The following is a 141322-nucleotide window of genomic DNA, read 5'->3' on the forward strand; positions in this document are numbered from 1 at the left end:
CAGGGGAGCGCCTCGCCTCTCATCGCCCCATCTCCGCCGACGTGCAGCGGCCACGCTCACACCCTCCCCCAACCCCGTCCTTTCGCGGACCCGGCCCCGCTCTCCGCGGCCAGCCCCCTCCCCCCCGACACGTCGGGCTGCAGCGGGCGGACGGACGCGCCTTCTCCGCGGCGGCGCAGCGGAGTTGGGAGCGGGACGGCGGCGCTGCCAATGCAGCGGCCGGGAGGAGGGGGAGGAGAGGGGGAGGGCGCAGCCGGCAGCGCACACCGGGCGCCGCCGGCAGGGCTGGCCGGGGCGGCGGGGGCTATTGTGTGCGCCAGACGGGGACACACGCACACGCTCAGACACAGACACAGACACACACGCACAGACACACACACACACACAAGACACAGACACACACACACACACAGACACCCGCGGCTCGGAGGGAAAGTATCGCGAGAGCGGCCGGCTAACAACCTGCTCCACAGCACCGCTGGCCCCGCGCCGCACCCGCGGAGCGCTGCGCACATGCGGACGCTGAGCCCCACCGTCGCACGCCGGTGAGTAGCGGTGAGCTGGCCGGTCCCCCGTGCCCCCCCTCCGCAAGGGAAAGTCCTCCCTGCAAAGTTAGCGCGGCTGCAGGCCGGGAGGGTTCCCAAAAGCGGCTCCGCGGTGTGTTTCCACACCCCCTCCCCCCCCCCCCCCGCTCCGCGCTGCGCGGAGCCGGGTACCGGCGAAGGTCACCGCGGAGGGCTGCGGGGAGAAACTTTGCGGCTGGAAGTGGGGGGGGGGGGGGCCGAATGTATATGGGGGGGGCGGGCTCGGGGCAAGTTTGTGGGATTTAATCGCGGGCTATAAATGGGGCGGCTGGAACTTTAAAAGGCAGCAAGCTGTGGTTGGCTGGTAGCGAGATTTGGAGTAACATATGGCATTAAAAGGCGCACAGCTGGAGGTAGCATTTCCATCGCAGTGAAGTCAGAGCAGCTGACTCTCCAGCTTGCGGTGTAATTAGCAAACCGAGCACTCCTCCTTCCCTCCCTCCCTCCTCCCTCCCGCTTGCCTCCCTCCTCCCGCCGCGCCTCGCTCGCACTCACACCCGCGCTCCCTCCTGCCCGCCCGGCTCCGCGCCCGCGGCCGCTCCGCCGCGCCCCGCGAGAAGGTAAGAGCCCGACCGCGGCGGGTGGCCGGCTGCTGCCTCAGCCCTAACCTCCCTCTGTCCTCACGCTGCTGAGTTTACTCCCTGGCTTTTAATAACTTCAAGGGAAACTTTTTCCCCCTTTATCCCCCTCTCCCCTTTCCGCATGCGGGGCCACGGCCGCTGCACCCCGCACACCCCCCCGCCGCCAGCACGCCGCTTCTCCGGCGCCGGCCGCGACCGTTTTGTTGTGATTTGGTGCATAACGATAGAGGCTAAAGTTTAAATATGCGTGTGTGCATGTGCGTGACGTGAGTAATAAGCTTTATTAAAAGATGCCCCGAGTTAGCATTGCTGGGAGGACAGCCTGGGAGTGTGGTGGTGTCGCCCCCCCCGTGTTTGCGCTTTCCTGCTCTTAATTTTATTAAAGTGCTTAGTGGGAGAAACAAAGGTTGGAGGGGCTGCTGCTTTACTAGCTTTTGTTTACTTACAATCAAGTTTTTCCTGTTTGGAGCAGGTGCGAAAGGATGAGAAACATGTTGTGTCGGTCCCGTCCCCGTGTCGTCGTCCCCCCCCCCCCCCCCCCGCTTTAATAGAACTATTACAGACAATTAACAGTAAACGTTATCTCCAAGGCTGTTTCTTTGGCTTGTGTTACCAAAAAGCCGATCTGTTTGTTACAGCTGCTAGGAGGCTTTAGTTTACAGTAGCATTCAAGTTTTTCCTGTTTTGAACAGGTTATGAAGGAAGAATGGAGTTTCCAGACCATAGCCGCCAGTTGCTGCAGTGTCTGAGTCAGCAGCGTCACCAGGGCTTCCTGTGTGACTGTACTGTTTTAGTTGGAGAAGCTCAATTCAGAGCTCACAGAGCCGTTCTTGCCTCTTGCAGTATGTACTTCCATCTTTTCTACAGGGACCAGTTAGACAAAAGGGATATTGTGCATCTGAACAGTGACATTGTCACAGCCCCAGCCTTCAGCCTGCTGCTTGAATTCATGTACGAGGGAAAGCTGGAATTCAACAGTCTCCCGGTGGAAGATGTGCTGGCTGCGGCTAGCTACCTTCACATGTATGACATTGTGAAAGTCTGCAAGGGCAAGTTGAAAGATAAAGAATTATGTTCGGAAGAGAAGATCAATGATGAGGCGGCTGGTTTGGAGAAAGCGGAGCATTTTCTAGATGCTGGAGTGCCCCAGGTCCACGAGTTTGACCCAGGAAACAAACAAAAATTCAGCGTTGCAGAATACGAGAGAGCAGCAGGCAAAGAAAAGGTCAGCAGTCACCCCGCCTGGTCCTCTGATCATATAAGTGTCAGCTCTGTGCCGACAGAGGCAGAACCGTGCGCCACAGCAGCTGGAAAAACAAAGGCTAATGTCAATAGTTCCACAGGACCTTTGTCCCAAAGGTCTGTTAACTATCCCCTGGCTTCGAGTGATGTGGACTGCGCGCTGGATTTGTCTTTCAAGCCTGTGCTGGGGAGAGATTCCTTACACCCCTCTTATGTCTTTGGACAGCTGGCTTCCGACAGCCAGCAGCAGGGTACCGAGCCACTTGTTAAAGATGAACAAGACTTGCTGTCAGATCAGGAGGATGGTGAAGCCAGGAGTCCGGAGAGTCAGCATTTTGGGAATTCAGCCAAAAGCCTAGTGACAGGGTTAGGACACATGTTCGCGGGGAATGGCAGCTCTCATGCCCGAGAGGAGGATATAGATCAAGAGCGAGATGAGAGTGAGGATGACATGGATTCGGCGGACATCTCTGCGGGTGTCCTTGTGCCTGCAGGGCATATCTGCATTTGCCCCCTCTGTAGCAAGGTGTTCCCGAGCCCGCACATCCTTCAGCTGCACCTGAGCTCGCACTTCCGTGACAAGGACGGCTCCCGGACCCGCCTGTCCCCCGACGGGTCGGTCCCCACTTGTACCCTCTGCGGAAAGACATTTTCTTGCATGTACACGTTAAAGAGGCACGAGAGGACTCACTCAGGGGAGAAGCCCTACACCTGCGGCCAGTGTGGAAAGAGCTTCCAGTATTCCCACAACCTCAGCCGCCACGCAGTCGTGCACACCAGGGAGAAACCCCATGGGTGCAAGTGGTGCGAGAGACGGTTCACGCAGTCTGGGGATTTGTACAGACATATCCGCAAATTTCATTGTGGCCTTGTAAAGTCCTTGGTGGTTTGAGATGTGGGATCTTTCTTTTTTTTTTTTTTTCATTTCTTTTTTTAACTTTTAGTTTTGTTGTTATCCCCCCAACCCTTTTAAAACAAAACAGGAAGAAAAGGCAGCATCTGAATTATCCCTCCCCCCCCCCCCTTATTTTATTTTGGTGATATTCACTTCAGGTATATGATCTTTAAAAGATGGAGAGTTATACACTTATACACTCCAGAGGCCTTTTAATGCAATCCTTCCACCTCTCCATCTCTTCCCCTGCCACCCTCCCTTCCCAGCACTGTCCTTTAGGTCTTCTCTTGTGTGCACCCATGTTATATTATTAATGTGAAATGATCTAAGTAATTCTGCAGTGGTTTAGCATCTGTTTTCACACTGGGAGTATTCACTTCGTGGTCAGGGTTTTTGTTTGCTTGTTTGTTTTCTTGTTTTATTTTTTAATTTAGTTTAAAGAAAGATGATCAGCAAATTCCAGAGAAAAATTTGGATTCCATTAAGCTCTCCTAATGCTCTCTGCGTGTTGCATAGAAACGTCCAAAGAGATGAGCTGCGATTTAAATGCATTTCAGTGTAGAGAAACTTGTCTGCATATCGCAGAGTAAGCGGATGTACTCTTATTTTATAGAGCTAGACGAGATGTTAAATTGGCCCAAATTATAAAAGGGCATTGAGGATTCCTGGCTGTGTCTTTGGTACTGGTCATTTGTATTCTCTTTATTATAGTAGAATAGTTCTGCATCGCTCCTGAAGTCTGAATGCGAAGGTTTTGCCTTGGGACTTGACTTAAATTTCCTCTCCCCACCCATTCTCCTCCTCCCTGGGCTGACTTACTGAAAAGCTGCTTTTGAGTATAGAATGTGAATGGAAAAATTCTTTCTGTCTGCAGCGTATTCACTCCTGAAATGTAGAAGTATGCACACTAGGACATAAGAAAAATACAGTATGTGAATATTATCATTCCCATATCAGTACCCAGGGGCTCATCCTGTTCCTCCTAAGGGAGATAGCAGCCCTACAGCAGTTAAATAACTCCTCTCAATATGGGACTCCTGGGATTTTGTAGTAAAAGGTAACTCATACCATGTGTGTTAGGAGGTGCCCTGATGTCTTGTCTGGGGAGTTGGCTGCTATACTAACATCAGCAGCTTGAAATTCTGTTTTGTTTTATTTTTTATGAAGTTGGTGATTTCCTCTTCACCAAATTCTGTGCAATTGCCGGTGTTTCGAAGGGGCACTATGAAGATAAACTGCTGGAGCAAAGACATGGCCCAGCATTTTCCCCCATGTCCCATCTTTTCAGGGGAGGTTTTGGGGGTATTTTCAGGTGTTGGGTTTTGGTTTGTTTGTTGTTTTTTTTTCCAGTTTTAGTTGTAAACTAAGGCTGCTTCTAACTATAACAAGTTTTAGTCCAAATAACTGAATTACTTGCCTAATAGAGCATCCTTTGGTCTGTGCATGTTGGTAAATACCAGATTATTCCCTTCCAGTCAAATTACCCGTTCAAGGTACATGTACATGGGACTGAAAAATAGTAGTAATAATAATATCTGAGGTTTTGAATGCCGTTCTGCTGCGTTAGCGTTGCCTCACCAGCTTTCCTGACACTCCTGAAGTTCTTTTGTGAAACTTAGGCATTTGTTTTAAAATTAATTTGAAGCACTGAGATAGATTAATTAAAAAAGTTGTGCTTAAAATACTGTATTTCTTCTTGGGAAGAAGAGACTTCCCAATGCCTTCCCCCTCTGGTCCATAAACTGAGCACTACCTACATAAATAATATGGGATGGATTTTTTTATTTTAAGTAAGTACTTCCTCTCTTAAAGAAAATCAGGATATACTTGTTACAGCCTCCTCTTGTTATTCATCTCTTAAAATATGAATGTACATGTAATGTGAAATTTTGCTTCTATTTATAGATTTTGGGGTTTCATTCTAATTTCTTAACTGTAAAATATTTTTGCTGAACCTGTTACATATGAAAGTTGTGGGAGAGTACTGTATCTTGAGCATAAGTGGGTTTGGTACTGTGGTCTTATTCTGCTTAATCAGTTTTTTCTTTTTTTATTCCTTTTTGCTGTGATTGGAAATAGCACTGAACAAAATCTACTAAAATTAAGTTATTTTTCTTTCTACTAAAATTAAGTTATTTTTTTTCCTGAAAATACTTGATATAGTATTTATTAGATTTTTGTTGTTGTTTTTTCTTTTTTTTTTTTTTAAATGGAATTATTACTGTTAATCTATTTCAAAACTAGTTAATTTACACTTCACTTTAAATTTTATAACAATGGGTTTTCCATGTTGAGCAACATGTAACTGGTTTAATGTAGAGTCAGCATTACTGAAGCTGGTAATCTTAATTTTGCATTCTTGTTTTGCATTTCAGTCTTCAATTACTGTTTTTTTTTATTTTTTATTTTTTTTAGAAGATCATAAAATAGGATGTGCCATAAGAAAATAATTAGCATATGGAGCAGGGAAAAGTTGAAATGAGTTTGTGTCTGATCTTAGTATAGAAATGATTCATTAAAACTGATGCTATGAGCATGCTCTGTGCTGCAGTGAATATGAGGCAAAAGTTGTGTTTTGTTTTGGTTTTTTTTTTTAAGGAAAAAAAGACTTTCTCGTTCTTGACTACATCATGGACACGCTGTTCTCATAGTCTGGTATTTGTGTTCCCACTCCTCATAGCTTGAATTTCTAAAGTAAAAGAATGTTTGCACTTATTTTTGTTCTTAAGGTGACTTTTTTTGGCTATCTCTCTGTGTGTCTCTCTTATTTTTAAGTTGCAATAGCTCGGAGCATGTTTTCAAAATGGTTCATGAGTCTACAGAGAAGTACTAAAAACATGGCACACTTAACGCTTGTCTCTTCATGAACTGTTTCACTGTGGGGCAGTTACTGTCTCTGTAGAGAACAGTCCTGCTTTGCATTTTAAACACTGGATTTGACTTCTACTACAAATAAATACTGTGAAGTTAATGTAAAAAAAGAATATCATTGATATTTTTAATTGTTTTTAATCTTGGTGCAGTTCAGATTAAATATGTATATTTAAAGACACTAATTTTTGTGGGAGAGTTTTATAGTATACAGTATGTAGAAAAGCTATTGGAATGGAATATATTTTATAAAAACGTTCTATCACTGTTTTATAGTGAACTATTTTTTCCTCAGTGTTAGTGTAATACTGTTAGTCTAGATACGACAATCGCAGGAAGAGTGATTCAGGCTACTGTTAGCGCTTAGTTTTGTGTGGAGTTCTGTTTGCAACTGTATTGGTATGTGCTGTACAATGTGACAATCGTGACTAGGATTGTTGTCTTTATAAATTTACACAAAATAAAACATGCTAGAGTTGTAAGCTTGAGCCTCCTCCTGCCCCCTTTAGCAGAAGGGGTGTGGTGTTCGGGTGTTTATTATTATTAATTATTATTACTAATATTTTAAAGGTGGTTTGTGCTGTGGTTTGTAAAACTATTATGTACTCTTAATAATTTCTTTCTTTTTCAGGGCCACATGGGATTTTAGCCATGTGAGGAGCTGCTGTATCTCAGTCAGAGCCTGACCGAGCATTTCCTTAGGCAGGACTAAAACCAGCAGCACTCCTGCATTTTAACCAGAGTTTCAGGGAGGTTTGAAGGGCCTCGGCTCTCCCTCTGATGGCCCAAGTGAGCTTTGGGTCACCCCTGCCCTGACGATGTTGCTTTGCAGCCAGAGACAGGTGCTGGGGACCAGGTGACATGCCTGTGAATGCAGAAGCGATGCGGTGTGTGAGGGCTGGCTGACCAAAGCCACGTGAGCTAACTTGGGTGAGGGGGTTCTCTTAAGTGCCAAACCTCTCCCAGGCTTGGAAGAGCTGGTATCTGACCCAGTTCCTGCTAACATCCATGTTGAAACTTGGGTTGACTTTAGCAGAAGATGGGATTATGGGGAAGAATACTGGAGGTGTCTGCCAGCTGCTCCTTAGGGGAGGAAAATAAGCTGGTGGGTAGGTTTGCACCTGTACTACGTGCATTGTGTCTTATGTTTCTTAATTACTTGGAGGTGAAGGATCCTGACAGAATCAGGCTGCCTGGAAATGGTGCTGGTTGAAGAATGGTTAAGTCATAGTTAATGCTGATGTGGAGGCACAGCTCTTTCCCGTCTTGCTATCGTGTGGCTGCTGCTTTGCTACTCTCTCAAAAAGGTAGGTATGTTCGAGCAGATGTCCTGCCTTGCAGAGGTAATGCCTCAATCCCTGTCTGCAGGGAGGGTGGAAAGCTGCTGGAGATGCACAGCAGTACTACTGTGATGTGATAAAGTGTTAGAAACTAGAAATATATGTATATTTAAAATCTCTACCATTGAGGGAGTGGGTGTCCCCACAGCTATTTATTTGTGGCACTCCGTTTTCACTTTTTCCTCCTGTTGTCAATGTATGAAAGATCATTCAAATGTGTTCTATACCCTTCCCTTCCCCCCCCCCCCCCCCCCCCCAATAATGTGTCCAAATCTGGGTTCTGTGCAAAAGCAAAAAGCTTTTCTTTGAGGGAGAGGGTGCTCAGAAAAAAGCAAGCTTGAAGCTAAACCTGGGAGGTGGCTGTCTTGCAAATAGGCTATAAATAACTGTGAGTGGATTGAGGAGAGCAGCCCACATCTACTCTGGCATGGGCATGCTGTGCCCATTTTCTTTGTTGATAGCAATTGCTAATGTGAATTCTGGCACTCCAAATCCTGATGCCTGTTGTTCTGATAACATAATTAAATCTTAGGAATGTGAAATATAAAAAGCTTTGAGAAGAAACCAGACCGTTAAGTGGATACTGGGAAGCGGGGTGTGGGGTGTGTATGTGCCGACTAAGCAATGGGATCCCTCTGGGTAGGGTTTCCTGCCTGCCAGCTGGAGGGTATACTGGGAATGATTCTGCCCTTCCCTATGGGAAAAGGGGTGACCCCCTGGAGCATCTGCTGTCCAAACCCCAGGCTACAAGGGCTGTCACCTTCCAGGGTTACAGCTGGGAACAGGCTCCTTAGGTTGGCAAGGGTCAGTCCTACCAATGCCAGCAGCTTGGGTTCCTGCCACCCTTGCAGAGCCTGGTTCTCCTTGGGGTGGGTGTTGTGAAACACTTTTATTTATTTTTAGCTTTTGTTTTGAAGTGCTAAGTGCCTTCTGAAGGTGGTCTGTCCTTGGTATGCACAGGGGTGGCTGTGGATATCTGGGTGCATCTGTCCATGTGTCACTGAATGCCACCGTGCAGCTGGAGACCACAAAGGAATGGCTTTTTCTTAGCTTGGATGGTGGGGCACAGGTTTGGACTGAGTGCCTCCTGACTACTGAAAAGACTTCATGCTAACTCATGGGGATGTCACCAGGTAAGGTCCCTGGTGCAGCTGGATCCTATGCTGTGGGAAGCACTGTGCAGATGGACCATAATTACTGCTTAAATTGGATTCTTGCACGTGAAATAAGCCTCCAGACATGTTAATGAGGGAGGTCCCTCATGAGAAGTAGATGCAGTGGAGGGGTAGAGGATCTTTACATTGCCTAGCTTGTTGGTAGTACCATTGCCATCCAGCTTCTGCTGGTGCCCAGGGCTGGATCGTGCTGCTCTGAGCTTCGCTTGCCCATATCTTTCTGCGATGTTCTGCTGAGCAAGGCATGCAGAGAACATGAAGCAGCAGCTGTTATCTTAGGAAATTAATGGCAGGTGTGACCCAGCAAAAACAGCCTACGTAGGACAAAGCTGGGCTCAAGTGAAATGGAGTCAAGCCTACAGTGCAGTTGGTGTGTGAAAATGCCTTATCCTGGGAGGAAGAGGAATTGTGAGCAGGGCTGCGACTGACCTGCCTAGAGAACGTTTTGTCTCAGATTACTCCATGATTTGTGCTGGGGAGCACCTGGCTGAAAGTGCCGCAGACTGAGCAGCTTTGTGCAGCGGTGTCTTTCACAGCAACTGCACTGAGGGATCCTGGTTTCTTACTTTTCATGGGGATGTAAGTGGGGATGAACTGCTGCGGAAGGATGCTGAGCACTTTCCAAGCGGTCAGCTTCTGTGTATGCACCGTAGCCCTCTGTTCTCTTCCTGAGCAGTTCCTTTCATCCCAAATAAAGAAAGAAAAAAGAAAACATTGCTAATGCTGTTTAACAGGAGGAGAGTGAACAAACACATCAGTTATTGTTACCTGTTTCCTGTTTGTTGTTTCCTCTCCTACAGCTGCATGCTTCTGTACACAGCTGGCTCCTCTGCCCTTTCAAAATGATCTGTTGCAGAAAAGTAAAGTACTTGCCGACCTGGCTTGAAAAAAAAACAGACACCCCTAATACACCCCCCCAAGTGAAACCAAAAACCCCAACACACACATCTCCCCCAGTCCTCTGTTGAGATTTTGGGGCCTCATTATGTGCATCACCCTTGCATGTGCCCTACCCCAGCAAGAGGACTTTGGTACAGGCAGGGATGAGGGCTGGTGCTGCTGCCAGCCAAAGCAGCCTGTGCTGAGCAGTACTGCCAGCATTTTCCAGTGGCAGAAGGTGGGCTCTGGCATCCCAAGGGGTTTTGAAGGCTTTTCCCAATGCGTTTTGAAGGAATAGGTTTTGTAGACCTTGAGACAGAATTGTTAGGAAAAGGATTGTGTAAGTCTTAATAACAGGAATTTGGGGAAACAAAAGTTCATATTTCGACCTTATCCATAGGTTGTTTATCCCTGGGGATAACTTAGCCCCTGCACATGGTACTCTCTGTTCCCCAACCTTCCTTATCTCTCTCTTTTTTTCTGTGGTATCCAGGTGGTGTTACGAACCATCTGCTGCAGTGATTCAGCAGAATCCATTTAGCACTTTCCCAGAGAGGCCAGCATCTGCCAGGCAAGGGGGAGACCGTGGGGAAGCCCGGCACATCTGCCGCTGTGTCTGCGAGCAAGGTCTGGGGTCAGCCCCTAACCTCCTCCCGGCTGCCTTGCGGGGCCACAGGTTGTGTGGGGGGAGCACAGAGGTCTTCACCTTCATAGTCATGGCTTGTCTGGCTTGATCTGGGTGGTTAATTATCAAATGGCTGTTTTGGCTTTGGCTATGGAACTGAAGAACCTCTCTTACACTTTGTGATGTTCAGCGGTGTCTGCTGGCGCTTGGCAGGCTCTGGGCTTCCTGGCTGGCACAAGATGGGAATGAGACACTGCCATCTTCATTCCCAAAGTCACAGTGAGAGAGCTTGAACTCAGAAGTGCAAGAAATAAGGGTCTGAATTCCCCCGTGGGCAATAAGGCAGCTCCAGTCCATGAGGGTTTTGCAGACAAATGCTGCGTGGGGCTGGGCTGGGTTGCACGAGAGGGGCAGAAAGGGTGATGCCAATTCTGCCTTTGGTATCACAAATTCCATTCGTTTGCTTTGGGGTAGGTCCTCGAGTGTGCCAATTGCTTGAGTTTTGCTTCAGGATGGAGGGTGGGAAGTGTGTGTGATCTCCCAGGTAATACAAAGAATTTTGTTAGCAGTACTGACTTCCCAACCAATCAGTAAGACTAGAGCTAATGCTTGGCAGTGACTGGCAGCAAATACTGAGTCAATATAAAAAGTAACTACCTGGTAAGGTGTTGAAAGCCTGTACACATTTGAGCCTCTGGCAGGAAACCTAATAGATCTTGTGTTCAGGAAATGCATCACATCTGTGCAATAGGTTATGGCAATGAGCACTGAGCAAGGACCAGGAATGAGTTGTGATATTTCTCATGTACCAGAAGCTATCTTTATTTTATGGAGGGCTAATGACATTTGTAGGAGCAGAAGTGTCTATCTCCCTTCCTTTGTAAATTAAATTAAAGTATCTTAGTTTTGGTAGGCTAGGAGTAGTTGCCGTGACTAGCATTTCAACCGTTCTGACATCTAATCAGCTGTCAGAAGACAGATGATGAGATTGCTCTAGCTGGCTTCCTTTTCATAATTTTCTTAGATAAGTTCTTACACATCTAACAGTTCTGTTTCTGAAAATATTTTGTAAGCAACCCCTTTCACCCTGTTGCTGGCAAAGAATGTACACAAAATCATTGGAAGAGGAAAGGAAGAGACCTTGTCTGAGCATCTAGTCTGTCATCTTGCTCTTGGGCAGGGCCAACTCACCGTTAGTTTTACCTGACAAGTATGTGTCTAACCTGCTCATGGGAACCTCCTCAGGCAATGTGGCGTGGCACCCACCTGTCCCTTACTTAGCCTGCAAAGACTTTTTTCTCTCCCTGATGTCTAGCCCACACGATAATCTCTGATGCTTTTGTCTTTTTAGGTGGATAGGGAGGGTGGCTCTCTTGGCAGCGTGATGACTGAACTGTAGAGCTGTGCTTTTGTGGGGAACTGACCCAATTTATAAACTAGACCTGGATGAAGTCTTGGTTAAAGGAGCCAAACTGCAGAATGAGCTTATCCTAATATCCCCTGGGTGTTTTTTTTTTCATGACCAGTAAGGTACAGGAGGCCCCAGGCTGTAAACTCTGCTGTCTGTAAGTGGGCAGCATGAGAAGTGAGCCACTGAGTCAATGCACACAGAAGTGCCTTCTGCAAAATGTGCAAGGTTAGGACCTCAGTGCTGTGTTTGTTCTTTAGGAAACTGTTAGGGGGCAACTTCTGCTTGGCCAAAAGTGGGCTGTGTTCTCCTAGGGCTTGTCTTAGCCTTTTGCTTAAGGTAAAATTTTGATCTCTTTTTAATGAACGACATTGAAATTTTCAGGGAAAAAACCCAAGCATCATTGTCTTCCATTTCTTGGAGCCTTCAAACTGAACCTCTGATTCTGACTTCAGAAATAACCCCATTAGCCTCTTACTAATGAAAGTAATTTCTCTCACATTAATTCGAAAGGAGGGTGTTCAGATACATTGTGCTAGGAAAAGAGGGGCAGGGACCAGGCTACACCAGTGGTTATTAACCTTGTGAGACCCATTAGACTGGAGCTGGACTGGTGTAGGACAGTGTAGCCTGTGGTGAAGTTGGTAAGTGAATGAAATAGTGAACATGATGGTCCTTCCTGTGTTCTGCCCTGTAAGGTCCAAGTGCTTCAGCTGATGTATGTTGAGAGTATGGTGGAGAAAATCACTGCTGGAGGGGTAAGGGTGTGATGGTGCTCAGGGACTGCTGGGTCTGTGCAACTTGATGCTGCAAGTATCCATATCTCTGCTCTGCTCTGGGCTGATGGAAGTGTGAAGCGGGATTAATACCTGCTCACCATCATCTAGTGCTTCTCCTATGCCTGGCAGACACACTTTCAGCTGCATGCCTCTTGGGGAGTGTGGAAAGACTGCTTAAGCTCAAGCTTGCCCAGAGGGTTGAGTTTTGCTCTAGCTGGGGAGCAGTTCTGAGGGAGCTCTGCTGAGCTGTTTGACTGCCACCCAGTCCTAGTTTCAATGCCATGAAACTGAAGCACTGAATTCTCTTCAGTTCCACATATTCATAGATGGTACAGCCTCAAGCACCTGATGTTGTCTTGTTTGAGCCTTCTAAAAGCTGGGGAAGGAAAGGAGCTGGAGCCAGTGATCCTGCTCAGTGCGGTAAGTCAGGTGTGGCAGTGCTTGCCCAGGAGGGATGTAGGCAGAGCTTCAGGCGTTTTGGGACTTGAACTTGCTGTGCTCAACCTTACTGAGTGCCTCATTGCCTAGGATGCAGCCAGCAGTACCTGCAGGTGATTCTTCATCCCTTCCTGCAAGGGCAAGACTTGCCCAAAGGGACAGTGAAGATGAGAGGCAGGCTCTGCACTGGTGAATGAAGACAGTTTTAGGGAGGGAGGAATCCGGGGCTGCAGAACTTGAACACAAAAGTGGTGATTGGTTTTGGATCAAAGCACAGGGCTCTGGGCTGTGGTCTTACCTGAAAATGATTGTAATAGCGCTGATGCTTCTTGTTGCTGGTGCTAACGGGGCTGAGATGCTCTGGTTCTTGGTAGAACCCCAAGTTCTGATGGGGCAGAGAAACTGCAATACTTCCTGAGCGCTGTGTTTAACTCCTCAGAATCAGCAGAATCAGAAACTTTTGCTACTTCTAAAATTAGCCTGAAATGTCACCTGAGACTTTCCACAAGAAAAGCCACCTGGTTTACTGGGGTTTTTTTTTTGAGGTTTTTTAAGCCTTGGTGCTTGTAAAACTACAGTGTAAAAGATCAGGCAACACTTTGTTCTTCAGTATTCGCAAACATCACAAGATGCCAAAACTCCCTGAACACTGTTCTGAAGTAGGGTATGAGCCCAGTGACTTTCTTGCAGTGTTTTACTGTGCCTCTGGTAGCACACTGGCAAGTTCCTGCAATATTTTATTATTCACCTTCAAAACAGAAGTTCTGACTTTTTGTTTCACTTATTTCAAACCCAGCAAAAAATGTCAACTGCTTTCAGAATAGGGAAATGTAGGAGATTTATCTTGGAAAATGGGTTTTCAAAATACACCTTTTTATGTGTGTTTTTCTCTGTTTACTGGGTCTTCATGGTATGTCATGCAACTGTGTGCAGTTGATGGAGCACAGGGGAGTGCAGGGAGGTTATTGGGAATGTAACTACAAACCCCGGATTTGTCCCTCAGGATGTTCTCATGCACAGTCATGATATCTGGATCTCTTAATTCTCCTCTAAAGTTGACATATCTGAAAGCCTCATTGCTAAAATGTCAGTGCAGGGAGTTTCCCTGGGAGAGCCTGTCTCCACATCATGACCTGGCACAAACTCCCTGAGCTTTTACAACTCTCTGGTGTTAAAGGGTTCTGTGGAAGAAAAATAGATGTAGTGAGAGCTCTCATTGTGTCTCTGGCTTTTGGCACTGCAGCCAAAGCTGGCTGATTCAGTCGGTTTTAGAATGTGTGTTTAAATTATGACTTTTTTTAAGATTTTTTTTTTTTCCTTCATAAATCTGTTCAGGAGAGTAATAGGTCTGCAGCCTTTCACTGGTATTCTTCAGGTTTGCCATCCCCACTGATATTCACATGTGGAGGTACCAAATTGCAGAAAATACAGTGCACTTTCTACAGAAAGTGTCTGTGGTTTTGGCCTTATCCCGCAAAGCCCTGCCCTGTGGGGCAAACTCCAGTGCAGTGGTGCAGCCTTTTGCCCATGTAAAGGCTGTTGAACGGGCTCTGATGTTGCACAACTTCCAAGCAGGCACAGCGGCTTCGGCTACCTGCAAGCCTCTCCCTCTTCCTTGTGTACTTTGAAACCCCAAAGGGAGGGAGAGTGGAGAATGAGTAAGTCATTGGAAACAGATGTTGCACAGTAGCAGCGAAACAAATATTTTGTGTTTATGCTACTCTCATTCAGGGGTAATATTAACACCAATGTGTCTGTGTTAACTTGCCCTTTTCTCAACATAACCCCGCTACAGGGCCATCTGAGCTGGTTACTTGTAAAACTCTGCTTGGAGCAGGGTGAACACTGAGATCCTGAACATGTACAGTTTGGTTTCTAATTCTGCAAAGCATGTTGGTTATTCCCTTGCTTATGTGTCATTTCTTCCCCTGCCTGACCTGTTTGCTATCGCCTAGCTGCGAGTGGCTGTTTGCTTTGCATGAGGAGGGAGGACCCTACTCATGAGGTCTCAATGTATTTTGCAGCTTCCTCTCCCCCCCCCCCCCCACGCAGTTTCTGTGTGAGAAGCAGATACCCTGGGATCCTGGGGTCTATTTTTCTTCTCTCTCCCCTCCAAGACCTACCTGTGCCTCTCTCCAGGCTTTTTCTTGCAGACATGATGGGATTGAGGTGTACAGCTTCCCTTCCATCCCCTTGTCCTCAGCTTGGTAGGCTGAGAAGCGCCCGGTTCCCCAACCCTGAAGGATATTATCCCCATGGCAGCATCTGGCTCTTGGCAGGCTCTGCGGGCAGCCGTGCTGGCAGGGTTTGGAGTTCCCTTTTAGCTTTGTCGTGTGGTAATCTGTCAGTTGGCTCTTCGGGCTCCCTTGTTCTCCTGCATGCCTTTTCTTCTTAACAAACCTCTTAATTCAGAGTTGGTCAATGAGAGCTTTGAGAATGCTCCTTGGAATTGCTCTCCATGAGGTGTTTCTTTTGCTTTGCTCCAAAGAGAGACTTTTGGCAAATCTTTATTTTATTATAACAGTAGAAAGAGGGGGGGGGGAAAAGCTGATCAAGTTCCTAGTAGCTCAGTGGAGTCTGTTAGTGTCAGCGGACAGGATAATTTACTCAGCCGATTGTTCTGGCTGTGATTATTTACAGAAACCCTAAAAGCATTGCCTCCCTCCCCAGGAAGGAAGCACTGGTGGTTTCAAACAGCAAGAAAAGACTTTAAACAAACCAAGAGTAAAATATGAAATGCCAGCTCTGCTTCTCCTCTTGAAAATGAGTGTGTCTGGGGACAGATCCGCAGCTGAAGCGGATAGATCCGCAGCTGAAGCGAATCCTGCCTGTCCCCAGGATTGTGTCACCGTGCGCTGTTTCAAAACCGTCCCCCAAGGATATTACTATTCTTTTCTCCATGTATGAATAAGCCACTTACAGTGCATAGCTGCTATATTACAATTTCCTAAGAGGTGCTGGCATCTGGAGAGATTACATTCCACTGGCCCCTGGGATGGAAAGAATGAGTTCAAGAACAAAGAATGAATCCTCACTTCTGCACTCAGAAATCTGATATTCACCAAAGGCTAGGGGTGAGCTGGTAATCAGACCTCGACATTAGCGGTGGTTGGTGCAACCTTCCCCTTTCCTGCCAAAAACTGGGCTGCACTGACACATCTGTAAAATTAAACTTGGTACCACTCAGGCTGGACTCGGTGGGTGGGGGGAAAAAAATCAATCTCAGTGGTGAACTTTGCGATGCCAAAATGTGTAGGATTAACAGCTCCTATCTGGCATCTATTTGCAGGACTGGCACGGTTCATGCCGTGGTCTTGGCAGCCATGGTGGAGCCCCGGCACCTTGCTCTGCAGAGACACCTTTCTGGGTGGGAGGAGGATGTTGAGCGCCCGGCTGCCTGCCAGCTAGCATTGAGCCGCCACGCAAATTGCAGTGTAGCTGCAGAAAATTGAGATCGCCCACTCCTAGCAGGCTGTGCCATCGGCTGTCTGGCAGGATTGATGGTTGTCACTACCGAACACTGCTGAGCTGGAGCCAAAATCAAATGAGTGGATGGCCTCGTGAGCCTGCTTGAGGGAGGAAGAAATTAAAAACCTAAGAACTTCTTTTCAGTTTAGAAGCTAGACTAAAGAGGCTTGTTTCACTTTATAATTGCTTAGCTGGGAAGAAGGGCTGGGAAACGTTCTTCTGCATGTGAAATTGAACAATCACAGGTTTTCAGCTGTCTCAGTATCATTTTAGGGTGCAGGAGACTCTGACAGGAAGGAGAAAGCAACTCTTGTGCTAAACTGTCCCTGGGAACCTAGGAATGTTTAACCGTAGCCAGCCCTAATTTTAACAGCTGTGGTGTAATGTTGGTTGTGGCAATGGGGGACAGGCTGATGCCCTTTAATGTTTTTCCCTTTTCACACACGGACAACCAGGCCTGGGTGTGCTCTAGGTCATGATTGTAGCAGTGGCTGATGCATGATGGCAATGAAGCAACTGCTTATAACCTCCTTGGTAAATCATAGAATCACAGAATGGTTTGGATTGGAAGGGGCCTTTAAAGGTCATCTAGTTTCAATCCTCCTGCAATGACATCTTCAACTAGATCAGGCTGTTTAGAGCCCTATTCTACCTGACCTTGAATGTTTCCGGGACAAAAAATGAGGACTAGGTTTCCTGAGTCTGAGTGAGGGGTGTAGCCAAAGGGTTTTTACAAAATCCTGACAGGAATGTAGTGTTAAAGCCTGGTTTGGCTGCAATGGCTGAATTGAGCTAGATCCACAGCAGTAAAGCAGAGAGCAGGCCCTGGCCTCCTGTAGCTCTGGTATGGTGTTTGCTTCCGTTTCAGTCTCCAAATCATTCACAAAACAGACAAGAAGTATCTAGACCAACATCCTGAAGGCTGAGAACAACGTGAAGAATGGTGTGCATTAATCTCTAATCCTTCACTTTTTGAAAGAGGGACAAAAGGATGGAAAGCAAGCCAGAAAGGAAGGAGACATGCTTCCTTCTCTCCTCTATGTTGAAAAAATGTGCTTATTCCTTTGCCTGCTTCCTCTTTCCTTCCCTTATGTCCTCAGTGTGGTGAGACACAGAGACTAAAAAGTGCTTTCTTTGACCACGTGTGTCAGGTTTCTGTCCTGGGATGGGAGTGCTGTGATGCTACTACTCCCCAGGCTGGGGAGGCCGAGTCTGGTGCTCCCTCTCTTGTTATTCCCACTGGTACAGGCAATCTGTGAGGAGCAGATCTGAACTATCCGAACTAAATCCATGGGCTCTGCAGGAAAAATGGTGTGACTTATTTTTGAGTTACATCAACAGATGTGAGTTTGCCTGAGCTGAGGAAAAGCTTCCTGCCTGGTGATGTGGCCTCTCCAGGATGCGTCCATATGTTTTCTTCTAGTGTGACTTCAGCGTACTGATCCTGGCAGTGAAGGTGGGTACCACTGTGGGGATGCTCTAGTGCCTGTAGTGGAAAGCAGTGAGGGGACAGGGGCATGCTTCTTTCCATGGCATTAGCAGCACCTACATTGCTTGTTCGTTGTGGGTACCAAGTTGTAGAGATAAAATGCATGGGTTTTACTGCCTTGGCAGATAGCAAGACTGTAGCTACGCATGCTGTAGAAATTAATGTGTTTGTGATCTCACCAAGATGCTGAGCACCAGCTGTGTAGTCCTGCCTGGTACAAAATGAGTGGAGAAATCTGCCAGAAGGATGCAACAGCAGCAGAAAGGCAGGGATTGCATCCTCTGCCCTGCAGCCCAGAACTTCTTCAGGGTCATATCCTCGAAGATGAATCCCTCCCTGTCTCCCCAGGGAGGGATGTGAAGCTCTCCTCTTCCTCGGGAGCTCCTTCCCCATTTGGCCAGCAAACTCTACTCTTCAGATGGGCTATAAATGTGCATAGGAGGAAGCCTAGGTGCACCATGGCAGGCCAACACCACTGCGACCTGCAAACTTAATTTATTCATGTAATTTGAGTTCACAGTTTGGAGGCTACCTAAACAGTGTGTTTGAAATGAGTACTTCCTAGCTCCTTGAGCAGGCAATTCCTCTCTGTGTTGGCTTTAGGGTGGTTGCTCACCCCATGATGCCTCCTTCCTGACTGTGGTCTTAGGTCCAGCCCATGGCCACCTTCAGCCTGAGGGATCTTTCCATCACTCCTCTGCTTTAAAGAAAACCAGTTATGAGTGATATGCCTACCCCTGGGGCAGGCACACAGAGGGTTCACTGGCCACTTGTTTGTATCCCATCAAAGATGGTACTTGGTTTGGTTCCTTCTCCCTCCTTTTTCCCTGTTAGGTTGGATAGTGTCTTTATATTAAAAGGCGCAAGAGAAGAATGAAGATTTAAACTCATTTAACCTTGAACATAGTCATTAGTTAAGCAATTAAAATTAAAGGGTGAGTTAATGGGCAGTGTCAAACATTCGGAGAAACATCTGTTGTAATAGAAGTCTGCCTTTTAGCTGATGAATAATTGATCCACTGTTTGTCAGCACCTAAACCCTGCCGAGGCAGCAGTGCTGGCACTGCCAGAGCATCTTCAGTGTCCCCTGCCTAGCCGTGAGCTCCAGGAGAGCAGGAAGACCTGACCACCACCACTTGAAGATACATTAGGCAAACCCACCGAATTGCACCCCTTTGGCTGTGTTTGTCCCTGCTGGGCCTTTTGCTTTCTTGGAATCAGATGTGTTATTTCAAGTCTAAAGGAATCAATGATCTATTTTTAAGTCTTTATCGATGCATGTGTGGATGGATGCGGTGTCTGTCCAGACACCAACAGCCAGGGATGTAGATGATTCAAGCCTCTTTGAATTGTATCACCAAGTTAAATTAACTTGCTTCTCAGCAAGCAGAGAATGTGAGTGACTGTGTTCACTAATGCATTAAGGGCAATACAGTAAATATTGCCCAGAGTTTGAGGGATAAATAGCAGAGAGCTTTTGTCTCTTGGCTCTGGCAGAACCAATAATGCTGAAGTCACTGCTGCAGTGCTGTCATCTCCCATGGAAAGCCCCTTTTACAAAGAATAACAAACAGCAAAAGGTATTTGGGTGAAGTCTTGGGTCCTGTGAAGTAAAGAACTCTGCTGTTCCCAGCAGTAAGATGGGATGTTACCCTGGGCACCTGACTTTGCAGACCCACCTGGGAAGAGCTGTGCAGAAAGTGCAGGTGGAGCAAGGTGAGACAGTGTGGATATGTTCCCTGCATGAACTGAGTTTCAGCTGAACTGGGCTCTGTGTGTGTTTGGGAGCACCTGAACAGGGTAGGGTGACAGAGCAGGCTCTGGTTCATGGGCTGAGCTCCTTCACATACCCCACTGCTGAAGCTGGGGCTGGAAGAAGTGACAGAGCGACCCAGAAACAATTGAGGGCATGAAATATTTGTAGCTTGGGATGGTGGGAGAAGGAAACCCAGGTCAGAGTTCTTGATGTGCTATTTTCTATATTAACTCTTAATCCCTTAAAAACCCCAAACTAGGCCTGTTGTGTGATTCCTCAAGTCTTGTGTGTGTGCAAAACTGTGCAACAAGCTGAACTAAATCAAACCCAGCTCCTAACTCCAGCACGAAGGGGTCAGCTGGTTATTAGGAAGCCCAGATGAGCCCTTCCACCCCGATATTGGGGTGCCATGACCACAGACCTCTTTATAGGAGGCAGCTGGGAAAAAGCTGTGTGAGGGCAGCATAAAAAGTATGATGACAGTTAATTTGAAAGTGTATCAGAGGTGAATGTTGACAGGAGGTGGGTTATCCCCCAGCCTCAAGCTGAGTCTAGTCAAGTTTTTACCCTTTGAGGTACAAGGCAGTTATATCCATTTGTCTGTTTGTTAGAGAGAAACATCACCTCCATGCTCCTAAAGAAACCAGTTGTATTAATATTTGGTTTTCATATACTCATCCCCATTGTTTTTTTTCTTTTTCCTTCAAGACTATCTGTAGAACTTGAAATAATGCAGCAGTTCTGGTGGTTTTGTTTAAAATCATGTTAATCTGTATTTGCATCATAAGCATAAAGAAAGAGAAATAAACTGGGATGGGAAAATTATGGTTTTAGCTGACAACAAGCAGAACCTGTAGCTTGGATTCTTCCCTCATCTTCCCCTCTGCACGCATAGTCTGCCTTAGCATCTGCCTGCACTTTTGCTGCTACTTCAACTTTTTTCTATTTTAGACCAGAGCATATCTTTTTTCAATATAAAATTGTCCTTGGATTACTGTCAAGTGTTTGATGCATTGGTCCACTTTTACCTTTCATTAACTCATCAATATTGTCTTTAATGACATGTGAATGCAAACAGACCTTGCTTTGAAGCCTATGTACAGTGGCCAACACATTTTGCTTGTTCTGGATCTCTCTGAGGTGAGTTGTGTTTAAACAAAATTTTAACTGCTGAGGTTATGAATGTGCATAACTGCCCATCCAAATGTGTGTAGGATGTGTACAGAAAAGATGTTTGTGTTGAACTTGACATGAAAACTTTTTTAAAGCAAAGATAACTGAGAATTTTTATATCCTATATTCCTGTTTGAGGAAATGAGACTGATTAAACAAGGAGGTCGTATTCAAAACTGTAATTCAGCCAGTCCAGGCCCTTCCCTCCTCCCACTCAAAAAAAAGGAGCCATTTTCAAACTTCAGTAGCAAAAACAAAACAAAACCAACCTTAGAAATCAAAAAAATAAAAAAAAAAGAAAAAAAAAAAAAAGAAAAGCAGAACTCTGACTTTTGAAATTTACTTATTTGTACGATGGGGTATATCGTAGAGCCAAAAGTGTGGTCTTTCTACTTTACCCCAAAAATGCATGTTCATAGCTTCATCTCAACCACAACTTCAGCATTGTCTCTGTGGTTATACGAGTGACAGTGTTTCCATTATAATAACCTGGTTACCTTTTCTTGGCCATAAACCTACCAAAATCATAATTGTACTTACTTTCACCCAACGGTTTTGAACGAAGGATCTGTGAAGAAATCTCTAGGTAGTTTAGCTGAGGTTTGTGTTTATTGACTTAAATGGAAGCAGATTTGAGCCTTGGGAAGGCTGCTGCCCTTCACATAACTTCTCCAAACAGCGCTTTTTCATGTGTAGTAGCCAGATATTTTCTGATCTGACTTCTTTTCAGCACTTCTGTTTACACCTACTGATAATATAAGGGGATTTACCCCAGAGCTTTCTGACAAGCATTTGACCCCCACATGCCGCGTCTTCTCAGGGAAGGGAGCAAAGCAGTCTCATCTTTATCTGAGGATGCAAGTTTCAGGAACAGCCATTTTAGAAAAGCGTATTTTATGCATGTGAATACAGGATAGATGAGAGCTGTGGACTAATCTGCTTACCCTGTACATTCTTACGGCAAAGGATTTGAGTGGTAATGCTTAATTTTAAATTGCATTTTCATTAGGGTTATCAGCTAGTTATTTCATCCCTGTAGAAGTGGCTGGGCAGGGAGGAAGGTGGGCAGAGCTACATGCACAAGGGCATCCCCTGCCTTCCCCACTAATGCCACAGTGCTCTTCTGGTGGGAACAAACTCAGGGTCTCTGCCTAAGCTCTGCAGAGCCCAGATACAGGAGTCCTCCTTCAAAAATGGATAAAACTGTATTTGGAGGCCTGATAACAGGGATACTTGGCATAGTTGGTGCTCTCCTTGCTCCTGGCAAGGCTGGATTTGGGTGTGTGACCTCTTCTTCAAAGCTGCTTTTGGATTTCTTAAGGAAAAGATGGGTGTGCTCCACCCTGTCCCATCCCTGGAGACCACCTCTGCTGTAGGCTGAGGGTCGAGCACTTATTAGGAGGTGGCAGCAGGAAAGGGTGACAGGGCCTGGACTCCCCTTGCTATGGTTGTAGCCACATCCATGGTCCTTCAGCTGCTGCCCACAGGTTTATGTGGTTGGAAGTTGACTGTTGTGTTGCTATCCCAGCTTCATACCCTGTGAGAGATGGACCTGAAGCCATTCAGACCAGAGCAGGCTGGTGGGCTTGAACCAAATTCTGTCCAGAGCTGCTGCTGCTCCTTAGCAAGAGCAAAGCAGGGGCACTGCCAGCTTTTCCCTTCATCCTTTGGTCTGGCTGTTCCCAAGCAGATGCTTGGAAGGACAAAATGAAGTTGAGGAGGGAGGAGGAAACCTCTTCACATTGCAAAGACATCATAGAGATGCTGCTGAGGAAAGTCAGAGTAACTACTGCTTCTTTTCAAAATAAGAGAGGATTGATTTGGCATTTTCTTCTGAAAAGCTTCTTGCAATGTTAGCAACTACCTAGGCAAAATAAAGGAGAAAGGTACAACTTCCCAAGCCTTGGGTGTTCTGCCAGCGATTGACAGCTCCGCTCCTCCTGTCATCTGCAAACAAGCTGAATTCCTCACCGTAACAACAGTTGGAAGAATCTGTTTTTATAGCCTAGAAATAGGGGTTTGGCCTTGGCCTGTTTTGGTAATCTGTTTGGAATTTGGTGGTGGTGATCAACAGTTGTTTAAAGCTGCTGGCAGCCTGCTGGTCTTCACACAACGGCTCGGTGGTCTTGGGCTCTTTCCAGCTCTGTGCATTAAACATTGCTTTCCCATGATGCAAGGAAAAGGGTGCAGTCAACTCTAAAAGGCAGAAAATCTAAACCTGATGAAAGGAAAAGCTTTTCCACACAATTAGCCTTTGGGATTTGTTACACATGGAGCTGCTTAGGCCAAAAATTTTGCACATCTTTGGGAGAGGAAAGGGTATCTGGAGATTTATATGAAAAACAGATTTTCTGAGGAAAAAGGTTCAAATTTGAGCAAGGGGTCTGAAGTTCAGAGCAGGAGTTTCAGCTTCAGTTTGAGGGATTAGGATGCTCTCTGGGCTGCAGCAAGGTCTTGAATTGCAACCTGTAGTCCTAGGTGAGTGTCACGACTACCAGTAGCACTGTTAATTTGCTTTTATAATTGGTTTCTCTACTACTAGTTCACCCAATAGCACGAACTTCCCCACCAGAGAAGTTTCAGCAGTGGTACAGTTTCTATTACCTTTCTCCTTGGGGCCATACTATGGGTTGGGCTTGATGGTTTTGTCTGTGGGCATCAGAGGCATTGGTAGCTTCTTCCATCACTCCAGCTGATGGGTGACTTTGTACTGTGGCAGAGGCTGAAATCTACCTTCCCTTCAGACAGTGGCCAAGCACAGAAAGTTTTTCTGCATGAAAAGGCTGAAGGCTGGAGCAAGCCTTGCTACTGGGAAAGGTTTCTCCTGGCTGTAGCCTCAGAGGCATTGGGCCCTGAAGAGCCACCTGAGCCAGAGTTTTAGTGTGGTTATGACGGACACAACATCCTTTAGTCACCTCATGTTGAAATGAATGTGGCTTTTTACAGTGGGTTTTCCTTTCTCTTTTGTTTTGAGAGTGCCAGAACCGTTTTTAAAAAAAACACCCAAAAAATCCCCCCTGGGTTTTCCAACTCCCCCTGAAACTTGCAAGCCCTTCATTTTAAATCCTTTTGTTTGTTATTAGTTTAAATCTAACTTGACAGTCTAAATTTGCATCCAGGTGTTTTGTTACATGGGATTTGTTCCAGTGTGCCACAACGGGTTTCATCCTGTTTGCTGAAATGGGTGCTTTTAGAGAAAGTCTTTCAAAGTAGCAAAATAAACCCACAGCAGAGAGAGACGCTATTGCTGATATAAACAAGCTCTGGGTGCAACACAAATCTCTGCAGAAGATCCCTGATTACCAGTGGGAGAGAAGGCACTGCTGTGTGCCTGGATTATACATGTAGCTATAATCTTGAATCAGTGGGAGCACTCAGGTGCCTTCAGGGTGTGCTTAAACTTTCTGCTGGCCTCTGTGCTCCAGGCTGTTGTATGAGGGTGTTTTGGACCCAGAAAAGGACCCAGAAATGCCCCCACTATACCTCAAAAGTGGTGGGGATGACGGAGCACCCGCTTGCACCCAGCAGTCTGAGTGCGGAGAGCCCCTGAAATGGATTTTCACTGAGCCCTTGGAGCTGCTGCCCAGTGGGAGATCAGTGCTGCAGTGGGGTGTGTGCTTCTCCACAGCACTGCAGAAATGCACAGCAGCCCCAAATTGCCTCCTTTCCTTCTTTGTTGTTTCTCATAATGGCTACAGCACTTGAGGATTTAGAAATGTCCTCTATCTGATATTTGCTCCATATTCTTTGTCAAAATTATGTCCTGTGTAAAGTATAATGAATAGGTGATTTAACCATCTGCCCTCAACCCCAAACTACTGGGTTTGTCTAAGTCCCTGCTTGCCTGCCTGCACATTTTAAATGTATATTGAGCAGTAATAGCATTGCAAAAGAAAGGGGGAGTAGTTTTTGTCACTACTTTGTCATTTACATTACACTTTTGTCCCTACGTGAACGTTTTCTTCTTACCTTTCTAAGCCTTGAAACGCCGTTTAAGCCTTGGATACACCTTGAAACAATTCCTGAGCCTTGAAGCGCTGCAAATTGAGTAGAAGGAAGCAATTTGTCTCTCACTGATGACCCATGAGCATCCTCTAGTGTGCATTTGAGGTAATACTTAAACATCCTCTGTCAGGATGCCTTAACGAAAAACTGTATTATCCGGGCAAAGGATCAAAAGGCTTGCGTGAAGTTCATGGTAAAAAGCAGCACAAGATGCTAGCTAAGGAAGTAAATGCAAACACAGGCAGTAAGTGCTTGCATCCTTTCAAGGCTGGTTTCAGGAGGTGTTAATAGCACTGAAAAGCCCACAGTGCTTTCTATGGGATGGTTGAGTAGCTCGCATCTCTAAAACTCTGAGCAAAACTGAAAGCCAACCATTTCATAATGTTAAATGCATTGATGTGGTTGGGTATATTGAATATGGAAGATCTGTTGCAAAAAAACACCTTAAAATTAATTAAAATGCATATTTTGTGCTTACAGATTACAGTAATGTCTGTAAGGGGTGTGCTTTGACTATAAAAGTATTTTGCTAATTAGAAAAGGTAAGTGAAACCATCTTTGGGGTTGTGGGATTTTTTTTCTCTTGCCAGGAAACCTACTTTATATTTTTGGTAACAGTAAGCAATTTTCACTGCACTGTGAAAAATGGTGCATAATGAAGATTGCAGCTAAAAATTTTAAAATAGCTATTCTGTGTATTTATGCTAGTATGATATTACATGACACAAATCTTGTCCCCATGCCTTCTTTTTTCTCCCTTAAAATAGGAAAAAAAGGCTAATTTCCATGCCTCAGAAGGGAACAAACCTGTTATCCTGAGACTCAGCTACAAGACAATGGGAATCTTTATAAATATTACAAGTAAGTGGACATGTGGCCAGTGACGATATATTACCTCCCAATGTCTGGACAGGAGAAATTATGCCATACTTTCTTCTGCATCTCACTGCACATTAGCATTTTGGCTTTCCTCAGCTAGCAAAATACCCCTTGCCAGTAAAGTCTCGGCACAGACTTAGTTTCCACTTGCCACCTCCTTTTGCAGAAAGTCTACTGCAAGTCTGGCTCTGTGTATGCATATGTTCATAGAATCACAGAATGGTTTGAGTTGGAAGGGACTTTAAAGCTCATCCAGTTCCAACACCCCTGCCATTGTCACAAACTCCTTTCACTAGACCAGGTTGCTCAAAGCCCCATCCAATGTGGCCTTGAACACTGCCAGAGATAGGGCAGCCACAGCTTCTCTGGGCAACCTTTGTCAGTGCCTCACCACCCTCACAGGGAAGAACTTCTGCCTAATATCTAATCTAAATCTACCCTCTTTCAGTTTAAAACTTTATCCAGTCTCTACATCCCCTGATAAAGAGTCCCTCCCCATTAAGTGCAGGCCCCCATTAAGTACTGAAACCATCCTGTTATCAGGGTGGTTGCAGGATTTTTTGGTTGTTGCTGGTGTCTGCTAAAAGCCTGAGGCAAAACACTGCTGAAAACCTCTGCAGGAAAGGAAGGCAGCCTCTGATTTGGAGAAGCACAAATATTAGGACAAGTGACACACTCCATTTTTATGCAAACCTAAAACAAGTAGAGAGTAAGGGTGAGACCAGGACAGCCACAGATTAGATTAATCTCACCTTGGTGGGATGAAAGTCTTTGAAAGAAACTTTGAAGGGATGGGCACTTACCCATGTGGAAGCAAATAGAAAATGAGATAACATGCAACAGAGTTTACCCAAAGTCAACCATGTCAGCCTGACCTGTTAGCTTTCTTTGATAAGAGAACTGATCTTCCAGACAAGAGCTACTGTATCCGTGCATTACTCCCTTTGAGTCTCTGAGCAGTTGATAAAGTGCCATTTGGGAAGCTATGTATTAAGATGGAAATTAGTAGGAGTGTTGGAAGGGTAAGGAATTGGCCAGGGCAATGTGAGTAGTAAAGAACACCTCAGGGTAGCTGCTGGAGCAGCTCTTCAAGGAGACTGGAAAACCATCGCCAGTACAGGGGAGCTGGTACATCCCAGTGGGGCACAGACAGAGACAGTAAGAGAAAGGGATAAAATTCAGTTGCTGTGAGCCTGAGCTCATGGAGTAGTAACAGAGTTTCGGCCGCCCTTGTGGGGATGAGTATTAGGAAGAGCAGCCTAGAGTGATGTTCAAGGTAGAGTCTGATCTGCATATATGCGGGGTGTTGTGATGTAGTTGCCTGAGGTTAACAGAGGACCAGGCTCAACCTGGGAGGTAGCTAAGCGTTATAATACACCTAAGGAACTCCATGCTAAAAAAGGAGAAATGGGGAAGGGAAAAGGACCTGACATTTGAGAGGATTTGTTTTTCAAGGGAGGAACATGAAATACTGAGCAGTAAGAAAGCCAAATAAGACAATTTTGAGTGAGTGCTCTGAAAGGAACTACCATCTGTGTATCCCACAGCAAGAATGGCCTTCAAAGGATCATTTTAAGGCATTCCCTGCTCCTGTTTTACCCCTGTATCACATCCCAGACACAGTCATTCAGGTGCAGAAGCAATTTCTGTTTCTATTTCTACCCCTTTAATTGTACTGGTATCAACATGAGAGGTAATTCCTCACCCACCTCCCTCCTTCATTCAGGCACAGTTTTCAATATAATTCTTTCATTTATTTTTGGAAGGGAAGATGGTTAGGCAGGGGTAAGCCAGCCTTATACTGGTGGGCTGCATTAGAGCAAGTTTATTTAGCTTTCAAAAAAAAAAAAAAAGAATTCACATTCTCAAAGGTTCTTTACAGTTGAGATTTCCTTTCAACTAAGCGCACACTAGTATATACGAATATTTATGTATTTGTATTTAAAGCCAATCATGGTGGTATTCATGTGCTGCACTGTACGAAATTAGTGTTGAAACAGCTGAAAGAATCACAGCATAAGCAGGAACTTGGAGAGTCCACTATATGAGGGAGTCCTAAAGTCCCTTATTTCATTTAGACACTCTCCAAACGATTTCCTATTTATCAATATCTCTTGATCTGATCAAATAACAAAAGAACAAGTTCGCAGCCTATTACATATCTCAGAGAGGACTGAAACCACAAGTTGACATAATACCTTTTACAGGTGAGGTTGGCAGTGCTATTGCTAACTTCCTCTCATAAACCCATTTTCACTTAGTAATATTTGTTTTAAGGCATAGTCATTTTGGTTAACCCCCTCTATCCTCTCTTTGCCTCAAGCCCAGAACTGAATCCAAGTTTCTTTTCAGTTACTTCTAAGACAGACTAGAAGGGAAAAGAAATGCTGGCAACCCACTCTCTTCAGAAACTCCAGCAATGTGCTGTGTTTCAACAATACAGTGAGATGTGGCAGGATCTTGGTCTTCATGGCTGCCTCTCTTCCACACTTGACCCACCTTCCTCAGTCAGACACTGACATATAATCAAATGGAGAAGGCCAAGTTGCCACCTATGCTCCCTTGCCTTCCATTTCTCATTGCCTGAGCCTTCAGAGCAGGCTCTGACCTTAAGGGTCTTTTCCAACCTAAATCACAGAATGGTTGAGGTTGAAAGGAACCACTGGGGGTGAACTAGTCCACCCTCTCTGCTCAAGCAGGCTCATTGCCTGCTAAAACCTAAAGCACACTGCTCAGGACTATGTGTAGATGGCTCTTGAATATCTCCAGGGAAGGAGACTCCACAGGCTCTCTGGACACTCTATTCCAATGGTCAATCACCCTCACAGTGAAGCTCTTCCTCAAAAGGCTTCCATGATCCTCTGATTGTGAAGGAGTGAAAGAGCATGTGGATGAACCCAGAGCAACTGAATATGGCCCAGTCCTTACACCTCAGGCTTCAGGTCCCTGTCGACTTTTACACCATTTCAAGCCACAATAAAGCAGGATTTCCCAGAAAGCCATCTTCACTGGCATCAAAGAACTTAAGTAAATTCAATCTAAGTCATGTGCTTGGCATGTCAAGTTTTAAAATAAACTCTTCTTGTAATGAAACTGCAAGTAAGAGAATATAAAACTACAACTAACTGAGTAAAGCCTAATCTACAAGGAGGTACTGGGAGTACCTACTGGGCAAGGCAGGTGACTCTGGAGAGAACATGCATAGCTTTTCATAGGCAAATATTGCAGTTGGACTAGATAATCATTGTAGATTCTTTCCAACTGGAAGTATTCTATTATAATACCTTAAAGAGAACTGCTGGGCATGCACCATCATTTTGAGCTTACCTCTTTTGCTGACTTGTGATTTAATCAGGTGTCGTGGTTTAAACCCAGTCAGGTAATTCGTTCGCTCACTTCCCCCCCCTTTCTTGCCCTCCCCCTGCTCCCGGAGGGACGGGAACACTCCCACGGGTTGAAGAACATAAACAGGTGTAACACAGCAGCTACCACCAATGATAATAATGATAAAGGAAATAACAAGGGAAGAGAATACATCATCTCACCACCAGCCGAAAATCAAACCAGAAATGCTAACTCCCAGTTACATCCTGGGCATGACGTGCTGTGGTATGGAATACCTCTTTGGTCAGTTTGGGTCAGGTGTCCTGTCTCTGCTTCCTCCCAGCTTCCCTCCTCCCTGGCAGAGCATGAGGCTCACAAAGTCCTTGGCCAAACCAAAACATCGCTTGTTATCAGCTCCGTTCCCGAGATGAAAGTCAAAACATTGCACTGCACCAGCTACCAAGAAGGGGAAAAATGACTGCTACTGCTGAACCCAGGACATCAGGTCAGAGAACTATACAGAAGATAAACAGGTTAAAGCAGCACAGATCTTGAAAATCAAACCAGAAATGTTCATATCACCAAGGCCACTCTGGATTTTGCCTGTTCAGGATGCTACCTGAATTGCAGGTTGCTAAGTTTTGTGGACTGATGACCTCCCATCTGCAGCTGGGGTGGTTCTGTGCATTGGGAGTGCGTGTGTGAGTATTTGCCCATGGACTTGCAATTGCTTACCTCCTGCACTGCTCTGATCCTGTATCCTCTGTGTAACCTATTGCAATCCTACCTTGATAGCACACAGTGGCTTCAGTATGACAGTATGGATAGTAGAAGCATTTAAAAAATGTGTATCATGAAGAGACACAGATAGGGCCAAATGATGTGTCATTTGGTGAGTAGAAAGCCTCTTCCTAATACTTGATCAAGATACTAGAGCTGCTGCGTAACAGTGGTGAGGGGAGGTTTTGCTGGAGTTGTTTATCCAATCTCCTGTATAGTCTTGTAATGCCCTGCTATGTTCTATCACTCCCTACTGAAAAGAGCAGCAGTTTAGCTGCCAGTCATTGGACCCCAGGTGCTGGTGAATGCTGTATTTCCTTCAACTCTTTGTTTTAAGTAGTAATGTCACCTGCAGCACTGACTGCCAGTTTTCTCCTTAGATATTGAGGTGGTGCTGCCTCTGCTGCCTTCTTGGTATCTCTGTCTTCCACCTTTCTAACCGGGGTTTACCCATCCCTCCAGCCTATGTTATTTGCCCTATGCCTGCTGCAGGAGGGTGGGCTCTGGAGTCACTCCTCTATTATTCTCTGGCTCCTTGGCTTCTGTCATTTTTGTGGAAATCCATCCTACCTTCCCAACACGCAGCACTGGCCCCCAGACCTAATCTTCTATCTATGCCACTCCCTTCAAGTCTTAGATATCCAGAAGCTGCTTTTCTCCAGCAAAGGAGCTAAACTTGATTTATAAACTCTATGGTTGTGATCAGTGCAGGTGACTGCTCAACTTCTTTTAAGCCTCTCCTTTTCCCTAGAAGGCTTTTCAGTTGCAAGATCCTTTGTACTCACCTCATGGACTTGCTGACCACAGCAATTGCAGTGGGAAGCCTTCCAGAGCCGCATTGCCTTGTGCATGACTCAATTCAGGTGAATCACTAGTGCTTAGAGCCAAAAAATCATAGTGACTGTATGAAGACCTGAAGGAAAACTCAGTGCAAGCTGATATATAACAGCCTTCAAATCCACTGAACCTTTAGAATATGAGTGTCCTAAATCCACTCTGCCTCCACTGATACTGGGGAGCCCACTGTAGCCTGGTAAAGGAAGGCGAAACATGGCCAGTGTTCCGTCTCTTTAGTGCAATATTATATTGCAAAGGATAAAAGTTATCCTGAGTTCAGGGAGAGGCTGGGCAGAAGGCTGTTTAGCAGAGGGAAACCACACATGCCTCAGGAAGCCCCTGGGCTGTGAATGGCTGGCAGCTGGGCCATGCCAAAGGTAGTGGGTATTTTTGCATTTACTCCACGAATTTACTTTAGCTGTGGCCAGAGGCACTGCTGCGTACATGGCCCCTTGCCTGATGGGTACAGCCACTCCCAGGGAAGCTCTAGCTTCCCAGAGCATGGTGAGCTCTTGGGTCTCTTGCTCATCACATGCCATCTCCCCCCTGCTCTCCCTGTGCGTGTCTGCCCGCAATGGGAGCAGGTCCCCAGGGCATCGGAGACCTTTGTAGTCTGGACATTCCTGCCCCACATCAAGAGCAAAGAAAAAGCTGGTGTGCTGCCCGAAACGCAGCTGGCAGGGCTAATTTTAGGTCAAGAGCTTTAAGTTTCCCTTCGAATAGCAAAGGCTGCAGTTTAAACCTTTCCCTGAGCAGGGGGGATGTGTGTCCCTGACAGACAAGGACACAGAGTGTAAAAACTTGCCTTGCTGTAGTCAGCAGGAGTTTACCCCTTTGCTTGAATGAGGGGCTTTTCTGGCCATCCCTTACATTTCCATTGCAAAGGAGCAGGAAGGTGCAGTCCCACACAGCAGTCAGCAAATTCTCTTGTCGGGAGCAGTGAATTTATGAATTTTCATGGTATCCATTAGTAGTAAGCAGAAGTTGCCTTGAGACAGACTTTTTATTAATTAATCTTCTTAACATGCACCTTTGTTTCTAACTGGTGAATGAATTTGTTGTTCAAAGTCTTTCTCACATGTCCCTGCTTTTTTCTTTTTCTCTTCCAGGTTAATGGCTTTTTAATCCTTCATGGATAGTAAAACAATTACCAGGAGGCAAAAGCAGTAATTACACAGAGCAGAATAAATGCACGTGGTCAGACCCTCTGCTAACATAAATAGATTTTGAGAGATCTATTACTACAAAACCTCTCCTGCCCTTCTTTTTCCCCAGAAGAGGAATTTAACATGTAAGTTCTCAGGGATGTTCCATCTTGCTGTTTATGTATGTTAAAATCTCCACATTTACTTCTTGGCTTTTTACTTTTACACTGTCTAGCAAAAGCCATCAGAGCACACACAAACTGCTCAGCTGTGCTAAATACTCCCAGCATGACTGCTTTGGTAACTGAAAACCAGAATCCCAAATGCTGAGTCTCTTGTGCTCCAGTGTGTTCATGAAGCTGGACCATGGCACACAGGACTGGGAGGCTTTCAGGAGCAGTGCATGAGAGGAAAGGGCCCATCTCCACCCAGCAGGTGATCTCCTGATCTGAGAGGGCCAGAGGGGGATGTGGGACTCTGGACAGGTGCCTAAGTGGAGTCATTCAGATCAACTTTCTTCTATGTCGGAACATCACTTGTCCCTTCTTCCACTCTCCCTTCTGGGAGAGAGGGCCCAGGGCTGAGCTGCTACCCTGCACATGCTCTGGACTTTGGGAACGTGGAAGGACCAGCTGCAGCTCAGTTACATGATCATGAATTTTCATAGCCAGTTGCAGAGGAGGCAGTGGTACAAAACCAGCTCCAGGTGGCATGCCTGCAAACCGTGACATCCCCATTTCTTAATTGGAGTCAGTTTTACACAAAGTGCACAAACCACTCACCTTAGAAAAAGCAGCAAGGCGATGTTGGCTGCAGTATCACAGTATCACACAGTATCACAGTATGCTGGAGATTGGAAGGGACCTCAAAAGATCATCTAGTCCAATCCCCCTGCCAGAGCAGGAACACCTAGATAATGTTACACAGGAATGCGTCCAGGCGGGCTTTGAATGTCTCCAGGGAAGGAGACTCCACAACCTCCCTGGGCAGCCTGTTCCAGTGTTCCGTCACCCTCACTGAGAAGAAGTTTCTTCTCAAGTTTAAGTGGAACCTCTTGTGTTCCAGTTTGTACCCATTACCCCTTGTCCTATCATTGTTTGCCACTGAGTAGAGCCTGGCTCCATCCTCGTGACACTCCCCCTTTATATATTTATAGACACTTATAAGGTCACCCCTCAGTCTCCTCTTCTCTAAACTATAGAGACCCAGCTCCCTCAGTCTTTCCTCATAAGGGAGATGCTCCACTCCCTTAATCATCTTGGTTGCCCTGCGCTGGACTCTCTCCAGCAGCTCCCTGTCCTTCTTGAACTGAGGGGCCCAGAACTGGACACAATATTCCAGATGGGGTCTCACCAGGGCAGAGTAGAGGGGAAGGAGGACCTCTCTCGACCTACTAACCACCGCCCTTCTAATACATCCCAGGATGCCATTGGCCTTCTTAGCCACAAGGGCACAGTGTTGGCTCATGGTCATCCTGTCGTCCACTAGGAACCCCAGGTCCCTCTCCCCTACACTGCTCTCTAGCAGGTCGTTCCCCAACCTATACTGGAACCTGGGGTTGTTCCTGCCCAGATGCAGGACTCTACACTTTCCCTTGTTATATTTCATCCCGTTATTCCCTGCCCAACTCTCCAGCCTGTCCAGGTCTCGCTGGATGGCAGCACAGCCTTCTGGCGTGTCAGCCACTCCTCCCAGCTTAGTGTCATCAGCAAACTTGCTGATAGTACACTCAATTCCCTCATCTAAATCATTGATGAATATATTAAATAATACCGGTCCCAGTACTGACCCTTGAGGCACTCCACTAGTTACAGGCCTCCAGCTAGACTCAGCCCCATAGACTACAACTCTCTGGCTTCTCTCCTTCAGCCAGTTCGCAGTCCACCTCACTACCTGGTCATCCAGTCCACACTTCCTCAATTTAGCCGTGAGGATGCTGTGGGAGACTGTATCAAATGCTTTGCTGAAGTCAAGGTAGACCACATCCACCGCTCTGCCATCATCCATCCACCGTGTTATTTCCTCATAAAAGGCTAAGAGATTGATCAAACATGATTTCCCCCTGGTGAAGCCATGTTGACTGCCCCTCATAACCCTCTTATCCTTGATATGCCTTAAGATGGCACCAAGGATAAGGTGTTCCATCACTTTCCCAGGGATGGAGGTGAGGCTGACCGGTCTATAGTTACCCGGGTCCTCCTTCTTGCCCTTTTTGAAGACCGGAGTGACATTTGCCTTCCTCCAGTCCTCAGGCACCTCTCCCGTTTCCCAGGACTTGGTAAAGATGATGGAGAGTGGTCTAGCAATGACTTCCGCCAGTTCCCTCAGCACCCGCGGGTGCATCCCATCTGGACCCATGGATTTATGGACGTCCAGATTGCTCAACTGATCTCTAACCCATTCCTCATCGACTAAGGCAAGTCGCTCCGTCGACCTGACTTCATCTAAGGTCTCAGGGGTATAGGGCTCTTCAGGACTGCCTGCAGCAGAGTAGACAGAGACAAAGAAGGCATTCAGTAACTCTGCCATCTCTGCATCTTCTGTCACCAGGGCACCCATCCCATTCATCAGTGGGCCTACATTGCCTCTGGTGTTAGTTTTGTCTGCCATGTACTTGAAAAAGCTCTTTTTGCTGTCCTTGACCCTTCTTGCCAGGTTTAATTCTAAGGAAGCCTTAGTCCTCCTAGCTGCCTTCCTACATCCCCTAGCAGCAGCCTTATATTCCTCCCAAGTGGCCAGCCCCTCCTTCCATGACCTGTAAACTCTCCTCTTCCACTTGAGCATACCCAGCAATTCCCTATTTAGCCACACAGGTCTCTTGGCCCTCTTCCTTGACTTCCTACGTGTCGGGATGCTCCGATCTTGAGCACGGAAAAAGCAGTCCTTGAATGTCAACCAACTATCTTGGGCCCCTTTTCCTTCAAGCAGCCTTGCCCATGGGATTTCCCCTAGCAATTGCTTGAAAAGGCCAAAGTTTGCCCTGCTAAAGTCCAGGGTTGCAATTCTACTTGGTATTCTACCAGTCCTACCACACAAGATCCTGAACTTCACCATCTCGTGGTCGCTGCAACCAAGGCAGCCCTCTACCCTTACTGCTTCAACCAGACCCTCCTTGTTAGTGAGGATGAGATCCAGCAGCGCTCCTCTCCTGGTCGGCTCATCCACCATTTGCAGGAGGAAGTTATCATCCATACACTGGAGGAACCTCCTGGACTGCGGCTGGGTTGCCGAGTGGTCCTTCCAGCAAACATCAGGACCCTCTGTTTCTTGCTGAGTCCTCACCAAAGTCTGTATTTTACTTAAGACTTGCCAGTTCGTCAGTTCTTAATTCACTTATCTGGTACTTGAGTGTTATTAGTTATTGTGGTAATTTATGATAGTACTGCAAACAATCAAGTGATGTACAAAAGGCAAATATCTTACATCTTTTTAGTATCTGTTATCAACCAAACCAATAATTTAAGGTAAAGAGAAAATCAGGTTTCTTTCACAAGACCTTTTCCCTGTAAATCTTATTGATTATTTCACTGACATTCTTTATTTGCTGACTTCTATACTAGCATTTCATTACTTTGCCCAGCATTGCTAAGCTGACTGGCTTAGAATTACTTACATTACCCTAGTGATTTTTTTTATATTTTTTTTATTATTTACCAAAAATGCAGCATTTCTTCAGTCCTCTAAAACATTTTCATAGAAGATTAAGTGGTAGTGCGTCAGAGATCTCCTGAGACAATTCATTTCAGTTGTGAGGATGAGTTTCAGTTGTGAGTTGTGAGTTGTCTGGACCTGTTAAGGTAATACTGTTTATCTCTAGCAATGCTGTTTAATAGCCTCCTTGGTTACTAATGGGATGGAAAGTGCATTGTCCTTATGACATCAGTGCATGATTCTTGTTTCCAAATTCAGAACAAAAATATTTATTGAACACCTCAGTCCATTTCACATCATCATCAACAAATTTACTGTTTCCATCTAGTCATGAAAATGCTTTTGAAGCGAGCATCATTTCAAACATAAACTAGAGCCAAATGCCAGCTTATTGCCCTGTTCTAGTTAATGTACTTGTGACTGATTTAGGACCTGATTGTTCAAGACTGCAGCAATATGAAAATCCCACTGAAATCCTAAGGGATATTCAGGGTTGAACTCAGCCTCCCAGATGTTGGGATCTTTTCCTACCGACTGCCAAAACAACTTCAAAGATTAAAATGGGCAATGGCTAACACAGCAGACGGTCTTATCGATTTTGTTAAAGGTAAAAATGGCTGCAATTCAAGTTTTAAATTAGTCTGAAAGGCAGCACGGTACTTTTCTTAAGTCAATTGTGTTCTTAAATTTATCTTACAACAGCAGGCATCTTTCATATAATGTTTTTAAAAGCTGGTTTCTATGCACCATCCGCTTTAAGTGCTTCTAATGTAAAAAATTAACCAGCTGTAGCTCAGAAACAGAAGAAAATGACTTAACTCTGATGGCACAGTGCAGAAACGGCACAGTTATGAAAATGCACCATGAGGACATGCTCAATGGCCAATGACATCATTGCTGCCACTGTGAATATCTATGATCTATGACCTGATCTTGTGGTTAAGGCTCTGAAGGTATCGACATTGCTTCACATGGGTTGTGTTGCATCAGGTAGACTTCTCTCTTACTGGGCTCTCTTGGGCCCAAGCTTCGTGTTGCTGTGAGTGGGGCAGCAGGGAGGCGGCTGTGCTCCTGCTGCTTGAGGGTTCTGGCAGTGGGAGTACCCCGGCTGCACCAGCACAGTGCCTCTCCTCCTATTCACTGTGTGTGGGGCTCTGTGGTGCACTAGGAATGATACAGTTGCTCTCATCCCCTTTTTTCTCTAAGGGAAAAGAAAAAGCGTATTTTAAAAGGTAGCTATTTTGGGTGGGTTTGTGTGTGGTTTTTGGTTGTTTTTTTTTTTTCAAAGCAGAAATGTCACCTTTCTGAAAGCTATTGTGCCCACTTCCATTTGGAAAGGCAGATCTGTAGGGGCAAGGAAGCCTAAGCCATACTTCTGCATGACTTTATCCTGCAGGATGGAAAAAAGAAACCTGGCAAATAATTGGCCAATGCACTAGGCAGTGTTCAAAATGCTTTCAGGTATTAACTGGAGATTTCAAAAGTCCTTTTGTGCCACCAGGACAGTATTGTATTACATTTTTTCCTACCTTCAAATACTTGCAAAAGATATTTGCATAAAGTTTGCTGAATTCACTGTGAAAAGGAACAGTGAGCTCTCCACAGAGTGCTTGAGGTTAACCTCAGCTCCTCTCCTTGTCCAGATGTGTCCTGAGAAATCAGCTTATGGCTGACAATGGATCATAAGATCAGTTAAACTACACACTGGAGAATTTCCTATTCATCTTCTCCTTATGTTAATAAGATGACTTGTTATAAATACGATCATTTGACTAAAAGATGTCACTCAGTTTCTTTTTTTCTGACCAGCTTCTGGTGAATGATTATTTGTATTAGAGGAGTGCTGAGAAGCTGAATGCATAGTACGAAAAAAACATTGAAGACAGTCCCTGATTCAAAACACTTGCAATCTACATGGGCACCAAATATGACAGGAGGGAAAATAGCTGCAAAGTGGGACAACTCTTATATCCCACTTGCTGTTGCTACCTCTCAGTCTTGTACAACACCTAGGTTTACAGTCCTCAGCTTTTTCTTGCTCTCCTTGCATTTTCTTTCAAACTTGCTTTTTCCTGACTGTCCAGTCTCAACCACACCATTTGGAGAACCTCTTCATGGCACCTCTCTGCTGTGCTGGCTCCTCTGTTCTCCACTAGGTGTTCGAGCTGATGTATATGCAGGCCCAATACTCAGAAATATCTAATGTAGTGTGGAGAAAACAACCATAGAGAATGAATATTAAGATAAAGTACAGTGCTAATTAACTTTTCTGTATTTAAAGTTAACTCGTGGTGAGTGGGTACAAAGCTCTAGGATGTTTTTTCAAGATCCCGAAAGATGTTTGACCTGTAGCAACTAGTGGCAAAGGCAAAATGAAGCTAGACATGAGTGAGGTGGTAATGTGCTGTGAAGAACACATCACCTGCCCTATGATGTGATGCAGAACCTATTCTGCAAGTCCCAGTGAGAAATAAAAAGAATGGCTACAGCTCCTTAGTGAGATTTAGTAGTGTAACCCCTTCTCATCCCTAAGTGCTCAGCTGCTGGGCATATATGACCAACAGTGACTGGTGCTGCAGTTTCCTAGAGATACTGCTTGCTGGTGTTATCAGCCTCCTTTTTTCTCTGGAACTAGTGCCTCGGAAAGCAAGTCTTTGAAAAAGAGAAAGCCTGCACAGATCTGTGCCCCAGGGAAAGGAGAGGTATCAGTCAAAGTTGATGACTTGGACCCTCCTCTGAAAGCTCCTACAAGCTCTGATATTAGATCTGGTCAGTGAACTACAACATGGTCCTTCTGTCTGCAGTGGCCAGATGCAGCCAGTTCAGAGTTGTTTTTGCTAAAGCTTTTCCTGCAGAAAATGCAGCTCATCCCCAGACACTGAAGCTGATTATTAACAAAGGCAGTTATCTCCCAGCAGGCATCCATCCTATAGGTATATGTATTGAAAGGGGACAGAATTTTATTCATCTCAAAAAATACTGCAAGGTAGTGAAACTTAGTGGAGGTGAGAGGTGTTCTGAGTCTCTTCTGGACAATTTAAACAAAGCAGCCTGTGTGTGTAGGAAGTATGCTTCATATTGGCAGGTTACTAACACTGTGGTACCTCTGGCTTTTCTTCAGATGTCACTTTGCCTTCCTCAGCCAATTATCTCACCTACCCACAACTCATTTTCAGGAGTTAATTTCATCAGCATGGAAATACCCTGCCACATGAGACTTGCCAGGAGTGTTGAAATGACTATGATCTGTGCCCAGCGTACCTAAGAGATTTTTTCAGTAGGGATTGCTCTACTTACCTGGAACAAATGGAGCTTTCTCTTCTAAAATCTGTAGTGAGAAGGACAGCCTCAAGCACATATGTGCAGTTAGCTAACACGCATATTTTGCAGAGTTTTAAGACAATGTAATGAATGTGGAACACATGGGAGTTCATGCACCTGCTGACTAAAGAAGATTATCCCAAAGTATCCTGAAGCTTTTAAGAATTGGCATGTAATGAATCCACTACAACTTGAAAATACTGGTCTTCTCCTATGGTGCTGCTAATCCAGCTGTTTTCCTCAAAGAAATAAATATTGCTCTAATGAGTTCTTATAAAATGACTGGCAAGCATATAAATCTCCAACTGATAGCTTGTATGCTCTAAATTACTAAAGTTGCCCCTGCAGTTGACCCTATAGAAGCAGACTGTCTTGTCCTGACACTGCTGACCTTTTCATCCATATTCATAACGTTCTTCACCGTTTTCAAGTGAAAAAAGAGAATCACTGAAGGTCAAGACTGTGAAATACAGTTTTAACTTCACAGGGCAGAAAACAGGTGAATCTCCAGGGGATTTAATAAATTATTCCCTGCAGGCCAGCAAATTATGAATTTTCTCTTCCTGTGAGGCCTTTGCCAATACATTGGATATTACTGTAGATATATCCTTCAGTTTAAATGAAACTATGCAATTTTTTTTAATGTATCTGTTAAATATTTCATCAAAGCTTTTAATCTTGCAGGCAAAAATTATAAAGCAATAGAATGCAAGAAAACAAAAAGATAGTTTCAAGCAGAACTGACATTTTCGTGAAACTGGAACAGTATGATCTAGTACCAGTCAGTATAGCAAACACTTGGCTACAGAGACAATAGAAATGAATCCTCTAATGATGCAACTGTCTGTGGTAACCTAAAATCTCCTTTATTTATTTTCCTTATTTATAAGGCCAGCTAAGAAATTTCAGCAGTCTTGCATTTCCAGTAAAACATATTAATGTGATCAAAATATAGAGAAGTGTCTTCTTTTTCATGAATTATCATTCACTGGTTGTGAAGTCTCTAAGTCTTGTCTAAATAAGTCTCTCAGGCAAGGAGCAGCTTTGTGCAGTTTATGTATCAGTGAGCAAGAAGACCCTTCACACAGGTTAACAGTGGATCAGCTGCATGGAACAGAGTCTACAATGAATATACTCTCAAAACAAACCTTGGGCTGGGTCTGAAAATGTGCAAGTGTATGAGCAGAGTACTAGGGGAAAGAAAGGAAAAGAGGTGGTTACTGGAGCAAAACTGCTTAAGGAAATCTTGCACCTCTGGTATTCAACCAATTATTCCTAACTTAGCAGTATAATAACAACAGAGGAACAGGAGAAACAATTTACTCATGGTTTGGAGGGCAAAGCACAGCCCTCTGGCCATACATGTTGCCATTGGATTCTCCAGGCCAGGTGAAGTAATTTTTCTGTTTAAACAGGCTTGCAACCTTTCTCATATGTAATACGCACATACACAAAAATCAATTGAATGAATAAGAGGGAAAAAAACCCTGAAATGGAGACAATCTGAAGCTGCCCATTGTTCCCATTCTCCAACACAGGAGTCCTCAAAACCCTGCTGCTTCTCTTATGAAACCAACCAACTTTCCCTAAGAAGCTATTTCTTTAAATGTGATACTGAAACAGTTTTAACTTGCCATAAGGTGATTCCTATTTAAGATGCCATACCATACAACCATGTATCATCTGACCTAATCTCATCAGACTCCATGACATCATCATTGCTGAGCTTTTACTAATTAAAAATGCCAAAAATTAGATCAGTTAAGCATATGCTTTCATTCTTTCAGCAAAATTTTATATCACACAAATCCTAGAAGAGACATTCTGGCAATGTTCACAGTACACCAGCTTCACTCTTTTATTGCACTGATATTTCCTCTTGCTCCCCCAGAGTTATGAGCATCATAAATTAAAAACAGCTCTATGATTTCAGCTACATAACAAAAAGAAAGTAATTTATGTGGCATAGCACAGGAATGAAAGAAGATGATTGGAGAAGGCCCATATTGCAAATTCTGAACAGAAATGTTAACACATACAGGGTTTTATTTCAGTGAATTCCACAGTAGTAAAATTAAATTTCATGTTGATGCATAGCACTATGTTGTGGGTAAAAAAAAGAAAAATACAGGAAAAATTCTCCAGCTGGTACAAACCAAGGATGCCAAACTGAAGCTGTTTGGAGCAATGCTACCTTGCTCCAGCTAATCTGTCCCTATAGCTAGCTAATAAATGGGTTAAAAATACTAGTATTGTAAAAAGCCATCTTCTAGAACCATCCAAATGACAGGGGCCTGTCCCAGTCAGACTGTACCTCTGCAAACATTTATGCCAGTGAATAACCATGCACATGAATGGTCTTATTGTTTTCCAGTTGACTAGGCAGGGTTGGGGCCTGTTCCCAGCTCTACAGGAGATGGGAATGTTGGCAAACAGCACGACTGAGATATCAGGCAAAGCAAAAGATTGATGCTTAGACAGAGAGGAGGGGCAGATTGCTTTTGCTGGTCCAAACTCAGTTCAGTGATGTTGTTACATCAGCATAGCTAAAATTAAGATAAATACCCATGTTCTTGACAATTACCTAGTCATTTAAAAATCAATCAACCAACAAGAAATAAACAAGCAGTTAAGGGAAAGATTTGCAAAACAGCATTTAAAAATAACAATATCCAAAAGGGGGATTATCGGCATTTTATGATGATCCAGCTTGTGCTGATACCCAGAACCAGTGATGAAAAGGTTTGGTCTCAGGCTCTATAGGAAAGGGCTTGATCCTGCACTTTCTGTTGGCAGCCAACAAGCCCATTAGCTGTAAAAAGGACACATGTTCAGACCTGCAGACCTTGCAAAAGTCCACAGATCTTTCCTGCTCCCATTAAAAATCAAGGCAGAAATCCTGATCCAAAGTGAGAGCACTGCAGGCACAAGCCAGGAGTGCACAGTTCCCTGCAGCAAGGCCCGAAGAACTGGCCTGGCTGCAATTTTGGCTTTCTGGGAAAGAAAGTCATCACCAGGGAGCAAAATCTGTCCAAGTGAAGAAGGGGGTTAAGAAATCCTGTGCGGCCTACTTGTAAACCTCTCCCGATGCATCTAAAAGTACATTAGCAAAGAACAAATGAAATAATCTTGGGGAACAGTGCCTGATGACTACTTCTACAGCCTCTTTGATGCAAAGCCAGGAATTCATGAGCTGCACACGTGCCTGTTAATATATGTACATGCAGCTGTGCATATTGGATTTCAGCCAGCCTGTGATGGGTTAACTGGGGAGAGCTCACCTAGCAGTCCTGCACATCTTTACTTATAAGTTACTTATCATGTCAATATGTAAGCAATAACCAAAGAGATTTCTTTCCCTTAGTCCATGCACAGGGAAAACTGCCTTTCAGGGGGAAGCCGCAGGGGATATCTGGATCAGGCTATGATCAGTCTGGAACAGAAGTCTGCTCTGCAGCAAGATGCTGCAAGATTGTTCATGTTTGGGAACTCTGTCAAAAACCTCTCTTACATCAGAGCCTGGCACAAAGAGCTTGATTTAGTTCAGCTCCTCTGGGGATGGTGGGATTTTTGTTTTAAAGCAGGGATCCAAAGCGATTCTACTCCAAGTTGTGATGGCTATGGATTCAGGCTGTCAGAAAAAAGGTATTTCAGTAGAGCAGATGACTTGATTTATAGTATCATAGAATAGTTAGGGTTGGAAAGGACCTTAGGATCATCTAGTTCCAACCCCCTTGCCATGGGCAGGGACAACAGTTCTGGATACAGGAAATCTGGATTTCCTATACCCCTGTGACCTGCTGTTATTCTTCTGCATCACACCTTCAATCTCCTTGCTTGCTGGGAATATGGTATTTCATGACAGGGACTGATCCTTACTCTGCATTTGTACAATGTACAGTACAGTGAAACTCCTGCCACCTGGGTCATGCAGGTTAATACAGCTGTGGCCATGTCCTTTGTACTTGAAGGTGACAGCACTGCAGATGAATGTAGAGCGATTTGCATGATAAGCACCTTCTGTCACAGACTTAACATGAGCAGCATTGTGCTGCTGCTGCTGCGCTCAGCTTCTTGAGGCCTTTCCCAGGTCTTCCCCTCTCCCAGTGAGAAGAGATGATTTTAAGACACTTCTATAATATTGTATTTTCAAAAGCAACTGTGTGCTTGGTCAGCCTGTGTTTTTGAGCAGCCCAAAGATTGCAGTTGCTGCCAAAAGGGTTTGTTCCAATAGGAAAAGAAAAGTAAAAACTGAAGTACAGCTGCTGTTTCCCACAGGCATATTCTCTGTCTGGGACTTAAAGATGACAATGTAGCATCAGGCTATACTGTAGCCCCTGATGCTCTCACAGTATACTGGGAGGGGTGAGGAGAGAGAAGAAGGAAACACTCATTTTTATTCCTTTTAGATCACTGGAATAAAATAAATAGGCTGTAATGCAACATTCAGCGTGGCCCAGAGTATTGGCCTAACCTGCATCTTCAATCGGATCAGAAGATGTGGTAGGAACAGGAACGATTTTTCTTCTTTATACATAGCAAGTGACTGCTCAGTTAAATACACATGTATAATTGAATGGTAAAAACGGGCTTAAGGAGAGACTAAAGCAAACAGTAACCTTTTTATAGTAACTCATAATAAAGATTTGCCTAGATGGCAGGCTTGTATAAAGAAGTAAATTATCCTACTTCTTCTCACCGGTATTGAGATGCTCTACAGATTGGCTTATAGGGCAGCCTCTCCAGTGACTAGGTGTTGCTCAGAAAAAAGTAAGTAAATGAATACTATTTATTAAAACTTAAGCTATAGGTCAGTTCAATCAATAATAAACCATCACTCAATGACAGGACTATCTGGCAAATAAGGGTGAAGTCCTTTTTTACTTAAAAAGTATTTCTACTACTTCATGGCAGTGCACAATGCAAAAGCCCTCAAAGTGCCCCGGAAGTGGTGGCTGCTCATTCCTTCCTCCTGCCTGGCATCCAAGGGACATGGCATGCTGCAAGGGTGTGGTGCTCGGCTCCAGGGAGATACCAATAAAACACGGATGCTGCAGCCTCAGCCAGCTTTGAAGCCTTTGAAGATAATGACACCTTGAAATCACCCTGGAGCATGATGTATTTGCCAGGAACAAGTCAAATGTTTATTAAAGAAGGAATTAACACTATTATTTAAATAATAACAAAGTCCTACTGCTCTTCAGAAAGAGGAGGCAAAAGAAGAAATGCTGTTTTCCTTCCCTCCTTCCCTCAGTCTGCTGCAGCTTGCTGAATACACCATCCTTGGTTCCTCAGCTTTCCAGTAAGACTGTAGTCCAGAAGTGAGCCCGCGGAGTGATGGACTGTCCCCAGTGAGTGGCATACTGGACCTCTGGTTTCAAATGACATCAGACTTCATTAAGGCTATATCCTGAGCCAAAATTCTAAATAAGAGTACTGAAGACACAAAAGCAAGCTCCTGCAGGTGACTGAGAAATTCTATTCAACACTGAATGTACAGCATACAAATGCAAAGGCACCTTTCCAGCTGCAGTATGGGCCTGGGGAAATATCTATATGAACTTGCTGTCTTCCTATAGTATTTTGTTAGCAGTCCATGACAGCTGGAACAAGAGAGCCAACGCAAAGCTCCTGCTTCTTTCCATTTCCACTGACTTCTGCATGCGCTGAAAGCTCTCTTGAAAAAGTTCTTGCATCAGCAAATAGTTGTATCCATTACCATAACACTCAGTCTTTCTCCCGATGGGAAAAAGCGGTCATTGCTCTCTGCACTTCAGAGGTTTTCTGGTTACCTACATGTAAATAGAACCCATAAAATGGCACATCTTTTCACAGCACCTATTTCAGGCTCCTAGTCCAAAGCCAGGTCCTCGAGATAATTCAGTCCTGTTGACTGCCTTTAGGTACTGCCCTGCAAGAGGACCTGAGGGGTATAAGTGGAGATGGATGTCAAGCTACTTCCTGAAGCCCAGTGGCGAGTAGGAGAAGAGGCTAGCGCCGGGGCTAGGTCCAGTGCCTAACAGCAGCAGCATCTCCTGCCCCACGACGGGGAGCTTGCCTGTAAGGCCTCCCGAGGTCAGGGACAGTTGTGTTCGGAGAGCCTCCCGAAAAGCCTGCGATGAGGGGTGTCGAACCACGAACCCGGTCGGGCGCTGCCACACCTGCCGCTCAGGGAGGGCCAGCATGGGGCACCGCCGGAGCCGCGTTGGGCGGCGCAGGGCCGCGGTGAAGGGGGCGTTGGGGCAGCGGCCGGGCCCAGCGGCTGGAGCCGCCTCCTGACGTCGGGAACCTGCCGCGCGGGGGCGGGGCGGGCGCCGGGAGCGGCCCGCGGGGCAGGCAGAGCCGGCTGGCGGGGCGCGGCGCCCGGCCTGCCACCGCGCCGAGGCCGCAGCAGGTAGGGGGACGGGAGGGGGTCTGAAAGGGGAGCCGGGCCCCGGCAGATGAAGGGCCGCGGTCGCCCGACGGTGGCGGGGGGGGATGGGGATTCCGCGCCACACCTGGCTCGCCGCGGCCCCTAGGCGCTTCCGGCTCCTCGCCCTTCCTCTCTTCCCTTACCTCCCGTCAGCAGCGAGCGGGGCCCGGCAGGGGACGGAACCGGCCCCTGCAGCTCGGCTCGGGGCGGTGCGAAGCGGCCACGGGGCTCAGCCGGTGGCTCCCGATTCCCGTCCCCCGGGCGCTTTGTCGGGGTAGGCGGTGTTTCCCCGGCACGGCCGGGCGGCGGGAGCGGTGTGTCGGGGCCGCTCGCAAGTCGTGACACGGGCACGGAAGCCCGTACCGCCGGCTCCCAGAGCGGGCTCTTCTCATTCCTCCAGGCCTGCGCCTTGCCGGGGGAGGTCAGTCGGCCTCCCGGCTGGTGTCACCTGCGCCTGCCCGGGGCTGCTGCGGAGGGGAAGGCGGGCAGTCAGGCCGTGGAGCGCCGCGCAGCCCAGATAAAATGGAGATTTTCCCTCGGTGCATTTAGGAATGCAGCTTGGATCTAGGGAGGTGGGTGAGGGGAAGGCGAGAGCCTGATGTGTGACACTCCATTTTCCTCCAGCCAGGGAGAGGAAAAGGCAATGTTGTGGAAGAGGGAGGAGGCGAGGCCACGGGAGCTGGCTGCCTGCAGCCGGGCTGTAGCAGCCACAACAAACAGGTGTGGCTGGGAGAGTTCTGATAAGCTCTGCCCGCCGCTGCTGCCCGGGCAGGTTACAGCTGCTCGTTCTTCTGCGTGTTGCGGGGCAAAGAGGGGCAATGCTACCAAAACCCTCCGATGGGAATTGCAGCCCATGTTTCCTGTCCGGGGGTTGGTGCTTGGACCAGCTCAAGCAGTGAAGGAGGGAGGGAGGTAGGAAGGAAGGATCTGTGGGCTCCCGATTTACATCAGTGTGGAAGTGGGATGAGCAATAAGGAGGCTATTCTCCTCCCAGCGCTGGTGTAACCGCGCCTATGAGTGTACTGTGAAAGGTTACAGGAGCCTGGTTATATCACCTTACTGATGTGCTGGGCCAGATCTTTGATGATGGTGGAAGCTCAAGCTGTGATCTGTGTGCACAGTGCTAGCGACAAGGAAATGTTCTGGAAAAGAGGTCTTTTTTTTTTTTTTCTTCCCCAGCATATTTGATCATTTCATTGATTGGATTCAGCTGCATGTTTCACTTTTTAAACAACTCTTTCTTCAGATCCTGAGTCTTATGTGCTGTGGGAATATTTTCAGGGCTGCAGAGCTCCTGCATGTGGCACATGGGCAGCAGATCCTGGCACACACTTAACAACTGCTGATTGCCGCAAGAAATTTAAGACATGAACACAAAGTGCAAGTGTCAGTGCTGGGTCCTGTGGTGTAGGGAAATTTGGGAACTGCAGCTATGCACTGGTGTACGTCGACGCTTCATTAATAGCTCACTGTTTGTTACATTTTTTTGTGTTTAGGATGTATAAAGATTAAGTGTCAAGCGCCAAAATGAGTGTGACTTCGTGGTTCTTGGTGAGCAGCACTGGCATTCGCCATCGGCTCCCTCGGGAGATGATATTTGTTGGCAGAGATGACTGTGAACTGATGCTCCAGGTAATATGGCTTTTTTTGTTGTTATTTCTTCAGATGATGCAGTAGACGTCAGTGTATTGCTGGGTATGTGTAGGTGTTGTGTGTTTTCCTGAAATGACATCTTTTAAAAGGAACTTCCTTTTTTATGTTGAGTCTGCAGTTCCCATGAAGACTTCCCATATTTGTGAAAGTGCAAGTGAGGTTCAAATTACCATGTCATCAGATGGATAGGAGCCGTAGTGGTGGGAGATTAATCAAATAGGTTAACTATGTTGATGCTACTAGAACTAGTAGGCCAAGACATACCATTCTGTCCTGATCTGCAATTACGCTGCTGTTTTTTTGTAGTTTTTAATATATCCACTGTTTACTAGAATGCTTCATTTGAATGGGGGTAGTTTGCTTATTTTTCCCTTTAAGTTTGGTTAAATTGTCAGTGCTTGTATTTCTCATTTAGGGTTTTTTTTTTTTTTATTATGGTGGGAAATCCTGATGTTTAGTAGAGAAACTAGCTCTTTTGGTGGGGTGAGTAAGGTGGTGACCTCTTCCCAAAGTAATTGTGTTACTCGGGCAAACTTGCAGCTTCTGTTAGTACTTTCCATACCAGCATGTGTCTCTGCTGGACCTCATTCAGCATATCTCAGGTGTTGACTGTGGTCTGATGCTTGACAGCATAATGTAATAGATGTCACTCCAAAAAAATGGAGCTGGAATCTTGCAAAGAGCTTTTGATGGGAGCACTTGAGCTCAGGAATTTGTAGAAGCTTGAAATTAATTTGGCGTTTCTGCAAGACCCATGCCATGGGGGAAAAAAAAAATTTGATTGTACTTGCATGACCCCTGTTTGCCCCTTTACAAAGGTGGTAAATACGCCTTTTGGTTGGTGGCAAAATTAGGAAGCTGCCTGCACAGGAGGGACTCCCTCCTCATAATTTCCACTGCTAATCTGATCACAGGTATGGCCTAAATGCTTTGTTGATGTACTGCCAAGCAGGCTATGTTTGTACTTACTACAGGGATTTTGTGTGATGTATTAACAGTAGGTTTGTTCAGGGGGTATGAGTTCTTGTACGAGGTGTACTTGGAAGCAAGGTGTTGTCTAGCTGTAATAATGTATTACCATCTGCAGAAGAAGTGTTTGCAGTGTTGGTACTGCTCTGTTAGCTGGCAGTGAATGGCATAGGTGTACTGCGGTGGTAGAGCCTGAAGCATACTCCTGTTCAGCAGCAGATTGTTTATTTGGGCTTTCCCATGAATCACACTTTTATTTCATGCTTCTACGTGTCTGACTGGTGAGACATGTAAAGGTGAGACATTAAAAATGTCCTGATATTTTCTGTAAGTCTGCATTTGGCAGCTCAGGAACCTGATTGCTGTGTTCTCTTGCAACTTGGGGTAAACATATACAGTTTCATTATTTCACCAGAGGAAGGCTCTAGATTGCCTGTAAAAGCCAGCTGTTTATGCTCATAGGGTGAGTTACATGTGACCCTTTATAAGCATATTAGTTTACTATCTCCAGTAAAAAAGCTTTTTCTAGGATCACATATAAATTCTTAATTTGAACAGCATAGCACATTATTTGTCTAGCCATTTGCTTATAGAGATGTTTTCCAGACTACAAATGAGATGACTATAGTAAATGTGGAAGAGAGATTGTGAGCGGAGACTTGATACCGGAGCAAAATGGTGTGTGAGCAGATAGAGGACGAGATCTAAAAATAGACTTTTTCCTGCTGTGACTGTCCATGTCATAAAATCATTGTGCAGACTGGCACAACCATTTCTCTTGGGGAAAGCGTAAGAAGCAGGGCAATTATCACAACAGATGGACAGAGCTCTAGTGACAGTGTTTGCACCTGGAGTATTTCTGTGGTACTGACCCTGAAACTTTTTTGCACAGTGATTCTGCTTACGTATTTCAAGATTTTTGCTTTATCCCTTAAAGTGTGCAACTGGAAGCAGACTGGCAATATCTGGGGAGTGGACTGAATGACCTGGTCTGTGGTTTCAGTCTGTTAAGACTGTTACTGCTTAGTGATTTCATTGTGATACAGCTTCTGGTTCCATGTTGAGACTCTGTGTCTTAGATGGTGCACAAACATACAACACGGATATTTGTCCTGGAGACCTTGCGGTCTTGCCCTTCTCATTTTACTGTTTTAGGAGTGTCTTGTCTTCTGTTTTCTTGGAACATGTTATCTTAAGGTATCAGATCACTGAACACCAAAAAATGATGGCTTTGTCACCAAACAATCAAGCTTTTGTTTTGCCTGTGATTACTTATTTCATACAAGTACTAGATTTGCTTTTTGGGTTAACAAAGAGATGAAGAAAACCAGAGTCTTAAAGCTTAATTTTAAGTAGGTTTGATAGTGGGGTAGCATAATCTGCCTTGAAATCTTTTATACCTATTAAGAAGATTAGAAATATTTTAAATGTTTTTGCAGCATTGTAAAGCTTCTAGTACTACTAAACGTGAGATTTACATTTATTTTGAATGTTAATGCATGGCAAAAGTGCCATTTAACATTGCTTGGCATGCAGAGTGTTGTTGCACGGTGTTGTTACACAGTGTCATTACACAGTGTCAGGGGCTCAGTTCTGCCGTTTTTCTGATGAACAGTGCTTGATTTCTTCAGCAGTCTCACTGGCTCCCTCCAGGTAACAAATAGCAGGCGTGTAGAAATCTAGACCTTCAATAACTTGCACTAGTGTGTTTGTTTTTATTGTGGGGGTTGGGGATGGTGGAAAGGAATTCTCTGAAAAGGTTTCCTTTTTTATTCTTTTACCAAAAGAAAGAAGGTTTTTGGACTATCAAACAAAGTAATTCTCCCCACTCCACTCTTCCCCAAAATCCTTCTTGGGAAGCATAGTTGCTCTTTTTATCAGCTTTGATCATTAGCTTAATGGGATGGGTATTTACCCCAGGGAATAAACATTTTGCAAACTTAGAATTTTCACGTAACCATTAAAATCTTCCCTCTGTCCCTAAACAAAATGTTCTTTGCATCTTTGAAAAGTGTAAATATTTAAAAGAAGGGAAAGCAGGGTCATAACTTCCCCAGTTTTGTGTGAGAGGGAGAGGGATGTTTACTGAAAAAAATCCCCAAAGCAAAATGTTTAACCAGTGCTCCCTTGACTATGCCCCTCTCGTTAGAGCAGTGATTTGAGCATGCTGTTATCCTACAGCAGCTGAGTTTATATATATGAGTTACAGCAGCAGTAGGTATAGATGGCACAATACATCTGTTTTATGCCTTTGTCCTGTGTGACTTTTAAGACAGCTTGACACTTCCTACCAGGAGATGCTTTTTTCAACTGCTTATAGCTCTACTAAACTTTGTAAGTGTTTGGCATGAGAGTTTATTTTCCAGGCGTCTGTTTTAGGCAGTGTATTCTGGACACAATCAGCTGCCTTCTTTGGTCTTTGCTGTGAGCAGCTATGAGAAAACTAGCATTTTCTTCATGTAAACTATTTAAAAATGTCTTCAACCTGTTCTTTTAAGTTCTGGCATTGTACAGCTGGGTTATGATTTTTTTCAAGAGTGAATGTCTAGGTCAGAGGCTGTTTCCCCCCCCCCCATTAATAATCTAAATGCATTTGAAGAAGTTCCAAACATGTGAAAAAAAGAAATTGGTGTTTGCATATGATCAGCAGGGACTTCTTTGGTACTATTGTCTAAAGTCATATTTTATCTGGGAGCGAGGTTAGTAAGGGGACAGATTGGAGGGCAGAACTGTTGTAGGTTGGGCAAAGAGGAAATAGGTGCGGGGATGTGCAAGGCCAGGGTTTAGATGTAAGAGGAACTGCATTAGATTAGATCAAATTGCACCTAGCCTGGTATCCTGACTCAGACAGTGGTCAAAGCAGCTGTCGAGGAAAATGTGAGGACAAGCCAAGAGTATAATAATGCTTCCAGAGTACTTGCTCAACCTCTTGACCCATGTTTGAGGAAGCCAGAGGCCAGATCTTTGCATCTGGTTGTTGAATTTCTACTCTATAAAGCCTCACCATGAGATTACGATTTGGCTGAGCAGGGAGGCACAAAGAGGAGCCTGTCATTTGTGCAGAGTGAGAGAAAGAGCAGCAGTAGAGTTTGGAGAAGTGGAAGGTGTTGCATATAGGGCAGAAGCTGTTAAGTGTGGGGGAAGTGGGCATTACAGGATGTGGCTGCTGGGTAGCATCTCCCTTGGGCCTGAGGTGGGTCAAGACTTGCTTTTATTCTGGTGTCAGCAGCTAGCTGCGGAATTTACTAGCCCAGCATCTGTCACTGGTCCGTGTGGGACATCACATGCTACTTATCATGTCAGTTCATGGTATTTATTCATTCAAGTAGTGTAGGGGCTTGTGAGCTGAACATACAAGTTCATTCTGCTAGTGAATTGGATAAATGGTAACAATACTGCTTAAATAGATTTTTCCTCTTTTTGTCTTGCTTTGGTTAAAAGGTAGGAAATGACAAGTGTTCTAGACACCTAAGGAACATTGTTATGGCTGCTAAGTGTTTATAACTGCAGAGCAGTTATGGCATACCAGTGTGAAGATTGACTGTGTAATCCTGCTTCTGCCCCTGTGTACATAGGCATGAAGATGCAATCTGTTATTGTGTCATTACCGGATATGTTTTCCCCGCAGGATCTGTCCGGTGTTTGGTACACAGGGTGCACAATGCACCCTGCAAATAATGCAGTGCAGTGGTGAACTCTGCGTGTATGACATCTGGTCAAATTAAGGTTACCTTGACCTAATATATCCTACCTTCCCTGGGCTGTGCTTGATAATATGATGTCTCTCCTACGTAGTTTAGTAAGTGTATACATAAACATGTGTGAATAGGTGTGGTGTAGTTTGTCTACAGCATTATGCTGGGAGGAAGCAGATGGTGTGAACTTGGTGGATTATCTTTTCACTGGTACTTGTAGGTGAATTCACTGTGGTACGGAAGTCTGTCCATCACTCAGGTGTTTCCTGCATTGGGAGCTCCCAGTAGAAGCCAGGGGGAATCTCTGCTGTGTTTTGTGTCCTGTCCTCCTTCCCCATGGAAGTGTGGGTCTGGAGTGGGAAGCTATAGTCAGGACAGGGTGGTGCCCCACTCATGCTGTTTTGCTGCAGTTACCCAGAGAGTGTAAACCAGTACCTAAGTTAGTCTCTGGGTGTTGGGAATTGCCAAGAATTATTCATTAGGTGTAGGTGTCTTACAGGCAGAAGAGAAAGGATCTAGCCTTGGGAAGGCTCTACTCTTTGACAGGTAGTGTTTCTAGGTGCCTGGGCAGCAACTATGGGAGGAAGGATGCACATCCCATAATTCCAGGCCTGGAGTTGTTTTTCTGGCTCTTGCCTCTCCCATTATTTTCTGTTAATGTGCAGTTGATGGGAAGATCATGGTGTCTGATGAAATGTGTGCTGAGGAGGCTGGAGGCATGGCAGGACTGGCAAACCTGGGAGGGGAGTTCGTTGCTGGAGGCAGGGTAAGGAGAGAGGTTATGGTGGCACTGCGGGTGGGTGGCTGTTAGGGGTGAGAGGATTGCTTGTGGCTGTCAATGTCCTTGAAGCTTGGCCTGTGGGGGAAGCGTTAGTTCCGCTCTGCAGTGGGCAGAGAAAGTAGGGACCCCTTCCACATCTGAGATCCTGATCTAGACTCTAGCATGCAGCTTGGCTGTGCTATAGAAATCCAGGGTTCTGTCCCACCTAAGGTGATGCTTTTCTGTGCCTCCTGGGTGCCCATGAAAAACAAAGGGAAGGACAGTGCATCCATGGGCAGCATGTTCCCTTTCAGCAGTCAGTATCTGATGCTGGGTCGCTTGGAACTCGTGTTCCACTTTGGAAAGGGGAAATCAGCAAGCAAACGCCCATTTCACCCCCAAATTAACGGGTTAAGTTTTTATGGGAACAATGCCAGCTTCCAAATCCCTTTGCCAAGATGTGGGGATTACAGTTTCATTTTCCTGGGGGATTTCTTTCTTTTGTTCAAGGCCTTATTTTTTTCCTGAATGCTCTGGCCCTGGTCCTGCCACAGCTTCGCTAATCCTGTGATCTTGGCTGCAGCAAAGCTGAAGGCAGGAGCTTCTGCAGCTTGGAAGCTGTGAAGTGAGTCCAGCCCCAAGACAAGAAGGCTACACTTGCTGAAGAGACATTTGTCCATTCAGGCAGAGTCATGTGGAAACTGGCAGCACATACTCCTGTGAGTGATTGAGCTGCCTCTTGTGGGGGTGTCACACTTGCAACCAGCCTCGGGCAGGATGGAGCATCCACTAATATTCTGGAAAAGTACTGAAGTGTGGTCAAAGAGGGAGACCCAGTATTCATATCTGTCATTAGATGTTATCTGGGGGTTTACTTTTGAGCAGCAAAAATCATATTTGAAGCCAGAATGCAAGGATTTTTTTTTTATTTTGCCCTTTAAAAAAAAAAAGGCTTTTTCTGTCTCCTTTCTACAGTAGGACACTGGAAGAGGTTTGTATTTCCTTACTGGGACACTTCTGCAGAGCACAGCACTGGCAGAAATGTAACCTGTTCGCTGTGGAAAGTATTTGAGCAAATGTTTATTGCTTGCTGCCACCAGAATGCTGCAGTTATCTTGTGCCAGACGTGCACAACAGACTGCAGTGAGGAACAGGGAAACTGCTGTAATTTGTTTATTTTATCTCCAATACCACGTTGCCTCATGGCACTGGCAGGGCTGAGGTCCAAATCTCAACCCTGAACAGTAGGCTTTTGCTCGTCGTAATTCTCCTGGGGAAAAGGTAGCATCTGTATCCATGTAGACAGCTGAGCTGCGTCTGCTTGGTGGCCCTGTGGGGAAATGCAGGCTGTCTGGCTGTATTTCTCCTCCTGCCTCCCTAAGCAGGTCTTGTTTCCTTGTGGGTTTTGCTTTGCATCTCTGCAGCTTGTGCTTTCATGCTGAGTGCCCTGTTCTGTGTATCAGATCCTTCACCAAACAAAGCTATGAGGTATTTGCAGCACATGTAGCCAGCGTGATATGTACCTCCGTGGAGACTCCTGAGCACTTCTGAAGCTGCTTTTGCTGCTTCCATTCTAAGCAGGGGCTTTTGCTGATTTGATATGTGCAGTTTTGGGACTCACAAGTGAGCTGCCTAAAGATTGAAGATGTGGGTACCGGTATGGGACTGTCAGACCCAGAGGTGCCATTTCTGTCTCTGATTTAGCCTATCTGCTTAATATGATCTTGGAAGAAAGAAGAACTATAAAATAGCTCTGTCTTCAGATATATATGCTGCATGTGCATTTTGTCTATGAGGCATTTAAAATGTAATGCACTGGAGATAGATGGTGGAGAAGCAGGACAGCCTTATATTAGGAAGTGATTTGAATGTCTGGAAATGCAAGCCCTGGATGAGAAATGTTAGTGTAGTAACAAATCGGTGTCCATGTTTTCCCTTCAGACAAGTGTAAACGTTAATCAGTAAAGCACACATTGTGTTTTCCCGAGAGTTATTTTCATTTGATAAATGGTCCTTTGTTGGGACATGGTGAGAATGCTATGTTCTTCCCTCATTCTCAGCCTCTTAGAGTGTAGCCTTATTTCTTGCCTGAAGATCACTAGTGCTTAGGTGGACATCTTTCTTCCTTGTCTTTTTTTCTCCTCAATGTCACCTGAGGTGCTCCAGCTCTGGTTTTGTTGGTTGATCCAAGCAGAATCTCAGTGATCCTTCCCAAGGCTCAGGAGTGCTGCTCATCCCATCACAAGTGCTTTTCTGGTGAAACAGGTTAACTGCTAGGGGGTAGTTGTTATTTTTTGCTTTTGACATCTGGATATAGGCACTTTGGGGTTTTTAACACTTTATTTTTTTCTGCTTGGGCTCCTGTGTCCACTCCCAATAGATGGCTCAGCCTTGCCTTTTGTTGTGGAGGTTGCGATTGGAAGGGTTGGAAAGCACCTTAAAGATAATCTAGCTCCATTCCCCTGCCTTGGGCAGAGACACCTTTCACTAGACCAGGTTGCTCAAAGCTCCATCCTGCTTGATCATAAGCAAGGCTCAGTATTAGATGCAAGTGTGCATTTTAACCTAGGGATTTCCCTTATATTTGTGATTCAGTTGACTTGATTGAAGCTTTTCAATTTATAGATGCTTAAAATCTTGCTGGTGGAGTTGCAGACTGTTGGGAGCTCTGCACCCATGGCCTGCTCTGTAATGTGTCAACTTGGGCTTCTTAAATCACTTTCTGATTCAGGTGGGTCATGCATTAGAAACCACTGATATGCTGGACTGAAGTGGCTTCCATAGGACTGTTCTCAAGCTCTCAGCTATTAACACTCTGAAAACTAGTTAGTCTTTTCTTTGGAAGTGGGATTGAGGCAGTCTGCTCCTCTCTGAAAACAAAACCCTGATCAGGCACTGAGTTGCTGCTCTCACTGCACACAAGAGCAGTTTATGTTAAATGTAACTGATGTTGAAATAAACCACATCTCAGTTCTCAAGTAAGAGTGACCTTTGGCAAGTCTGCATCAAAATAAATAAGGTGTGAGTTTAGTTATTTTAAGTTGAATTTCCTTGGAGACAGGCCCTTAGGAGCTCCTGCTGCCAGTTCCTGTGATGTTTGCTGGTTTAACATAAACAAAACTGAGAAAATTCCTCTCTGTCCACAAAAGAACGAAATTTCACAGAAGTGTGGTTTGTGTAACAGTTTGCCATGTTCCTCGTGTCTTCTTCAAAGAGATGCTGAGAAGTTGTATCAAGACTGGGGGTCAGATTTTGCATATCATTTTGACTCCTTTTGCAAAGGGTTGTCTTGAACACAGCTGAAACTTCCTTACAAATGGGCATAGATTGGTTCTTTTGGTGACTTCTTCCTGCTTTTATGTAGGGTTATATCATGCTGCTGGAACACATCTCTGCTCCCCTGTGATGACTGTTGTTTGGTTTGGGACCCTTGAGTAGCTGTAGTCAGCTGTTGTAAAATACAGCACCCCAAAGGCAATGCTGACTTACATCAGGGTCATTTGCAGGGCAAATTGCATTTCTGGGAGACAGCTGGTTCCCAGAAATAAACCCTTTTTTTAAATGTCCTGTGATTCATTTAAAATCAGATACCAGATAAAATCTACCTTACCTTAATTTTTTGTCTGTATTAGCTTTTTGGGATGGAAGCCTTTCTGTCATTGAAGGGGGGGGGGGTGTCTAGAGGATTGTTCTGCCTTCCAAATCTGTTAATTTTTTAAATGAGTCTTTATGACATACTGCAAAAAGCTAAAGCAAACATTGCTGCAAGAGTTAATCCATGTTCCCTTACATCCCAGTGGGAACAGTGATGTGTACAATTTTGGGTAGCACAGGAACTGGGGAAGACCTTGCATCTGTCCTGTGCAGGCGGAACCTATGTGCATGTTTATCTTTGAGTCCATCAGGGTGAAAGGTAGTTATATTTATGTCTCTGTATGTCAGGTCAGGTACAACCCCAATTCTTGTAGCATCAGGTGCTGTGATACATGAGGCTGTGGCTGGAGATGTTCCTGTCATCAGGGCCATGTGCCAAGGTGCAGGTCCTGGGGAGCATCCCTCAACCATCCTTGTCTGGACAGTTGTTACCTTATGATGTGCATACCTGCCACATCACTTAGGCTGTTGCAGACTGAACTGAGGTGCTTCATCTAATGTGAACAGTAACAGAGAAAAGCAATAGCTTCTCGCTGCAAACACTCAAGACCTGTCCTATATTGAGGTCAGGGTCAGACACCAAGTGTGGTGATTGCATGAGGGCAAGAGATGTGTGTGTGCCTCCCGGAGGGCCTTGCTGTGCTTCACTTCCCATTTTTAGGGCTTGATGTAGCCGGAGATGCAAGTGGGGTGTCCCCAACCACATTGTCTCTGCCTCTGTTTCTTTGGGGAGCATTTGCTGTCTGAGCAGCACTGGCTGGGCAGCAGAGTGTCGACTGCTGCTTCATTTTTCATCTGGGACTTATGTGAGCTGACACCTTGCAAATTCAGCAGTGCTAAGTAACTGTATTAGTGAGGCAGCTGGAGGCTTGGAGTCACCTGCCCTCTACTTGTGGTGGCATGTCGTGAATGGTGTGAGGGATGTCACAAGGTGGAAGGGCAGTCTTCTGGCCAAGTGCATGCTTTCTTCATACTAGTACTTTGGGGTTATTCTGGAGGACAGGTCTCCTGGGCTGACATATGCTTTTCAAGGGGGATGCAGTGACATTTATCAGTTACTGGGATATTGACAGTGTGCTTCATGTTGGCAAGGGCAGAAAAAATTCCTGCAAATGGTAGCAGTTTGTCCAGAAAACCTCTGTATTTTCACTAAAGAATTCCCCTGAAACAAGCTTTGCCTCAACATGCTTGCAAGGAAGTAGATAATGGCTTGCTGAGAGCAGTGCTGTGGAAACTAGTGTGTTTATACTTGGGGAAAAGGGAAGCACTTTCACCAAGAACGTGTTGGTCAATGCCCAGGAAGAGAAGGATTTGCTGATTTAGGGCCTGGCTTGTCTCCCTGCTCTGGTAGCATGTCCTACCCTCCCCTGCCCCAGATACCAGGGAGTTCTCAATGTTGTGTGTGTTCATGCTGGTGGAGTGACTGGTTCCAGTGACTGGTTGAGGTCAACTGCAGCAAGAATTCAAGTTATGAGAGGCAAATCTAAATACAGACAGTCTGGTGTCTTTAAAGCTGTAACACAGTGTATTTCAAAATTATGTAGAGCTTTCGATCTAACACTTCTTCTTCATAAATCTGACACTATTCTTGCCAAAGTGTCATTCTCTGTTCTGAAGATAAAGTGCATTTATTACTCGTGCATCGTGGCAACGCCAGTGGCACCAAATCACTGTCCATTTCAGTGTTCTCGAACCTAGCCTTAAATTCGATTTTTCCTGGAGTTGCTTTTTTTTCTCATTGCAAGTTTACTAACTTCTCTTCAACTTGGAAAACATCCTAGAATTTAAATAAGATCTGGGACATAATCCTGGGAACAGAATACATTGTTGTAACTTAAGAAAATGGTTTATCTTTCCTTGAAATAGGAATTAATCATCCCGAATAGGACCATTCCTAGTGATGAGGCCACCAGCTTCGGCTGGTGGAAAATGAAACTCTGCTAGTTCACACTGGCTGAGATCCTGCCCCAGGCTTTCCATTTGGCTGGTTTTATTTTCAGTGTGTATTGATACAATTCATTGAAATTATGGCGTAGTCTTGACAGCCTTCAGTGACTTTTTTTTTTTTTTTTTTTTTCCCCCTCTCTAAGTTGAACCATTTAAACAACCATGGAAGCATTTACTGTTAATCCTTTGGTTATTTGTAATAGTAAATAATATTTAATCCTTCCTGCTTTTCCCTTTTCTCCCATTACCCCATATCAAATTAGTTTAATGTTGAAATGTTGCTTTGATTAACACTGTCTTATGCGTGACCAGTCTCACATTCATTATGCTTTTCTTGCTAGTCGCGCAGTGTCGATAAGCAGCACGCTGTGATCAACTATGACAAGGAGAAAGATGAGCACTGGGTGAAGGATCTCGGGAGCTTAAATGGCGTAAGTAGTAAACCTCCTGGATTATGGAAGCAAACATGCACCATGCTGAGTCTGCAAGTGCTTGTACACTTAATTCTGTTGGACCCTTTTGGGTCACTGGAACTGTTTGCATGAGTTAAGCTAAATGTACATAATTATTTACAAAGCCTGAGGTGGAGGTCATATAGCACCTCATCTTAGAAGAGAAAAGCTTTTGTGCATTTTGTATTTCTTTTTCCATTTCTTCTGGTGTCCTTGCAGAATGGTTCAGAGCTCATAAAATCTCGGAGCTCATAAAATCACAGACCTCTTTACAAAAGAGGAAGAAATAAATTTAGTCTCATTTTGGGGATGTTAACATTGAATTGGTGAAGATTCTGGAGCAGCTGTTCAGCATGAGCAGGGTGACCTAGCAATTCAGTTGTCAGTGCATGCAGTGATTTATGGGATGATGAAACATTGAATTTCTTCAGGGAGAAACTATTTAAAACCACCTTTTATTTCTCTTTTTTTTTTTTAATTTTTTTTTTTCCTCATAAGAATTGCTCTTTTGCCTTCCTTGAGCCTGGTCTGTGTGAAGACCAAGGGGTAATGTGACCCCAGAACAGGGAGCTGAGCCTGCCTGAATCTTAACCCTTGTTCTGGTCTCAATTCACACCAGTGGTGTTAAGCAGTTAAGGAGGGCCTTGTCTGCCCACCTGCATTATGTGTTTTTTTAATGTACCATTGTAGTTATATCTGTCCTAATGTCATGGCATGCCTCTTCTTTGGCTGTTTCTTTATACCAGCAGAAGAATTCCTCTGCTGGAGCAGGTCTAAGTTAGATTCACGTAATTGTCTTCCCAGTAGGGGTTTTACTGCAATCATTGTTTTGGGCTTAGAAACAGAAGCCCTCCACCATCACAACCACAAGACAATCTCAGAAACTTGTACAAAAACAGTGGCTAAAGCAGATCTCAAGTGTTCTGCTGCTTCTGGCATCTGGAAACAGCAAGAATGAGTGTTACTCCTTCTCAGCCTTATAGGTGAAGGCACAGAGCACTGCTGAGATGGGAATGTTTTCAGTAACTGGTCTGGGCTCTAGTTGGATCCGTGGTTCAAAACCTGTTGTATTTAACTCCTGTTGGCAAAATAGCAGCTGAAAATTCTGCTTGCAAATAAGGGAAGGATTGTACCACTAATTCTTTTCTATATTCATACAAGTTTACAAGATTTTAGTGATCGACTTGTGCTCTGAGAGGCAGTGGAGTAAAAAGAGTTACCACAGTGCCTGCCTTCTGCAGCTGGTCAGATACATTTCTGCTGGAGAAGACTGTTGGGGCCAAACTGAATTTCTTTAGCATGAAAGAAACATAAGTCCTTATTTGAAAATTTTCATCAAAACCTGTTTTTCCCCCTGAAACTAAAGAAATTGCTTTTAAGGACCTAGATTTTTAATTCCACTTGCAGAATTTGCTTTTATTTTGAGTTTACTTCATGGCTTTTCAACAGTGCATTATATGGCTTTGCTGGATAATCTGCTTCTTATTAACTATTGAAATGTTTTCTATCATTTTTATTATAATGTTCAACTGATTCTTAAGTCTATGAAGGGTCTTTTGGTTTTGAAGGTAGCATTGCTCTCTGCAGTAAGCAGTTTGCTTGGCTTATTTTATTTGAAATAACCACGGGTGAATAGGTAATGACATCAGATTGGGTTTTCTTGCAGACCTTTGTTTTGCATAAAATTCACTAAATAATTATTCTTGCTCCAGATGTGACTCTTGTGGGATTTTTAAATATTATAAAAAAATCATGAAAATTGGAATTCCTTGCCTTTTAACCAGCTTCACTGCTTTTATTCTGAAATTGCAGACCTTTCACTCAGCTATTCTGTAAATTGCCAGGAAGCTGAGGGTTGTTGTCTGCTGAAGTTTTAGTTTCCTGCTTTAGCATTTATTTTTCCCCTGTGGTTAATACTTGGTCTTATCATGGATATTTGGCTTGGCTGAGGTGAGAAGGCAGAAGACTGTGCCTCAGTGGTGAAAGCATGTAAATACATTTTCTAGCATAATTTTGATTCATCTGAGCATAGCTGCATTTGCATTGAGGCTGCAAAGAGCCAGCAGTGGGTTCCTGGTCTGTGAGACTGGGTGAATCCCACCTCGTGAGATAGGGAAACTCCTGGTGTCTGTGACTGCCCTGCCTGTAACTGGGAGCCTCATCCCTGTCAGCATGCTGGTACTTTTTCAACTGAGTTCCTGATTTATTTTTGGTTTTATGCGGCCCTGGTTATTACAAAAGTGTGTGGGTTTATTTGTGGAAGATGACCATAAGTGCTTGATTTGTTCCTCCAGTGTTCTATGAGAATTGCTCCTTATGGGGTCCCCGGGAAGGAAGGCATCTGAGACATCCCAGACATTTGTTCACAGTTATGAAATACATTTCTTGTACCTTTATGAGGATAACTTAATTTCTTTGAGCCTCAATGAAATGTCTGGAGCATGGGAAAAATAAGTGTGTGAATCTTTTATGCAAGGGGCCTATTATACTGACATATGATATCTTGGACAAAGTAGCCTCAGACATCATGGTGTTGCTACTGCAAATACTTTTTTTTTGTGCATTTTCATTTTCCCCTTCCTCTATGACAGGCTTTGCTTGTTAGATTATCAGGCCTTGCAGCTGACACCAGTGTTATCTGACATCCAGCAGAAAGCTGGTTCCCAGCTCAGTAATTAGAGTATGAGTTGCATTGTTTGCTGCTCTTGTTGGATGTGGAGGGCTGAGGAGAGCTGAGAGCATCTGAAGTTCCTAACTGCAGGCACCTCATTTACCTGTTTAAGTTGGGGACTAAAATTTCATTTGCAGTTGCTGGAAAGGTGAATCTCCCTAGAGGTCCTGTCAGAGCACCTTGCTTTGAAGCATAATTGGGGTGCTCTAACTTGCCCATGGGAGCTACTTGCTAGTGTTGATTTTTGTAGGGAACCTAGCTCCTTGCCTCTGGCTGACTTTGTGCTAGTGTACCCTGAGTGTATGCAGTGTGGTTAGCAGATGGACCGTGGTGCCCTCCAGGAGCCCTGTGTATTTGGGATGCATCACTGTGATACCGTCAGACAAAAACTATTCCTGTGCTTCTTTCCTGCAGACATTCGTCAATGACATGAGAATTCCAGACCAGAAGTACATCACCCTAAAACTGAATGATGTCATTCGCTTTGGCTACGATATCCTTCTCATCTGAAGAGGGAGTGGGACACTGTCTCTGACTGGGTTTTTGCTATTTGCTCTATGGGGAGTTAACAGTGCTAATGGTGACTAATGAACAAGGGTGTTTATTTTCCCTCCTGGAGCCTTTGGATGGCTCATAAACTTTGGTTTCTCCACCATGGACCTGATTCAAAGCATACTAATCATGATGAATCATTGGACTTTGAACCAGGCTTTGCACTGCCAGTAGTGACTGTGGAGTTGCCTCTTAGGTCTCTGTGTGGCAACTGTAACTGGTACAAGTTGGGGAACAAATATATTCCATATGCTTTTGTATAAGTTAACATCTTCCCTTTTTTTTTTTTTTTTCTTTAATCCAACTTGTGTGCTTTTGTCAATCATTTCATCCAAGCGCTTGCTTTCAGACAATTTGCAGGTTTTCATCATTTAGCTCTGGGGCTTGTGGTCAGGCTCCTGACTTTATCAGCTGAAGTTTGCCCATGAAAAATTGCTTTTGCCACAAAATACAAGAGCAAATCTCTCATTTTCACCAGCAGATTTCCCCTTTATCGAGGGAGGCTGGGCTGCAGTTACTACTTTGTTTACAGAGAAATTCTGCTAGTGTCTGCTAAAGCACCTTTGTCCCTTTCCTTTTTATACTGATGGGGCTGTATGACTGGATGTAAACTAGATGTTTCATTCTGAGCCTACAGAGCTCCTGGTAAGTAGAGGCTCCTATTGCTGCCTTTTCATGTTTTTTTATTCACTTTTTTTCAGTTACTTCTATCTGCTAAACTTTACCCACTCAGGCTGAATTTAGAAGTAGCAGGTATCTTCTCCAGGTTTCTTTTTTTGTGGGGAAATTTCACTTAAAAACAGTCCAGACATTTCTGAGAATAGAGGCAGAGTTTTACCACTGGGTGGGGGGAAGTGTTCGGCTGGAAAACTTTTGTGCATCCTTGACCCCACGGCCACATTCTTGTGCCAAGCAGTTTTCGCTTGGCCATTCTGGAGCCCTTGAAATACTCCTGACCTTGCTGGAGTCCAGATAGGTGAGGTACTAAGAGGAGACTGAGCCTTTCTGATCTTCAGATGATCTGGGCAGCTCAGCTCTAACCCCTGACAGTGCAGGAGCACTCACAGTTGCAGCAGGGATGCTTAAATGGATGTGTGTGCAGTCCTGGATCTGCTGGAAAAGAGGGTTTTCTAGGCCTTGTGTAAGGTTGTACTCTTGGTTCTGGTCTTGCTCTGTCTCTTGCCATTTTAGATGCAAAAAAAATCCTTGCATCACAGTGGTATTTCTAATTTTTAGAAGTGAGGTAATTGCTGAATCTTAAAAAAAAAAAAAGGGAGGCAGATTATTTGCCTTTACATTGGTATTTGAGCAACTTGCAGTTGATGAGGATTACAGGAGAACGTGGTGGTGGTGGGGATTCTGTGATACTGAGTAGCCCCTTAATGGGTGCTGTCTGATAGAAGAGCACTGTCATTTGGGATCATGTCATTAAAGGTGGTGTCTCGGTGCACATGTTATGAAGCCTCTTACAGTCCCACAGCAACCTCAGTTCTAGCTTTGCAAATTGGAAGGTATTTTTGATGTAGCTGATCATGTATCTTCTGGTCTTTAGATGTGTGGAGAAACTCACAGAAGATTTGCTGTGAACTGTAGCCTAGTGAAGGTGTAAGCCAGTGCCTAGAGCATGGGTAGGTTTTAATGGCTGTGATACAGGTTTAAACATTTTCTAGAAAGCAGTTCTGAGTGTTAAGCAGCTGAGTTGAAGTTTAATCCTGCAGCCCTCACCCTGGTATTCATGTGAAATGAATGATTGCATTTATGAATTGTAGAATTTATTGTCACCAACAGGAAAATATTATAAAGAATTGCAGGTCTTAGTGCTATCTATTTACTTCAGCATAGTTAGTATGGCAGTTACAAACTCTTCCTTTCCTTTGCTGCTTCAGTGCCACTCTTCAGTAGTGTCTTCTGTGCATACCACACAGCTCGGTGTGGATGGCAGCATCTCCTGAGGTCTGAGTCAGCTGTGTGCTGTTGCATAAGAGCGTTTGCCTCTTTTCCATTTACAGTTTCACATACAGGCTGTGCAGATTCCCTGCTATGCCAGTATCACTTGGTTTATTTTTAGTGTAATGTTTTCCATCTTTCCTTTTTCCTCCCCTTTGCGCTGTGCAGCGCTGATTGGTTTGTTCGTGTTGACACTGCCATATGCTTCCTTTATTTATTTATTTTTTTACACAGTGTTGCTGAGGATTATTGCCTAGGCTCAATCGTGTTGAATGCCTCCATTCCAAAGAGGTCACAGCAGCTTATGACCTGATTTACTTTTCATCCAGGAAACTGCAGTGCCTGAAAGGCTTTGTCAGGGAAAGAGAGCATGATAGTGCCAGGCATCCCTGTAGGGAGCTGGACTCTACTGTTCCCTTGTCCAGAGCAGACTAGATTGTCTCATGTTGGCCAGGATACCATGGGGAGAGAGTGACCTGCCTGGAGCTGCCAGCTGGGTGGAGGGGAGTGGGGTGTGAGTTGAGTCAGGGTTCTCGTTGCTCCCTTGGGTCCTGCACGGAGCTGCTAGTGCTCCCCCTAGTTTTTCCTGCCCTGCTCCCCTTATCTGTTACCCCTCAATTGTCGTGGGTCTCGCCAGCAGATGTGATTGCATGATGTCTTGCAAAACGTGCACGGCAGAGTCCGTGGTGAGTTACAGAAAAGGCAACTTTTAGTACCCTGCAGGTTTTAAGCTTCTCTGATATTATATCTTGTTTTCTTTCCATGACTAAGTGCTAGATTTCTCTGTCCATCCAATTTGTTTGCCATTTCCTTAATGAGTGCTGTACATTCAAACATGTATGTCCTGGAACAAATTCAACACAAAGTCCCAGAAGAAGCATTAAAGGTAAGGGTGTCTGGGTGCAGGTGCATTTAGAAAAAAAAAAAAATTAACTGCTCTAGTAGTGGCCAAGCAGACCAAAATATTAAAATACCCTTCATAGCAGTGAAGTGTTCCACAGTGTCGGGCTTTCCTTGCATCAGGACTTAATAAAACCTTCATTTGAGGAGAGATACATTCCCAGTTACCTTGGCTCTGATCCCTGTGCTAACACGTAGATGAAGGTATTGATGACTTCATGACTGCCAACAGAAAATTACTAAAGCTGTAACATATTAAAGAACAGCCACCACATAAGCCTGTGGACAAAGCACAGCGGATCTTCCCTCCCAGAAGTGGAGCACAGATGCCTCTTTCTTGAGCTTGGTGGCTTAGACCAGCTCCATCACACTTCCTCCAGCAGACTTAAGTTTAGTTAATTTATTCCTGTATATCATCTAATTTTTGCCTTTGAGCTCCCAATTTTTACTTACTGAGCAGTCCTCTTTTGAATGAGGTGTCTTTTTAAACAAACTGTTCAGTAGCAGGTACAAAATATTCAAGCATCCTCTTATCTAAAGCAGAAAAGCAACCTCCTGTAGGCAAGAGAGGGACTGGGCTATCAGTGCCAGGCATCACTGTGTGGCTAGCAGGTACTGTCTTAGCCCTGGTTCCATGTTTAGGACTTGGAGAGGATTGGAAATGTAGCAGCTGAAATCGGGAAAATGATTCATTGAATTTACTCGGGGGGTAATCTGGCTGGCTACACCCTTTTATTAATTTACTTGTAATAAACCCACTTGTAAATAGCTCATTTACTATGTGGAGCCTGTTTTACTGCACTTTCCTAGCTGGGGAGAGGGTTTGGCAAGAAATAATTAAAATATATTTTAATTGCCTTTCCTGAAAAAATGAGATAATGCAGATGACTGTCCTGAAAGAATTTATGATGTTGCTTTAAGAGCAAAGGCGATTTCAGGATTCGAATCCTGACTGAGAAATGACCTAAGTTCTGATTCTTCTCAGTTTATTCTTTAAAAGGTTTTCTAATTAAATATTTTGCAGAGCTAAGTCACAGTGACCTTCTCATGGACTAGAATTGTCACTTAGTCTTCCAAATAGGGAATTTGAAAGCCTCTCTGCTGGCATTTCTGCTGTATTTTGTAGCCTCTACTCAGGTGTGCTTGCTTTCTGTTGCAGAACATAGCTGCAGTGTTTGCCTTTGCATGATCTGTTTGCAGGGAAGGTTTTCTGTAGGCTAGCACACAGATCGTACTGGCACACTACAACTGTTGCTTGTCTCTGCAGCATGAGAAGTACACCAGCCAACTTCAGATGAATTACAAAGGCACGGCAATGAAGAGGGCAGAGCAGCCGATGGAGCACAGTGGCTACACAGAGTCCCCACAAGCAAAGCTGGAGAAAGGAGAGAGGAAAGCAATTACAGGTACTTGCTCAGGAACCAGTTAATCAAGATTCAGAACAAAGTGCAGCTTGAGCCCTGCAGTGGGTCATGATGCTGACGTTATGGTGTTGTGGGTTACATCTAGGAGCAGTTCCAGAAGGGTCATCTTTCTAAACCTTTTGAGTACTTCAGACTCAGATTTTGGAGATTCAACCTCCAAAAAAAATCATGGTGTGATGGCACACACTCCTTGTCACTGTGTGTGTGCTTGAGAACCTGTGGGCTGAGCAGGTTTGGTAAGTTCTTTGGCACCTGTCTGGTCTGTTTTAATTTCCTAATTATGAACTGGTGTTTGAACAGAGATGGTGACTCAGAGTAGAAAATGTATGGCTGCCATGGCATGGTGCTGGCAGGCAGGCAAAGAAGCAACAAGCCATTTCTTTCAAAAGCCCAGCATGGTTTTAAATGGCTGTACTTCCTAACGTACTAATGTGTGGGATTGAAACTGACTGCCAAACTGGAAGGTGCTTGCTTCAGGTTCACTATTCCCCAGCCGCAATCCTTTTCAGTTTGAAAAATTCCTTTTGTTCCTCATTTCTTTACCCACTGCTGCCCCTTTAAGTCCCTTTACAAACCTTGCTTTTTCCCTGTTCCCCATTATGGTGGGCCAAGACCTCCCCAGCTGTCTTGGGTCTCAGCCATCTCACCTGACTTCCTACCTGCCCTGGCAGGTCTTTTCCCAGTTCTGCTCAGGTATCAGTTGGTGGATTTCTAGAGCTTGATGATGCATAGGAAGAACAAATATGGTTTCAAAGCATCCCAGTGATGAATGACTGCCAGTGGTGGTCTTGCAGCACCAGGATGGCCGAGTGATAGGAAAGCTTTAGGGTTAGCAGAAAGCCTGCCCACTGGGTCTGTTGGAAGAAGAAGCAAGGAGGTGAACGGAGGGAAGAGGGTAGGTGGGTAAAAGAGGTGAGATAAGGATAGATACAGCAGCTTTCTAGAAGAGTGTACAACTTCAAGTAAAGCTGCCAAGGCTTTATGGTAACTAATTGGACTGGGTTAGCTGACCTTAATCTCCCATGCATTGTCTTTATGAAAATCCCTTTAAGCTGACAGAGTGTACTAAAACTGTAATTTTTCTCCCTGGTCTTGCTGTTGCCTTCAGCTGTTCGTGGAAGCACATGGGCATGCACCCATGTGCCTGACTCCCATTTTCTGCGCTGCAAAACCTTTTTTAGTGTTGCTTCAGTTGTGTCTGTTGCCCACCCCCACGGGTGTGACGTTTGTGACTTTGCCTCACAAGCGTGCAGTTAAAGGGATGAAGTTGGTGTTGATTAACCATGACACGGCAGAGGGTGAAAAGAGGTGAATCTCACTGTGGGGGAAAGCTCTCCAGCTGCCTTTCAAGGGGCATGGGATACTGGGCCAGTTTGCCAACAACTGGAACCACGGTGTATTTGCTGCTGCCTGGTTGCATAAAACTTCTCATTTTTATTTTTGCCACCTTCCAAAAAATTCACAAGTTGATTTTAACATACATAGCATAAGCAGGTGATATTTGGAACACCTTCAAAGTCAGGATGTTAAGTGACTCTTCAGCAAGGTGACCCATTTCTCCAGCATGTGGTTCTCAGACCTGTGTTACGTTTCTGTCATCATCAGTGAGCACAGACCATGGGTCTAAACCAAAAAGGACTGTGATTACTTACTGGGGACCAATGCTGATGTCATGTGCAGTGGGACTTAAAAAAGTAATCTGTGAAGTGCTGCTAACTCCACTGGAAGATGGAGGAATTCAAGACTTCTTGTTGGAAATATCTTGCTGGATTGGACTGAAGCCTGTTTGAGCAAGAGAAGGGAGCCTGAGCATTAAATCAATACCTCACTCTCCTAAAAGCATCTCTGTCATGTGAGCAGAATGATTATTGAGTCCCTTTTTTCATCTGCGATGTGACTAATTCACCTTGTCTTCGGCTGCACACATGCACAGTTCCTTTTTGGCTGCTCAGAGGAGTGGCAGCAATTTAAAATGATTAGTGGAAAGAAGAATTTGGTATTCTCACGGGGAGTGGGCTTGCTTAGTGGCCGCGCAGGGAGGCTTTGGGGAAAGAGCTGTTTCACTAAGCCTGTAGGTATTTGGGAATTTGCATTGACTAATTAAAGCAAGGTCTGGGGTGACAAAAGCCTTTAGAAGGATAGCTTCCCAGGGCCTGAGTAGAAAACAGGCAGAGGGAATAGCAAGCTTTCAGGGAAGAGGTTTAACAAAACAATGTGAACAGTTATTGCTGCTTAGAAGTAGGAGGAGGTGCGGGACTAAAGATAAAGAGATCCAGTGGAGTAAATGGGAAACAGCCATTTAGTCTTTATGCTGTTGTACTTGCAGCTTTTGTGTGTATGTAAGCAGAAAATCTTCAGTCTTTGTGAAATGTTTGGGGTGAGGAGCTTGGTGAGCCCTATGGGTTGGATATGGATAAGAGAAGTGCCCACAGTTCAGCTAATTAATGCTAAAAATAGCCATCAACTTTCACGTTTAAAGCCTTAAGCAATCAGGAGGTCAGGTATAGCCTTGAACTGAGCAGACTTTAACTCGCAATCCCCATCTGTTGCTACCTGAGTTGAGGTACTGAATGAGATAAGCTACTTTGTGGTCTTCTGTTCTCAACACATAGCTAATCCTCAGGCTGATATTAATTTATTTAATTTTAAAGGGGAATAGATAATGCTGAATCTGATGAGTAACTTCTGAATAACTGCTGCAGGCCTGAGTTTCCAGGGGTGGAGGCTGCCTGCAGCATCTAGCTGAAATGGGCATCACCAGCTGCAGGAGCAGGACTTGAGCCAGGATCTGTGAAATAGTCTTGCTCACCAGGTTAGCATCTGTGTGTGAAAGCACTCAGTCCTTTCAACTGAGTGTCCAACTTGAAAGTCTTGTTGGTGTCCGAGGCTGAGGTCTAGCAGGCAGAATGGACAGAGGCAGTGGGCGTTGTGCCCAGTTGTGAAGTGGTTTCCATGGACTTTGGCTGCTTTCCCCATGAGATCATGGTAATAGCTATTTAGGCACACAGCTCTACCCTAGCCTTTAATTTAAGGAAGTGGTGGTGGTGTATCTGTTTTTTGTCTGAGCTAGGGTAGTGGTACCTACAACATGTTAAAGGTTTGACATGTAATTGAGACAAATTTATGATTATCAGTCAGATTTGAAAGCCTCTGTTGTCTGTCTATATTCACAGCAGGTCCATAAGGCCAGGGCTCAGGTTTGCCATGCACATGTGAAATAAATACTGCAGCAAAGAGTCAGAGAATGGTTTTATGGTTATTTCTCCTAGGTCTGAATTCTCTATTTCAGGGAGGAGTTAAAAAGCAGAGATGTAAGGAATTAATTTTAAAATGTTATAGCTAGATATATCTTTTTTTCCCCCTAAGGCCTCTGCTGTAGGAAGCCTACTCTGCATCTTCTGAAAATGGACAGTATTGTTGCTAATAATGAATCAAAAACGGTTTGAGTTAAAGCAAGCTGGGTTTCTCATGCTTTTGTTATGACTTGCTGTAGACGGCTTCAAAGCTGATGTGCTTCTGTCGGCAAATCAATTTATCATTTCTGTCTGAGTCATGATGGCTTGAAGCTTTGTGTGGAAGCGCAGCCCTCAGTCCCCTCCTGAACACAGGGAACACCCTTGTGGGAAATCAGACCCCTCTGTAGTGGGAGCTGTGTGCTTGTCATGAAAGCTCTTCTGCCCACTGGCTGGTAGAAAGCAGCATTAACACAGGCTTCCTCCTTGCCCTTTCATCACCTGGATTGTATTTTTCTTCCTGCCCTTGTGTTCTGTGTGATTCATTTCTCCATAAATGCATCCTTTGAATTGATACATCTCATTTTCTCTTGTTGTGGTGCCTCTCTTTCAGCTGATCAATAGTTCTGTATTAATTTAGCAGGCCACGTTCCTATCAGACTTGTTAAACAAATGAACCTCCCTTGTTTTATGCTAAAACAGTCTTCCTTTTTTTTTTTGAGTGACTGCCCCAAACACATATCCAGGAGCAGAACATGTGTATGTCAGTGGTCTTCCCTCTATTACACTGTCACAGGTAGCTCAGTGTTTATCTGGCTGAAGGCTTGTGCTGACCTCAGCTCGATTATCTAAAAGGATGGGTTTTGGACTGTCTGCCTGAATAGATGAGCCAAGAAATATGTCTAAATGAATTGGCACCATCTGGGCAGCCTGGCACAGAGTGGAGAGAGGTGGTAACTAGCTGCCATCAGTTGGAGGAAGTCTCATGTCATTAAAATGACTGAGCAGTTAGTTTTCACTGGTGTTCCTTGCTTCACTGCTGACTTGGACAAGCCCCAAGTCTCTCTGTTCTTGCAAGAGCTTTCATTTTACACTAAAATATAAAAGACAGGCAGTAGCTTCAGGATGATATGTGAGCCTTGGGACACAGGCAAGCACACTGCTCAGGACACTGTGAGTCCAGGTTGAGATTGCTACCTGAAACGCATCCCCTCTGGTAAAGAGCAAAGCCCCCTGGCATAAGTGTGTATGTAGCTGCTCCCTGCCCCACTTCTGTCACATCCATCTGGTTTAGCTGCCTTTCTATATGCCTCCCCCTCCATCCTCCTCCCTCCCCTTTTTATACGATATTGTTGTGTTAGAGCTGGAGCAGGGAGAGGCATCGGGTTGGTTGTGCCTGCAAATTAGAAGGGATGGAAGCTTCTGACATGAGCAGGGCAGCAAGGTCATGTAGCTCTTCTGAACTCAGGGAAATTTTGTTCTAGCTCAGGATCTGGCCACTTTCAGCAGTAGCTGAGAACGAGGGTGTCTGTGTCATTTGATAATAAATGCAGACTAATATGAAGGCTCAGTGGAAACATAATTGCTCTTAAAATATTGAAACTGTCCCCAAAGAGCAAAATGCTGACTCCTTAGCTTTTCATCTGTGCTTTTTGCAGTCTTTACAATGAAGTTCCAGTTTATTGTGGAGGCTTGGAAAAACAAAAGCAAACAAAAAGACTACAGAAGAGGGCAGATGCGTTACACATGCTGTAGCTGAGTGTTGCAGGTGGGGCCTGGCAAGCTCTGTGTTGCGGGGCAGGAGGGACCTTCTGCTGCCATGCAGTGAGTGCAGCAGAGTGGCTCCCCCTCTGGTAGCCACAGGTGTGTGTACTCTGGCCAACCTGGTATGCTCTCTGTAGGTGCTCCTTGACATTGTCCTGGCGTTTTGACTTTGTGCTAGCTTTTGTCAGAAGGGGAAATTGGGGAATTTCCAGGCATTTTTTAGGTTTTATTAGGTGGAGGGGGAAAGTTGAATTGAATCATTAGTCTTTACAAATACTCCTTTTATTTTTTTTTTCCCTCCCTTTCACCGCTCGTTGCAATCCCAAAGTTTCCTGTGTTCAGTATGCAGATGGCACAGAGATCTTGAGGCTAGAGCAGCTTCTGGGAAGGAGTATGTCCTGCAGGATGCATGCGAGCTCTCTTTGCTTGTTTCTGCCACTTTGGAAAAAAAGTAAAAAATCTTGGACTAGGCAACTAGAATTTTCTAGAGTAGGAGGGCTTTGGGATCCCCTGAGGAGCTGGAGTGTGCTGGAGGGATGAGCTTGTAATGAGGCAGCTCCTTGCAAGGTGCAAGCAATAGCAGCACCCATGCTTGGGAAAGCTGCTGCGTGTGCAGGATGGTCTTTGTATTTCATCTGTAGGGTAGTATGCTCAAGATTGTTCCACCAGCAACTTAAACCACTTTTGTAACTGGTCGTATTAATCTGAGACAGGTATCCAAAATCTCATGTGTTTCTTCATGGCTGAGCCCTTCACTGTGCCTCATTGAACTTTTTAGGCATAAGTTACCCCAGACATAACTAGCTGTTAATGGATTTGTCCATCACTCCAAAGTCCATCACCTTCTCCGTGATTGCCTCTTGGCCATCAACCCTAGGATCATTATCTCAAATCAGAAGGGGATAATCCATTGCAGTGTGTGCCCAAAAGAAGTGCCTGATGTTAGCAGAGCAGATCCTGTGTGGTTGGGCTGTGGGTCTAGTGTGCAAGTCATAGCATGAAAAGGGGGTGGTTGGTCTCAGCCTAGTATAGTCTAAACTCTGCATTTGGGAGCTTCTGTTCATTGACAAGCTTGTGAATATTTTTATTTTCTTTTTTTATTCCTTCCCCTCTCCCTTGCGTTTACCCATCCTCGGTTACGAAACATATTGCTTGGCAATTCCAGTTTATTCATGGTGAAAAATGCTTCCTCCTTTGAACTTTCAAAGGCCGCCTACATAATGGAAGCGCAGTTTATCTTCCATGTACTCTAGGCAGAAAGGGGAGTAATACTTTCAGCCTCTTTTGATCCTCAGTGTGAAGGGAGGCAGCGTGTTTAATTTTGAAACATGAAGAACATCTCTTGAAAAGGGCCTGTGGGCTGCATCTGTAAAGCAAAAGTTTTGCTTGTGGGCTGTCAGTGTAGGAGCTGTATCTCTGGAAGTACTGAGGAATAAAAACATCTGAAGTATCAAGTTCAGGTTGGATGGGGCTTTGAGCAACCTGGTCTAGTGGAAGCTGTGCCTGCCCATAGCAGGGGGGTTGGAACTAGATGATCTTTAAGGTCCCTTTCAACCCAAACCATTCTGTGGTTCTATGAAGTAGTGGCCGCTAGGTCTATGTAGCTTTAGAAATGGCAGCATAGAATCAGGCTTTCTTTTTTCTTTGACATGTTTAATTTTCCTTCCTCTCCTAACTTTCCTTGTGCTAATGACTACTTTCTGTCACGTCCCTGTTAAAGTGGGGAATGCAGAATTGCAGGGCTGTTTGAGGGTGGCTTTACAGAGCAGTGTGTGGTTTTTAAAACCACAAGCTGAACAGCAGCTGGCAGTAGAAGCCCAGCTACAGCTCTGTAGCTGGAGCCAGGGTTTAAGACGTGGCCGGTAGAACATGTGCTGATGGCTATTAAAAGCAGAGGAAGAAGCAGCTAACAAAGCTGAAGCTGAACCTCTCAGCCCCTGACCTATCCTTGTGTTTCTGTCACCTCTAGATGAAAGAACAAAAGCTACTGTATTTGCTTTTATTAAACTATTATAAAAACGTAATAACTATACCACAGATAAATTGAGGTGTATTCTTTGTACTTGTTGTATAAACAGCAGCAGTAGAAAGCCCTGCCAAAACACTGTCTTGTTTTGCAGGAGACAAAATGAGAAGCAGGTCATCAGGCCCTTTGGGCACCAGTTGCTACAGCAAAGCCCTGATCTTACAGTGAGTGCACACTAAGCAGAGAAAATGATAGAAGCCTGGCTCTTCTAGGAGAAGCTTCTTTATGAGAAAAACCTCTGTCCTGCAGTGACCCTGAAATCCACTGGGTTTACTTTAAGCTTTAGAGAGCAAGAGTTTACTACTTCTTCATGTATGTGTAAGGTCATGGTTTTACCATTTTCCCCAAATTTGTAATGCATAAAGAATTTCCTGTTGTGGGATGTGTGTCACGTAGAGTGGGAGTGGTGAATAGTTGGAAAATATCCTTGGCCTCACAACGTTCAAGAAAGGGCACAGCTAAAGTCTTCCCAGTTAAGGTGAGGAAAAAGTCTGCTTTTTACCTGAATTGCGAGTGATTTGTAGACAATTTTGTGGTTGGTCTTCTGTAGCCTGTCCTGCCAAAAGTCTTCCACTTCTGTGAATAATGAGGCTGGAAAGGGAGAAAAGCTAGTATTTGGGAAACATGTCTGTGAAAGACAGTGAAGGGAGGTGGAGTCAGCATCTTGCAGCTGAATGTAAAGAAAAAAGGAGGGAAAATTGAAAAGCCTGAACACACTCATTATGATGTATAATTTGCTGTTACAACTGCAATGTAACAGGTACATGATCTCATCTGACCCTGCTGTTTTTCCCTTTTTGGCATCTGGTTGACCTCTGTGAACGTGATAAATTGATATTTTCTTTGTCAAAGTATTTGCTTATCCTCTTCCTAGAAACCAGTACTTACCGCACCCCGCTTTATGGGCAGCCCTCCTGGTGGGGGGAAGATGATGCGAATAACAAGGAGGACAGAAGGCAAGAGGAACATTATTCAGGTAATGGCGGTGACTTTGGGGTGGGAGAAGATGGTGGGGGGGGGACGGGACGTAATTGCTCCATAGTTTTGATCTTTACTGTGCGAAGCCATCCTGCTTCAAGGCTTTTATTACCACTTTTTTTTTTGGTGGTAGTGTTTGCATATTCCTATCTGTAGATTGCTGCTGCTGAAACCAGAATAAGAGAAAATTAAAATGTTTCCCCGATAATATTTGAACATTAGAAATGGCAGTTGTGGAATAATTCAGTATGGATGAGAAAGGCCTTGCTAAGCTTGTCTGAGACTAATCATACAGAAGTGCTCTATCTGTGACTGTGTGCAGCCCACCTCAGTAAACCATTCAGTGTCTCCTAGGAATTTCCTATCTAGAAGGTGCTTTAAGAGCTGATGCGTTGACTGGATTTGATTAATATGGAAACAATGTGTTTCTTAACTCATCATCTTCGGAAGCCATTTAGCCTTACCATTTCTGTTGTGAATCTCTGTGCATGGAGGATGCATCATTTTTCACTTGTGCAGTAAACCTGATGTTTCTATCAAGCATATTCTTTACTGCACCAAGAAGTGTTTTATTTTGATGCACATGATGCACATGCAGTGTATCTGTTCTCTAGCAGAGAAGTGCTGTGAGTAGCAGCCCTCCCAATAGTTTGAAATGAGTAAGTGACTCTGTGCCAAGTAAGTGCCAAGAAGTTTTGGTACTACCAAAAAAATGTGGTTTTGTCCTTGGTCATATTACAGAATTAGGTGTTGCTCCAGCAAAAACTATGTCTGTGATTAGCTTTGCACACACTCAAGCTTTTCCTTTGTATTGTGGAAAGCTGAGTAGGTGTGCATGCAAGTGAATTCGGCAGACTGAAACAGGATCTTCCTTTTACATCAGCTCTGGCATACAGAAACCTTAAAATACTACCAGCCGCACAGGTTTTCTCAAAGCGTAGAACTGTGCGTGTATGTTCTCAGCTCTCTCTTTGGGGGGCGGTGGAAAAAAGGACAAAGTGGTTATCACAAATGCTGGTCAATGCATTTGTGAACACAGCAGTACGGTAATCACCTATTTCAGTGATGAGGCCAGGGTAGCAAGCTATCTAAACCAGAACCTGTATTTTTTTCTTTAAACCATTTAACCTAATTTTTGTGAGTTTAAGGTGTTCTTGCTGTTGCTGTTTTGTTTGTTTGTTTTTTTCCCTTTTGTAGAAAGACCAAAAGAGATAACCCAACATGAAGAGGAACTGAATGGTAATATTTCTGCTTATAGAGATGCCCAAGAACAGTCTGTGTTTGCCTTTCGTAGAGAGCCGAGTTACTTTGAGATTCCAACTAAAGAATTTCAGCAGCCATCAAAATCTCAAGAAACGCAGGTTCATGAGATCCCAACAAAGGATATTGATGCTGTAGTAGCCCCTGTTGTACAGAGTCATGCCTCTTTCACCATTGAATTTGATGATGGTACCCCGGGTAAAATAAAGATAAAAGACCACGTCACTAAATTTTCACTCAGACAGAGAAGACCGTATAGTAAAGAACCAGCTCATACAGAAGTGATGTCAGCAGAGAGCAAAGTGGCTGACTGGCTTGTCCAGAATGACCCAAGCTTGATGAGACGGCAGTCTCCAAGTGATGATGTGTACAGTACAAAGAGTGACCTGCCAGTTCACGTGAGGACACTTAAAGGTGAGTGAATGTCTTGTCATGTGATACAGTTCTCTGTTGGCCATACAAATGCATCATAAGAAAGGGGGAAACCCCTTCTTCTGTCAAGGAGAATTGAACTTAATTATCTCTGCTCCAAATCTGCAAGATGAAGAATATTTGTTTAATGGCTGTTAATGGTTTTGAATCCAGCTAGCAGGCTCTTCACCTAGCCCTGAAGTCATGTGTGATGCTGGCCTGCGGACACTCTGGTCTGGTTCCTCTACATCTATAATGTCAGCTCAGCAGTTAACAGTGATAGAAAAAAGAATTCTGATTTTTAAATGTGTGACATAATTTCCATGTGGTTGGGCAGGCTGGTAAACACAAGTATTCCAGTGGATTTTCTTCTCTTGGCTTCTAACTGAAGGGATGACTTTTGTTTTTAGTTGTAGTCAGGAATACACTGTGATCATCTTGATGGCTGTAATGACCAGAGCCACTTGATCAGGTGACAGAATGTCCTGGCATGGAGATGGGTGATTGAGTTGAGATATATGCAATCACCAGAGGAGGAAATCATACTTGTAGAAGAAGGTTTCTTCTCTTAAACTAAAGCTTCCCTGAAACCCTGCTCTGTTCAAAAACTTCAGGTTTTGTGGACCTGTACCCTGTTAAGTGTGTCACTGTGAGGAATTCTTTGGGTGTTTTCAAAGGTTTGAAGTGTGTTTTGGAGCCCAGTTTTTAGTGAAGCTGCTGGGACTCACAGGATTTGCATGTGACTTTGAATATATTTTGCAAGATTTAGACTGGCTTAGATGTCTCTCTTGGGCCATACACTGAGCAGATAGGAGGGAGACCATAGATTCCTGCATTCTCGCTGTCTTGCAGGCTTCTGGAAAAGCTCTCCTATGAACTGCAACTTGAACTGATTAAGTCATATTGAAGGTTATCAGACCTACACAGACCTACATGTGTTTGAGGTCCTTAAACAAGAGCAGTACCTCATTTTCCCTTAAATATTTGCTTGGTCCTTGTTGGAAGAAAACCTCCTCATAATATGAAGAGTTTTGCCCATTACACCTCCCAGTTTGCTGTTTTGTATATGTTTTTTTTGAGAAGCCCCGATGCTCAAGAAGGTCTCACATATCCAGCCTTGGGATTTGGCATGGCAAATCATTGAACTGTTTTGTTGTCGTTGCTTGTTTCTAGTTCTTCCCAATAAGGGCCCTGATTGGTTATTTAGGGTCTTATTTTCAGTTTAATGTGACTGTGTGATAGAGGGTTTGGGTTGGTTTGGAGTTTTTTTGTTGCTGTGGCACTGGATTTTGTTGACTTGAGCATTGACAAGGATAGATATGTGCTTCAGTAGTTTTCCTCTTGGAGAAAACTAGAGTTAGGTTAGACTCTTTACAGTCCATAAGGAAAGAAGCTGAGGTAATTTAATGCATAATTTGCATATCAGGAAATCAGCTCTTTGGACATTTGATTAAAACATACAGTGAGGGTGGCCTGAGGAGTTTATACACTTCTGCTTTCACAGAAGACAGGGTGTTACTTATCTGTGATAGCTGTGTAATATGTTCTTCTGGCATGGCTAATTTTGAAGATGTCTTGGAGGCTGCCGCTGGCTGCCTGCCAGGTTTGGGTCTTCAGGATCAGAGATGCCCACCATCAGGGTTCTTACTTACATTGTTCACTTTCAGGAGCAATGTGGTCAGTGTCAAGCCTGTTATCAAGACTATAGAGTTCAGGTCTTAGCAGCTTGAGGGGATTTGCATGGTGTTCTGCTGGAGCATCCAAGGGCACAGTGGGTGTTTCTCCTTGTGTCCTCACTGTTTTGCATTCAGCAGAGTTCTTAGCCAAGAATCTTTAATTTAAGAACTTTCCCTTCCAAGGATGAAGCTTATCAGCCCTCGGGGCACAGTACAAAGTTTTCTGGCTCCCTTCATTGAGGGTGTTAGGAAACTCTTCAGAGGACTGACTCCTGGGTTGAATGGATCTTGTATTAAATTCTAATTTTTCACAGCTAACTCGAGGTAATAAATGGTCTTCACGCATGTGCCTGGAGAACTTGTAAAGTAGGTTTGAGCAGTTTCCCTGACAAACACGTGGTATTGTAGACAGTATATCTTGCTGAATATTACAGTCTAGAGCGCAGAGACCTCTTTCCCCATTCTCCCAATGACAGGTTCCTGGTCGTTGACTGAATCGTGTTGTGTGCCTTCACACCCGTTTCCTTCTCCAAAAAAAGGTTTGTTTTTTGTTTTATTTTAATTTTTTGTTTAACTTGCTTTCTGAGAGTCCTGAACTGTGGTGCTGAGGGGCAGGCATCACTGATACGTAGAGAAGTTTGTAAAGATGGTTGTTGCTAACATAAATGAAAATAATTTTAAGCTTACTTTAAGCTCAGTGAACTCTTAAGTAATGATTGAAGCTTTGCTTGGCTGGTGATAGGATGATGCAACTAATGGGGGTGTCATGGTGTGATTCTTAAATCTTCAGAAATGTAAAAAATTCACTTTTCTGTTTAGCCTCAGTTTTAGTTCTACCTTGTAGGGAAGGATGATGTAAGCACTCAGAGGTGCATATACTGATCTGGTCTTTCACTGTGGGGATTTGGTTTCATGGGTTGCAGTGTGTGGGGGTTATTTGTTGATCCTGCAGAGATATTTCTGCTCTGTAACAAAGCCTAATGACATGATCTTGAACCATTGTAATTGAGCAGCACGGCACAATAATGCCAACTTGTTTATTTAAATGGAAAAAAGAAAGAAGTAAAACATTAGCTCTCTAAAACAATCAAAAAACAATTAAAAAATCAGAAACCCTTGGGGTTGAAATTACTTCTTGAATTGGTTTTTAATAACTTGATAGCCAACCAGTTTTGAAAAGTGTGGTCAGGAGATATCTGCCTTCTCTTCTGTTTCCTCTGATGGGATGCAGTCCCTGCACCACAGCAGATGTCTCTGGAGTTGTTTGGTTTTGTTTTTGTTTTCTTTTAATTGGAATGATAAATTTCAACTAGGCGGTAATGACGGGGCTACAGCAACTGAGAGTATGGAAGTCAAATCTACATACCCTGTTTCCAGGCAATAGGCACGAGGACGGGACGCAGAGTGACTCTGAAGACCCCGTGGTCCCTAAGGCAGAGAAGGAGACGACGACTGGCAGTGAACGTGCAACAGAGCAAACCAAGCTGCAGCGCCAAATGAGGCGTGATCCCCATGAGATGCTGCACAACAAGCAGGCCTTTGTCATTGAATTCTTTGAGGACACGCCAAGGAAGAAGCGGTCGCAGTCCTTCACACACAGTGCTCACTCCTCCCAGAGCGACCCTGATCCAGGGATGAAGACCAAGGCTGAAAAGCGCAAGAATGCATTGCCAGCGGAGAAGCTGGGAAATACGGTGCCACCATCCCACCTCGGAGCCCAGACAGGCAAACCCGGTAACAGCTCCTCCGGGACTCAAAGAACTAGCTCCTTCAAGAGGGAGAAGACGGAAGATCGGATCAACAATTCATCCTCCTCTGCTTCCAGAGTCAAAACTTACGGGAGTGTTGGGAGGAAGTCTAAAATGGCTCAGGATTTTATGGCTGAGTACTTGCGGGAGACTGCTCAGTCTGGGAAGCCAAATGCCGAGAAACCAGCACCTCTGCCTGTGCCGGTAGCTCCGCATGTGGTTATATCATCAGAACCAGAGTCTGCCTCTATTCCACCTCCAGACGTAAAGTCTGCCCAGGGCAGGAGGAATGATGAGGAAGACAGTGTAAGTGAGACGGGCACATACACAATTGAGACGGAGTCACAGGATAAAGAGGTGGAGGAAGCACGAAAAATGATAGATCAGGTAAATGCTGCTTTTCTGTGCTTAGCCAGTGATCTGAGGGCTGAAGGCTTGGGCTTCTGCACCTTCTGCTGGAGGGCCGACCTTTGATAGCTGTTGCTGCAAAGGGCTGCTCCCTTTTGAACTGGATGCAGCAGGGGTTTATGGTTAGGGGTGGGAAATCATCCTGGGTGACCTGTCTTAAGGATAGGTCCCAGCTAACTGCAGGGCTTCTCTTTAAAAAAAAAACCAACAAAACAACTGTATTACAAACAAACAACAAACCCACAAAGTGCAAGAAGGCAAGGTAAAATCACAACAAAGAGCTGCCTTGCTTCCAAAATGGGATTTAGATGCAAAAACGCAAGAGTGGGCTTGCTGTCTGTTTAGAGGAACTGAATAAAGGTTAGACTCGTCCTGCCAACAGCCATGGCTGGGAGCTCCTGTTCTCCAGGACTGCTCCTGGGTCTCTGCCTTGGCCTTGTGTCACCTCCTGCCCACTGTTACGAAGACAGGAACTGCAGCCCATCATTGATGCAGCGTCCCATGCTAGGCCGAAGTAAATGTAGGCTAAGGGCTGAGGTTTTTTATCCTTCACAAGCCTTAGTGGTAGATGACTCTGTAGCTGGTTATGCCTGCTTAGAAAGGGAGTTTGCTTTATGCCTGCTTGCTGGCAGGGCAAGTGGCAGCTAGTTGAGATAGCAAAGGGTGTGCTCTAGGGCAGAGGCAATCCTAGATGGATCTGTATTTGTTTGGATTTTGCAAAGTGCCTAAAAACAAAACCGCAGAGTGGAGGGAGAGGCAAAAAAAAAAAAACCACCACCAAACCCCATGCAACTAAGCAACCACAGGGCAAACCAAAGTTTGGCTGGTTTTCAGATTTAACTTTCATCTGCAGTCTATTATGAAAACAAAACTGGCAAGTTGCTATGAAGATTTAGTGTAATGCAGGCAGGAGGATGGTGAGGTTTAAAGGAAGCCTTAATTGAACCTGGTTTTAAAGCTTTGTATATAGTGTTCTGTGAGCCTGGATTTAGCTTTGCTGTTTTGTTTACTTATTACATTTGCTCCTTACATCTTGTTTGAAATGCGATCGGAAACTTTCAGGGCAGGGTGTTCAAGCCACAGCAAGGCCCTGGTCCTGACATTAGATAGTTGATTGTGCTGGTGGGGAAATAGGAGGAAAAATGCCACAAAAATACGATTATTTCTGGGGAGTAGTCTTGGCAGCCATGTGACTTGGGCAGGCAAGCTGACTCTGCTGTAGACTTGGTGCAGTGCTGTTGTGGTTTAGGAAGAAAATTAGCCCAGCTGAAACCAGGACAAGTGCAGACCTGCCACTTCGGAAACAGCTAATGATTGGATCTCAGTGTTTCTGTCCAGGAAGAAAGATGGTATGAATTCTGGACTTGAAATTGAGGTGATTCTGCTCCTTATTCCACCACCGTTATACACAAGAATGGAGAACTTTATGGCTATCTCTGCCCAGCATAGACACCTTTTCTGGTGGCCTCTTCCTCTGAACTACTTGTAGCCAGGGATGAGAAACAGGCCCTTCTGTAGCATGTATCTTGGTCACCCCCATAGTGTACAGCCTGTTTATCTCCAGAGGGAATCTGGCCAAGTGGCTCAAAGACTCACAGGTCTGAGGTGCATCCTTTCCTAGGTCCTCACATGGCAGTGCAGGGATGCTTTGCTCAGTACACTTTCTGCTAGTCTATAGATGGAACTCCAGTGTCTGCCCCCTCCCCTAATTCTTCATGAATGGGTTGGTAAATAGGTTTACTGACACTTATCCTACATTTCTCAAGGTTGAAAAGTGACTCCTTTTCAGTGAAAGTTACTACTGTTTTAAAGGCAACACACTGAAATGTGGGAGAGGGGAAAGGTGGGCATGAGGGGGATTCTATGAATAAGTGGATTTAAAGCTGCTACTGCAGAATACAGAAGCAAATTATTTACATAGGTGGTATGGAAGGGTTGGCAAATGTTTCTGGCCCCTTGGGATCATAGTTTGTGTTTGACTAATGCTTCATGGGCTTGGATTTTGGGCTAATGTTTTTCATTTTCTAGGGTTTTAATTTTTCCCATACAAACACCTTTTCAGGTTTTTGGTGTTCTTGAGTCACCTGAATTTTCCAGAATCTCTTCAGCTTTTAGACCAATAATTAAAGGTGAAAAAGATGACTCCAGTTCTCATCAGCATCTAATCAGTGAAAATGGCACTAGTCAGAAGTCACCCTTGCTCCAGGCATTTGCCTCAAAAGCTGTGAGTGGGTCTCAGGCTGATGCGCAGGTATGGGCAGTTCGGGTGGATTTGCTGGGATGGTGGAGGTGTAGATGGGTTTTCTGTCTAGATGGAGATATGATGTGTAAATTGATTTCCATTTTGAGGAGACTGAATGCTGTGTGTATGAGAGGAGAGATTTTTGTGGCTAGAATTTGGTTCAAAACCCCTCCTTCTGATACTACCTTCCCTACCTTGTTGTAGATGTCTGCAGCATCTCAAGGGAGTCAGAAGTGGGTGTCTAGGTGGGCAAGCCTTGCGGACAGTTACTCTGACTCTGGATCTGTCTCTGGGCAGGGTGATGGAGGTGCAGGTAAGTCTCATCCTGACATTACTGTTTGAAGGTGGCTGAATCTAAGCCAGGATGATACGGAAAGCAGAAATAAAGGGCGTCTGTGCATCTGGCTGTGGCTTAGTTTCTGTTTCAGTGAATGTATTTGGGGATGGGAAGGACAGAGTGAATCGTTCCCAGTGGAGTAAAAATGGAGAAAGAGAGCTTCTGGTTTGCATTTCAGTGTGATCCAAGAAGGTCTTAAATGTTAGGTTTAAAATGACTAAAGGGCATCTGGGAAGAAGAAAGATTGTAAGGGCCTTGGGTGTTAACTAGCCCCAAGTAGTGATTCTTTAGGCTGCCTTATGATGCCAGATGAAAGCCCTTTGCAAGTTGCCTGGATTTGATTGCTGACTTCTGTTTTTTTTCTGTGAGCTTCTCCTATGTCTGCCTGTGCTGAAAATTTTAGGCAGTTTTGGGATTGGCCCAGTTGTTTGACAGGTTTGAAGCATGGGATCGGATTAGAAAGCTGCATATAGAGGGGAGGGGATCAGGGTCTCACCATAGCTGAGAAGACAGCTTTACAGACACCATGGCCTGGTTGGTTTATGAGAAAGGGAGAAGGGTACTTTGTTGGCTTTTGTAAACCTTTTCAACATTTGCTTGGAAATACTTGTCATTGCCTTCTTACCATCAACAGCTGTAGATAGATTCAGTAAAGATTAGAAGAAACCTTTGTTTCAGAGGTCATTGCCACTGTTTTTACACTGTGTGAGAACCTGATTCCTTGAATGTTTGAAATATTATCATAGTCAAATAACCAGTTATCCTAGTATTTAGAGGCAGAATCAGATATGAAGTCCTGGCAAGTGGTATGTGAGACAGAAAAGCCCTCTTTCTATGAAGTATATCGGTTCTGCTAATTCCACCCACTTGGGTAGTTAGCAGTAATTTATAGTCTCTTAATTGTTATAGGGTCTTTCTCCTGAAGCTGTGCTGCTTGATATGATTGAGAACGTGTGCTGTGAAAAACACCATCTATTTAAGCGTTCAAAAGCCATGTAGATGAGGCCCTCAGAGATACGGTTTAGTGGTAGTCTTAGCAGCCCTGAGGTAATGGTTGGACTTCATGATCTTAAAAGTCTTTTCCAACCTAGTTGATTTTACAAATCTATGAATGCTAAAATATTGCATTGCTGTAGTGGTGTGTCTGATGGCCCTTCATCTCTTTTCTGTGGGCTTATTTATGGTAGATAAATGCCAGCGATGCTGTTAGCCTCTAAAGCATGTGCAAGTACTGAGAATATTCTGGGAGAATTAATCTGAAATCCTGCCTTGAGAGAGGGAAGGTGTTGAGCAATCTGATGCAGCAAAAGAATTAAGTATAGAGTCTGTATTGATAAACTGGAGGAAGTAGATACCAGCCAGGCCCTACTGATGTTCGTATTACATAAAAGCTTAGTTCTAAGCACATATATTGTGAGTGCTTTTGCGGAGTTGAACTTTGCAGGATGAAGCTCTTCCTAAATAAATAAGTAAGTGTATAGTTGTATGACAGTTGATTCTTGCCAACTTAACTCTTTCCAGAAAATGGTGTAGCCCCAAAATCTGGGGAACCAGAAAACACTGTGCCCTTGAGAACAAGACGCCTTCTTCCCCAACTCCCACCAAGTGATAAATCAGACAGTCCTACACCCACGGTCCTGGTTTGCCAGGAGTCCTATTCTGAGGTTACCAAGCGAACCATTGTGAAGGACCACTGCATGGAAGCCTATGGCGATGCCAGCAGCCATCTCTTCATCCAAGAAGACTTGGATCCAGATAGCCTTAGTGATGCCAGCAGATCTGATGATGGCTTCAGCACAGAAAAAGGCAAGAAGTATAAAGAGAACAATAAAATGCTAGAGCAGATGGGAGAAGACACAAAATCAGAGAGTCAGCAGTCAGGAGTCTCCCGAGTCTCAAACATGAGAGCTGTAAGTGAGCCAGTTTCTACTTCATTCTACATTGGTGATAACAGCAACGAAGCGGGGATTCCCTCCAAGTTCTCTCTGAGCATGTCCCATGCTCGATCAGACAAAGACAGCAAGGATCAGGAGTCTTCCTTCAAGTCTAATGGCACACCAGTTCCTGGAAAGCCACCCGTCAAAGATGTTAGCGCTTATGTAAGTGCATCTGGAAAAGTAGTTATTTCCCTTCATCAGAGTCTTCCTCAAGATCAAGAAAACATGGCAGGAAAGGAAGCATCATCTTTTGTTAGACAGGAAAGTTTTACCAAAGATAAATCTAGCAGTGGTGCTCCTCAAAATAAACTCCCACATATTTCAAGTCACCCTCTACTTAAAGATTTAGAGGCTGTTCGGTCAACTCGTATGGACTTTGGTCAGGAGACTCACCTTCTCCTTAAGGACACTGAAACTGCTTTGGCAGCTCTGGAAGCCAAATTACTTGGTCAAAGCCAACAGTTGGAGCCCTTGGAAACTGCTGGTCAGCTGGAGGACTCCTTGTCTGGGGACTCAGACGTGGATACTGCCAGCACAGTCAGCATGGTGAGTGGCAAAAATGTCCCAACAACTGCCCCAAAACGCAAAGTGATTGCGAGCTTGCAGAAGGAAAAATCTTCCTCCACGCCATCCATCCAGGACCAGTGCGGGCAGCCCACTGCTCGGGACAGACTGACGGAGAAGCGGAAGACACAAGCACCAGAGGCATCAAACCGTGTGGAGGCTGCCAAACGTTTCCAGATGAAGCGCAGTGCTGGGACTCGAGGTTCTCTTGACTTCACAGATGATGAGAGAAGCTCAAGCTTGCCCTACTTGCCGGTCCCTGATGCAGTTGTGTCTGACCATGAGCACTCTGTAACCCGTCCGGTTCCCAGAAGAAAACCTTTTACTCAGGCCACCAAGGAGGACCACAGCAAAACAACCTCCAACGTGCAGAAAATCCAGCAAGTCCTCACCCGCTCTAACAGTTTATCCACCCCCCGACCCACAAGGGCCTCGAAGCTACGTCGTGCCCGACTGGGAGATGCCTCAGATAACGAAGGTGTTGATACTGAGAAAACAGCTTCCAACCCTGAAGCCACTGCTCCGGGCCCCAAGCAGTCCACAGAGACAAAGAAGCTCTCCCGGCTGGACATCCTCGCAATGCCGAGAAAAAGGGCTGGTTCATTTACGGTGCCCAGTGACTCTGAGACGGCGCAGTCGAGGACAGGGTTTTCTGGCCGGAGTGTGGAGTCCTATCGGAAGACGGGTATTTCAGATGTTAGAGCTGTGGCAAGGAAAATGGCAGCTGCGGCTTCTGCAAAGCAGCCTTTCAACAGGGCCCGTTCAAGCAGTGTCAAGTATTCCTCCTCATCTGGTAAGTGCTCTTGCTTTATATTTATCCCCTATTCTCCTCTTTCTGATTTATAGGCTGTATGTGGTTGCCAAGGATTGGTATGTTGGAAATACAAGTGCTGCATCTGTGAGTACAAAGTCTGCATTAACAGGCGGTATGGAGGTTGACTTCCTGTGGGATTGGAGACACCAGAGCATCTCTCATACCCTGTGAGATACTATATTATGGTGTTGTCTGTGAGAATATTGCAAATAGCTTTTTTTTTTTTTCTGTTTCACAGAAGCATGGTAACCGTTTAAAGAGATCGAATTTAATGCACCTTCCAGTGCCACTAGGAATTCTGGTTTTCATTGACTTCTAAGATTCAAAGTTTGCTCCCAGAGAGCTTGTAATAGTGTTGATGACAGCTGATGTCCAAGGTGGCAGGTTTGAAGGCGTCTCAAACAGGAGAACAAGAAATAAATGTCCCTGTGTTGTTCTTCCTGTAAGTGCAAATGTGGAGCTGACAGTACACATTGATTGCCCCAAGGGATTCCCACTACTGTGTGTTTTCATTTACTTTTGCTGTAGGTAAGGCAGGTGCACATTTGTGTTACCCACAAGGCAGAGGTCTGGGGGGCTATCTTGCCCAGTAGCTATGCACTCAGCAGACTATTGCAATATCAACATTTGTCATATTGAAATCAGCCTTTAATTAAGAGGTGGGAACAATGCAGGTGACAACTCTAAGATGGTAATTGGTAATCAGAGGTTGTCTCTGTGACACCTTTGGTCTAAGTCCTGGTCTATGCTTGACCTGGTAGTCCTTGACCTACCATGGATGTGGCAAAGCAGTGTCTGTTTAGGATTTTAGGAATGAGGGGGGCCAAAGGGACAGGAAGAAGCCCTTTGGCTGAGTTTCTTGGGCCTGTTGAAAGGAATGCTATTTTCAACAGAACTGTGTTTTTTGAAGGGGTCTTACAGTTCTGGATTTGTCCTTTTCGTGCATTTTCATACAGCTGAAATAATTATTCTTCTTGCATTATTTGTTTTTATTGCATGCTAAAAATGTTATTTGCTGCTTGTTTTGGTTTGGATTGTTTTAGTGCATCCAGCTTCCTTTTTTATTTTGATGATTTTTTTTTTTTCCTGACACATTTGTATATGCGTGTAAATCAGAACATGAATAAGCTAAAAGAGTATGTACAGTTTCTTCTCTTGCCTTTTTTGAGCTGATGCTAGTACTGATTTGTTGTTAAACAGTAACAAAATCAAAGCAAAATAATGTGGTTAGAGTTTTCCAAACAGGAGGCACTCTTTGCACTCCCTCTGCCTTTGGACCGCAGACTTCAAATCATTCGGAGAAAAATGATAAGTGTTGGCCAGTTCTTTGTTTAAATGAATTGGTTTTTTATTTCTGTAACTCTGTAGCAGCATGCTAACACCTTCCTTGTCTATAGTTGCAGCAGATGATGCTAATCCTTTCTCTGAATTAGTTGCTTTTAAAATACTAACCTCCTAATTCCTTGATAGAATTATGGACCTTGCACATCCTAGTGTGCTTCATGCTTCATTGTGTTGTACCAAGTGTGATGTGTGTGCCTGTAGTAATGCTATTACAGATGTAGTGAATCAGCACCTAGCACCCTGTTCCTGTGAAGTGAAATATTGATAAACTGAACTATTGCACTGTGTCATCAAGACATTTTTTTAGATTGACACAATAACCCTTAAAAGCACTGAATGTTAAGCCTTGGGAGCAAGGAAGCAAACGTAGCTGATTTATTCAAAGATTTCTTAAAGTGTTTAGCTAATCACAGTAGTTTCCAACTGTCCCAGCGGGAGAAAGTTAATCTTGCTAACGGAGGGGCAGAATGAACTGTCTAGTCATGAGACAAGAGATGCCAGTAGATTGTTGGGCCATCTGAAATAACTTCACGTGAAATGCACAGATAACATCAGAATGACCCAAGTTATCAGTTCTGAAAGCTAAGGGCCTGTCTCCTATGCTCCTTTGAGTACATGATTTGTTTACCCCATGTAATTTGGATGGTACTGAGGGAGTTGATTCTGATTTCCTTTGGCATAGAGGAGTGGAAAATCAGGCTCTTGAATTCAAAATTGCTGTTCAGTGACAGAGGATGACCTCTTGATTCTAAACCTGTATTAAAAAAAAAAAACCAAACATCTCTGCAGATGGAATATGACGAAATGTATTTTCCTGTGTGTATATACATATAAACCTTAACCCAAGACATTTGTATAGCTATAGCTAAGATAGCAATGTCTAGGAATACTTTTTTCACTATACAGTAATAATCTGTAGTTTCTACCTGTATTTTATATGCCAAATTTGTTACTTTTGTTTGTATGATCTGTGATGCTGGCTTAATTTGCTTGCAGTGTTTCAGTGTTATGATAAGCTTGGTAACACAGTGAAGCATTTAGTTGTTGTAATACTAAATAACTTGTCTAGTTCGGTGTTTGGTGGGTCTTCTTTCTCCAGGAAAGGGCAGAAGGGAATGAAGTGGTATCTGTAGAGAGTGTAGTGAGGCACCAAATACCAGGAGCCCAGTTTTCAAATGATATCTTGATGCTTCCCATGCAAGGAGGACCTGGGTGTCTATAGATCTGCAAAAACAGTTGGGTTAAGTGGGCAGCTTCCACTTGGCTTCAGGGGTTGGAGCCAGTCCTGACTGTGTGAGCACTCTTCCTTGTGTCATTAATGTGAATTGTGAGGCAGGAGGTCAGCACTGGGGTTTGGACTCCAGCAAATAACACCAACCACCACAATCTGTACTTCACTCAAAACTCCTTTTGCTTGTAGTTGCAGCTAACCGGAAGGGTGTCTGCAGGCTTGAGAATTGGGCTTCTTTTAGAAAAGGACTTCTGTGGGTCTATGAAGAGTCTGAAATGTGGTCTACTGACACACAGAGCTTCTGTGCACATAAAGCCAAGTCTGTGGTAATAATTTACTACACTGGAGTTAACACAGTCATTTTGCTTTTCCATTGGGATTTCCTACTCCAAATTTATGCAGGGAATGTGAGCCATAGAAGTGCTCAACTTTGAAGTTAGCTCTGAGAATGTGCTGTTTATCTTAAAATCTGCACAGAAACTCTGCTTTCCTTGTGCTCTTGGGCTAGTTTTGTGTTACCTTTTTGCCCTTTTGTAGTTACTCTTTACTACCTTCCTCTGTCTGAAACCAATTCATTTTTTGTAAGCATCAAGGCGGAGACCGCAGGGTTCAGATTACACTTCTACTTCGGAGGAGGAATATGGCTCAAATCACAGCTCCCCTAAACACAAACGCTCCCATACTTCAACAGCCACACAAACACCGAGGATACGTGGCTCTGGGCTGAGCAAGCAGAAGTACAATGGCAGAGAAACAGATGATGATGAAGAATTTGATGACCATCCTGACCCCTACAACTTCATGGCGCAAACAGCAGAGATAGCAGAAATAGCCAGGTGAGGTGGGGCTTTATGTATTGACCCACATGTTGAAAATGAGTGGAGTTCTCCTTGGTGTTCAAGTCAAACCCAGGTGCAGAGGTATTAGAGGCACTCTCTCCTGTTGTTTTCGTGCTCTCTATCTCCTTCATATGTGAACATTGACTTGTTCAGACTTTGCAGGTTTTTATGAAACCTGTAGCCTGTGCAAGCATGTGCTGGTTGTACCTTCTCTGTAGAAAATGCCAAGGTGCAGGACATTTTATCTCTGTTTGTTTCTTGTCCAAGCTGTGGATGGGCCTTCTCTTGTAGTCTGAAGTCTGTCAAGATGTCTATACCTGCTTACCTCTGTCAAGATGTCTATACCTGCTTACCTCTGCTTTTTACTGGAAGTCACTGTGTGTGCATGGAATGGTTGGTGTGAACTGTCCTAATTCTCTTGCAGAGGAAATCAAATGGATTAGCAAAGACTGAATATGTAGACTGTTGAAGCTGCTTTGCCTGAAGCCAATGAGGGAGCAGTAAGCAGTCACTGCAGGGATGAAACCTCTTTGCTTGGCACAACTGAATCCAAATCTGTCTAGGCCCTGTGTATAAATGAGTCGTTGCTAAGCTTGATGTTCCTGGATACGAGGAGCTATTGTATACTGGTGGTCTGATGGTTGCCTGGAGGACCTCAGCAGTAAAGCAAATAGATTCTTTTTTTAAACAGTGGCATTTGAGGTTTGATGTCTCTAATATGCAACTGTGTTATGCCAGCTTTCCAGAAATACTGGTCTTCCATTGTACTGGCCATACTTGAAATACTTTTGACTGAGGAAGCTGCCTCCTGTCTACTTTTGGTCAGCAGTTCCACATCACCCATATTGCTTGCCGCACTGATCTCAAAAGGGCTTTACTTGCCTGAATGTTGCTGTCAGGCTGCTAGAAAGTGTGTCAGCCTTCAAATAAGGCTGTGTTACCTGTGCTGCACAAAGTGTGCATGCAGGGGATGCTGGCTTCCCTCCTAGAAGCATTCCTGGCGCAGGAGAGCGCTTCAGGTTGCAGCAGCTATAAATAAACAGTTGCATCAGACTTGTCTGGCCCTGCACATTGCAGGGCTCGGTCACAGAGTCTGCTTCATAATTGCAGTTCTGATTTCCGTTGCTGCTCCCAAATTAACTGGGCGGGGTGTAGAAGAGTCAGGAAGAGTTAAAAGGGAAAATGCGACTTGCTTACAATAAGTGAATCATATAATGGATGTGTTTGGTGACAGCTCTATCCAAACCAGCACAGATAGGGGCCACCTTAGGCAGACAGATCAAATTGCTTTTTATTAGTTCAATTATGCATTTTCTTTCCGTGGAAGTTTTTTGATGAACTGACAGTTTTATCACATTGCTTGGTTCTCTTCACTTAAAGAAGAAAGTGTCTTTCAGATGAAGCTGGCTAGCTGCAAGATTATCTTTTTTCTCTCAGAAGCTTTTCTTTAAAGTTACCACAATGGCTACCTTTGGTCTGAAAGGGTTTTTTGGCAACCTCTGCTAGCAACAATCCAGAGACTTAAAACTGCTTTTGAGATCTAGAGCAAGTGGAGCAGAGTGCTGCAATCACTGAGTGTTAACTGCACACCTGTCAAGGTGATTGAAGTTTCAAGACTTGGTTTCCAGTAACAAGATCCCCCTAGGGTATGCTTTGCTTAGCCTGGTAATCCCTCAGTCCTTCTGGAGAGCCTGGAAACATATTTCAATATATAGTCTATAAACCATGAGGAAAAGTGAACAAGAATTTGAATTCTTACTATTTGAGTAACAAAGTAAAAAACTTTTTTCCTTGTATTTGTAAGGGAAAACAAAGAAGTCTTGAGAAGAAGAATGTCTGTATTCTATAAAAAGAAAAAAAAAAGAAGGAAGCAGAGTGGATAGGTGAGGGAGCAGTAACATACAGGCTCTTTATGGCTTGCCTCCAATACATTCCGGTAGAGTGTAGTCACTAGAATTTGCTTTTTATCAAATCTCTGCTTTGAAGCTGGGTTCAGGAGGGGAGTAGATTTACTTTGTATGCAGCCAGAGTGCTCCTCAGCGCCCCGCTAAGATGCCCAAAAAAGCCTCTTCATTTCCTAACCTATGCAGGGTTACAGTTCCCACAAACTTTTTGTGGTTGCTCTTTTTATATTTTATGAGTGTGAGGCTTGTTGTATCATGTGACCTAATGGCTCTGCTGTGTGCCCTGTGCGTTAGGCTCAGTCAAACCTTGGTTAAGGATGTGGCCATCCTTGCTCGGGAGATTCATGATGTTGCTGGAGATGGGGACTCACAGAGTTCATCAGGAACAGGACCAATCACTTCCCTCAGCTCTATGCCCAACACTCCTGCTTCTACCATATCGGCGAGAGAAGAGGTAAGAACTCAAGACAACAGAAATGCTAGTAAGTATGCGGGGCATGGTTGTGGTAGGAGACCAGGACAGCATCTCCAGTTGCTGCAGCACTGAAAAACCCTCATAGCCTGTCCTAAAAAACATCAGCATAAATATTGCAGTTTATTTTGAGCACTCTTTATTTTGCCCTCGTCATTGTCACAGCCAGCATTGCAAGAGGTGGAGGTCATGTTATTTCTTAAGGATCTCATGGCCTGTAGTTGACTTTGGTCCCTGAAGTCTGCATCTGAAGAACAGGATGGACTGGGTGTGCTGCACTACTGTGCTAAGGATCCAGTTTCTCTCCTTGTTTCAGACAAGGCACAGATCATGTACTCTAGCTGCATGCTCTGTATTAGTTGTATTTTGTACCTCTACTGTGTCCTTTCTCCCAGAGCTGTTGAAATTCTGTGCAGGTGTTACTTGAATCCGTTTCCTCCACCTGTGTATTGATGGGTGAGAGCAGGGACTCTACTCTCCAGTTAGTTGGACAAAAAGGAATGCAGTTAGTTTAGGAAGTGCTGTCTCCAGCTCTTCAGCGAAGCTGTGGCTTCCTCCTGAACTGTGTCTGCACTGGAGTGGGGATGAGAGAAGTGATTTCTTAACTTGGCTTACTAGTCCCGCAGCACAGGGACTCAGCTCAAACTTGACAGCAAGGTCACCAGGAGGTTCCAGCTGCTAAAGCAAAATTGGTTTTGTTGCTGTTTAAACCCCAAATCCCTCCTGTCTGCCACCAGTGTGGGCTTAAAAAAACACACAGCTCTCTTGGTCCGCTGTTGGTTTTGACTGCTGAGAGAAGTGCAAACCTGTCTTGCTTAGTATTCAGAAATGAGGACCAAACCTGTTACCCTGCCAGAGAGTACTTGGAGGCCCTGTGACCCTGCTGTGATCATCACTGAAGATGCAAAGCAGAAAATTAGGGAGATATCCAGAAGATCAGGCAGGGGTGGCTAATGAGGTCATTTGTAGCCTACTCAGGGAGGTGTTTTATCCTGGGGCTGTTCAGAGCCACAGTACACAAATGTTTTGCAATAACTTCAGGCTTTGAGAGAGTGTTTTATTGCTTTGTTTCCTTGCAAGTGGCACACCTGCAAAACTGCCTTTTTGAGCACTTAAGGTGTCAAATCTAGTTTACTTCTGACTTGCAAATGAAACATTTGCTGTGGGTTGGTAATGACCAGTACTTGGCACTCGCTTCCTTACAGAAAAGCAGGGTACCTTTTTTTTTGTGAGTACCACTGAAGGGTACAGCCGTAAGTCAGCTCATACAGAGGGATATGTCCTCTGCTGCTAAAGGAACACCTTTAAAACAGTGTTTCTACTCTGTGCAAAGCAGTGGGCTCCAAAGTGCATGGTTGTGATGATGAGTGCTGGGAGCACAAAGCCAGGATTGCTCAGACCCAGGAGAACTGAGGGTTTCTCTGTGATGTGGCTTTGCAGCTGTTCTAAGGAACATACGAGTCAGCCCCCTTGCAATAAATAGTCAGGAGAGCAAAATTAGGGTTGTGTCTTGCTGTAGGTAGTGCTCCCTGCAGTACCCACTGCTATAGAGTAGTTTCTGAGTCCTTACAGTGGTGTAAAGGGAGAAGCACAGGTAGGGGCCTATGAAGACCTCTATAGGTCAGGAGCCATAACCTTTGGTGGGTTCATCTAATGGTGTTCTTTAACTGGACTCAGGGTTAGATAGCAGTGTGGTTTTCAGCAGGACCAGTGGCTGGGAGGCCATTTGAATTGCACCCAAAATGCCACCATACATCAGTGGAGCTGCCTCATGCTAGTGGCAGTCAGAAACAAGTTAAATCAGCAGGACTTCCTACTGACAATGCTGAGATGTGAACCTGGATCCTGAATGGTGCATCTTGGGGGTCATGTTGTGAATGGGAGTAATATACACTAATGTGGGTTTAATAAATGTATTTCTTCTTTGGAGCTGGACTAGAATCAGCAGGCATGCTTCCCTCAGCTTAAATGCTGCTGGATCTTTGCTAAAATAGTTATTTTGGCTTAATGCATGGAAGTTGCTAGGAAACATTTGAATATCAGTGTGTATGGTGCTAAGCACTGTGATTTTTTTAATTTTTTTTGAGTGTTTAATAAAGTAGTTTATATTAAATATTCTAGGAGAGGACATAGTGATGAGAATAGCTACAATAGTTACAATAGTAATGTACTGAAACATCTGATAAAAGGAAGTGTGTGACTAAGAAATGTTTGCTGTGGGTGACTGTCTCTTGTACTGCGCTGACTCTTGCAGTGTTGTATGCCATTCTGCTAGCTCTTGATTTAGTACTCCTAAATATTGATACTTGTTCTAATAATGTGGGGAAAAAAGCAGAGTTTAATGCCGTACCAGAAGCTTCACTTTGCACCAGTGTGTGGCATTTCTCAGCCTTAAATGAATTACTTTTTAAAATACCTTTATTGCAAAGCTTGGTTAAAGATTAAAATCATATGTGTTCTCTTCAAAGTTATGATGGAGCCTTAGATTTAATCCTTATTCTTCATGTTCTGTTCTTTCAGGTCTGGTGTTGTCTTGGATGTTTGTGAGGGGGGTTTTCAGTTTCCCCAGTGCATGTTTGGGTTGGTTTTGGTTTTGTAGCCTCAGCTGTATAGTTTATAATAATCTAAATTCTTGGCATACTGAGCTGACTATTGCTACAAATTAAGAAAAAAATCCCAAACAAAACATGAAAATCATTTATCAGGGTGAAACCTTGCTGATACCTATTTACCAAAATCACAGGTTGCTTGGGATGCCTTGGGTTGTGGGTGTGTAGGCTTTGTAGGACCCAGCTTTCTGCAGAGCAGAGCAATCAAACTGAGCACAGCTGCTGCAAACAGTCTAGTAGGTCAACCCACATCACTGGCCACATATTTTAGCCCTGTGTGAAATTCTTTTGGGTGGTCTTATTTTAAAGTTGATACAGCTAAAACTGAAGAGCCCAATTACGTTTGTTAAGTTGTTGCTTAATGTAATCAGTATGAGTGTTGGTATGACAGGAGGAAATGCTTCCACATGTGACAGAACAGAAAACATGAGAAGAGACCAGGTCGCATATGAAAGTCTGATGGTGGTGGTAGAGCAGGTGCTGTCCCTACTGTGTTTTTAACTGGTTATGGTGAGAACTGCTGGACTGGAGGAATATCTCATTCCCTTCTGATGCTGTTTGACTGCTTCAGGCAGCCTAACAGTTTCTGCACTTCATGAAAAGATGTTTAGCTAATAAGCTTCTTCTAAGCTGCTGCTTCTAATAAACTTCTCTTTTTAAGCATTTTGACTGTTGTGCTCCTGTACCATAATATCTCATACCTTCTGCCTGTGTATAACCCAAGTGCTATTGCATTGTGGGGAGACTGGACCTTGGATGGCACATGGTTTCCTCACAAGAGCTGTGTGCTTTGACAGTGAAAGAGCCTCCTGGGCTGTATGTTTAACCCATTCTCTGTGCTTGGAGGGCTGCTGGATTTCACTCAGTCCATTTCAAAGTATCTGGGGAGCTGCCCAAGACCACACCTGCAGAGCTGGTTGGTGACCAGGACTTCCATGGGCTTCAGTGCATGTGGGAGGGTGGGAATTGAGTGCTGGTCCTCAGGAATGCCACTTTTGGGAATGTCAACCCAAAGTAACCCCAAACCCTGTGTTCTCTTTGATACTTGCTGTCACAGCCATTCACTAGCATTGATCTCTTTGTTTCTGTTTTAACACAGATTGCTCGTAGATCTTTTCGGCTGGCATATCCATCTCAGGTGCACTTTCCATCCCATTATTTTTGTATTTCTGTCTTGTCACTGTTATTCTCCTCCCCTTTTAGAGTTTCTGTCAGTCAACCACACGGGAGTAGCTGTCTTGTCTTTTCTGTTCTTCCTGTTAATTATTTGCATTATCAGTGGGTTTATAGTGCTTTTTCATCTCTTCCATGTGTTACTAAATGGTTTCTGAATGATTTTAATGTGGCTTTAATGTTGCATTGATATATTAAAATGTAAGATATGGGAAAACATGGCCTTCTTGGGTTTTAGCTAAAATAAGAAAAGGCAAAGATGTACTTTTCAAATACTTGTTCAAGAAGCAAAATTATAAAGTGAAATGGCCCCACTGAGTTTCATAGGATGACTGCAGTGGGTAGACGCTTGCAGGATCGGGGTCTAGTAATTTGCTTAGGAACCCATGCCTGTCTGAAAAAGGACTTAAATGAATCAGTGTTCCTCTGGGGCTTGACTAGAAATCTGCAATACCTGCAGTGAGTGCCTGTGTGCCTCCTTCCCTACCAATTTTTAATGACTCATTACTCATTATTTCCAAGTTGGTGCAGCACATTCCAGAAGCAAGTCTGAACTACCAGAAAGTGCCTCCAGGATCAGTGGAACTGAAGGATTTTGACCAAAATATGAATGATAATAGAGAAGAGGATCCCTCAAGAAAAACAAGGACAAGAAACCGTGAGGAGGCAGGCCACCTTTTTCTTTACATTATATATGACATTGCTTTAAGCTGCAGTATGTATAGCTGCTCTTTCTAAGCTGCCAAAGTCTGCTACTCCAAAAAAAGAAAAAAGCACTTCTCAAGAGCTCTGACTTGTAGGTTGTAGGCATGGTGTTTAAAAAAGAAAGAGAGGAATGGAATCGCCCTTCTTGCCAATACTGACTGAAAGTTTCCTCTTTTGCGTAAAACACCACTAAAACCTTAGGCTTGGTCACCTGTTGTTTGGGAGGAGGCATTCAGTGTCAGAACCCATGTAGGCTATTTCACTGCTATTTTATAGAAAAATACAAAAATGTCAACTTTGGAATCTGCAGCACCGATAGTTTAATGGCACCTTACTTTTCTGCAACTTGAATCCTGGTTGGTGCTGCCCATGGAGGAGCAGTGGCAGAATGTGGACCTTACAAGGAGTTTCTGCAGCTGGGCTTGAGCGCTGCATTGCTCCCTACAAAGTATGCAATTTGCTGCAGTTCTTCAGGGCTGAGAGAGCAAGGTAACGTGGAAATCACTGGGATGATGCTAAAGGGTGAGAAAGCCTGGTCTGAATCTTGAGGCTGGGAATGGTGTTGACATGAGGGGTATAGTGGAGTGATGGTGCTGGAGAGCAGAGGAACAATACTTGGCTGTTGCTTCTGCTTACTTTCTCTGACTAAGATGGAAGAGCTGGGGCAGACTCCAGGGAGGCACTGCAGGCAGAGGGGAGAGCTGGGCTCCAGCACAGTCACTCTGGAAATGGAGTGTGATTTAGACAGGCAGATGAAGGGAGAACTTGGACTGAGCACTGATACTGATCCTGCCAGTGACTGACTTCAAGCATTCTCTCACTCTCCTGTAGAGAGGTGTCAAGGCTGAATAAAAGGTGCAGGTTCAGAGAGTCCCCATCTGAATTGAGCTTTCCTGGCAGAACCCCAGGGGCTCTGCTGAGCCACGGGACTTGAATATTTGGGGTTTGGTGGTTTTCTGTTGTGTTTAATAAAGCAGAATGTTACATGGTGGGATGCCTGGCTGTGGAGGTGTCTTGAGCTCATATAAACTGTATTAGATGTGTTCAGTGAGACTGCTTGTGCATTGTCTTGCATTGTGATTAGGCGTTTTGGGTTGGGGAGGGCAGGGTGGAGGGCAGGGCCAGAGGTGCCTGTGACACTTGGAAAGTCTTAAGCATGTTCTTTCAGAAATGCTTAAATAGTAACATTACTGCAGATAACTCCGTCTCTCTGTCTCTAGAAAGCAAAAGCCTGAATAAATTAGTATTGATCTTTTTGCTGAAGTGCTACAACAAAGCTGCACATCATCTTAATCTCCCTTGAGCTTCAAGTATCATCCATATAGATGAAGATGTTTCAGTGCACATCATTTACTGTAAAAAACAAAAAATCCGTTTTTGTAATATGCCACTTCTGCTAAATGTTCTTTGATTTGTCCTTACATTTCAGGTAATCTTTGACAATCTGATGTTGAACCCAGTGTCCCAGTTATCACATACAATCCGTGAAAATACAGAAAACCTTGCTGAAAAAATGAAGTGAGTTTGTCTCTGGCCTGAAATGTTGACTTGCTGCTGAGTTTGTTGGCTTGCTACTTGTGGAAGATAATGCATTGTTGCCTTGAAAAGGCTTGTGATCATGATGCACGGAATCTAGATGTGGGAAACTCTGTATGTAGTACAGAGTAGTATGGTAATTCTGTACTACTTTTGTAGTACAGAGCTGGAGTAATAAGGTTATTTGCTGTCTCTTCTCCTCGTTTGGCCTTTGGAATTTTAGTGTTGGATTTGTAATGCCTGTTGATGCCTTAACTTCAAAATGTTGCCTGTACAAAAATACAGCAGGAAATTGGTGGATTGTCTCTTTCCTTCTCTGTCCCAAGGCTCTCAGAAGGCCTGCAGGTCACTAAGCTTGTGAAATCTCTTCAAAGCTTGTTGTTGCTCTAGGAGACATCAGTTAGGGAAGGACTTTGGATTGTTCCTAAATCAGCTGAAAGATGCTTTGTCCAGTCACTAATCCACTTATCTCCTTTGTTGCTACATGTTGTGATAATTAAGTCTTTTAAAGAAGTAGCTTCTGGATGGCAATTTTAAGACTTGCTTCACTTCTTGTACTGCAGGATTCTGTTTCAAAACTCAGAAAGGACCTGGGAGGAGATGGAGGCCAAAATTAATTCAGAAAACGAAGTGCCAATTCTGAAAACTTCAAACAAGGTAAGACTGTGCAAATAAGTCAAATACTTGAAGGCTTTTGGTTGTGAAAGCTTTGTAAGAAGCCTAAACAAGCTCTGGCCCTTCTTGTATCCATTTCTGAACTTTCCAGTCCTTTTCCACGTGTTGAACTTCTGGGTTTTTCTTGCTGTTTGAAGTGTGACAAAGTAAGTTCTTTCAGCTGTTGTGTTTCACTGAACTCTTCCCCTCTCCCTTTGTGATTCATCTTCAAAGATCCTTAACAGAAGTTCAAGTTCAGGGTTGTTAGGCCTCATTTAAACAACTACCAAAGTATTGCTTACCATTCAGTTGACACAGCTTCAGTTGTAGACAGGTGTTTCTTGTGAATGGTTGTTTTCTTCATTTGTAACAGTTTGATAATAGGATAATTAAAAAGCCTCAGCCCTAGGGTGGTGTTTGTGTTGTTACGATGTCTTATTGTCCTTGATGGGGACTGCCAGTTGGGATTTAAGTACGGTGGTGGACTCAGCAAATATAGTTAATGCTAAGCATGCAAATAACACTGTGCAGGACCTGTGTAGCTCGGTGCTACAGCAGTATATGTGTGGCCAACTACTTTGTCTAATCTAGGAGCTGAATTTACAAATATCATTGTGTATTTGGTATTAAGGAGGCTATGGAGGAGTCTTTGCACAATTAATCTGGCTAGCATTTCAAATCTGAAAAACAGTGTAGCTATGAACTGGGTGGTGGTGTAGTACTTAGTGAAATGATGCAGAGCAGAGGGCCCTGTGCACTGACCAAATACACCTAGGTACAGGTACTAGCTTTGTCTTTTGTGTTAAACAAGCAAGGCTGGAACTGACTTTGAGCCTTCCTGATTAGGTAAGGCAGAAAGAATAAGACTAGATTCCCATGTCAGTTGAGTACTTGTTTAATTTTCCATTTTGATGCTTTTGTTTGTAGGAAATCAGTTCTATCCTGAAGGAGCTCAGGAGAGTTCAAAAGCAGCTTGAAGGTTGGTTATTTAAAATGTTCTTTTTCTCACTCAAATGCCAGTATGTTGCGCAAAATAATGTGGCTTGATGTGCCTATGAAAGCTGGGAAAGGATGCAGAAGTTTGGTTTGCTAGCAGAGTGCTTTCTGATGAGTGCATATGGAATGAACAGTAGATTTATCTTGTGCTGCCAATTTTGAAGAAAATTGTTGACTTTTAAAGTGTGGAAATTGTTGCTGTGGAAATGCTTTGTGGGAATTAGCATATGATTAACTGACAAAAGTCTGTTCTGCTGAAACAATATTTAGCAGCTCATTCAGCCAATGGGCTCTGCTGTGCTTTTTGGGCTTGAATTTTGCACATAGAGCTCTGTGTGACAGAAAAAGCAAGACAAGCTCGTGCATCATCTTGAAGCTTGATAAAGACATACAAAAACATAGAGGTGACATTTTGGGCTCCTACTAAAAGCTTGCCATTTGGCTGCTGTAGATTGTCTTTTTCAATTTAACCAGAAAGTCAAATGTTCTCATAGCTTCAGTTTGGGAGAGGTTTTGCCTGTTAAAGCTGCTTAGGCCTGAAGCTACTAATGAGGAAAATACCATGACTAAAATCAACACAGGCGCTGCCTACAGTTCTACTGCCTTCAAAATGAAGGCACCAACCTTCTGTTTAGAAACTCTGCTGAGTGCTGCTAATAAGTCTGTATATGTTTTATTGTTTTGTTGTTGTTTTTTTTTTTTCCTTCCTTCCCCCTAGTCATAAATGCTATCATTGACCCGACTGGAAACTTGGATGTAGTTGCCAGTAACAAAGCATCAGCTGCTGCTAAACAATCTACAGCCACAAAAGTCAGGACTGTTAACAATTCTGGGTCAACCCTGGAGACTTTGTCCGCAGCACAGATGAGAAACTACACGCAGAAATCGAACTGTGGGTCTTCTAGCTTACAAGATTCGAATTTCATTCCAGATGGAGAGAAATATGTGATCTGATAGAATATTTTGTATTGCTATCATATTGTAATCTACTGTTGCATTAGTGCTGTGTATGAGTGGTTTGTGGACAGTTTGTGTGGAGCAGTTGTTTAGATTGCTAACACGTTGCACAAAAAAAATAATCTATGCTGTGAGGGTGGATGGAAGGTCTGTGTATGCCTTTTAAACAAGACTAGCACTGTGGAGCAGCACATATTCAGCATAGAGGCAAACTGATTTTTGGAAAATTACTCACTACTTCTTCCAGTGTGCCATAAGAAAACAGGCTTTGCACATGCTCCATCCAATACTGTCGAAGATAAAGTGTTGTTGCATTGACCTGTTCATAATTTTTCAGTTGTAATGAGGCGCAATTTTAAAAACACTTTTTTTGGTACTACACTTGTTTTGGTTTTATTTGTTTTTCTTTTTTTTAAGTGTACAAGTGAAGCATAACAACTCTGTTGGAATCAATGTGCAAATCCAACAGAATGATCGTGCAATATCATGGGGTTTCTATTTGAAACTCTTAGTACAGTTGTGTAAGAAGCTGTAAAAAGGCAACCACAGTGAAGTTGTGCATCTTTTTCAGTCCAAGACCCAAAACGGAACAGAATAAACTATTCTTTTTCTCTACGGAAAGTGTAAAAGTTAATACTGATATGAATGTAAAGACTACTGATACAGTTACTATTTTTGATGATGTTTCTGGCCCAAAGTTTGGGGTAGGTACAAAAAGTCAGATTTTACAGTTTAGCTTGCCAAATTTGATGACTTTGGTACAAATGCTGTCTTTAAGCTGCTTTTTGGTTTCGATTGTTTTGTTGGAGTTTCCCCCCCCCCCCTTTACATATACAACCTTTTACAATGAGCTACAAATGCTCTTGGCTGAGCCGAAGACTAAAATATTGTGATTAGCTAATTGCTAAGAAAAACATCTGTTCCAATGGCTCATGCAATAAACTTAATTACGCAGTTGCTGTGAACTAGTGTTCACTGACGGCACTGAGAAAAATGATGGCTTAAAATGTAGCTTCACCTTTTATGGCTAGTTCTGTTATGAATCTTTTTCAGTGCTAAAGTGCTTGAAGACCATCATTCTGTGGTATTCTTCAGATACTGTTCAACAGTGTCAGGCACTTGGTACATTTGGCATTTTTGTCTGCGTTTTGGTTTTGGTCTGTTATAATCCTAGAAACACTAAGGGTTATGCGCAGTTGCACTGAGCAATTTCTTGTTTAAAACCAGTTGGGTTTTTGTATTCTGTCTTTCTGCTAAACTGCAAAACACTTAAGCAATTTTTGTGGCTTGAAGAACTAAGTTGTTTTGTTTTTTTTTTTGAGGGGGCCTTTTCCAGATGTGTTTGCTCCCAGTTTTTTCAGTCTTTAATCAATTCCTTTTTCATTCTTCCTGGTCAATAAAAAGTAATTGGGTAAATAAGTTCTTTTGTAGCTGACGAGGATACTTTTACTGGGAAAGGTGAGCAGATGAGTTCCACTTTGCCCTCATACAGTGCGTAGTTTAACCAGTGAAAATGGTTTCCCAAGCTTGACTGCTTCTTGTGTGCTGACTTTATATTTTGGGGGTGGGTAGTGGATTCTTTAGTTAGCTTCAGTAGTTACCTGAGCTTTTCTGCTAGAATGTTGTAACAGTGGGAACCTGTTAAAATAATTTAAATAAATAGGGATGCTCACAAAGTGTTTAATCTTACTAGGCAAGATTGTGATGGCTTTTCTGGTGATGCCAGTGTGAGCTGTCTATCAATTCAGCAGAAACAGGATCAGTCCCGAAGTGGGAGTATGCCAACAGGCCATTAGTTTCTTTGAGTGTGCAAGATGCTGGCTGATAAACAATAGGTGCAAATATCCTTCCAAGATTTCCAGTAGGTTATAAGACTCATCAGCTTGTGTGGAGATGCTCTTCCACGAACAAGTCTGCTGGAATTCATGTAGATGAATGCAGAATAAAAAAGAATTTGCCCTTGATGTTCCTCTGCCTGTAATATACGCACTATCTGAATGTGTTCATTCAGTCATTTATTCTGATCTGTCTTTTCTTGAAATACGTATGTCCTTGATGAATATCATAAGTGGTGGTATTGTTTCTGACATATGAGACACAATTTTTCAGGCTCTTCTGGGTTAGGGTTTGAACCAACCAGGTGCTACCTCAACTCACTAGGAGTTGAAGGGCCTTCACCGATTAGGTATTGTTGTTAGTTTCAGTTTTGCTGTAGAGACAAGTGAATTATGCAGACATCTGACATGTATTATTATTCAATAACTGTGTTTCTACATCTTCATGGTTATGCTCTAGTGGATTTTATTTCTCTAAACAGAGGTCCTATTGTGTATTTTCACTTGAAAATTGCTTTTTTCTTCTTTCATTCATGAATACATCAGGGATGGATTTTATCCTTGGTTGCTCTGTTCTGAACTCAAGAGAGAGCCCACAGACACCTTGCATCAATTAACCCACAAAATATGGTACCTCTTCAAGTGACTAATAAAGATGCAACAGTCGGTGTCTGTTTATAATTTGGAATGTGTGTGTGAAGGGGTTGGAGGATGCACAGCTTGATTTGTTTTATTTGTGACTCAGCCAAACTATAAAATGCTTCTGTGTCCTGACATGACATTCCTTGGATCTCTGCATTTAAAGGAGTTTTGCGAGTTAATGACGAAATGCAACATATTTTTATTTTTTTCTTGTATTCACTGCTTCAGAAGTACACCCCATTTGCACTTGTCTGCTCCAGATAAGCCAAAGAGCTGGCCACGTGACTAACTCCTTCATTGATTGTTCATTATTATAAGCAGTACTGTACGCGATCATTAAAACATGCCTCTGGGTGACTCCACTAGAAGTGGTGTATCTAGGTGGCCCAGGATCAGTGTGTGTGAAATACCTTTTGGCTTCCATGAGGTACGGATGGGCCTCGTGTTGAGGTTGGTAGTGGTGACAGTGGTCTGTGGGTCACTTTCATACCATATTCTTTCATGTGTTTTGTATCTGACTAAAAATATGTAATGAAGGATGGGATTCTCTAAGTCATGGGGGAAGCAAATGCTCAGGTCCATTCGGGTTTCCATACTCTTTGGGTGCCTGATGCCTTGAACACCTTTCAAAATCCCAGCCTCAGCTCTTCCATTATACTTGAAAACCATGTTCTCAGTCTGACGCTTTCAAATGTAAGAACCTGTTACTCTGTTCTGATAGCGTGAATGTAAATTCCTGCGAGAATGTGTACAAGCTTTGGGAGCAAGGACCTAAATGTATCTACAATGACGTCATGTTCTGGTCATGCTCCAGGAGAAAAGGAACGCCTGCGTCATCTTTGAGTATTTCAGTAAAGGTACAACTAGTGGAATGTTTACATACAGCCTACTGAAACAAAAAAGAGGAGAGAGAAGATAAAGTGTATAGTATTTAAGTGCAAGATTCTGCTAGTTTTTGCTTGTTTTGCAGATCACACTAGCTATTTTTGAAGTTCTGTAAATGTGTATAACTTTTGCAAAGACCAGACAGAACTACCTGTTCACTTTCAATGTGCCCCGTGTTGAATTGTGCCTATTTCACTCTCTGCTGTTGTTATGCTGCTGATTTTGCTGTTCTGAACTGTTCACTGGATCATTCCATTTGCATGCAACACAAATGCAAGCTGAGCTGTCTGAGAGTAAAGCTGAAACACGTTTGTATAACTTGAATCAATGACTTCTCTTTTCCACACCCTCTTGAAATGCTGTGTATATTTTTGATTTGTCTCTTCTGCCCAAATTGTTTTCCTCTTTTGTTTTCTTTTGAATGGTAATTTATTTTTGTTCGGATTATAGGCAGTATCTGTACATTTTGTTTCAAAGTGATGTTGTGGACATCTTTAAAAGACAAATTGTTATTTTATATAATTTTATCATAAAATTGCTCTAATAAATCATTCTTTTATCATGTGACAATGATTCTGGATTTTGTATGTTAATTTTTGGGGGTGTATGTGTTGGGACTAGATTTTTCAACTGCCTGTTTACACTGGTGCAAAGTACAGCATACTGAAAGATTTGTCAGTGACTGAAGGCTCATAGTGCAAGTGGGTCTGTCCTGGTGACACCTATTGCTGGGTCAGATCTCTCCCCAAGCGTCCAGGAGTCCCCTTTCCTCTGTACTTACAGGTTGAAGTCCCCATCACCCAAAGGTGGTCTTACTTCTGAGTATAGCATGGTGATATTTGATTTCATTTTTAGTGCAGTTGTATTTCATTGCCATGATTAACAGTGGTAGCTAAATCCAGCCTGGATATGGTAATTCTCCAACATTATTAGACTCTCTCTCTTGCTTTCATCATATATATATATATATATATATTTACATATATATATATTTACATATATATAGGAGTTTATGTGTCAGTGGAATTCTTTTGATTTTTCCCTTCATTCCATCACTGTCCTCCCTCCCTTCTGCAGTTCTGTCTGACCTTCCTGGTACTTTTGAAATAACATTAATTCCTTCTTCCCCTTTGCAAAGCCTTCAGGTGTACCTGCAACCTCCCCCATCCTGGTCAGTGCTGTCTGGGACTCTGCCTCCATGTTCTCTGCATTAGCACATCTTCTATAGGACATAGAAGCTGATACAGGACATGTGTAGCTGATAAAACTATTGCATTGTTTGCCAGCAATAACTAAAACATGCACAGACACACAAAATTCTTCCTCTCAGAAAGCTTGCTTAAGCTTAGTTTGTGTATGCTGTGTCTGCAGAGGGGGTTTTCTGTGTTCTCTAACATTCAGGGCTAGTCACACACTAACTATATTACCTTTCCACAGGCTTCTCCAGCCACACTGAGTGGTATTTGAGTTAGGATGCTATGCGAAGTGCGCTTTTGAAATCAATAGTGCATCCACTTCATTAACTTTTAATGGACCGAATAAATATAAGAGGCAGTGGAACTGTGTCCAAAACTGCTCGCAGTGTAATGAAAGCTGCTATCTGGCACGACTTAAAAAACAAAGGACAGGTGGCAAAAGTGCATCTTCCTATTGAGTGTTCAGCTGCAGTCCTGCCTGGCTTTTCAACTTCCTCATCTGCTTGGGGAAATAGAGCCAGGGTTTCCACGTGTATATAAAAGGGAACACCAGAGAGAATTGCCTTGAGCAGGGTTTGCAGGATCCTTCCTTGGAGCAAAACTTTAAGTCATTGGCGAGACGGGTTCTCATTTTTTGATATTCTGTGAAGATTTACCGCTAGACCCTCCTCTACTGCCTCCTGCCTGTGGAATGGTGTGAGAGGACCGTGCCTTTTTTTAATACTGGCATTTGTGGACTGCTGAAGAGCAAAGCTGTGGTACCCTCTGCCCTCACCTATTTCTGATGCAATGAGGTTGGTGTGGGGCCACAGTGGGAGTTTTGGCTGGGGTGGTGGATTGCTTTCCTTAGCAGGGGCGCAAGCATTTGGATGCAGCCCTGCAGAAGCTTGGAGCACCTGCACAAAGGAGCACACCTGATGCGGTTATCTAGAAAAGCTGTCTGGGTCTCCTGATGATGTGGGCTGAGCAAGGAAAGCCAAAAAAAATGAACCTAAGAAACTAGTACTCACTAGGACTCTACCCTACTTAAGCTTTCTTTCCCTCTTCTGAACAGGAACCACTGAAAACGCTGTACTGCCCAAAAGCACTGGCACCAGAAAAGATTTGTTCAACAGTAACACTTCTGCCTCTGTCTACATACAACTCAACAGGAGCCACAGGCAGTAACAAAAAGAACCCACACCCATAATGTGGTATCCGCATGGGGACATGTAGACAAGATCCAGAGACAGAGGTGAAATTCAGTCTCAGCAAGAGGATCTGTGGCTTTAGCACAGCGGTAGCCATATATATACAGCAGGTCACTTCTTTGGGGGTATGTCTCTTTCAGGGAATGGATCTCCCCCCAGCTGCTGATTGCTGGGGAGGTTGGCAGACAGTGGATGACAGCAAGAGGATGGAAGGTAACATACCTCGACCACAGGCAAAGTAACCTCTCTGTAAGCAACAAAACTCTTCTTCAGGAGGTGAAGATCAGGTATCAGGCCAGGGTGGCCTGGGTGGCCAGATACTTTGCAAATTGGAGTGTAATTTTTGTAGTATGAAGCCAGATACATTCAAGGCAGGCAGCACAGATGATGCTTTTCCTAATACCTGCACCAGGAAAAGAAACCTATGCCTGGAGGGCAAGTGCCAGACAAGAGGAGTGACAAGACTGAGAAGCAAAGGCCTCTCTGCAATCACTTGAGCTATGAAAATCACTGATTTTTTAAATTTTTTTTTTTTTTGGAAACAAAATACATTTTAAGGATGAGAAGATTATTCCAAGTAAGTGTTAAATATTTCAAGTTAAATGTTTCAAGTCCATGGCTAGATACCTTAGTGAATTTATTGGATTTTTTAAACAAGTGGAAATTGAGGAAATATTTTAAAATATTTCCAAACAAAAGAATCATAATTTTGATTTTATTTATGTTCTCTAGGCTTGTCAGCTGAATCACTTCCCAGTTCTTGACCTGAAATGACTTCTCCCCAGCTCATTTGAGTATACAATCTTTTGGCACAAATTATACATAGAGTATTTTTCTTTTTAAGTACTCCTGCCTCCCGTCCTTCTGTAACTGTTGCTGTTTGGAGCCCAGCCACCCATCCTCATGAAATGGAAAATGTAAATTTGTAGTAATGGCTGCAGTGCTCATGACGTTTTTTCTATTATTAGCCCTTGGAGATGAGAATGTGTTAAACTGGCAGTTTCTTCTTAGTAAACCTCCCACACAGGCATTAAAAGATCTTTCACTGTATCTTTTAATGCACTCTTCTAACAAGCTGAAGTCCAAGCATGCTTTTTAGAGGGTGTAAGTTAATCACAGTGACATCCAGTCGTACAGTGAGAGATGTATTTACTCCCTGTATGGGGTGGTGGCAAGGCAGCCAGAGCAACTGGTAGAAGGAGCCTTGCCTGAGAGACGGGGAAGAGGAGGAATAAAAAAGGTTGCTTCTTTGCTGTGAAACTTGCCAGTCTTTTTTTCTTTCCTCTCTCCAGTTGCATGGGTTGGCCAAATAAGTCGTATTCTCCTCACAAAAGTGCTTCCATCCTTAAACCCTCAAAGCTGCAGCACTACTAGCAGAGTCAGAAATGCATCATTGGTGTTGGGTTGGTAAATGAGATCAGATAAGCAGAAGGAAACCAGGGTTTTGCAGGCTGGAGAGGAGGAGGGAAGATGATGAGATTAATCAGTGCTGTGAGTGGTTAGAGAGCTGCCAAGGAGAATGAGAAATATGGGTCCTTTTTCTGGAAGCTGCTCTTCCCATTGGTGTAACCCAGCCTCTCCCAGTTTGAAATAAACTGATGGTAAACTATGGTACTGAAGCAATAAACGATAAGTCCTGAACTTCATATAAATGTTCTACTGCTTGTGTGGTACAAGCCTGAACTCGCTGCATCAGTGAAAGCTTTTGTGATTTTTGTCAGCATAGTGCATGCCAGGATTTCAGTCCCATGCATAAACAGAGCAACAAGGCTTGTTGTTAAGCTTCCTGACATGAGGCGTTTAGCTGCAGTACTTAGTTTGGATGCTCTGCCTCTGAAGTCAGTGGAGGGACAGGGACACTTCCCAGAGGCGATCTGAGCCTTTAGCATGGTGGCTCACCAGAATTGCTTTTTTATTTCTGCCTGCAGAGGAAGCCTTAGTGAAGCAGGATCCTGCCTTCAGCTTTCTGGTAACTGGAGTCTAGAAGGATGGCAGGAGCCTTTGCCTTGTTTTTAAGCTCTGTTTTAATAGAGATTTGGGATGGCCCCAGTGATTGGTGATCTGTGCACAGCAGTAAATTCAGGAGAGAGGTGGCTGGTCAGACAGGCATCCTGCTCCACCATCTTCTTTTCTTTCACTTTTGACATTTGAGTTACTGCTTGTGTTTTCATAGAATCATACAATGGTTTGCATTGAAGGGACCTTAAAGATCCTCTAGTTCTGCACCCCCTGCCTTGGTGTTCCTTGGTTCCTTTTTTCCCCTTTTTAAAAATGGGGGGTTTAGCCCCAAGGGAAGCAGAGGATTCATGACACATTCAGCTTCCAGAGAAAGGCCACTTTCTGCCAGACCTGACTTACCCTCTGGCTCCTTTTAACTTTTCCATCTTAAGCAGCTTAAGATAAAGTATGATAAAGCTTGTGAACATTATTAGTCCTCAGGTATCTCTCCATGTTTTCTCCCCCTTAGAGCAGGCTTCCTCAGGTACTGGACTAGGGAACTGCACCCTTTGATTCAATAGGGTGGAAGGACTGCTTGGAGAATTAACAACAGCATTGCCATATTGGGTTGCATTGGCTGAAGTGTAGCCTTTGGATTTTTTCCGAAGACATAATTCTTAGAAACTGCCTCAAACTCAACATTGCATTTAACTTCCCCCTCAGCAATGTCACTACAAACTCCAACCACCATTTGTTTAAGACAAAAGCTGTATTATTTCGGCAGAGGTAGTTTGCTCCCCTATGTTTGTCCAAGGATGACTAGGTAGGAGAGTGCTTGCAAGAGGAACTGGGTAGGAAGATGGGTTTGGAGGGTTGGTTTGTCTGTTTGTTTAAAATCAAGCTTCTGGTGGTCTAAGAATGAAGCAGTGAGAATAGTGCCATGTCTGGGATGCAAACTGCACCAAATCTGAGCAGTCCTTTCAACCAGTGTCTTCTAGTGCTGATCTAGACTGATCTTACACCACTGGGGGCAGTGGGAGCTTAGCCATTCAACTGAGTTTGGACCAGGTCACAAAGTTACATCAGAGAGGTGAAGATCAGGACCTGGAGCTTAAGACCTGGATCACAACAACTAGATGATTAGATGAACAACCTCACTTGGAGTACTGTGTGAATTTCTGGCGTCCTCAACATAAAAGGACATGGAACTGTTGGAACAAGTCCAGAGGAGGGCCATGAGGATGATCAGGGGACTGGAGCACCTCCCGTATGAAGACAGGCTGAGAAAGTTGGGGCTGTTGAGCCTGGAGAAGAGAAGGCTGCGTGGAGACCTCATAGCAGCCTTCCAATATCTGAAGGGGGCCTATAGGGATGCTGGGGAGGGACAATTCATTAGAGACTGTAGTGACAGGACAAGGGGTAACGGGTTAAAACTTAAACAGGGGAAGTTTAGATTGGCTATAAGGAAGAAGTTCTTTACTGTTAGGGTGGTGAGGCACTGGAATGGGTTGCCCAAGGAGGTTGTGAATGCTCCATCCCTGGCAGTGTTCAAGACCAGGCTGGACAGAGCCTTGGGTGACATGGTTTAGTGTGAGGTGTCCCTGCCCATGGCAGGGAGGTTGGAACTAGATGATCTTAAGGTCCTTTCCAACCCTAACTAGTCTATGAGTCTGTGATTCTGTGATGACTTGGGACTCTCAGTTGTCAGTGCCTGTTGTGAAACTCCATATTTAAGAGGAAGTATCTGCAGCAGGAAGAGGAAAAACCAGAAGAGCCCCAAATAAATCTGCTAGTGAAAAGCATGTGCGCTGCTTCTTGTAAGCAAAGTTGGAGTAACATCAGACCGCGGTAGGAGATCCACACAGGAGGAAGACTTGCAGGATGGTAAGTACATCTGCCATCATCTTGAGAGTACTGGGGGTTCATCTGAGAGCACTTTGTTCATCTGAGGAGCCTCAAACAGCTTCTTGGGGATGGTTTTGTATAATGAAAAGTCTCATCCTTGTGTTTGAAATCCAACATATGAAACAGGTTGATGCTGATGGAGAAAAGAAGTACCAAAAGTTATTTAGGGGGCAGGGAGAGACCAGCTTTAATGTTATAAACAAGTCTCTTGTGTGCTCTCAGCAGATTGTGGTATTAGCTTGTGTTCCAGTCTGTGAAGAAACACTAAGCAATAGTTGTATTTATTGCTCTTGGATAAACTTTAGTCATTGAAATTGGCAGCTGGTAAAGCTCTGAAAGCTTTGAGGAAGCAGCAGTTAATTACTGACCAGCTACAATACTATTCTTAAGCATTCTGCCTGAGTCTGTGCTGTTTTCTTTCTTGAAAGTTAAACTTCATATTTTAGTGCAGTTCTCATGACTTCTGTAAGGCAGCTGGGAATCTAACCCATTAGCAGTCAAAGACCCCAGGAAGCACTTTGACCCAAATGGTACATGATTCTATGATTGTGGCACATATGAGATCTGTTTGCCTTCATATTTTTATGAGAGCTGCTGCTTTTCAAAGCCATTTTGTAACTGTTGCTGGAAAAGAGAACTGAAACAATTTGTTTCTCAGAAGCTCCTTCCTTCTGAAGCCATCAAATGGCTGTAAATGCCCTTGCAGCTGCAGTTCCTTACCAAGATCGTGCTTGGGTCACTTCATTGTACTGTGGGGAGCACTTTAGCTTTGGGGGCCAGAGGGACAAGGTGACACCTCTCAGGTTCTGGTTCTGTGATGAGGACTGGTGGGAACAGCTGCTGCCAAAGCTGTGAGATGTGGAGTGTGACCTGCAGCCTCACTGGGTGCTCCTGGCCAAGGCTGAAGGGCTGCTGCTGCTGCTCTTTTTCAGCTGCCTTTCTCCTCCTCCTTTGAAATCCCTTTGCTTCAGTTTCCTACAAACTCCTCAGCATCTTCTCTCTTGCTCTTTCTTCCTTTTCTTCCCACTACATTTTCTGGGTTGGTATTTGACCGCTTCCTCTCAAGATGGGGGAATGATGTGTGCTGCTGTCACACAGCTTTCTCTGCTTGGTGTGTGTTATATTCCTCCTCCCTGCTTGGGCTGTAAGCTCCTGGGGGTAAGACGCTGCATCTTTGTGCTGTGCTTAAAACATGAGCTGGGACTTCAGGGGCATGGGGACCTGATATGCACCAGGGAATGGCTCACTGTCTATCACTGTTGGCAGCAGCTCAGTTCCTCCAGGCCTGGGAGAGCAGGTATTTCACTGCCAGTGTTTATAACTATTTCTAGTGTAAAAGCTTGCACCTGAATTTGAGGGCAGCAAAAGAAGTGCTAGTGAAAAGTGTGAGTAAAACTGCCTTAGACAGAAGGTACCGCTGTGGTGATTGCAGCTAATAATAACAACAAGCAGGCTCTGGAACAGAAACTTAGCTTTCATCTCTGAAGCTCTAGCATGCTTTTTAGCATGCTTGTTCATACCTTTGCTTTTTCCTCTCTTATTTCCTCTTAACTTTCTTATTCTCCCTTGCCTGCTCTTTTACGTTGGGTCCTCTCTTTTCAAATCAGCACTGTTTCCAGGCTCAAGTCAAAACACAGCACTGCACCAGCTACCACGAAGGAGAAACATGACTGCTACTGCTGAACCCAGGACACCTTGTGTTCCCCAAGTCATTGTTTCAGACCCACCTCCCTTGTCTCCCAAGACATCCTCCACCTCTTCAGTTCAATCATACTAGTTCTTGTGAGTTAGGTCCCATAAGAAGCCTTTGGAGTTACATCACTGCAGTGTCCAACTCCTGCTTGTTCCATGTGGTCACAGCATCTGTACAGAAAGGTGGAGTAGGCAGGAGTTGGATGCACCATGGACATGTGTGGCCATACTGCCTTATGCATCTGAGAAGGCAGACACCATGAGCCCATCCAATTCAGGTGACAATAGCTGTGAACATAGGGCAAGATGGATGGGACAAGCCTGGCAGGATCCTTCCTACCTAAAACTTGTTTGCGTGTGGCCACCCACCACTTATGCTCTGTTGCCACAGAGCAACTGCATATCTGATACCATGACAGCATATTTACCTTCCTGGCTACAAATGCCCAGTGGCTCAGGGATAGGAAGTGGTGGATTGGGACTGGGCAGACGGTGATATCATCTGCTAGCACTTTTTGAAATCTACCATATCCCAGGATGTGCTTCTTGCTTCTAAGCATGAAAAATGTCCAGGTCTAGTAGAAGATGTCCCTGCCCATGACAGGGGGGTTGGAACTAGATGATCTTAAGTTTCTTTCCAACCCTAACCTTTCTATGAGCCTATGTTTCTAAATGACAGCTGACTCCTTATGGGGTAAATTCACCTCTGCTAATGCAGGGATAATTCATGATCTATTGGGCATGTGTGAAGTTCTTGGTTTGACCTTTTGAGAAGGCAAAGTAGGCAAGTGGCCACCTACCCCTTACCTAGCAACTGCTTTGAGTTTTGCTGTATTTTGGTACTTTGTTTTGGGGTTACCTCTGCTGGTGATAACACAAGATTGGAGCAATATTGTCTGAGGAGGAAAAGAAGTTAACTTATATTCTAGGGTCACAACTGCAACAGGGGTGAAGAAGAGTTTCTATTTTGGGCTGGTCTCCATCTCCTTAACAAAGTCCCTTCTGGATGTGGTGCTGGCATTGCAGATAACTCACAGGCATAGGAAGAGAGCAGGAGCCTAATGGAGTCACACACAGGATGACATTGATATTGTATGCTACCACTCACAGTTCCTGCACTTAATTATTGCTTGCTGGCAAATATTTTAGCTTGCAACAGGACAAAAGTGGGTGTTGAAGGATAACTTGAAAAGGCAGAGATGCAGTTCTTTACACATTTATCACTGAAGTGATTTTGGTGTGTAGACAGCACCACGGAAAAAGTACAGGGACCTGTCTCTCCCTCTCCCTTTGGAATCTGTTAATGTCACTCAAGACCCATAATACAGGGAGGATGTTGCACAGATCCGTACTTAAATGTCAGAGTGCTGTATAAAGCAATGGCAGTAACCTGCATTTTTAGTCTGTAACTGGCTTTTTACAAATGTTGCCATAAAGCTTTATTTTTCCCTTTGCATACATTTCTGTTTTTCAGATTGTGAAAAAAGCATTAAAAACATCCCTGATGTTTAATGAATCTTCCAACATGAAATTAAGTGTGAACAATCAAAAAGACTTCAAAACGGTAATTATTGGGAAACACTACATTTGCTTACAAGAGCTGAGATTACACTGGCATTTCTTAAAAGATGTAACAGATTAAGAGGAATGATTTTATTGCCCATTTTAGAAACCCATATAGGTTTCAATCTTCTTTGTAAACAAGTGAGAGACACAGCAACCCTCATTGATTTATCCAGTAGACTGATCAAACCTTGCCGAGAGGGAGTAATGTGGAATCTAATCCTGCAGCCCTGGCTCTGGATGGTGTGTTATGGATTTCCTTCTTTTGATTTTTGTGAGTTTTTGTTGAACACCCATTTGTCTTGTGCTAAAATAAAGCCAATAAATGTCAAATCAATCACAACGTTCTGGAAAAAAAACAAGTTTTTCGGTATGTTGGCACAGGAAAAATTAAAGCAAAACTAAAATCTCAGTTCTCACATAAACCAACCACTCTGTAGCTTGTGATCCACATTTTCAGTGGTGTATCTAAGAGTGCTGTCTGCCAGTAGCTGAAAGCAGAACTACTATTCAAAGATTGTGAGTTACCTGTAACAGGGAGTCATCCATTAGCTGGTGTATCAGTGACTTGGTGATCACTTAAATTTTACCCTATTTGCGTTCTATTCTAGTTTCAAATCTTAGGGGCAATTTTGATACTTGGTCTTGTTGTCTTGGCTGTTTACTTCATGGAAGTGGAAAGCACAGTTGATCCTAGCAGAGAAAAAGCAGTTGTCAACATTTACAAAGAGATGGAGGAGGAAGAAGAACTCTATGGAGATCTCCCAGGAGCCACAGTAATTGAGGAGGACACCAATGGATCAAATGACTCCTGCAGGTGAGCCAGGCTTGATGGCACATGGAGAAGTAATCACCCAGTGGAACAACAGTTACAGTGATGACAGTATCAGCATGGCTTTTGTTCTCTTCCCATTGTATAATAAGTGACAAAGTACCACTAATTTGGGAAGAGTGAGGGGTTTGTTTACGCATTGGGTCATTAGTAGTTGACTATTATGAGGGGTAGTAGGGGCAGTATCAATACTCAATCAATATGTTCAGCACACCTCTGTTGCATCTCCACCATCTCCAGACATCCTCCCTTTGTGGCAGTGGTGGGAGGCGGCAGAGCAACCAGTAGGCAAAGCAGCCCCTGCTGAGCTCACTTACTTTCAGAGGCCAGAGGGATGAGTGGATGGTTGTTCTGGCAGAGGGAAGGGGTACCATCCAGCCTCAGGGTTTACTTTTCTTCTCATCTTTAGGATGAGAAGATAAAGAGCTCAGAACAGCTACTGATAAGCCATTGTGCTGGATTGGGATCATGATGTATGATATACACTTGGCTATAATGACTGGGCATAGAGAGTAGTCCCATCTTGTTTGTCCAGCTCTGCTTGTTTGCATTTGAGGTTGATGTCCAAAATGGCCAAGTGTATGGCTTGAGAGCTTTCCTGCTTAGTTTCCTGCTTGGGTTACAGTCACTTGCTTCACAACATGCGACTGTCATTGCAGCTTTGAACTGGTGGAAAATGTTCCTTATGACTTAGCTTTTGAGATAAACAGCACTGCAGCCAAACCCCTGTACAAAGCCTGGATGAGACTCCTTGATATAGCCCAGGAAAAAATTTACGTGGCTTCTTACTATTGGTCTCTTGCTGGGAAGGATATCAACGTCAATGACTCATCTTCCAAGCAGGTAGGACTGAATCAATGACAAGCACATTTACGGTTGTATGGCCATGTGGTAGATGGCAGATTGACTGTGAGGCCTGTCTTCCAGATGCTTCCTGCAAACCCAGAAAGGTTTTCCATGCTGGTCTGAAGCAGCACACCAACTTTCCTCCTCTGGCCAAGTTAGACCCCATATGGGCTCTGTTTTCTCTGAATATTTCTGTGCCATGTTTTAAGAGCAACCGGGCAGAGGCCAGCCTCAAAACCATACTCTCTCACCCTGCAGATGGTCAGCCTACGGTAGGGGCAGCCAGTGGCATGGCCAGAGAGCCTGCAGGATCTGTATACACAAGTGAACATGCCAATTCCCACTGGCTAGCTGGAAGAGTCAGGAAACAAAGTCTGCTGGACTTTTACCTGCTTCAGAGGCTGCTTCTCTCCCTTGTACAGGCACAGCATCTGCATCCACCCATTTTGCAGATGTTCCTGAAGCATGCCATTGGGCAGCCATTCAGGACATTCATTCTTCTCCTGGGCACCCTGTGCAGCCAGGCTTCCTGCAGGGCCTCTCTGGCTCCACCACCAAAAATAAATGAAAGAGGCCACGGCACAGGCTCACCTTGCTACTGTTCATCGTGTTTAAGTGTCCCTTGGCTCTAATCTGGCCTGTGGCAGCCGGCAGCCTCCCACGCAATCCTGAGCAGGGTCTGGGGGCCTATTCTGAAAAGCAGAAGGGACAAGACCGTGCTATTTCAGGTAGGTGTGGAGTTTAGTCACCTGTCAGGAATTGTGCTGTTTGCTGACAGACCATGTACTGGCCTGTTTATTACTGCAGGCCAGAGCTCTGCCTCTGCCCCTGCCCTGGCACATCCTCCTTGGCCTCATGGGCTTTCTGGGATTTGTCTTCCTCCCCACGTGGTTCTGGTGATGTAAGATGACTCATTTCCTCCTCAGAAAAAGAAGGGAAAGTAACAGATGGAAGGCTGTCTCTGCTAAAGGGACAGCTCAGTGTAGGGCAGCCTCTGTTATTTTATTCTTGGGGAGAACTGACGCAGTGTATCTGTTGAGCATCAGCATCCAGCAGTTGATCTTCACTGGGGCATTCACCTTTGAAGTCTGGGATATTTGTGGTTGTATTTTTAAGCCTTACGTCTAATACCATTAAACAACAGAAAATAAACTTTGATTCATACATTGGTTCAGAATCTTTGCTCCCTTTTTTCTCTACTTGAAGCAATACTAAAATAGATGAAATTTCTGATCTTTCTTGTGTTGGGCTTCTTCAAACAAAGCATCCATTAGTAACACTGTACTTTGAGTATATCTTACTAAATGTTCTATAACAAAATACAAAAAATAGCAATGTACCATGCAGGGTGAAGATATTCTGAAGAGGTTTGAGAGACTACTTGCAGAGAATGTCTCTGTGTATGTTGCAGCAAGTATTCCAACTCTGGCAACTAATTCAACTGACCTTGAGCTTTTAGAGGAAAAAGGTAATTATTCAGTGATGCACTCAGAACTTCTGCATTGCAATAGGGCATCTGAGACAAACTGGTCTCCAGGGCTTATTCTGGCATGGTGTTTATGTGAGTTCACAGGACAAGTGCTATGGGTTCATTAGTTCATGATTTTTGTGTATGTTGTCATGCCCTTAAGGATTTTTCTGAAATTTCACTTTTTGTATATTTTGGTAGTTATTAGTGGATGCAAGTATTAGACATCCAGACATGTCCTGGCTATCAGGGGAGCAGTATAGATTACCATCTCCAGCTGTGTCTAAACTCTTTTTGCCTCTCCCCACTTTTCTTCAGGGGCTTATGTAAAGAAGGTTGATTTTGGACATTTGGCTGGAGGAGTGTTGCACAGTAAATTCTGGATTATAGACATGAAACACATATACATTGGTAGTGCAAATATGGACTGGAGATCTTTATCTCAGGTAAGCTCTCCTTCAAAAAGCTGGGGGAAAATTCATGTGCTAGCACATAACAGAAGAACATCATAATGTAAGATACTGATTGAGTGGGAGAAACAGCAAAGAAACCCTTGGAGGTGGCTCTTTCTGGGGCTGTGACATAGCTTACTCTCTTTGCAGGTGAAAGAATTTGGTGCTGTGATATACAACTGCAGCTGCTTGGCCAAAGACCTCTGGAAAACATTTAGTACTTACTGGGATCTTGGACTTCCTAATGCTACAGTCCCATTCCCTTGGCCTCTTAATTATTCTACCCACATTAACATGCATCAGCCTCTGGAAGTAGAATTCAATGGAATCTTGACAAAAGCCTATTTTTCTGTAAGTATCTTTAGAAGTATCAGGATAGAGTGTGAACTATATTTTAACATAGGCCAGAAATTTTTTTTCAGCAGTCCTCAGTTACCTGTGTTCCAATTGGATAATAATTAATTCAACAGGTTTCTTTGGAACTGCTCAACGAATAAGGGCTGACCCAGCTTCATCCATCAGGTAGTATGGCAAGAATGGGGCGCAGGTCTTCTTTGATCACCTGTGGGCTCAATACATCAGTATCTGACCCATCAGGTCATGTAAGGCATGAGGAAAGATAGTGGTCCACTTAAAGTGCTTCGTTCTATTGTAATGAAAACTGAACAGATCTGAACATAAATGACTCACAGAATCTGACAGAAAAAAGGATGAAATCACTGACATGTGTGTTTTCTTCTTTTCAGGCTTCCCCTCCAGCATTTTGTCCAGAAGGTCGTACCAATGACCTCTTTGCTATAACCAGTATTATCAGTGAGGCACAGAAATTTGTCTATGTTTCTGTTATGGAATATTTCCCTACCAGCCGTTTCATTCACCCAGAAAGGTACAATTTGTATCTTCAGCAAATCAGCTGACTGTCCTTTTTAAAGGAAAAATATGCTATTCTGCTCCTTCTGCAACAGAAGTATTCAGAGTGGAGAGAACTGAGGCTTTGCTCTGCACTCTTGACTGCCTCATGCAAATACTGATACCATAGGAAGGGTGGTATCCAGTACTGTCCATTGTGCTTCACTAGTGTTTTAAATCAGCCTCGCATGCTCTTCACACAGCAAGAAAACTGTGAAGTGACAGACCAGGGACAATCAGAATACAGCTCTCTTCAAAACATAGCAGAGCAGCTTTGTGAATAGAGAGAGGAATGGGAACAGCAGAAAGATAACTGACATCAGGCTTTTCAGGGAAAATGTTCTTGTTCCCCTCTTCTGCTCCTGTTTCTTTCTTTCTGCTCTTTACTTCTGAAGACTCTTGACTTCTGGTTCTGCTGCCTGTTTGACGTACTTGACCCATAGTTTAAAGGGTGATTCTTAACTGTCCTTGCTGACCAGGAGGCTGAACTAGTCTCTAAAAGAAGCTTCTGGGCTTTTATTTTCCTTTTCTTACAGTTCCATCTAAGGACAGCCAAGTTCCTAAAGCATGCTGCATGCATGCAGCAGCCGCTCTCAAAAAGAAGGTGGTAGTGGTGATCTGGAGTGATCAGGTTGTGTGCAGGGGACCACTGCCTAAGGTCACAGCAGAATTATGCAGACTCTCTACATCAGCTCATATCTGAGTAACACAAAAAGTTAGTCAGTCATGGGGCAACCACTAAGACTCCAAATCCTCTTAGATATGCTTGAATTAGGATGTTTACATGCAATCAAGTGTCCTGAGTATTATCTGTTTATAACATTTGTGAGTTTTCCAATCGTTTAAATAATCTGACTGAGAAAGAAGCTCAGGCAAAATAATTATGTACAACATGGCTTGTAAGGAATAGGGTGAGCTCTAGCTTTCCGTTTAGTCAGAATTATACCATGCATCATGTCCTGTGGCATGATGGTGTAAAGCCTCTGTTGTTCAGCTGGGCATCTGTTAGCAGGAAGGATAATAGATAGGCACAGATAATGCCACTGTCTTTGAAATGAAATCTCAAAGACGAGCTTCCACTTGGGGGATACTTTTTATAAATCAAACAACTTCAAGGATTTTCGGTTTCTGTGCTGTACAGTTGAATCTCTGTGTTTCTCATCTCCTGCTATTAGCTAAGAATAGGTTCACAGGAAGTCTTTTTTCCCCTTAGGAATGAGTGTGTTAATACTCCCCATTCTTCATCTGAAGCCTTAATCCACCATTTGTGACATCTAGGACCTGATCAGATGCAAAAAAAGTTTGAAAGGCCTAGGGAAAGCTGTGCGGGGCCTCAGGCTATCTCCACAGCAATCAGCTATAGTGCAATGAATTGAGGCTGATTAGTTCAGGTTAGGTTCCTCTAGCAGCTGAGGCAGAAGGAACAAAGCTGGTATCTTAATGCCTGAGTGTTAATCAACTCAAACCTGATATATTTAAAAAATGGAAACTGTTGAAAAATAGGATTTCTAAATATGTTTTTCTGAGTTTTTCAGGATCTGCAAGACAACCTGATCCTGAAAGCACATGGCTAGTCTGCTGATTGTGATAGGACGATGTGCAGTGGAAATTTAGAGAATTCAGGGCTTTGTACATAAGGCCCAAGGAATAAGTCAGGCAAATTAATTAATCATTGCCCATGGGACTGTGAGCGAGTGCTGGACCACTCTGTATCCCGCTCTGTCCTCCAATCTATACTGAAGATGCTTGTTTTCCTCCGTGCAGCACTTGTTAGGGTCTACAGGATGAAAGTCCTATACAGGCCTTTGGAGTTACTAGTCTTGGGATGTACATTGTCCAGCACTTTGTGTTGTGTAGTTGGGTCAAGGATGTTAAAAATTTTCCCCAAGCTACTATCAAAACAAGTGTCATGGAAATGGAGAGCCCCTTGTTCATGAGAACACAGCTGTGTTCATTACCTCGAGGGCACGTGGCATGCTAAAGAAGACAAGGAGGGATAGGGAGGGATAGTATCCACGCCAAGTCCTGAAATGGCCATATTCTACAAAGTGGTTCTTAGGCTTTCCTCTGGGCTCTGTGCTGCCCTTTTTACTTCATGCTGTATGATCTGGCTTTACATTGGAGTTGTTATTTTTAGTTTCCTAATGCAATGAGCATGATGGCACCAAGCAGTGTGTGTGGCTGTGTACATGTACTTTACTAAGCTTTAAACTTCTTGATAATTTTCAACCTAATTTGGCAGAGACTGGAGGTCTCAAAATGCACTGTGAAATGAACTGGCTGGGTAGAAGGCAGAAATCTTACTTATACCTCCAGTGAAGACACAAGAGTTCCTCTTACTGGGTACCCGAGATCCCACCTGTGCACAATGTTACTTATATTCTCGGTTCATTCTTGCAGCTTTCTACCAAACTACTTCAGAACTGTCCCTTTTTCTTCCCACCTACTTTTCTCTAGATATTGGCCAGCCATTGACAACGCTCTGAGACGTGCAGCTTTCGAATACAGAGTACAAATTCGGCTTCTGGTCAGCTGCTGGACCCACTCTGACCCAGCCATGCTCTACTATTTGAGGTCCCTGCGTGCTCTCAACAATCCACATGCCCACATCAGTGTCAGCGTGGTACGATAAGAAACCTGATTTTGGAAAGACAGCTTGAGGATGCAAGCCTCCCACTGACTTTTGAGTCTAAGCTGCCAGTTGTGTGTGGAAGTACTAGGTTTTAGAGAAGCAGATTGTCATAATCAGAGAATGGATAATCAGAGAATGGTTTGGGTTGGAAAGGACCTTAAGATCATCTAGTTCCAACCCCTCTGCCATGAGCAGGGAAGCCTCACACTAAACCATGACACCCAAGGCCCTGTCCAGCCTGGCCTTGAATGCTGCCAAGGATGGAGCATTCACAACTTCCCTGCGCAACCCATTCCAGTGCCTCAGCACCCTCACAGTAAAGAATTTCTTCCTTATATCCAATCTAAACTTCCCCTGTTTAAATTTTAACCCATTGCCCCTTGGCCTATCACTACAGTCCCTAGCGAATAGTCCCTCCCCAGCATCTTTATAGCCCTCCTTCAGCTACTGGAAGGCTGCTATGAGGTCTCCACGCAGCCTTCTCTTCTCCAGGCTGAACAGCCCCAACTTTCTCAGCCTGTCTTCATATGGGAAGTGCTCCAGTCCCCTGTTCACCCTCGCGGCCCTCCTCTGGACTTGTTCCAAGAGTTGCATGTCCTTTTTATGTTGAGGACACCAGAACTGTATACAATACTCCAGGTGAGGTCTCACGAAAGCAGAGCAGAGGGGCAGGATCACCTCCTTCGACCTGCTGGTCACGCTCCTTTTGATGCAGCCCAGGATATGGTTGGCTTTCTGGGCTGCGAGTGCACACTGCCGGCTCATGTTCATTTTCTCATTGACCAACACCCCCAAGTCCTTCTCCGCAGGGCTGCTCTGAATCTCCAGTTGGAACTGGATGATCTTTAAGGTCCCTTCAAACCCAAACCATTCTCTGATTATCCAGGCAGTAGCTTTTGCTGAGCACCATGAGAGTGACAGTTTATATGACAACCTAGTGCTCTTTTCATAGACCTTTTCCTGTATTAAGCATCTTAAATGGGTCTAATTACTGTCAATTTTTTACAATTGAGATCTCTGCTGACTGCCTAGACAAATGGGCCTGTTTGTGAACACTAGGTATTACACACAGGCCATAGGCACTAGGCTGGAGTGCATCAAGTGGAGGGAGGTGGTATGGAAGCTCCCGACATGATGCAGTTACCATGACACAGTGAAGTCACAGAATTAAGGTGGAATGTTTTTTACCAAAAGGAAAAAACAAGCAAGCAAACAAACAAACAAACCCAATAAGAGTTAACACAAAAAGTTCAGCATTTTTGTTGCCTGCAGTACCCCTTGTGTCTGTGATCAGCCCATTCTAGCACAAAATAAGAGCAGCAATCAGTTGTAAATGCAGACCTATTAAACAGCTGCCTAAAACTGCATTTAAGTGTCTGCCCTGTAATGATAATAGCTGTGCCACTAATGGAACATTGTGAAGGAAACATTATCCTTATCTGATCTCAATTGCTTATCCAATTTTATGTATAGTGGAAATACTATTTGTTAGTTCTCTTGGATAAGAGTAAAATCTCTTTTATGGTACATTTAATAACAGTGGGTGGACTATTCTGTTCTTTCTGTACTATTCTAGTCTTTGTAAATATAGAAAATCTGCATTATCCAATCATGCAGTCTGTTCCTAACTATGGTATTTCTATTTTTAATTTCTCTCTCTCCAGAAACTCTTCATTGTTCCAGTTATGAATCACACAAATATTCCTCATGGGAGAGTGAATCACAACAAATATATGGTCACTGATAAAGTAGCCTATATTGGTATGTATTCCATTATTCCAAACACTTACAGTATATTTAGATCTATAGGATTGAGGCTGAGATAGGATGGGCTGCAATATCAGAAAAAGACCCCATTTTTCCATGTAAATCAGTCTGCCCTGGATAAAGAAGTAGAGATGTGAAAGGGAGACAATAATGTAGGTCAGGTTCAGTAAGAGATTATTTCATATGACTGTGAACCATTAAGAACAGAGCATGACATGTCTGAGTTCACAGCTTGTGACAAGCACAGTGGGAATTTCACAGACTGTGTGCTCGTAATGATGCAGTGATAGCTGATGCTCTAGTATATAACATTGTGCTTTAATAAAACTAAATTGCTGGAAGGAATTAATTCCACGCACTGTTTGTTGAACAGAACTCTAGGAAAGGAAATGAAAAAACAGTAATGTCAATTGCTGCTCAATTCCTGAAAGTCAGAATTATGTTTATTTTTTACTCTCTTATTAGGATCCCTCAAGAAAGGCAATGTGAAAGGGCTCTGTCATTTCAGTCAGCTCATCCTACAAGCAATGCAAACCAGCAAATAGCCTAATCTTCCAATGGGCTGAGCACTTGCAGCTCCAATTGCCTTTAACAGAATTTGTTTCTTACTGAATTGTCTTTTGAAGACAGATATGCAGATAATTTGTTTTCATGGCTAAGCACCTTCCGGAATTGACGGTAGACTTTTCTAGCTAAGGCACATACCAGGAAAAGTGCTAAATGATAAAATGTGCATTTTTTCCACAATATTTGATTTACTGAATTATAGTAGCTTTGGAGAGAGCCCTAGACAATGCCTGCTGCTGAATTCCCAACTTTACCTGGTTTAAAAGCTGGCATTGCATGCTGAGCTCAGAGCAGCTCCCACGGTTTTATTGATCAAGGGTCTTGTTTTTCTTTAACAAGAGAATTAAGTCCATTAAGGATTTTTTTTTCTTTAAACACAGAAACCCATATCAAACGCTGACTTTTACCTCTTTTAATACCTCAGTGTAGCACTCTATTTGCATATTTGTAATAATTAGGTTTGTGCGCCTCTGTCACAGGCTGTAAGGAATCAGGTTATGAAGCTTCAGGTTTGCAGTTAGTACTCACTTTGCAAAACCTGAGGTCTGGAATAAGAAGGAGGTGACCTCATTTTTGCTGCTTTATTGGTCCTAATGAGATTTGCAGTTGTACAGCAAATCAGCAAAGCCAGACAAATGTGGATTTAACAAGAATAGGGATGAAACAGAACACTGGGAAATTAATGTTTTCTAATTAGATACTTTTTCATTGCATAGGGACTTCGAATTGGTCAGAAGATTACTTCATTAACACTGCTGGTGTGGGACTAATTATCAAACAGAATTCAACCAACGTGCAGAGAAGGCAACTGCCTATCCAGGAACAATTAAAACATCTTTTTGAGCGAGACTGGAATTCCAAATATGCAGTGAATCTGGAAGATGTGCAGGGACAGAAAGACTGTAACTGGAGAGGCAGGCCCTGAAGTGAATTGAAATACAAATTTAAAATAAAACAAAAAGCCCCACTTGAATCTTGTTCCCTGTGCAGAACAGGGAGTTTTCTCATTCTGTCTTTGTCAGAAAAATTGTTCCAATATGATATCCACGTTGATGAGGTGAGAACTTCTCGTAGTTGACTCTGCCTGCAAAACTATTAGTCAGTGTGACACTTCTCTTTTTTGTGTGATTCCCTCACTCCAGAGTTAATGAAATGCATACAGTGTTATATGACAAGCTATCTGATATTAAAGCAAACATGGAAGATACAATTGGATCTTAGTATATCAAAGACGCAGATTGCCGTGCTATTTTGTTTTAGGAAGCTATATACTTCAACCTTAATGTTCCATTAACAGTATTTGCTTACATGTGTTTAACCGTATTTTTAATAAACTCCTGGTCACTTTAAGATTTTGAGCTGTGTAAGTAATTGCCTACAATAGCAAGGGCAGATTTTTAAAAGCATTTAGGAATTAGAGGTACAGGGAAATACCCATATTTAAGTGTTGAGGCTAGTTTCCAGAATTAAGAACCTGTGATATAAATCTGGAGCCCTGAGTGTTTGGGGATGCTTGGATGTCTGTGCGTTGGCCACAGGCAGTAAATGGGATGGCAAAAGAAGAGCAAAGCTGATGTGTGAGTGCTGGGTTGACAACGGCATCCCACCTACTCTGTGGTCAGTGCTTGGGAAATCTCCTTGCTCCTTTGGGGCTGTCTTGGTGCTGGACCTGACCAGTGTTGTGTCTCTGGGCTTCCTTTTCTGCTGCAGTCACACAGGGACCATAAACCTGAGTCATCTGGTGCCTTATGTCCATATCCACCACTGCATAGTGGCTCTGCCCTGGGTGACTCCCAGAAGTGACAGGAAAGGAAAGCAGAGCACATAGGCCAGCAATGGAGAGGTGTGAATGACACTGACCTTAGGCTCTGTGAACCTTGCCAGAGCTGCACACTTTGCCTGGGCACTGGAAAGGGAGTAGCAGTGTGAACCTTTTGCTTAGGGACTGATGTGCACCAGAGGCGAGAGAGCCCAAGGTGAAAGCCCACTGCACTGAAAAAAATATTTCTGATTTTGTTCTTGCACGCGAGTATCAGTACATGGTCAGGTATATTTGTTAGTACCGGCTAATAAACCCATGAAATGGAGCTAGTGAAAACCAGCTGAGAAGTTTCTATTTTGCTAGGGATTTTAATTAATGAGTGGAAATATCAAAATACAAAGCAGCCTTTAGAAAGGAAATAGGGGAGGAGAGCGCTAAAAGCACCTGCATCTTCCTCAGTATGTTTGCACATATGTGATACAGAAGTTCAGTGTTATCTGTCAATGTCATAAAAATCTGCATTAGTAACAGCAAGCATTTGATCTGTAATGATGGATAAAACAATCCAAGGGTCTTGGAAGTGTTTGGAAGAGATAGCTGAGGAGCAGCCGGGAAACCAAAAAATGGAAAATTGGTTTGCATCATCTCCAAAAGACCTTATAGAGAAAGAGGCATATTTGTGTGGGGATTTGTGTGTATTCACAGAGATTCAAGTCAGTCCACGCACAGACAATCACAGCAGGTCCCTTTTTCATCTCAGCACAGGGCAGAGATTCAAAAGCACCAAAATTCTTCCTCTGGAGGATGGGGAGGTTGCACTGTGATGGGGAAGTCTGTACTCCCACTACCCCGTCCATGTCTGCACCAAGAGCCAAAATTCACCTGAATGAGGCCTTGCCAAGAGGGGCTTGAAGCTGAGCTGCCACAGGCCTTTCAAGACTGCCAAGGTCCGCAGCAGTCTCACAGCTCGGAGATGGAGTGCCAGGACAGGGACTTTGCCGACCTCCCTGTGGAGTCGTGCTCTGGGCTCTGTGCAATGAGCACATGTGAGTGGTGGGGCAGTTTGAAAAGCTGTTTGAGCAGTTGCATCTTGAGCCAACAGAATTATTTTCTGTAGCGGATTGTGCTCCTCTAGATGGCACTCGAAGCTGTGTTTTCACTGATTTGGGGATGGTGGGTATTGCGGGAACAAGAAGGAAACTTTCTTCTCCACTTGTGAGCTCAAATCTGACAGTACCGGATAAACTGTTCAGAGTTTCTGGACAAGCTGTGAGACTTGTCTTCTGGTAATGTAAGACTCATACGAGGTCAGGTTCAGCTTATGTAAGAGAAATTGACGCTTATGCGAATGCTCTTTGCTGGCATCACTTGTATTGGTTTTCCTCCACAAATGAAGGAGGGGGTTTACAATTAAGACGATAAACTGGATCTAAGAGGAACTTGAGTTTATTTCCCCGCTTTCCTGTGAAACTTCTTAGGCTCCTTCATAGTTTTGTTCTAAATTACTTGTCTGTTACAAAGGTAGAATATGGTGTAAATTATAATCAGGCTTTGAATCTCTTCATAATTTTGTTTTCCATTTATGAAACAGGGTTAATAATAGTCCTTATCCCTCCACCTGTTACTTATTGCTTTCATTTAGATTGTGATTTCTTCAAGTTAAAGAGTATATCAAGTGTAAGCTGGGGCCTCCAGAAGTATTCATTAGCATCTATTTATTTTCTTTGAATGAATTTTCTAGTTTGGTTACAGGTAGTTCAGATTTTTCTCAGTATTAGTTTATTAATGTCTAGGAAAAGTTGTTGGTTTGGATCTTGAGCATGGATACTCTCTTCTGATCAGCTCATCTCATGTACCTATGTTATGCTGGAGTACAACTTAAGCAAACCAGCCTTGCTTTACATGAGTGGCTTTCATGCAGAGCTGCTGCACTGCTCTCCCAGCAGTCTCTGATAGCACTTGGTTTGGTGCAGTGCCTTGTGGCTACAGTGCTGCTGACACCAGTGTCAGATAACAGCAAGACAGAACACAGCTGGCTCTACAGGTCTGTGAGTTCTGGGAAGACTAAAAGTCACCTGGCTTCACACATTACACACTACCTTGTTCCAAGAGCTTTTGTGTTAATCTGTTTTCCATTTTTCCCCCATTATCTAGTATTTTCCTTTCCCAGTTGTTCCAGATGAATCACACCCTTGTTGCTTTCATTCAGGTACTGAGAAAGATTCTCATTTACAATCTATGCTATATCAATGCACGCTTAATTTTTTGAAAGTCATAAATATCTCCATAATCCCTGGAAGATAGCTCTTCTGTCATGGGCACTGATTCACAGACCTCATTGCTCCCTGCAGCTTCCTGAGGAGAAGTGGAGAGTGAGGTGCTGCTCTCTTCTCCCTGGTATAGGATAGGATGTATGTGAATGGCTGCACCAGAGGAGGTTCAGACTTGACATTAAGAAACATTTCCTTACAAAGAGGGTGGTCAAACACTGGAACAGGCTTCCTAGAGAAACGGTCAATGGTCCAAGCCTATCAGTGTTTAAGAAGTATTTTGGACAATGCCCTTAATAACAGGCTTTGACTTTTGGTCAGCCCTGAAATGGTCAAGCAGTAGGTCCCTTCCAAATGAACTGTTCTGTTCAGTTCCATTCCATTCTTCAGCTGCCTTGCCTTTGGGATATGTGAGAGGTCCTGCTTCAAATATAACAACACAATAGCCAACCAACAATGCAAGAAATTACCAAGGTGGGAGTGTCTTTCTTTTAAATGCATTTATACATTATTTTAGATGTCAAATCACAGTTGCAGGTTTGTTAGGCTGGAGACTGTATGCCCACTTTTTCACATGTTAAAAAACACCAGTAATGAAGGAAACCTACCACAGTTAAAAGAACAATCTAAGCATCTCAAATTAAGGATGCAGGTGGGATCAGAACTGCCTGTTGACAAAATGTCTATGTTCTGCAGGTTTGTGTCTGTGCTCCTTGCACCCCTTTGAGCTCTGTTCTTAGCTACGCCTGGGGTCAGATCCTTGGGTTAACCTGGTTGCTTATTCGCTAACTTCCACCCTTCCCAAAGCTGACAGTAGCCTATTTGGAGGATTGTTTTATTGCTGCTGCTTTTTTCTACTGCTCTTCCCTTAACTATTTCATTAATCTTTAAAAAACATGACAGTGATTACTGCTCTGTGGTCATTGCTGTCTCAGAGCTCAATTTTAATCGACTTGATTCTGCCACCTTTGCAACAGACTTCTACATTCAGTGTTATGTAGGTGGATTCCTGTTTGTGGGCCTAAGTAAATGAATACTACCTGCGAAACATTTTAGGTGAAGGAAGCTTTGCAGGTAAATGCAAGCTGCTGTTAGAATGTGATGTCCTTCATAACATACGTTACCTTTTTCTGGACTCGATTTTCCTGTCTTGATCACAAAGTTTTCCTCAGTCCTGGTATATGAAATTGCCATATAATGTGGTAATTTTTGGTCTATTGAACAATAACTTTTATACTTAGGGAAACCACAGGGAAATGCTACAAATAAACAATACATTTACATGAACAGTCTCTTCAGAGATAGAGTTCTCCTTATAACTGCCAGCAGTTCTTTTTAGAGTATTTAAGCCTCCTGCAAAGATACAGAAATGAAGAACATCTCAAGCTACAGATGGTTAGACAACCAAGTACACTTCCTTTACAACCCAGTTTCTAAATGTTTTGCTGTGTCTGCTTTCCCTGTACTAAGTAGAATATAGAGCAAGAAAATACAGGATGAGAAAAATGCTATAATGAAGCACGTCTGCACATGCCATCTATAAAACTTGTGATTGTGACTTTTGGCGGAAGTCATTGCTAGACCACTCTCCATCATCTTTACCAAGTCTTGGGAAACGGGAGAGGTGCCTGAGGACTGGAGGAAAGCAAATGTCACTCCAGTCTTCAAAAAGGGCAAGAAGGAGGACCTGGGTAACTATAGACCGGCCAGCCTCACCTCCATCCCTGGGAAAGTGATGGAACACCTTATCCTTGGTGCCATCTTAAGGCATATCAAGGATAAGAGGGTTATGAGGGGCAGTCAACATGGCTTCACCAAGGGGAAATCATGCTTGACCAATCTTTTAGCCTTTTATGAGGAAATAACATGGTGGATGGATGATGGCAGAGTGGTGGATGTGGTCTACCTTGACTTCAGCAATGCATTTGACACAGTCTCCCACAGCATCCTCGCAGCTAAATTGAGGAAGTGTGGACTGGATGATCAGGTAGTGAGGTGGACTGCGAACTGGCTGAAGGAGAGAAGCCAGAGAGTTGTAGTCTATGGGGCGGAGTCTAGTTGGAGGCCTGTAACTAGTGGAGTGCCTCAAGGGTCAGTACTGGGGCTGGTATTATTTAATATATTCATCAATGATTTAGATGAGGGAATTGAGTGTACTATCAGCAAGTTTGCTGATGACACTAAGCTGGGAGGAGTGGCTGACACGCCAGAAGGCTGTGCTGCCATCCAGCGAGACCTGGACAGGCTGGAGAGTTGGGCAGGGAATAACTTGATGAAATATAACAAGGGAAAGTGTAGAGTCCTGCATCTGGGCAGGAACAACCCCAGGTTCCAGTACAGGTTGGGAAACGACCTGTTAGAGAGCAGTGTAGGGGAGAGGGACCTGGGGGTCCTAGTGGACGACAGGATGACCATGAGCCAACACTGTGCCCTTGTGGCTAAGAAGGCCAATGGCATCCTGGGGTGTATTAGAAGGGGGGTGGTTAGTAGGTCGAGAGAGGTCCTCCTTCCCCTCTACTCTGCCCTGGTGAGACCCCATCTGGAATATTGTGTCCAGTTCTGGGCCCCTCAGTTCAAGAAGGACAGGGAGCTGCTGGAGAGAGTCCAGCGCAGGGCAACGAAGATGATTAAGGGAGTGGAGCATCTCCCTTATGAGGAAAGACTGAGGGAGCTGGGTCTCTATAGTTTGGAGAAGAGGAGACTGAGGGGTGACCTTATAAGTGTCTATAAAGATATAAAGGGGGAGTGTCACGAGGATGGAGCCAGGCTCTACTCAGTGGCAAACAATGATAGGACAAGGGGTAATGGGTGCAAACTGGAACACAAGAGGTTCCACTTAAACTTGAGAAGAAACTTCTTCTCAGTGAGGGTGACGGAACACTGGAACAGGCTGCCCAGGGAGGTTGTGGAGTCTCCTTCCCTGGAGACATTCAAAACCTGCCTGGACACATTCCTGTGTAACATTATCTAGGTGTTCCTGCTCCGGCAGGGGGATTGGACTAGATGATCTTTCGAGGTCCCTTCCAATCTCTAGCATACTGTGATACTGTGATAATGTGTGAAAAGTCTTCATTACTTCATTACATTATTTAGAATCTGTGCTGTCATTAAGTAGCCACTTCAGCAGATAGTTGGGTATACTCAAATCTTTTGCAAATTTAAGCTGGGGTTTTCAGGTTCAGAAAATGCTAACAGCACTATCAATAACTCACAATACTCGAGTTATTATTCATATGGTGAGTTTATTGTGAATTAAGAATACAGTGTTTTAATGATACACATGAAGGCTGTCACATATGCACTTTGTTTTTTGTTGTGAACTTGAGAGAAGCACTAATATAAACAGAGAAGCAAATTATTATATACATCTCCTGTCCCAGAAAAATCTTTGAAGCAATTCCACCACTGTGGCAGATCATTCTGTGTATTTAAGTATTCAGTAAATATATACATAAAAATTTATTTATTCACATTTCAATAATTATTCTTTGTCAGAATGTTGTTTGGGTTTGTTTTTGGTATCTTAAAAATGTGAGTTAGTTACATGATTTTTGGTCTTGAATTTATTCTGGTTTTCTTTTAAAATTCTTTTAAGGCTAAATATGACCCACCACAATAATGAAAAAATGAGAAGAGAGGAAGAGGTAAAGAGTTAGTCTCTCTACACTAGTATTTTGTTTTCATTTTGCATTTTAAAATGTTCATGGGATATATATATTACCTTAGCTGAAATAAAGAAAAATATTTTAATAAGAAAGAAAAAGTAGGTCAGAAAGGTCCAAAATCTAAACACGTAAGTGTACTTCTCATAGTACTAGGTTATATTCCATTTTGGAAGTAATCTATAATCTAAACATAATCATGAATAAGTTTTAGGTTTTGCTTAATTTTCAGTTACTAAAAAATTAAGAAAACATTCTTGTCTGTACATGTAGATTATTTTATTTTCATTGAGAATTGAGAAAAGATAATTTTCATTTGGTTTTATCTCCAGGAATATTAGATTGACTATCTTTTTCTTCTTCCAACAAGATTAGTTCAGTTCTTGCTGAAGATGTCACGATAGTTCCAGAAACTGGAACATTAGATGAGAGCACATCAGCTTCAACTGTTTCATCCTCTGTTGTATCTTTAGGTGATAAGCTTTCTTGTGCATCAAAAAATACATCAGGTTTATCTGATGGGCTATCTTCATCTGAGATTCTTCCCTCTCCATGACCCATCTCTTCTTTGTCAACAGTTTTAGCCTTTTTGGAAGGAGATGTGAAACCAAGCTTGGGAAATCTAAACCATCCAGTTTTTTCAGTTTGCTTAGAAGAATCATGACCTGATGTGTCAGCAGGTTTCACTTCTTCTGGAACTAACTTTTTTACTTCTGTTTTTGAATCTGTGCTAGTTTCATCACCAGAAGATGAAAAGCCAATACTTGGAAGCCAAAATTTGAATCTTCCAGGAGATCTTTTACTATCAGTCTTTTCTTTTCCATTGGTTATGTCTTTTTCTTCACCTTCTAGTGCTTCATCTACATCCTCATCTTTAGAGAGAGGATCTGCAGTTATTCCCTGCAGTGATTGACCAGGAAGACTCTCTTCAAGTTTACTGGAAGGCTTTACTTCAACAGCAGATGTTTTTAACTTTGGCAAACTTATTTCTCCAATAGATTCTTCAATCTCACTGTGTAGATTGTCAGATAGTTTAAGCTCAGCACTGTCAGTCCTCCGTGCTGCTCCTCCAAAACTTTCATCAGCATATTTAGATGTGTTCACTGACACACCCTCTGTTGGAGATGGCTGCTGGACTAGCACTTCTAAGTTGCTATGTGATTCAGGCAACTTCACCTTGAGCAATGAGAATCCCAAAGCAGGAGTTTTGACTTCTGATGAGAGAATCTCTGATTCTTTCACTATTTCAGTAGTATAAATCTCACATCTTTCAATAGCAACATGTTCAGGTTCTACTTTCTCACTTGCTTCTTGGCCCTCTACATATGACCAGTGAACATCTTGCCCTGTGTTTGGAAGGGAGGACCCTATGGTAGTAGTCATCTGTGCTGTTTTAATGTCAGGTTCAGTTAGTGTTAGAATTTTGCTTTTTGCTTTTAGAACACTACCCTCTAGAGCCACTGGTATTTCTCTGGGGATATCAGAGCTTTCTTGCAGTTGCACTACTTCAATGTCAGTACTAGATCCCTTTGGATCTGTTACCACTTTTGACACTGAAACATCAGCTTCAATTGGAAGAGCTTTGAAAGTAAACCTTGGTATTTTTAGCTTGGGAATTTTTGTATTTACTTCTGGGTCATCTTGTGATTTGTCTACTGTTATTCTGGCAGATGCTTCCATATGCTCTAGAGATGGACGTTTCAGGCCAATAGATTTTTCTAATTTTTGAAACTGCATCTCTGCTGGGCCTATTTCAGCTTTAGATACTGAATCAGCTTCTGACTTTGGCAAATTGATATCATCTTCAAAACCCTCGACTTCTGAATGCAACACTCCAAACTTTGGAATCTTAAACTTGTATGTTTTAATTTTACTTGTTTCCGCTCTATTTTCTACTTGCACTTGCCCTCCTGCAGACACGTCCTTTTCAACACTTTCCACTTGAAATTTCATTTCAGGATCTACTTTAGCAAATTTAACGTCCATCTTCACTACTGGAACTTCTACCATTAGATCTTCCAGCTTAGCTGTAACATAAGCACCATCTTCTGATCCCTTTGCTGTAGACCACTCACTCACAGGCCTTTTCAATTGGCTTCCTTCACTGTCTTTTCCTGTAATTTTCATCTCACCCTTTATCTTTCCTCGTTTAATTACTGCCTCTTGATTTTGAATATCTAGCTCTTCCTTTGGAAGACTAACATCTATTTTCTCCTGCATTGCATCCAGAGTGTTTTCAGCTGATGATGGTATACATCCTGTTCCTGAAGTCTCTAACTTAGAGGAACTTTCTGCCTTTGGGACTTCTATATCCTGTGATTTGATTTTATGCTCTTGAAGAGTCAGAGTACATGTAGAAAACCTATCTGTTAAACTGTTATCTTTATCAAATTCTGCTGGAGATACCGTGAGTTCTGAAGTATACTTTTTTTGTTCTTCAGCACTGTGCTTAACTATATCTGCATAAGTTTCAGTTTTTGGAATATTCACTGTGCTGTCTACTCTTTCTGTGGACAACAAAATATCTCCTTCCATCTTTGCCAAGCTAACATCAGAACTCTTCACAGAATCTCCTAATTTTGGAATCCCTTCTTTTCCAATAGTCATTTCAGTGACTGCATGTGGTAATGAGAATGGATTTTCAGGAATACTCATTTCAGTTTGTACTTCAGCAGAGGGAATGACTGCCTGAGCTTCTTCCATACATCTTTCGATATAAGCATCACCTTTTTTTTCCTTTAAGGATGTCCTGCCAAATGCAGGTATTTTGAATTTCGGCATTTTAAACCATCCCTGATGTTCTTCAGTCTGACCTTCTTCAGCTTTTATATCATATTCTTCTTTTAATTTGATATATTTCTCCTCAAGGCTCTCAACAGCTCCCTCTGTCATTGGTTTAGACACTGACTGGAGGCTTACATCTACCTTTGGTGCTTTGATGCCAGCTGTCAGAATTTGACAAACACCTACTCCAGGATCTGACATATTAGATGTAAGTTCTGATACTGGAACTCCCGCATCAATGTCAGCAGTTTCCTTTGTCATTTTTAGCTGGGGTACCTCAGCTTCTGTTTTTGGAGAGTTGATTTCTGTCTCTGGGCCTTTCCCTTTTGTTAGGGAAATTCCAAATTTTGGCTTCTGAAATTTGGGCATTTTAATCTTCCCTTCAGCACCTTCCAAATTAATCTTTCTTCCATCCACAACTAATGACTTTTCTGTTATTATTTCAGGGCTCCTCGGTTCTATTGGAGTTTCTCCTTTAGGGAACTTAATACCTGTTTTCTGAATGGTATCTTCATTGGTAGAACTTGATTTTAAGACAAGTTGTTGAAAACTCCCCTCTGAAGGAGGCAGAGCAGCATCGATCTTTGCTGAGCTGACTCTCATTTCAGTTTGGGAGGCTCCAGTTTCTATTTTTGAAAAGTCCAGAGTGGAGATCTTAACATCAGATGGTTTTATGCTTATTTGTGTCCCTTCTTGTGTTCTCTCAAAATCGCTTCTTTCTATATCAGGTGTCTGTATTGAATCATCACCCCCTCTCTCTGTTTCAAGAATAATAGTGTCAGCTTCAACTTTTGGTGAACGAGTATGAGGTTTGGGAACTTTGATCTTGGAGAGTGAAATTTTAGGCATGACAAATTGAGGCTTTTTACTTGGACTTTTCTGTTCAGTTTTTCCTGCAGATATTTCCAGATCAAGGTCTGGCCCACTACCTTGGTCATCAGTTGCAGTTTCTCTCACTTCTGTGTCTATTTTGCTTGACATTGCAGCAAGTTTATGATCTTCCAAATTCACTCCAGAATCCAGTTTAACACTTGTTTCTTTCTTTGGTGACCAACTAAAGGATGGAAGTTTGAATTTTGGCATTTTGAAATGTCCTCCTTCTCCATCTCCATCTTGCCTTCTTTCCCCTTTAGTTTTTAGTACTGCATCTGAATCCTCAATACCAGTGTCTGGTTTTGGAATAGAAATGTCAGCCTCTGATGCCCTATTGTCAGCTTTGGTCATTTTGACTTTAGGGCTGTAAGTTTCTGTTCCTGTACCACATTCCACCTCCCATTTTGGTGCTTCAATAGCAATGTCAGCTATTTCTACCATTGGTTTTAGTTGAGGAACCTTGACTTCTGATTTGGATTTTCTGACCTCCTTTTCTGACCCTTTCCCTTTAGAATCTGTAATTCCAAATTTTGGCATTTGGAATTTAGACATTTTTGTTCTCCCTTCAGCACCTTCCATTTTTATTTCTACATCACCCATAGCAATTTCACTTGATGTTCTTTCAACACTTGTGTCAAGACTCTTCACCTCAAGGGAGCCTTCAGTTGTCATCTTAATATCCGAGGGGGAGAGGCTGGCATTAGCAGCGGCAGATTTCAATGTCAAGTCATTTTCTTCACATGTAGGAAGTATGACCTCACCTGTAGGCATACCCATCTCTATTTTGGGAGCTCTGATTTCTGCTTTGGAAAATTCTGAAGCTGGGACTGTAATTTTTGTCATTTTTATGTCCAGTTCTGCCCCTTCTACACTACTTCCTTTCTCAGATTCCTGTACTGAAACACCTTTTTTCTCTTGTTTGGGACCACAAGTGTCAGTTTCCAGTACAGGCAGAGACACCTGGACTCTCTGACCTTTAATTTTAGGGAATGAGATCTTTGGCATGGTAAACTGAGACTTCTTGATTCTGCCCTTTCCACCATCTTTTTCTATTGATGTGTCAAATTGTGCATGAAGGTTTTGATTCTCAGGGGTAAGAAATATTAATTCAGATTCTGTGTCTTGAGACAGAGTAGACAAAGCTGGTTCTTGCAGATGTCCTTCCACTTCAGAAGGAGCAATAGCTTCTTTCTTTGGTGACCAACTAAACGACGGGAGTTTGAATTTTGACTTTTTAACTTTGTTTTCTTTCTCCCCAGTGTCCATCTCTCCTGAAAATACTTCCTGTTCTGCCTTGCATTCTAAATCTGGGCCATCGATTTCCACTTCTAGTTTTGGCATGCCAACTTCCATTGATGGGAGACTGACATCCAACCTGGGTGCATTTAGAACAATTTCAGGTGAAGGCTTGTGCATCTTTCCGCCAAACTCAGCATCACAGATCTGAGTTAGTTTGTCAATATCAGCCATATCAGCTGTTGTGCTTTCCCTGGAAATTTCAGATTCCACTTTGGAACCAATGTCACTTACTGATGGTTTTCCCACGGACAAAGAAAATCCAAATTTTGGTCTTTGAAATTTAGGAATTTTAACTGTAAACTCTGTGTCATCTACAGGTATTTCAGCAGATGGTAGTTTACATCCTGGCTTCAGAGTTCCTTGCTCCAAAGAAGCATTTTCACTTAAAAATTCAAAATCTGTTACTGAAATATTCTCATCAGCAAGAGATGACATTTTGGACTCAGATTCTACTAGATTCATTTGATATTTGGTAAGAGTAATATCACCTTTTGGTAATGGGGAATCCTGCTCATATTTGGAAGAACCAATATCAAGTTTGGAGAAACCCAAGACAGGAATTCGTAACATTGTATTTTTAGAGCAAATAACTCCCTTATTAACAGTAGGAACATCAGCTCCAACACTACCTGAAATAACAGCAGGAGTATGCTCTGTTACAGAATAATAAAGAGAAATTTTGCCGGCAGCCACCTCCAGGCCGCTTTCGGCGTCAGGACCCTGCACGGCGGCTTCGCCCTCCGGGGCTTCGGCCTGAGCCTTGGGAAGCGAGGCCTCGCCCTTTGGCAGGCTGACCTGCACGTGGGGAGCTTTGACTTTGGGCAGCTTGACGCTGGGCATCTTGACGTCGGGCATCTTAAATCGGCCTTTCTCAGCGTCCCCTGCGGCGCCCGTCTCGACTGTCACCTCCACACCGGGCGCTTGGATCTCGGCCGCGGGCAGGCTCACGTCGACCTCGGCGCTTCCCGAGGCCACCGTCACGTGGGGCTCCTTGAGGCTGACGTCCACGTCAGCGGCCACGGTGCCCTTGGCCTCTCTGCTGCTGGACCAGCCGAAGGACGGCATGCCGAACTTGGGCATCTTGAACTTGCCGTCCTTGGTCTTCACGGCCTCCTTCTCTGGGGCTTTGGCTTCTCCTTCGAGGCTGACGGCTGCCTCGGGCGCCTGCAGCTCAACGCTGGCCTTTGGAAGGGTGACGTCGACAGATGGGAGGCTGATGTCCGCCTTGGGAGCTTTGATGTCCGCTTTGGGCATTTTGAGGGAGGGCTTCTCCAGCTTCCAGCCGGCCCCTTCGCTTTTGCCGCTGGGGACGTCGGCTTTGAGGCCCAGCGCGGTGCCCTCCCCTGCGGCCGTCACAGTGGCGGACGGGAGGTCGACCTGTGCGGTGGGCAGGCTGACCTGGCCGTCGAGCGCCTCCGCCTTGGGGGGCGACACTCCGAATTTGGGCTTGTCGAACTTGGGCATCTTTAACTTTCCTTTCAGGCCTGTGGTTTCCAGCTCAGCCACGTCGAGGGAGCCTTCGGCAGAGGGGGCTTTCAGGTCTATGTCAGGCGCCTGGAGCTCAACGGAGCCTTCCACGGAGGGCAGCTTGATGTCGGCGGCCGTGACGCTGATGTCGCCAGCCTTGAGGCCAGCCTCCGGGAGGCTGACGTCGACTTTGTCCAGTGAGACGTCTGCGTCCAGTTTGGGAGCCTTGACGGTCGGCTTGGAGAAGACGACGCTGGGCACCTTGACTTTCGGCATGTGTATTTTCATGCCGCCGCTCTCAACTTTGCCGGCAGCCACCTCCAGGCCGCTTTCGGCGTCAGGACCCTGCACGGCGGCTTCGCCCTCCGGGGCTTCGGCCTGAGCCTTGGGAAGCGAGGCCTCGCCCTTTGGCAGGCTGACCTGCACGTGGGGAGCTTTGACTTTGGGCAGCTTGACGCTGGGCATCTTGACGTCGGGCATCTTAAATCGGCCTTTCTCAGCGTCCCCTGCGGCGCCCGTCTCGACTGTCACCTCCACACCGGGCGCTTGGATCTCGGCCGCGGGCAGGCTCACGTCGACCTCGGCGCTTCCCGAGGCCACCGTCACGTGGGGCTCCTTGAGGCTGACGTCCACGTCAGCGGCCACGGTGCCCTTGGCCTCTCTGCTGCTGGACCAGCCGAAGGACGGCATGCCGAACTTGGGCATCTTGAACTTGCCGTCCTTGGTCTTCACGGCCTCCTTCTCTGGGGCTTTGGCTTCTCCTTCGAGGCTGACGGCTGCCTCGGGCGCCTGCAGCTCAACGCTGGCCTTTGGAAGGGTGACGTCGACAGATGGGAGGCTGATGTCCGCCTTGGGAGCTTTGATGTCCGCTTTGGGCATTTTGAGGGAGGGCTTCTCCAGCTTCCAGCCGGCCCCTTCGCTTTTGCCGCTGGGGACGTCGGCTTTGAGGCCCAGCGCGGTGCCCTCCCCTGCGGCCGTCACAGTGGCGGACGGGAGGTCGACCTGTGCGGTGGGCAGGCTGACCTGGCCGTCGAGCGCCTCCGCCTTGGGGGGCGACACTCCGAATTTGGGCTTGTCGAACTTGGGCATCTTTAACTTTCCTTTCAGGCCTGTGGTTTCCAGCTCAGCCACGTCGAGGGAGCCTTCGGCAGAGGGGGCTTTCAGGTCTATGTCAGGCGCCTGGAGCTCAACGGAGCCTTCCACGGAGGGCAGCTTGATGTCGGCGGCCGTGACGCTGATGTCGCCAGCCTTGAGGCCAGCCTCCGGGAGGCTGACGTCGACTTTGTCCAGTGAGACGTCTGCGTCCAGTTTGGGAGCCTTGACGGTCGGCTTGGAGAAGACGACGCTGGGCACCTTGACTTTCGGCATGTGTATTTTCATGCCGCCGCTCTCAACTTTGCCGGCAGCCACCTCCAGGCCGCTTTCGGCGTCAGGACCCTGCACGGCGGCTTCGCCCTCCGGGGCTTCGGCCTGAGCCTTGGGAAGCGAGGCCTCGCCCTTTGGCAGGCTGACCTGCACGTGGGGAGCTTTGACTTTGGGCAGCTTGACGCTGGGCATCTTGACGTCGGGCATCTTAAATCGGCCTTTCTCAGCGTCCCCTGCGGCGCCCGTCTCGACTGTCACCTCCACACCGGGCGCTTGGATCTCGGCCGCGGGCAGGCTCACGTCGACCTCGGCGCTTCCCGAGGCCACCGTCACGTGGGGCTCCTTGAGGCTGACGTCCACGTCAGCGGCCACGGTGCCCTTGGCCTCTCTGCTGCTGGACCAGCCGAAGGACGGCATGCCGAACTTGGGCATCTTGAACTTGCCGTCCTTGGTCTTCACGGCCTCCTTCTCTGGGGCTTTGGCTTCTCCTTCGAGGCTGACGGCTGCCTCGGGCGCCTGCAGCTCAACGCTGGCCTTTGGAAGGGTGACGTCGACAGATGGGAGGCTGATGTCCGCCTTGGGAGCTTTGATGTCCGCTTTGGGCATTTTGAGGGAGGGCTTCTCCAGCTTCCAGCCGGCCCCTTCGCTTTTGCCGCTGGGGACGTCGGCTTTGAGGCCCAGCGCGGTGCCCTCCCCTGCGGCCGTCACAGTGGCGGACGGGAGGTCGACCTGTGCGGTGGGCAGGCTGACCTGGCCGTCGAGCGCCTCCGCCTTGGGGGGCGACACTCCGAATTTGGGCTTGTCGAACTTGGGCATCTTTAACTTTCCTTTCAGGCCTGTGGTTTCCAGCTCAGCCACGTCGAGGGAGCCTTCGGCAGAGGGGGCTTTCAGGTCTATGTCAGGCGCCTGGAGCTCAACGGAGCCTTCCACGGAGGGCAGCTTGATGTCGGCGGCCGTGACGCTGATGTCGCCAGCCTTGAGGCCAGCCTCCGGGAGGCTGACGTCGACTTTGTCCAGTGAGACGTCTGCGTCCAGTTTGGGAGCCTTGACGGTCGGCTTGGAGAAGACGACGCTGGGCACCTTGACTTTCGGCATGTGTATTTTCATGCCGCCGCTCTCAACTTTGCCGGCAGCCACCTCCAGGCCGCTTTCGGCGTCAGGACCCTGCACGGCGGCTTCGCCCTCCGGGGCTTCGGCCTGAGCCTTGGGAAGCGAGGCCTCGCCCTTTGGCAGGCTGACCTGCACGTGGGGAGCTTTGACTTTGGGCAGCTTGACGCTGGGCATCTTGACGTCGGGCATCTTAAATCGGCCTTTCTCAGCGTCCCCTGCGGCGCCCGTCTCGACTGTCACCTCCACACCGGGCGCTTGGATCTCGGCCGCGGGCAGGCTCACGTCGACCTCGGCGCTTCCCGAGGCCACCGTCACGTGGGGCTCCTTGAGGCTGACGTCCACGTCAGCGGCCACGGTGCCCTTGGCCTCTCTGCTGCTGGACCAGCCGAAGGACGGCATGCCGAACTTGGGCATCTTGAACTTGCCGTCCTTGGTCTTCACGGCCTCCTTCTCTGGGGCTTTGGCTTCTCCTTCGAGGCTGACGGCTGCCTCGGGCGCCTGCAGCTCAACGCTGGCCTTTGGAAGGGTGACGTCGACAGATGGGAGGCTGATGTCCGCCTTGGGAGCTTTGATGTCCGCTTTGGGCATTTTGAGGGAGGGCTTCTCCAGCTTCCAGCCGGCCCCTTCGCTTTTGCCGCTGGGGACGTCGGCTTTGAGGCCCAGCGCGGTGCCCTCCCCTGCGGCCGTCACAGTGGCGGACGGGAGGTCGACCTGTGCGGTGGGCAGGCTGACCTGGCCGTCGAGCGCCTCCGCCTTGGGGGGCGACACTCCGAATTTGGGCTTGTCGAACTTGGGCATCTTTAACTTTCCTTTCAGGCCTGTGGTTTCCAGCTCAGCCACGTCGAGGGAGCCTTCGGCAGAGGGGGCTTTCAGGTCTATGTCAGGCGCCTGGAGCTCAACGGAGCCGTCCACGGAGGGCAGCTTGATGTCGGCGGCCGTGACGCTGATGTCGCCAGCCTTGAGGCCAGCCTCCGGGAGGCTGACGTCGACTTTGTCCAGTGAGACGTCTGCGTCCAGTTTGGGAGCCTTGACGGTCGGCTTGGAGAAGACGACGCTGGGCACCTTGACTTTCGGCATGTGTATTTTCATGCCGCCGCTCTCAACTTTGCCGGCAGCCACCTCCAGGCCGCTTTCGGCGTCAGGACCCTGCACGGCGGCTTCGCCCTCCGGGGCTTCGGCCTGAGCCTTGGGAAGCGAGGCCTCGCCCTTTGGCAGGCTGACCTGCACGTGGGGAGCTTTGACTTTGGGCAGCTTGACGCTGGGCATCTTGACGTCGGGCATCTTAAATCGGCCTTTCTCAGCGTCCCCTGCGGCGCCCGTCTCGACTGTCACCTCCACACCGGGCGCTTGGATCTCGGCCGCGGGCAGGCTCACGTCGACCTCGGCGCTTCCCGAGGCCACCGTCACGTGGGGCTCCTTGAGGCTGACGTCCACGTCAGCGGCCACGGTGCCCTTGGCCTCTCTGCTGCTGGACCAGCCGAAGGACGGCATGCCGAACTTGGGCATCTTGAACTTGCCGTCCTTGGTCTTCACGGCCTCCTTCTCTGGGGCTTTGGCTTCTCCTTCGAGGCTGACGGCTGCCTCGGGCGCCTGCAGCTCAACGCTGGCCTTTGGAAGGGTGACGTCGACAGATGGGAGGCTGATGTCCGCCTTGGGAGCTTTGTATCTGCTGGTTCTGTTGTGCTTTCTTCTCTTGGTATTTTCCTGTCAGTTTTTGGTGTTTTTTTAATTTTTAATGACGGCATTTGTATTTTCCAAGTAGAAAGTTCTGATTCTGCATCAGGCATGTTAGTTTTCATACCCAAATTCCTGCTGTCCTCTGAACTCATATCAGCTGTTCTTTCTGGTACTGAATGTGGAAAATCACTTCCCAGCTTGGTCTTTTTAGTCTCTGCTTCTTTTAATTTGGTCATTGAAATCTCAAATTTTGGTTGCTTAATTGTCAATATTTGTGTGTCTTCTGCTTGTTTTTCATTTGTTTCCAGTGTGTCAGTTGTGTGTAACTCTGCTCTAGCAGCTATTTCTAGACCTTTTACCTGTATAGATTCTTGTGCTCTGTGTCCCATCATGTCTATGTTAATTCCGATTTTTTCTTCTGTTTTATCTGCTATTCCTTTCTGTTTCTTTTTTCGGGATTTTGAGGAGGCTGTTAGTACTTGTTTAGTTGGGCTTTCTTTCAGATCAGGTGTTTCTAAACTGGGCTTTGATATCTGTGTTGTTATAGCTGATACTTCAGGTACGGTAAATTTTGATGTTGAGTCCTTGTCTTTTTTAATGCTTATTTCTACTTCAGGGCACTTTTTTGCATAAGATGGAATGCCATTTTGCATATCATTTAAGTCTTTTGTTAAAGTTTCATGTACCTCTGCTGTTTTAGTTTTGTAAGCAGGCAATGTGGTATATTCAACAGTTACAATTTCAGGATTTTCCAGGCTGATATCTTCTTTATGTATTTTCTCTCTTTCATTTAACAGCGTAGTTTTTATTTCTTTTTTTGGCCTGTCTTGAGGTTCTGGTTTGGATCTCTGCATTTTGAATCCAATGCTTGGGAACTTCAGTTTCTTTTGGCTTCCTTTTTTTTCTCTGATGTGGACTTCTTGTTGAAATTGAGACTCTGTGTCTGTGCTTGTAGGGGAAATATCCTGTATACCAGACTCATATGCATCTGATGTACTATGAGATCTCCTGTGCCCCAGTATCTTTTTACTTTTGATTGACTGGAATTTTGGCCATGACAATCTATCTTTTTTAGGTCTCTTGCTTCTTCCTACCCTTTGGCTTACAATTAATGTTTCCCTGTCTTCTTCTGAAATGTCTTTTCCTGAAACATGCAGTGTTTCTTCAGGAATGCTGTCACTGAGTTCTTTTTGCTGAAAGAATAATTAGTAATCAGAAGATTAAAACTAAACTAA

General features: G+C 44.4%; 4 protein-coding genes and 2 long non-coding RNA genes across 17 annotated transcripts in view; 4 read left to right on the forward strand and 2 right to left on the reverse strand.

Moving 5' to 3' along the window:
* The first annotated feature begins 395 nt into the window (after positions 1-395).
* On the forward strand, positions 396-6655 carry ZBTB42 (zinc finger and BTB domain containing 42). Of its 2 annotated transcripts, none has more exons than XM_062628082.1 (2): positions 396-545; positions 1858-6655. In XM_062628082.1, exon 2 carries the CDS (start codon positions 1872-1874, stop codon positions 3297-3299), a length of 1428 nt encoding a protein of 475 aa, XP_062484066.1. In that variant the 5' UTR covers positions 396-545; positions 1858-1871; the 3' UTR covers positions 3300-6655. The 2 variants fall into 2 exon arrangements, with proteins under 2 accessions (XP_062484066.1, XP_062484067.1); XM_062628083.1 differs by lacking the exon at positions 396-545 and adding an exon at positions 868-1144.
* A 23358-nt stretch (positions 6656-30013) lies between these two features.
* On the forward strand, positions 30014-38802 carry LOC134168423 (uncharacterized). Its single transcript, XR_009966538.1, has 4 exons — positions 30014-30554; positions 31638-31819; positions 35339-35454; positions 38717-38802. It is a non-coding gene; the product is annotated as an uncharacterized LOC134168423 (long non-coding RNA).
* A 1600-nt stretch (positions 38803-40402) lies between these two features.
* On the reverse strand, positions 40403-45271 carry LOC134168427 (uncharacterized). Its single transcript, XR_009966540.1, has 2 exons — positions 45201-45271; positions 40403-44014 (listed from the first exon to the last, which is right to left on the reverse strand). It is a non-coding gene; the product is annotated as an uncharacterized LOC134168427 (long non-coding RNA).
* On the forward strand, positions 44944-103434 carry CEP170B (centrosomal protein 170B). 11 transcript variants are annotated; one of them, XM_062628102.1, is made up of 22 exons: positions 44960-45039; positions 45682-45777; positions 46554-46689; positions 58077-58166; positions 61273-61359; positions 64193-64243; positions 65525-65663; positions 73579-73680; positions 74880-75356; positions 77506-77568; positions 78407-79164; positions 81248-81436; positions 81632-81740; positions 83286-85058; positions 88241-88490; positions 90692-90851; positions 94578-94616; positions 95174-95317; positions 96786-96874; positions 97456-97549; positions 98474-98525; positions 99261-103434. In XM_062628102.1, the coding sequence occupies exons 3-22, from the start codon at positions 46585-46587 to the stop codon at positions 99494-99496; spliced, it is 5007 nt and encodes a 1668-aa protein (XP_062484086.1). In that variant the 5' UTR covers positions 44960-45039; positions 45682-45777; positions 46554-46584; the 3' UTR covers positions 99497-103434. The 11 variants fall into 11 exon arrangements, with proteins under 11 accessions (XP_062484085.1, XP_062484086.1, XP_062484084.1 ...); XM_062628101.1 differs by lacking the exon at positions 45682-45777 and having other exon boundaries at positions 44944-45039; XM_062628100.1 differs by lacking the exons at positions 44960-45039; positions 45682-45777 and adding an exon at positions 45356-45629.
* Positions 103435-108918: 5484 nt separating this feature from the next.
* Positions 108919-123168, forward strand: PLD4 (phospholipase D family member 4). Its single transcript, XM_062628111.1, has 11 exons — positions 108919-109069; positions 112257-112346; positions 112957-113162; positions 113837-114020; positions 115371-115491; positions 115810-115937; positions 116094-116294; positions 116690-116829; positions 119310-119475; positions 121149-121245; positions 122535-123168. The coding sequence occupies exons 1-11, from the start codon at positions 109067-109069 to the stop codon at positions 122741-122743; spliced, it is 1545 nt and encodes a 514-aa protein (XP_062484095.1). The 5' UTR covers positions 108919-109066; the 3' UTR covers positions 122744-123168.
* A 5904-nt stretch (positions 123169-129072) lies between these two features.
* AHNAK2 (AHNAK nucleoprotein 2) overlaps positions 129073-141322 on the reverse strand; it is a 14837-nt gene continuing 2587 nt past the window's right edge. The window contains exons 4-5 of the mRNA XM_062627861.1: positions 140447-141280; positions 129073-140114 (exon numbers count right to left, since the gene is read on the reverse strand). Coding sequence (XP_062483845.1) covers positions 129825-140114; positions 140447-141280 — 11124 coding nt within the window. The 3' untranslated portion in view covers positions 129073-129824. The remainder of the gene's footprint in view (positions 140115-140446; positions 141281-141322) is intronic.

The sequence above is a fragment of the Pezoporus occidentalis genome, unplaced genomic scaffold (genome assembly GCF_034315485.1).
Source record: "Pezoporus occidentalis ecotype Australia unplaced genomic scaffold, CSIRO_AGI_Poc_V1 ctg31, whole genome shotgun sequence".
Taxonomy (NCBI): domain Eukaryota; kingdom Metazoa; phylum Chordata; class Aves; order Psittaciformes; family Psittacidae; genus Pezoporus; species Pezoporus occidentalis.

Coding starts and splice junctions, on each gene's coding strand:
- CEP170B (XM_062628101.1), top strand. CDS start 46,585: ATGAGTGTGACTTCGTGGTTCTTGGTGAGCAGCACTGGCATTCGCCAT. Junction 90,852..94,577: donor CCATATCGGCGAGAGAAGAG/GTAAGAACTCAA, acceptor GTTTTAACACAG/ATTGCTCGTAGATCTTTTCG. Junction 95,318..96,785: donor GGACAAGAAACCGTGAGGAG/GCAGGCCACCTT, acceptor CTTACATTTCAG/GTAATCTTTGACAATCTGAT.
- ZBTB42 (XM_062628082.1), top strand. CDS start 1,872: ATGGAGTTTCCAGACCATAGCCGCCAGTTGCTGCAGTGTCTGAGTCAG.
- PLD4 (XM_062628111.1), top strand. Junction 115,938..116,093: donor ACTGGAGATCTTTATCTCAG/GTAAGCTCTCCT, acceptor CTCTCTTTGCAG/GTGAAAGAATTTGGTGCTGT. Junction 119,476..121,148: donor CCCACATCAGTGTCAGCGTG/GTACGATAAGAA, acceptor CTCTCTCTCCAG/AAACTCTTCATTGTTCCAGT.